The sequence below is a fragment of the Gossypium arboreum genome, chromosome 10, assembly GCF_025698485.1.
Source record: "Gossypium arboreum isolate Shixiya-1 chromosome 10, ASM2569848v2, whole genome shotgun sequence".
Lineage (NCBI taxonomy): Eukaryota > Viridiplantae > Streptophyta > Magnoliopsida > Malvales > Malvaceae > Gossypium > Gossypium arboreum.
The window spans coordinates 22,346,363-22,490,541 of NC_069079.1; the positions used below are offsets into that span (position 1 = coordinate 22,346,363).

General features: G+C 32.9%; 5 protein-coding genes, 1 long non-coding RNA gene and 1 other non-coding gene across 19 annotated transcripts; 4 read left to right on the top strand and 3 right to left on the bottom strand.

Annotated features, from left to right (window-relative positions):
* The first annotated feature begins 38,067 nt into the window (after positions 1-38,067).
* Positions 38,068-46,800, top strand: LOC108489672 (serine/threonine-protein kinase BLUS1). Of its 7 annotated transcripts, none has more exons than XM_017794359.2 (23): positions 38,069-38,650; positions 39,069-39,147; positions 39,246-39,650; positions 39,782-40,036; positions 40,472-40,596; positions 40,724-40,768; positions 40,883-40,964; positions 41,077-41,145; positions 41,222-41,392; positions 41,488-41,553; positions 41,965-42,033; positions 42,151-42,294; positions 42,414-42,484; positions 42,760-43,017; positions 43,302-43,384; positions 43,482-43,552; positions 44,834-44,947; positions 45,043-45,085; positions 45,170-45,216; positions 45,427-45,488; positions 45,565-45,616; positions 45,793-45,836; positions 46,311-46,800. In XM_017794359.2, exons 3-22 carry the CDS (start codon positions 39,483-39,485, stop codon positions 45,832-45,834), a joined length of 2,037 nt encoding a protein of 678 aa, XP_017649848.1. In that variant the 5' UTR covers positions 38,069-38,650; positions 39,069-39,147; positions 39,246-39,482; the 3' UTR covers positions 45,835-45,836; positions 46,311-46,800. The 7 variants fall into 7 exon arrangements, with proteins under 7 accessions (XP_017649846.1, XP_017649848.1, XP_052875954.1 ...); XM_053019994.1 differs by having other exon boundaries at positions 38,070-38,653; XM_017794357.2 differs by lacking the exon at positions 46,311-46,800 and having other exon boundaries at positions 38,068-38,653; positions 45,793-46,190.
* Positions 46,801-49,419: 2,619 nt separating this feature from the next.
* Positions 49,420-49,491, bottom strand: TRNAP-UGG (transfer RNA proline (anticodon UGG)). The gene has a single exon. It is a non-coding gene; the product is annotated as a tRNA-Pro (tRNA).
* Positions 49,492-49,719: 228 nt separating this feature from the next.
* LOC108489653 (monodehydroascorbate reductase 4, peroxisomal-like) lies at positions 49,720-54,213 on the bottom strand. Its single transcript, XM_017794334.2, has 7 exons — positions 53,950-54,213; positions 52,556-52,607; positions 51,978-52,058; positions 51,472-51,590; positions 50,950-51,169; positions 50,722-50,840; positions 49,720-50,601 (listed from the first exon to the last, which is right to left on the bottom strand). The coding sequence occupies exons 1-7, from the start codon at positions 54,067-54,069 to the stop codon at positions 49,870-49,872; spliced, it is 1,443 nt and encodes a 480-aa protein (XP_017649823.1). The 5' UTR covers positions 54,070-54,213; the 3' UTR covers positions 49,720-49,869.
* A 17,597-nt stretch (positions 54,214-71,810) lies between these two features.
* LOC108488477 (uncharacterized) lies at positions 71,811-73,305 on the top strand. The gene is made up of 3 exons (XR_001871770.2): positions 71,811-72,255; positions 72,363-72,666; positions 72,818-73,305. It is a non-coding gene; the product is annotated as an uncharacterized LOC108488477 (long non-coding RNA).
* A 7,938-nt stretch (positions 73,306-81,243) lies between these two features.
* LOC108487377 (peptide deformylase 1B, chloroplastic/mitochondrial) lies at positions 81,244-85,449 on the top strand. 5 transcript variants are annotated; one of them, XM_017791703.2, is made up of 7 exons: positions 81,245-81,544; positions 81,639-81,777; positions 82,295-82,487; positions 83,021-83,131; positions 83,840-83,902; positions 84,481-84,601; positions 84,744-85,185. In XM_017791703.2, the coding sequence occupies exons 1-6, from the start codon at positions 81,328-81,330 to the stop codon at positions 84,577-84,579; spliced, it is 822 nt and encodes a 273-aa protein (XP_017647192.1). In that variant the 5' UTR covers positions 81,245-81,327; the 3' UTR covers positions 84,580-84,601; positions 84,744-85,185. The 5 variants fall into 5 exon arrangements, with proteins under 5 accessions (XP_052875747.1, XP_017647192.1, XP_017647194.1 ...); XM_017791704.2 differs by lacking the exon at positions 84,744-85,185 and adding an exon at positions 85,213-85,449 and having other exon boundaries at positions 81,246-81,544; XM_017791702.2 differs by lacking the exon at positions 84,744-85,185 and adding an exon at positions 85,195-85,449 and having other exon boundaries at positions 81,247-81,544.
* A 5,427-nt stretch (positions 85,450-90,876) lies between these two features.
* Positions 90,877-96,009, bottom strand: LOC108487334 (isocitrate dehydrogenase [NADP]). Of its 3 annotated transcripts, XM_017791647.2 has the most exons (16): positions 95,627-96,009; positions 95,472-95,515; positions 95,282-95,391; positions 94,211-94,248; positions 93,991-94,068; positions 93,636-93,689; positions 93,457-93,558; positions 93,266-93,354; positions 93,036-93,139; positions 92,837-92,905; positions 92,640-92,755; positions 92,334-92,368; positions 92,095-92,237; positions 91,734-91,856; positions 91,196-91,314; positions 90,877-91,106 (listed from the first exon to the last, which is right to left on the bottom strand). In XM_017791647.2, the coding sequence occupies exons 1-15, from the start codon at positions 95,892-95,894 to the stop codon at positions 91,218-91,220; spliced, it is 1,470 nt and encodes a 489-aa protein (XP_017647136.1). In that variant the 5' UTR covers positions 95,895-96,009; the 3' UTR covers positions 90,877-91,106; positions 91,196-91,217. The 3 variants fall into 3 exon arrangements, 2 of the variants coding, with proteins under 2 accessions (XP_017647136.1, XP_017647135.1); XR_008272157.1 differs by having other exon boundaries at positions 90,877-91,314; positions 91,409-91,856; XM_017791646.2 differs by having other exon boundaries at positions 90,877-91,314.
* A 22,600-nt stretch (positions 96,010-118,609) lies between these two features.
* Positions 118,610-121,726, top strand: LOC108487786 (cysteine-rich receptor-like protein kinase 46). Its single transcript, XM_053020243.1, has 8 exons — positions 118,610-119,123; positions 119,293-119,604; positions 119,683-119,827; positions 119,911-120,047; positions 120,146-120,356; positions 120,512-120,755; positions 120,837-120,987; positions 121,230-121,726. The coding sequence occupies exons 1-8, from the start codon at positions 118,662-118,664 to the stop codon at positions 121,578-121,580; spliced, it is 2,013 nt and encodes a 670-aa protein (XP_052876203.1). The 5' UTR covers positions 118,610-118,661; the 3' UTR covers positions 121,581-121,726.
* The last annotated feature ends 22,453 nt before the right edge of the window (positions 121,727-144,179 follow it).

Here is a 144,179-nt window from a genome sequence, read left to right on the forward strand (position 1 = left end):
AATTTTGGCTTTTAATTTGATTATTAATTCTTTTATTACCTAAATAACTAAAATGCCCTTTTCTTAAAACATTAAAATTTTTTTACCTCATGTCTATTTTTGTCCAACTTAAAGTAAAATGGTCTAATTACCATCTAAGGACCATCAATTTAAAATTTCATAACAATTAGACACCTCTAGCATATAGAACTCAAGTTTTTCACCTTTTTGCAACTTAGTCCTTTTGACCAAATTGAGTGTCCAAACGTCAAAATTTTTGAACGAAATTTTCACGGAATCATTCCATAAAATTGTAGACCGTGAAAATATATTAAAAACAAATTTCACCTCGTTGGATTCATGATCCCGAAACCACTGTTCCAGCTAGGTCCAAAATCGGGCTATTACAATATCTAAGATAAACGAAAGTGTAGTTCAGTTCAGTTGGTTCAAGTCATGAGTTTTTGTGGGTTAGTGTGAAAAGGAGAGGGAAAGTGGTTGGGGTTGGTTGATGGTGGCTGGAAAATGAGTAGGAAAACGAAAAAGGTTTAGATATGTGATTTTGGTAATGATTGGATGGTGAGAAAGTGAGAAAATTTTGGCTTTTTTTTTTATAAAACTAACCCTAAAAAAATAATTAATTACTTAAATAACCTATTTTTGATAAAATACAAAAATAACCCAAAATCTACTGTAAAAGTTGGTGGAGCCAAAGTGTTTGGCGCCACCAACATGTCACGTCAGCAATCTGCATAAAAAAAAATCAATTTTTTGGTGGAGCTATATAGGATGACACCAGTTGTATAAATACTAGGGAAATACTACAATTTTTAAAAAATGGGGGCTTTAAATAATTTTACCTTTTTTAGTGAAGCCAAATAATTTGGGGTCACCATATTCCAAGACCCTAATCTATTATGTTGCCTATTTAAACAATCTGAATTTAAAAAAAAAAGTTCATTTGTTGCTTTTTCTGATTTCTTTCATTTCTTTGTCATTTTTCGTTTTCTTTTTTTGTTTTTCTTTATTTACTTTTTCAATTTTTATTTGCCCTTTACTTGTTTTATTTGTTTTATTTATTATTAGTTTTATAATATTTTTAATGCATATTCTAAACGTTTTATAATATAATTTTTAAAATTTTAAATATATATATTTTAAATATTATTTTTAAAATTTAAATATTGTTTTTAATATTATAAAACATTTAAAATATATATTTTTAAAGATATGACCTTTCAAATTTATTATTTGGTTTATAATATTTTAAATATATATTTTAAAATTTTAAATATATTTTTAAATATATTATTTTTAAATTATTTTGAAGATATTCGAACGTTTTTTAAATTATATTTAAAATGTTAAAAATAATATTTTATTTATTTTTCTTTTATTTTTTATTGGTTTATTCTTTTTATTTTTTAAATTTATTTTATAATATTTTATGTATATTTGTATATTTATTGTAGATTTTAGGTTATTTAAGTATTTTATCAAAAATAGGTAATTTATGTAATTAATTAATTTTTAGGTTACTTTTATAATTAAAAAGCATGTAAATAATTTATGTAATGTAAAATCAAGAAAATTAAAGGGACATTTTAATAGAAATAAAAATAAAGGACCAAAAATAAAAAAATTGAAAAAAAGAGAAAAAAGCGAAAATTGAATTGATTGGAAAAAAGTAAAAAGGATTTATTTGTTAAAAACAGATTTATTTCTTAAAAACCAATGATTTTTTAAAAATATATATATTATGATTCGTCACATCGTGTCAGTGACATTAGCTATATGACTAGTCATTAACCTAATAATTATTAGTTAAACAAAAAAAAAAGGGGGGGAGAAGAAGAACATCCTATTTAAGAAGGTGGGGTTTTGGTCCCCCCTTCAAATATTTTGTAGAAGGAAGAAAGGAGGTAAAAAATAATAAGTTACTTATAGTTTGTATTTTGTATTTTATATTTTATAATTATTGTAATATAATAATTAATTATATATAATTTATATAATTTTTTAAAATTATGCACATATCAAAATTTCTTCTAAAGTAAATACGGATCACACTTCATCAAGGATCAAACAGTAAAATTAATTATAAATTAAATAAAAAATTCATTTTAGTTTCTCGTTTTTTCTTGCTAAGCTCTATTTTACTCAACGTGTTTTGATTGTATGAAACTGATCTCTATTTGGTTGTTATTATCCCTTTTTAACTCATTTTTGCATGAAATTGATCTCTACGTGTTAGTTATAATTTTTTTTTTAAATTTATGACACATTCATAAATTTATATATTAATTTTTTTAATATGACGACCTTTCTACTTAATTTTGCATTGTTACTGTGCTTGATTCCATTTGTGGGGTACAAAAAAGTTACATTTGTCTTTAACAAGTAAATATATATTTTTTATAAAAGTTCTTGTATGTAAGATAATTTTTCGAGTTTGAATATGTCTAGTTTATATTATATGTAAAACTCTATGTATTTAAATGTCAATTCAATAAAAATAAATCTTTTTTATTTTTATATTTACTCATACCATCTATGTTTTTTGGGACATTATTGTTTTTATGTACTTTTGTAGTTATATGGTTGCCTTTTGTTTTAATGCTTGACTATGATTAGGACATAATTATCACATTTGATCTCTACGTGTTATTATTAATATTTTATGATAAAACTTCATTCTATTATAAATATTTTATTACTCATTTAATTTAACTTAAATAAAAATACTTAGAATGACTACGTTGGTATGGTACAAGTGTGATGTTTTTGTTTTCTCAACCTTTTAAGTCTTACTCTTAAATATATAATTTTATATTTAAATTATTATGATAATTGATTTATCATATTTTTATAAAAATTTTACCAGACAAGATGGGTCACGTTTTCATTTTCCCAAGTATGATTTGGATGAGCGGATCATGCCATACTTACAATTGGCGGGATTTGGGGACGTCGCATTGATCCAAATGTTTGACATGAGGGCGAACTTAATATCCACCTTGATTGAGCGGTGGTGTATGGAGACCCACACCTTCATTATGCAGTGCAGGTAGTGCACTATCACATTGGAAGACGTCGCTATGCAACTTGAGTTATGAGTTGACAGTGTTATGGTCACGCGCTGAAGCAAAGTGTTGGAACCTTCAGTACTATGCTACAGATTGCTTGGATGGTCCCCTAGTAATGAGGAACAAACTTTCACATGCTTGACATTGGCATCGTTGAGAGCAAATTTTAAGGAGTTATCGAGCACAGCCACTGAACACGAGGTGATGTATGCAGCTCGAGCCTATATTATGTAACTAATCGGGGTTACTTATGCCGAACAACACGTTTAATAGGGTCCAGTTAAAGTACTTGCCTCTATTGGGGGATTTCTCTCGTGTCGATACTTACAGCTAGGGATTAGCAGTGTTGGTCATATTGTACCGTGAGCTTTGCCGAGCAACAAAACATAGGATTAGTAACATGGCTGATTGTTTGGGTCTGCTGCAGTCTTAGGCTCTATACAAGATACCGTTTCTAGTGGCTGCTAGGTACCAACTATATTTGTAGCCACTTGTAAATAGGTAAAAACAAAATTCTCATAATTAGCAACAAAACATAGGATTAGTAACATGGCTGGTTGTTTGGGTCTATTGTAGTCCTAGGCTCTATACAGGATACCGTTTCTAGCGGCTGCTAGGTACCAACCATATTCGTAGCCACTTGTAAATAGGTAAAGACAAAATTATACTTAACATTTAACGACTCATAATTATGGATAATATTTTCCCAAGTTTAACTGCTAACATGTTTGTCTCGATTTTAGATAGGCCACGTCTTCGAAAATTGGTGCGAGCCAAAAATTAATCATTTAACGCTAAATGATAGAGGCGTCCGTCGGAGAGAAAGTTTCCTGTTTGTTTCAACCCTATTTTTGGCATTAAGGTTGATAACCTGTAAAATATGGCTAAAAAAATCTTTGAAATTGGCAAGTGAAGCGTACGCCTCAAGATGAATTTAACGGCCTCAATGAGGTTGGTCGTCATATGACCGTATCAGTACCCTTCGTCAAAACATTGAGCCCATTGTCACGGCTCTATGCTACCTAACCACTGTCTGAGAAGAGGTTTGGACCCCTCTATACCAGTCTCTAACCTTTCCAACTTATGTCTAAATCAATGTGCTTCTAGTTCGTATCCTACGTATGTATTCCGATAAAACACGTTACCATCCCAATTAAGAAATGGACTGCAAATATTTACAAATATGAATTTAAATACGATATTTTACCCATGTTCATGATTTATTTATACCATTCTTTGTTCTTTTACTCATTGTGGAAGTTGACAACGATGTGACGAATACAGTAGACGGACCTCGAATTGCTGAATTGCAACAACAAGGCCCTTCGATCTGTCGGAGATAATGCAAATGTTGTATTGCCTCACAACACGCCTCCACAAGTTCTGAATGAGATATGCCCACGATTCGGAGTTCTTCAACTCCATGATGGCGAAAGCGATCGGTAGTACATTTCTGTTACCGTCTTGTGCAACTGCAATCAGAAGTATCTGCGTGTATTTTCCATAAAACCACATTCTATTAACTTGCACTAGTGGTTTGCAGTGGGAAAAAGCCTTAACATATGGATCGAAAGTTCAGAACAGTCGACGAAAAACTCTTCTTCTTAGTTTCAATTGTTCATTCGGGCCTTTATAAGGCAACGTTTGCAAGTCCACGATAGTTCCTAGGACGTACTCCACCATCGCTGAAATCCAACCCCGAAGTTCATTAAATGACTCGTCCAGTCGTCGTGCAATTGTTGCATGGCCATTTGTTTCGCCCACTACTTTTTCTTGTATGATACTCTATATTGGAATCAGGCTTGCATGTCCACAATCAATGTCAACACAAGAATGGTTGGGCTATCTTTCACTAGTAGCATGATACAATTGCAAATACTTTTGACATCCAATTTCCGGTGGTCTTGAGACATACGTGCTACAGTGCATGTATGACGCCCTTCTAATGTTCATATTTGTCACTATTGAGTCATCTATATAAATACAGCTCGAACCCGCCAACCACACCCATTGCCGGCTCTCCAACATTCCCCAATATATAATGTCGGTGTAAACTTGGCAACCTTGTAATCAATTGACAACTTCATGCTGTACTGTTTGATGGCAGACACACAATCGACCTTGTTCTCGAACTATTGCCCAACGAACAACTCCACCAACTGCGAATTTGACGCTAATATATGAGCAGGTACTATATCGATGTACTCAGGGAACTCAGATGCATGCGCTGTATTTGGATCTACTTTCAACATATCGCCCCCAGGTTCAATTCATAAAATAATGCCACGACTCAGGTTATTGAATGAAGGGTTGTAAACATCTTCAACCTCTTCTGGGCCTTCATCATCGATATCATATGGAACCTCGTCAATATCGGGGTCACTAAAATCTTTAACGTCCTGATTAGAATCTTTACCATTATTGGTCATTTCTCCGACGTTTGCCTCTATGCTTATTATCACCTCCAAATGTATTTGTAGACGGGGATTGGGGATAAAGTTGTTATATGAACTCCTATCATAATTTGGATTTTTGGGTATTTGCGATTTCCCTTCACATTCTAACTGGTATGTCCATCCGAAATTAAGATCAAAGTCAATTTTGCGATGTTAACTTATTAGACTAACATTCTCAACAGGTTCTAAGTCCGCTAACTCAGCAAATAACTCAACTGGTTGGGAGTTCTCACTCCCAGTCAATCACCATATTTGTAACAGCCTATTTTCAGTGAAATCGGAACAGTGGTTTCGTGACCACAAATCTGAACTAAAAGAAAATTTTATTTTAAAATTATGGCATGGTCTATATTATGATAGAAAGGTTGCATGAAAATTTTGATAAGAAAATTTTATTGATTTTGTAGTTAATTAAAAAAATTGCATTTTCGGGACTCGCTTTGAGAATGGATTCGTAAATATTTTTAATAAATATTTACGAAGTTAGTTGTGTGGTTAATTAGGTTTTGGTTAGGTGAATTTTTTAAATTAGGAGCAACTGAGTGAAGGACTAGATTGAACATTGGGTAAAAGTTGAATTATAGAATAGAGAAAATTCAAGGGACTAAATAAGAAATTACACCATGAATTGACATGTGTGTGGTAAAAATAATTTCCATGTGTATAAATAACATATATATTAGTAATTATTATATATTTACTTATAATTTAAGTAAATATTATTATATTATTATATTATTATATTATATTAATTAAATAAAGTAAATAAATTAAATTAAATTATGACAATTATGTGGTAATAATAATGTAAATGTGTAATAAATACATATGTACATTTGTAATACATATGTATTTATTTATTATAGATATTATAATATAATAATATAACTAAAATATAATCAACAAAAGAAGCATAAGAAAGAAAAAAAAAGAAGAACAGAATAGAAACAAAAAAATAAAAACAGGGAGAAAGAAAGAAAGAAAAAAAGGGAAAGAAAGAAAAGGGAGAAATTGGGGTTTAAGGTTTCAAGTTCAATTGGTAAGCCAATTTAGTTCCTTTTCTTATAATTTTGATGTTTTGGAATCCTAGAATATAATACTACTTAGTATATGTTGAAATTTTGAAAGTTAGTATATTTTTGGACATGGTTTATGTTGAATTAATTGATGAATTAGGGGTTAAATTGATAGAATTTCAAGTTAGAATTAGGTAAAGGATTAAATTGAAGAATAAATTAAAAGTTTTGTGTAAAAAAGGACTAATTTGTAAACTTGTGAAATTTAAAGAAAAATTCTGAATTTTATGAAATATAAGTGCTGTAAATGTAAGATGTAAAAATCAAATAGGCTTGGAACAAGGATTATTTTGCATAGATATAAATTTCCGAGCCTAGGGACAAAAATGGAATTTATGAAAAGTTTAGGGGCAAAATAGTAATTTTGTCTAGAACATGAGTTGAATTCAAATGAGTATGAAATATGTTGAATTGATGTTAAATTTATTTATATAGACTCGGAAAGATCGAAAAAGGAAAGTGATCGTGGAAAAGAAAAGATATCGGATTAAAAGAGTTTTGATTACAAGTTGCTATCGAGGTAAGTTCATATAACTTGAATGAGTATGTAAATATGTTAATTTAAATGTTGTATTGTATATGATGTATGAAATTGAATATATGAATTATATAGATGTGAAATGAAAGAAATGATACATGTTTGGAAATTAATAAATGGGTGAAATTCCGTTTGAATATTGGTGATCGATGGATAATGGAAATTTCCCAAAATATATGAGGTTCTGCATGTGTTGCAGAAATGGATTGAGCTAGCATAGAAAAATCTGACAAAATCTTTCTCGAGAATTAAAAGTGAATAGGATTTATTCCTGATTCACTAAAGAAATTAAAGTAAATATGATTTATTCCTGATTCACTAGAAATATATAAAGTGGATAGGATGTGTTCCTGATTCACTATGGTAACTCAAGGTGAATAGGGTTTTCCCTAAAATGGTAATCTTGATTCGCTACGGTTACTTGATATGTAACTCGAGAGAGTGCTTGATGATTTAACATCCTAAGGGCTAAATCCTGGATATGAATTGACGAAATATGAGAACGTATACTTTGTGTGTACTCTTAGAAAATCCATCGATAATTCCAATGATTCAACGGATGAGATAGTAAAACAAAACATGAGAAATATGAGATGGAATGAAACAATAGCATGATGGGCTCATCTATGCCTATTGATACGTTTGTTACTAACGTGTTTGATTGAAATGTTTATGAATAGGTAAATAACCAAAATGAATGGAAATTATGCTTTTATATAATTTAAATATTAAATATGATTGGTAAGTTTGATTCATGTTATATGAACTTACTAAGTATAAATATGCTTATTAGATTTTATTTTCCTTGTCTTATAGTGCTTGAAAGCTCGGAAGAAGTGGAAGACGGGTCGGAGACTTCATCACACTATCATCCTGTCAATTTTGGTATAATAGTTTACTTATTTTTTAAACTGCATGTATAGCTAAATTAGTGAAAAAATAAATGTTACACAATGTTTGGAAGTTAGCCATTGGTATGGCTAGCAATGATGTATATATATATATAAACATATGAGTTCATAAGGTTATAAATGGTTTTCATACACACATGGATGAAATAGTATAAATATGGTAAGGAAAAGATGCATATTGATGTGCCATATGGTATATTAATTAAGGATATATGATATTATGTAATAGGTATTTATGATGTTAAAGTAGAGTTTTCTTACATGAGGAACTATGTTCATAATATGATAGTGAAGGAAAATAAAAGGGAGTGATAGGAAATATTGTAGTGAAAAAAAAAGGTGTTATAAACTTAGTCATTAATATTTTGCACTAAAATAGTCTTACATAATAGCTGGAGTTTGACTTTGAAAATCCATAAAAATTGTGGAAATTGAATTAGAGGTTGAATTAAATATTAAATTAAAGCCTATTGAGTATAGTTTCATATAAAGAAAACTTTGTAAGCAAAATAATTTCATATTAAGAGATATTTGAATTTGTGTAAGACAGAGTCAGGATGATTTTGAAATCCCTTATTTTGATTTTAGAAAATCATTAAAATTTTAAAAAATAATTATGAGTTATAATTTATATGCTTAGAATCCTTGATGAGTATATTTTCAAAATAAATAAACGAGAACATCATTCAAATTTTTTACTAAGAGATAATAAAATTTTTGTGAAGATGGGTCAGGACTGTTGGACAGTGAAACAAGGGTGAATTTAAAGAATAAATTGTACCTATTGGCTAGACCAAAAATTCTGAAAATTTTATGGTAAAAATATATGTGAGTTTAGTTTTATGGAAAATTTGAAGTTCACAATTTGGAGTTCTGTAGCTCAAGATATAAATAATTTAATGAATATGACTCAGGTAGATAGTTTTGTTATGAACATAGGAAAATTTTTGAAATTATGTGTAATTATTATATAAACTTCGGTAACATCTTGTAATCCTGTTCCAGCAACGGATACGGGTTAGGGGTGTTACAATATTTTCAATCATAGTGCCCAAGCCATCATTATCTAACAGTTGCATCTCACTAAATTTCAACGGATCAGAGAGATTGGAAACTTGTAAAATAATCTCGACATCGCCTTCCACAATGGATAGCTATTTTCGAACCGATCTTCCTTTTCATTTCGCCACTTCACATTTTTTTAAATCGTAACTCTACTCTTTGCTGACCTTGTAATACACAACTAACATCATCTTCTACAATTTCACCTTAAAAAAGAATGTACACAAAAAAACCTCGTTATTTATTTTCAACAAAATTTTTGAACTCTCCTACTAAACACAACAATTTCATCATTCTATATATGCTAGAGAACCAAGAGGTGAAGCCATAAAGAATGGCTCCACTAAAATAAATTTTAAATTTTAAATTTTATATTAATAAAACATATTTTAAAAAATTACCCTTATAATAAAGTGGTGGAACCATTCTAAATGACCCCACCAAATAAAATATTATTTTTAAAATTTTAAATATAATTTTTAAAAACGTTTGGATATCTTAAAATAATTTTAAAAATAACATTTAAAAATTTTAAAATATATATTTAAAATATTATAAACCAAATAATAAATTTGAAAGGTCATATATTTAAAATAATATATTTTAAATGTTTTATAATATTAAAATATATTTAAATTTTAAAAAATATTTAAAAATATTTAAAATTTAAAAATAATATTATAAAAATTTAAAATATACATTTAAACTATTATGAAACCAATAATAAGACAAATAAAGGACAAATAAAAAACTGAAAAATAAATAAAGAAAAACAAAATAAAAAAATGAAAAAGGACAAAGAAATGAAAGAAAGAATCAAAAAAAGCAATTCCAATAGGTGGTAGAATAGGCGAGGGTCTTGGAATTTAGTGGTGCCAAATTATTTGTTTCTATTAGGAAAAGGTAAAATTGTTTATAGCTCCTCCATTTTTTTTAAAAATCACAGTATTTTTTTAGTATTTATACAAGTTGCGCCATTTTACATAGCTCCACCAAAAACTTGATTTTTTATGCAGATTGCTGACATATCATGCTGGTGATTTGAAACACTTTGGCTCCACCAACTTTTATTATAGATTTTGAGTTATTTTTGTATTTTATCCAAAAAAAAATATGTTATTTCAGTTATTAATTAATTTTCTGGGGTTAGTTTTATAAAAAAAAACCCCAAAAATTTTGAGGCAAGAGTTTTTGACAGAAGAAAGGAAGGAATGTGAAATCATGAGTTTTTGATAGAGGAAAGAAAGAAGAAATGTGAAGAAAACGAAAGAAAAGAAAAGAAAAAGAGGTATAAGAGGAAGCCACGTGGTGGTGCGTGATTGGCTAGTGCTGCTACATCAACAAAAAATTAACGGCGTTAGACTCAAGTACCAATTTAGTTGATGAAAAAAAAGTTCGGGTACCAATCTAGGACAAGAAAAACCATAAGTACCAATCTGAGAGAAATGAATAAGTTCAGGTACTAATTTTATATTTAACCCAACTTAAAAGAAAATAAATTTTAGTTCTTTTATTTTTTTATTTTTACATTATTTCTCTATTTATTTATTTTTTCTTCTTCCTTTATAATGTCTAACAATGCTAGTAATGCTTGAAATTGGTCCTCGACCAAAAATTCTGAAAATTTTATGGTAAAAATATATGTGAGTTTAGTTTTATGGAAAATTTGAAGTTCACAATTTGGAGTTCTGTAGCTCAAGATATAAATAATTTAATGAATATGACTCGGGTAGATAGTTTTGTTATGAACATAGGAAAATTTTGAAATTATGTGTAATTATTATATAAACTTGGTAACATCTTGTAATCCTGTTCCAGCAACGGATACGGGTTAGGGGTGTTACAATATTTTCGTCATAGTGCCCAAGCCATCATTATCTAACAGTTGCATCTCACTAAATTTCAACGGATCTGTAGAGATTGGAAACTTGTAAAATAATCTCGACATCGCCCTTCCACAATGGATAGCTATTTTCGAACTGATCTTCCTTTTCATTTCTGCCAGCTTCACATTTTTTTTAAATCGTAACTCTACTCTTTGCTGACCTTGTAATACACAACTAACATCATCTTCTACAATTTCACCTTAAAAAAGAATGTACACAAAAAAACCTCGTTATTTATTTTCAACAAAATTTTGAACTCTCCTACTAAACACAACAATTTCATCATTCTATATATGCTAGAGAACCAAGAGGTGAAGCCATAAAGAATGGCTCCACTAAAATAAATTTTAAATTTTAAATTTTATATTAATAAAACATATTTTAAAAAATTACCCTTATAATAAAGTGGTGGAACCATTCTAAATGACCCCACCAAATAAAATATTATTTTTAAAATTTTAAATATAATTTTTAAAAAACGTTTGGATATCTTAAAAATAATTTTAAAAATAACATTTAAAAATTTTAAAATATATATTTAAAATATTATAAACCAAATAATAAATTTGAAAGGTCATATATTTAAAAATAATATATTTTAAATGTTTTATAATATTAAAAATATATTTAAATTTTAAAAAATATTTAAAAATATTTAAAATTTAAAAATAATATTATAAAAATTTAAAATATACATTTAAACTATTATGAAACCAATAATAAGACAAATAAAGGACAAATAAAAAACTGAAAAATAAATAAAGAAAAACAAAATAAAAAATGAAAAGGACAAAGAAATGAAAGAAAGAATCAAAAAAGCAATTCCAATAGGTGGTAGAATAGGCGAGGGTCTTGGAATTTAGTGGTGCCAAATTATTTGTTTCTATTAGGAAAAGGTAAAATTGTTTATAGCTCCTCCATTTTTTTAAAAATCACAGTATTTTTTAGTATTTATACAAGTTGCGCCATTTTACATAGCTCCACCAAAACTTGATTTTTATGCAGATTGCTGACATATCATGCTGGTGATTTGAAACACTTTGGCTCCACCAACTTTTATTATAGATTTTGAGTTATTTTTGTATTTTATCCAAAAAAATATGTTATTTCGGTTATTAATTAATTTTAAGGGTTAGTTTTATAAAAAAACCCCAAAAATTTTGAGGCAAGAGTTTTGACAGAAGAAAGGAAGGAATGTGAAATCATGAGTTTTGATAGAGGAAAGAAAGAAGAAATGTGAAGAAAACGAAAGAAAAGAAAAGAAAAGAGGTATAAGAGGAAGCCACGTGGTGGTGCGTGATTGGCTAGTCTTTGCTACATCAACAAAAATTAACGGCGTTAGACTCAAGTACCAATTTAGTTGATGAAAAAAGTTCGGTACCAATCTAGGACAAGAAAAACCATAAGTACCAATCGAGAGAAATGAATAAGTTCGGTACTAATTTTATATTTAACCCAACTTAAAAGAAAATAAATTTTAGTTCTTTTATTTTTTTATTTTACATTATTTCTCTATTTATTTATTTTTTCTTCTTCCTTTATAATGTCTAACAATGCTAGTAATGCTTGAAATTGGTCCTCTCGGGATCGAGATACTGGCAATCAACTTTGTTTTCGAACTTCACCGCCTACTTGCTCGACCTCACAAAATTGAAAAAGTCCTTTCGTAGATCAAAATCAGTATTTTCAGAACTGGACCCGACCAGTCAATTGGATTGGGAACCAATCTAGATTTAAAGGATGAAATAGTTGACTCGCAAATCAATATAAATCAATTGGACTTAGCTAAAAATTGATCGAACCGATTTTCTCTATTTTTAAATATTTTTATTTTTAATAAATTTTTATAATTTTAAATATATATAACAATGCTGTCTTTTCTTGCTATTTGACAAATTTTAATTAGTTATCTTCTTTTTAAACAAATTTAATGATTTGACTAACCATTGAACTACCAATTTGGGAAAAGAATAATTTAAGTAGTACTTATGGCCAAAAAAATATTTAGATAAAATAAAGTTGAAGTACTAGGATGAGAAAAAGGGTATAGTTTAAGTCCCGGGTTAAGCCCAAATTTCTCAATGCATTAACAAAAAAACCAATAGAAAGATAATATTTAACACATTGTTAGTGTGACAAAACACTTTGTTAGTGAGAAAAATAAAAAAAAAATTGAAATATTTATGTATAAATATTGAAAATTTTATTTAAACATAATTAATTTTTTATACTTTATTATAAATAATTCACTTTTTTATTGTTTGTTTACCTTGACGTGGAGTCCAGCCTTAGATTCGTAGGACTTGCATAATTTTTGGATGGGCCTTTGAAATTCGCCCATGATCGCACTAATATCTCATTCAAAATCCACACCCAAGTATTATTTGTGTTGGGCTTAGAAAATGGTAATTTTAAGGATAATAACACTTGACACTTATTGTTTAAAGAAAATTAAATTAACTCTTTTGAAAGTATAAAATTAAAAATCCAATTAAACCCTTGATATTATTTATTTATGCATTTTTATTATTTTAATTACAAAACAAATAAAATTTAATTACATATTCTAATACTATAAAATTAATATATTTGACTTCATAAAAATTTAGTTAACTTCAATTGAAAAATAAATGTTTTAAATTTATATATTAAACTTATATAAATTCATTAAATTAATTTTATAAAGTTAATTAATTACCATTATTTTGAAGGTTTTAATAGAAAATATGATTAAAAATAAAAGAAAAAATGAATTCATATAAAAGTTAATACATAATTAAATTAAAATTAAGTTTTAAATATTTAACATGTATTTACACAATAAATTATCATTGATAATAGTTTTACAAAAATAATATTAAAGTTGTGAAGCATTGGCTTAATGACAAGGTTAAAGGTTTTGAAACCTTAGAATCTTAAGTTTAAGTCTTACTCTGTATAAATCATGTGTGAGTTTTGAAATTTATATTATTCTAGTTTATGCCCCACCATTTATGAACCCAGTATAGATTTATTTTGATCAATGTCTAGATATATTATGGTTTTGTTCGATTGTATTTTATAATGATTAATTCTAATTATAATTATTCGAATGTATTATTTATGATTGCAATTGTGACCGTCCTCGTAACTTTCAATAATAATAAACTTATAATATAAGGCTATTTATAATTTAATTTAATAATAATCAAAATATTTTATAATTAACTAGATTTTTATTTAAAAAATTAATATAAAGATTGAATATTTTTGGAACTCTGACTTAGAATACCCACTCAGTCTCAACCCTAAAACTATTAATAGGTTCTCCAATACCTTATGTGTACTTAAAGTTAGACTCGGAAGGTTCTAAGTCAATAATCCCTAGCTTCATTATCAACCCTACTTTCATCTATCCTTATATTCACCATCTACCTATTTCACTACCTCCTGTTTGTTCCTTTTCATCATCTACCCTCTATTTTCAATATATACATGCATGTAATAATTCCTAGGCAATCTTTTGATGATATCATTATCACTTTTCAATTTCCTAGCTATTAAGGCCCTTGACTTTTTTCAACTAAATGTCCCTTATACATCACATCTAATGTATTCTTAACATTCACATAGCATCTATATGAAACAGGTCAAAGAAGTTCACCTTTTTTACCATTATATTTCAAACTAGGTTTATTTACAAAATGGCCATCATGATGCACAATAATTGTGAAATACTTGAAATGGATTTTATAAAATGACAAGACAGCTGAAAGACCATAGAAACAAACAAAACATTAAATCCTGAATAATATCAAGCATCAACCAAAAACATAACATTTTTACTTTACATATAACATACATCAGAAGATATAAAATTGGAACCTAAGGTCCACACATGCAAAGAACATTAATATATTAACACACAAGGTCTCAGGCAACACCTTTTTTATTATCACAACAGGCAACACATGGACTTTATTTTATAGACTACTAACAATCCCCCACTAGTTTAAAATGTTGGTAATTTATTTTATAGACTTTCACACAAACAAAATTATTTTCAACTCTATTAACATGTCAAACGTATCCTAATCGTTTACTACATTCAAACGGGCATTTATACAAGATTCTGAACATTAATAAAATAGGAGCACTTCCATGTTTTCAAAATACATATCATAACTAGGTCACAATCATTATGTATCTCACATGAATCATATTCCTCAAGAATGCATGGTTTACAATTAGATCCTTAATCCTTTCTCAACTTTAGTACTAAATTATAAACGTTTCAAAATTTCAAACCCTGTAGTTATATGCACATTTCATATTTCAAAAATAATTCAAAAACATTCCAAACCATGTCATATCATCATATGCATTTCTTACATTTATATAACAACATCATGTTTAATCGACGCCACACATCTATTCATATTTATCATATATTTCATATTTTTATGATTAAATCCATTCGATGTCAATACTTTATGTATATAACATTTCTAACTAACAGTAAAATAAAATAACACAACATATCAAGAATCAATAAAGTATGTCCATACGAACGTACCTAACCAAACCAACAACGAATATGACATTGATGACTATTTCACAATTTTTCCTTTTTCTGCGATTAGGCTCCAATTGGTTCAATCCTTGATTTATATGATAATTAAGTTCAATTTAACAATTCAAATACTTTAAAACACTCAAATACATACATATGACCTATTAATTTTATTTTACGAATTTTTCCTAAAATTTTATATTTTATTCAATTTCGTCCCTAAATCCGAAATAACTATATCTTTCAAATTCAAGCTTTATTTTACAATCCAATTTCACATCCATCCTTGTACAACCCTCTAAATTCAAAAATTTCAAGTAAAAAATAATGTTGTTACAATTTAGACCCTAAACTCAAAACTAGCAAAATTCCATTTACAAATTAGTCTTTAAACACATCAAAACATACAAATAAGCCATTACACATCAAAAACTTCAAATTTCATCAATGATAATATTTTAAAGCTTTAATAGTTTGGAAAATAGAGGTAAGGGTAGTTATTTGTTCGAATCCCTACGAAAGCAAGGGTAGTTTCTTTTGCTCGGTTTCATGAAAGAGAGTTCTAATGGAATCCGAAGTCTGAGAAGGTTGAGATAGTGGGAGCAAAACAAGGGATTAATGGCATATTTTAGATTTAGTTTTATTTTTATTCCTTTTTTTTCAAATTTCTCTTTCTTTCAAAAATTCCTAAAGAATTCTGACGTTATTTTTCTACCCTTTTCCTTGTCATTTTCTTTCTTTTCCCTTTTCGACGTTTTTGTTTTTTATTCTTTTTGTTAGCTGTCGTGATCTCGTATCTGGGTATTCAAGTGTTTTGGTGCGTTTGGTAAGTAAGGTAAGTGTTGTGTTTGTTTCGTTTGGTGAATCATTGATTGATGCAATTTTTTTTTGTGGTTTAGGAGAAGTTTAAGGGGCTGAAGTTCTTTAATCGACGATTTAGGCGTGTGAAATTTCTGTTACTCATTCGAAGGTAAGAACTTTGTTAGATTAAAAAGGGTGTTATTCCGAGGTAGTTCGGGTTTGTGTCGATTTAAGCGACTAATTCGGTGGTTTATTGGTCTATTTTAGGTGTTGTATGACTCGGGATTATTTTTGCATTTAATCCGATACAGGTGTGTACCCAAATCGCAAAAAAATGAGGTTCGAAAAAAGCTGAAAAATGAATCTGTCGATGCCATACAGTCATGTGGTCACCCGTATGGTAGGCTGTGTGCAACAACACGGCTGTGTGATCAACGAAAGGCCAGGCCATGCCCAGGACAAGGCCGTGTTGTAACACCCCTAACCCGTATCCGTTACCGAAACAGGGTTACAAGGTATTACTGGACTTATACACTAGCATTCGTATAAAAACCAAGTCAAAAATTCGCATTCTAAATTAAAAACTTTTGAAATTTTATGATAAAGTATCTAATATGGGCCTACAGGGCCTAATACATGCTTTGGAAGTGGTTCGGGACTAAATCAGCAACTTTGGAAATTTTACCTTGAAGATAGGGGCACACGCCCGTAAGGCCAGGGACATGACCGTATGACCAGCCCGTGAGGATCCCATGGCCGTGTGGCCAGCCCGTGTGGAAATATGACTTGCAATTTCTTAAGTATCAGAGGGGCACACGCTCATGTGGCTAGGCCGTGTGGTAAACTGATTTTTAACCATTTTAAAGCCATTTTCACCTAATTTTGACACACGACCATGCTTGAAACCCGTGACACGACCAAGAAACACGGCCGTGTCATTTGCCCGTATACTATCCTGACTTCACATTTAAGAATGCAGGGGACACACGGTCATATCACACGCTCGTGGGCTTACCGTGTGTCACACACGGCCTAGAAACACGCCCGTGTGTCTAACCATGTAGACAAAAATAGGCCATTTTAGACCACCTTTCTCACCATTTCATCCATTTCCTGCACTTAAACACAATTATACACTTAGAGTCCAACCAATCAATTATTTCAAGCAAAACATGTATATTTCATTTTCAAACACAAAACATCACATTCAACTTACTTTGCATACTTAATCATTCTTACAAGTACATTATCAAATCAACCCCTATACATGCCATATAAATCAAAAAGTTGTTTAACAAAATCTACCGGAATAAATCTGGATAGTGTGATCCTTGATGTAGATCCGATCCTCCATATGTATATAAGTCAATCTACAAAATAAATAATATACACAAGTAAGCTTATAGAAGCTTAGTAAGCTCATAGGCATAGAATATAAATCTTACTGAACATTGTACACAATTATATATCTTTTAGCTTAACTAATTCATCCTGCAAATCACAATTTCATTAATAAGCTCATTTGAATAATTTTCATGTTACTATTCAAAATATTTAATTCCTTTGGGCCCATTTCTCATTTACTTCCATTGTCAAATTAGGGAACAATAATGGAATTGAGTACTTCATTATCACATTGTCATGGTAAACCATGGAATTTCACATAGTCACATAACACACACTGAAGCCATAGCCCCGCCATGGTCTTACACGGATCACATATCATACCGATGCCATATCCCAGATATGGTCTTATACAAAATCACATTATCACATCACACCGATGCCATAGCCCAGCTATGGTCTTATACGGGAACACGTATCACATTGCACCGATGCCATACCCAGCTATGGTCTTATACGGAAGCACATATCACATCTTTTCCGTCAATTCATCATGGTCATAAAATGAAAGCACTCAAAACCATTGTTCCAACTAATTTGTACTTTTAGTTAAACATTATTTAGTAATTAATACAATTTGATAGTATACATCTACAATAAGGTACCTTAGTAATCATAATATTTTCATAATAAAATATTGTACTTTGCCATATGAACTTACCTGGGCTAATTTGCAAATGTCGTAGAAATTCAGGGACTATTCTTGCAATTTCTCCTTTCCACGATTCACTTCGTTTTCTTGATCTATAATTATAAAATTATTCCTTCATTAGCATCTATTTCAATTCTATTCTATTTCACAATTTAAGCCCTTAAAATTTTGAAATTACACTATTACCCCAAACTTTTTAGTTTTTACAATTTAATCCTTGCTCAATTTATTCATCAGTTGATCTAATTCCTCTCAAATAACACTTTATCAAGACATTATAAACTAATTTAAAGCCTTTAACACTCAAAATTTCATCAAAAAACCCTAATTCCAACAACTTTCACAATTAGATCCTAAAAATTAATTTATATAAAAATCTCTTCATAAAATCATCATATAATCAATTCCATGATAAATCATCATAAAATTTCAGCATTTATTCATGGAAACTTTAAAAATTACCCATGAAATCAAAAACTAATGAATTAAACAATGGACCTAGTTGTAAAAGTCTCAAAAAACGCAAAAATTACAAGAAATAATCAAGAATTGAGCTTACATGTAGTAAAAATATGAGAGGCCAGCTTAAAAAAACCCTTCAATGGTGTTTTCGCTGGAGAGGATGAAGAAAAAATGAAGAAAACTCTAGATTTACCAAATATATCATATTTTACAATTAAATTTTTACGCTATTTCCAATTTTGCCCCTTGTTCACACTTGATTTTTATTTTTCCTGCACACTCATGCTGTCAACCCATCTAATTTGGATTTTTTTACCTTTTATCTCCTTCTTTGATAATCTGTTAAGCTATTTAATCATATTTTATAATTTTATACTTTATTCAATTCAGTCCTTTTTCTTCAATTAATAACTGAAATGTTAAAATTTCTTAACGAAACTTTAATGCTAACTTATTAACACTCCATAAATATTTTTAGAAATATTTATGGCTCGATTTATAAATTCGAGGTCTCAATACCTCATTTTTGTCTCATTTAATCTACAAATTTTCTTTTATTCATAATTTCACTAAAAAATATATTTCTAAAACCACACTTAACTTTTACTTACTAACATCTAAACTCACATGTCGAATTTAGTGATCATAAATCACTATTCCGATATCACTGAAATTTAGGCCGTTACAACTCTCCCCCCTTAGGAAATTCCGTCCTCGAAATTTCGTACCTTAAAACAAATGTGGATACTGTGATCCCATAGATTCCTCCATTTCCCAGGTTGCTTCCTCCAATCCATGTCGTTGCCATAATACTTTTACTAATGGTTCTCGTTTATTCGGTAGCTCTTTAACTTCTCGAGCTAATATTTTCACTGGTTCCTCCGAATAAGTCATATCTAATTGTAGCTCTATCTCAGTATGAGGAATCACATGTGAAGAGTCTGATCTATACCGTCTCAACATAGATATATGAAATACATTATGGATTTTCTCAAGTTCCAGAAGCAAGGCCAATCTATAAGCTACTGGACCCATCCTCTCAATGACTTCATATGGCCCGATAAATCGTGGACTAAGGTTTCCTTGTCTACCAAACCGTAGAACTTTCTTCCACAGGGAAACTTTCAAGAACACACGATTAGCCACATTGAACTCTATATCTCTTCTTTTCAAATCTACATACGACTTTTGACGATCAGAAGTAGCTTTCAAACTTTCTCGATAATTCGAACTTTCTCTTCAGTTTCCCGAATCAAATCCACTTCTACTAATTTCGATTCACTTAATTCTGATCAATACAACATGGTTTTGCATTTTCTTCCATATAGAGCTTCAAACGGTGCCATTTTGATACTAGCTTGATAACTATTATTATAAGCAAATTCAGCTAAAGGTAAATACCTTTTCCAGCTACCACCGAACTTAAGTATACAACACCTCAACATATCTTCCAAAATCTGAATCACTCGCTCTGATTGTCCGTCGGTCTGAGGATGAAAAGTTGTACTAAATTTTAACTTAGTACCTAAAGCTTCCTGTAGTTTACTCTAAAATCTCGAAGTAAACCTCGGATCACGATTAGAAATAATAGATGTCGGCACTCCATGTAATCTCACAATTTCTGACACATATAATTCCACTAATTTTTCAAGCAAAAAATTTGTTCTAATCGGAATAAAATGCGCTGACTTAGTCAATCTGTCCACTATCACCCAAATCAAATCTTTCTTCTTCGAAGTCACAAGCAATCCAGATACAAAACCCATCGTCACATGTTCCCACTTCCATTCTGGAATCATTACAGGTTGTAACAAACCCGTAGGCACTTGATGTTCAGCTTTTACCTGTTGACAGATCAAACATTTTGCCATAAATTCACAAATTTCTTGTTTCATACTAGGCCACCGATACATTTTCTTCAAATCACAATACATCTTCGTACTACCCGGATGAATCGAGTACATACTACTATGAGCCTCTGATAAGATATCATTTTTCAATTCTAGATTATTCGGGACACAAATTCTATTGGGATAGTATAACATTCCACTATCATTAATAGATTACTCTAAGTTAAATTTATCTTGAACCATTTGTCGTTTCAACACCAACTTCGATTCTTCATCTTGCAACTCCCAAATTCATGGAAAGAATACTGGTTTTGACTTTAATTCTGCTACCACAGAACCATCTTCATTAACAGAGAAATAAGAATTTAATGCCCGAAGAGCAAATAATAACAATTTTTGACTAAGTGCATTTACCACTACATTTGTCTTTCCCGGATGGTAGTCAATGACAAGATTGTAATTTTCAATAGCTCTAGCCGTTGCCTCTGTCTCAAGTTCAGCTCTTTCTGCGACATTAAATACTTCAGACTTTTATGGTCTGTATACACATAACATTTCTCTCCATATAGATAGTGTCTCCAGATTTTTAAGCAAATACAATAGCAGCTAACTCAAGATCGTGTGTGAGGTAGTTCCTTTCATGTAAAAGTCTCAAAAACACAAAAATTACAAGAAATAATCAAGAATTGAGCTTACATGTTGGAAAAATATGAGGGACCAGCTTAAGAACCCTTCAATGGTGATTTTGCTGGAGAGGATGAAGAAAAAATAAAGAAAACTCTAGATTTACCAAATATATCATATTTTACAGTTAAAATTTTACCCTATTTCCAATTTTGCCCCTTGTTCACACTTGATTTTTATTTTTCCTACACACTCATGCTGTCAACCCATCTAATTTGGGTCTATTTACTTTTTAACTCCTTCTTTGATAATCTCTTAAGCTATTTAATCATATTTTATAATTTTAAACTTTATTCAATTCAGTTCTTTTTCTTCAATTAATAACCGAAATGTTAAAATTTCTTAACAAAACTTTAATACTAACTTATTAACACTCCATAAATATTTTTAGAAATATTTATGGCTCGTTTATAAATTCGAGGTTTTAATACCTCATTTTATCTCATTTAATCTACATATTTTCTTTAATTCATAATTTCACTAAAAAAATATTTCTAAAACCACACTTAACTTTTGCTTACTAACATTTAAACTTACATGTTGGATTTAGTAATCTCAAATTACTATTTTGATATCACTAAAATTTCGGTCGTTACACGTGTAATGGCCGAAGTGTGGCCGTGTGAGCCACATGAGTAAGACCAGACTAAGCTTGTGAGCCCACACGGGTGAGTCACATAGGCGTGTGGGCCAACACGAGTGAGTCACACGGACGTGTGAACTTTGGGCTAGGTTGTGTGATCCATAAGGGCAAGGCTCATCTGGGCGTATGGGCCCACACAGGCAACCCATACCGGCGTGTGGGGACCATTGTACTAAAATTTCTTTAGGGTCGCACGGGTCATCCTAATCAACTGTGGACCTACCGAAGGGTCGGTAAACACTATCCAACCCCAAAATTAAGTGATATGTTAGGCTGAGATATGATTACGAGTATGCCTAAGATTGTATATCTGTATCTATTTATATAAGCATGTTAAGCATTATTTGTCTGTTAATTCTGAATGTATGATCTGATACTGTGATTGGGGTGGGATGATATATATATTGGAAGAACTGTTCTGAAAGGCAAATTATGCCTAATATCTGGCAGCTCAGTTGCAATATTTGATATGTGCCGCATTCGGTACAGCATGATGTGTAGGGCTGAGTGGGTGTTTTAAACCCCACATGGAGTGTAGGGATGGTCAAAGATAGCGTGTAAAGACTGGGGGTAGGATCTTGAATTTTGATTCTAACTGCATATTTGTATTTGTATCTAAGATGGACTAAGGCCCAAATCTGCATCTGAATCTGTAATGGGCTTAGGCCTAAGACTATATCTGACTGAAATCTATTATTTTGTATGTGTGCATGTTTGATTCTGTGGGTTACACACTGAGTTTACGTAAACTCACCCTTTCTTCTGTCTGCTTTATACAGGTAATCTACAAAGTTAGGTGGATTAGCGCAGCGGTGGACTCGATAGTGACCACTCTTTAAAAACTGTTTCACTTTTATTTTATGGTTTTATTTTAAATTGTTTGGACATTTCTTTTGTAATTGGGACTTTATGGACTGTTTAACTTTAAATTGGGTTAGACCGTGATTCTATGATTTAATAACTGTAAAACCCGTTTTAACTTGGATTTTATCAAAAGCATAGATTTTCTTAAACCTTGATCGGTTTTCTAAACACAATTTTTAAAGCTTTCGCTACAAAATATGTTTTATCACTAGATGTTTAAATGAAATAAAGTTTTGAAATTAATAATGGTCATAAAGGATACATGAACTGGAAAAGGTTTTCATTTAACGACAATGGTTTTCCAATTAATTTCATGTGACACTCCCAAATTTAACCATAATGTCTAGACCGGGTCTGGGGTGTTACATTTAGTGGTATCAGAGCCAGGCTGCAAAACTCGACTGTGAATTTTGGGTTTCAAAATTTATTTTAAAGAATTAGTTTTCAATTTGTTTAAAAATTTGATTAAGTATGTGGTACACCGAGTTTCCGGTGCCAATCCTGTAAGTATTTCTGATTTTAATAGAAAAATTCTAAAAACTTTACTGATAGTTACTTGGAAACACTATAGTTAGTACACTCTGAAACTGTAGTGAAACTGATTGAGATTAAAAAAAACTCTAAATTTTTAAGACTTTATGCATAAAACATCTATTGATAAAAACTGCAATTGATGCATAAAATTCTTAATGTAGATAAACTCTGAAATCATAATGAGTGCACAAGGTATCCATGGACGTGGTACTCGAGGCCAAGGTAGAGGCCATAGGGGAGCTCAAGCTGAGTCCTCATCTATGGGCAGTATGCTAAATCTGGACATAAATGAGACACCTATGTCACCTGTTACTGAGACTAGGTCTCAAAGTCGATCGGCTGGGGATGGCACACTGTTCTAAACTATGCTGAGGACTGTACCGTTGAGCAGAAATTGAAGGGTGCAGTTTCCTTGTTTCGCGATGAGGTTTACCAATGGTGGTTGACTGTTAAGAAAGGTACTCAGCCTGACCGTCTGACTTGGGAGTTCTTTAAGTCTGCATTTCAGAACAAATATGTGGGAGTGAGCTATGTGGATGCTCGCAGGCATGAGTTTTTGAACCTCATACAAGGTGATCGATCTGTGGCCGAGTATGAGGCCGAATTCCTGAGGTTGAGCCACTATGCTCGAGGCATGGTGGCGGATGAGTATGAGAGGTTGTCCGATTTGAGAATGGCTTAAAGATAATCTAATGGTGCTGATAGCTCCACAGAGGGAGCACAAGTTTTTTGTCCTAGTAGAGAAGGTGAAGATCGTCGAGGAGGTTAAGCACGTTGAGCGCCAGAATAGAGATAAGGAGAGAGGTAAGAACAAGAGGGATTTGGAGCCCTCGAGTTCTGTGTAGAGGCCTAAGGAAAAAGCCAGATCTGATGGGCCAGTGAGAGTAGGGGCCCTCATTGCTTCTACTAGGATACAGCCTTGTGGAAACTATGGTAGGCGCCATCCAGACTAGTGTTGGAAGAAGATTGGGGCTTGCTTGAGATGTGGGTCCCTTAAGCACCACATTCAGGAATGTTTGTTGAGGGCTGATTAGGTGCAAGCTCCGGCATTGGGTCCTGCATAGCAGCAGAGAGTAGTTCAGCAGCCACATATGGGCCATGGTCAGGCTAGGGGAGGTAATGGTTTGGGACATAGGCAGAGAGCACCGAGCAGAGGTGCTCGTCAGACTAAGGTAAGACAGTCTACTTTGGTTTATGTTGTACGTCACCATGAGGACAGAGATGCTCCTAACGTCATCACTAGTACATTCCTTATTTTTTATGTACCATATCTTGCTTTGATAGACGTAGGATCTACTCATTCCTACATAGCTTGTTCTGTTTCTAAAAATCTGGGGATATCAGTTGAGAGCACTACGAGTGAGGTCACTAAACTAAGTCCGTTAGGGCAACCTATTAGGGTTAGCAAACTCTATAGGATGTACCCTTAGTGGTGCAAGGAACTATTTTTCTGGCATATTTGATGGAGCTTTCGTTTGGGGATTTGGTTATAATTTTGAGAATAGATTAGTTGGTTAAGTACCGGGTTAGTCTGAATTGTGCAACTAAGAGGGTCGTCCTGAGAACTGAGGAGAAAGAAGAGGTGATTATAATCAGAGAACTTTAGGATTATCTGTCGAATGTGATCTCAGCACTGGTAGCGGAGAAATTGGTCCAAAAACGGTGTGAGGCGTATTTGGCTTACGTCAGTACTACTACTTCTGGGAACTCTTCAATTGGGGATATCAGAACTGTGAAGGATTTTTCAGATGTTTTTCCTGAGGAGCTACTAAGATTGCCTCCGAATCGAGAGGTTAAATTTGGGATTGAGCTTCTTTCGGGTACAACTTTAGTGTCCATCGCCCCCTATCGAATAGCACCGAAAGAATTTACGAAACTTAACGCTCAACTGCAGGAGTTGTTAAACTATGGCTTTATCTGTCCAAGTGTATCTCAGTGGGGAGCACCAGTACTGTTTGTTAAGAAAAAAGATGAGACCATGAAGATGTGCATAGACTATCAGCAGTTGAACAAACTTACTATTAAGAATAAGTATCCATTTCTGAAGATCGTCGATTTATTTGATTAGTTCCGAGGGGCTTCTGTGTTTTCTAAGATAGATCTTTGTTCTGGGTACCATCAGCTCAGAGTTATGGATGTGGATATTCATAAAACTACTTTTAGGACTCATTATGGGCATTACGAGTTTCTAGTTATGCCTTTCGGGTTAACGAATGCACCAGCCGCATTTGTGGATCTGATGAACCGAGTGTTTCAGCCCTATCTAGATCAGTTCATCGTAGTTTTTATCGATGACATTTTGGTTTACTCTAAGACTAAAGATGAGCATGATGAGCATATTAGAGTAGTGCTTCAAATTCTGCGTAAGAAGCAACTCTACACTAAATTCAATAAGTGCGAGTTCAGGCTTCGTGAAGTCACTTTTCTGGGGCATCTAGTGTCTGCTAAGAGGATCCGAGTCGATCCTAGGAAGATTGAGGCTGTATTAGATTAGAAACAGCCAAAGAATGTGTCTAAGATCTGTAGTTTTTTGGGTTTGACAGGTTATTATCGGCTGTTTGTAGAAGGTTTCTTATTGATTACAGCATCTTAACTAAGCTGTTACGTAAGGGTGTACCATTTATCTGGACTGATGCACAGTAAAAGAGCTTTGAGAAGCTCAAGACTGTTCTGATTGAGGCTCCTGTTCTGATACAGCCTGAACCTGGAAAGAAGTTTGTGGTTTACAGTGACGCATCACATGTGGGTTTGGGTTTTGTTATGATGTAGGATGGTAAGGTTGTCGCATATGTGTCTCGTCAACTCAAGACGCATGAGGCAAACTATCTGACATACGATTTGGAATTTGCCGCCATAGTCTTTGCCTTAAAAATTTGAAGGCACTATCTGTACGATGATAAGTGCATTATCTACATTGATCACAAAAGCCTTAAGTACTTACTGACTCGGAAGAAGTTAAATTTTAAGCAGCGTAAATGGATTAAGCTGCTTAAGGACTATGACAGTACTTTTGAGTACCATCCTAGCAAGGCCAATGTGGTGGCCGATGTTCTAAGTCGTAAGGTGATGACTAATTTGAGGGCTATGTTTGCACGCCTTAGTCTGTTTAATGATGGGAGTTTGTTGGCCAAGTTACAAGTTAAGCCGACTTAGATTAGGCAAATTCGAGATAAGCAGTTAGGGGATGAGTCTTTGAGCTTGAGGTTTTGATAGATAGAGAGTGGTACTACTATCGAATTTAGGTTAAACAGTGATGGTGTGTTGTGTTTCAGAGGACGGATTTGTGTGCCGAATGATTATGATTTGAGGCAGTTTATTCTGAGAGAGGCATATAGTAGCCCTTATGCTATGCATCCCGGTAGTAATAAGATGTATCGCGACCTTCGTGAGTTATGCTGGTGGTTGGGTTTGAAACGTGAGGTTACTGACTTTGTGGCTCGATGTCTAATGTGCCAGCAAGTGAAGGCTGAGCACCAGTTGCCTTCGGGTTTGCTACAGCCAGTCAAGATTCCCTTATGAAAATGGGAATGAGTGACTATGGACTTTGTTAGTGGGTTGCCTTTAACACCCACTGAGAAAGATTCTGTTTGGGTCATCGTGGATTGATTGACCAAGTCTGCTCACTTCATTTTAGTCCAAATTGATTATTCTCTGCAGAAGCTAACGAAGTTATACATCTCTGAGATAGTTCGACTGCATGGGGTTCTAGTGTCGGTCATTTCTGACAGAGATCCTCACTTTACGTCTCGACTTTGGAAAAAATTACACGAGGCTCTGGGTTCAAGGTTGGACTTCAGTACTGCATTCCATCCTCAAACCGATGGTCAATCTGAGAGGGTGATTTAGATATTAGAGAATATGCTTCAGATCTGTGTGATAGATTTCTAAGGTAGTTGAGAGGATTATCTGCCTTTAGCTGAATTCACCTACAATAACACTATTCAAGCTAGTATTCAGATGGCACCTTACAAGGCTTTGTATGGTCGTAAGTGTTGTACTCCCTTGTGTTGGACAAAGTTGGACAAACATCGAGTGTTGGGTCCCGAGTTGGTTTCCAAGACTGATGATAAGGTTTGACTGATTAGGGATCGTCTGAAAGCAGCTTCTGACAGACAGAAGTCTTATGCAAATCTGAAGAGACATGAGATTGAGTATTATGTGGAGGACTTTGTATTTCTTAAGGTTTCGCCATTGAAAAAGGTTTTGAGGTTTGGTCGTAAAGACAAATTGAGCCGTAGGTTTATTGGGCCTTACCGAATTCTAAAGCGAGTGAGACCGGTCGCTTATCAATTGGAGTTACCTCCAGTGCTAGATCGTATTCATGACGTATTCCACGTCTCGATGTTGAGGCGTTACCTTTTTGATCCTACTCACATTATCCCTGTTGAGGAGATTGAAGTTAGGCCAGATTTGACCTTCGAAGAGGAGCCAGTTCAGATTCTAGATCGCAATTTAAAGGTTCTTTGGAAGAAGTCTATTCTGTTAGTAAAGGTGCTGTGACGGAATCATAGCACTGAGGAAGCCACATGGGAGCCTGAGGATGCAATGCATCAGCAGTATCCTCATTTGTTCTGATCAAGTAAATTTTGGGGCTGAAATTTTCTTTTAGGGAGGTAGAGTTATAACGCCCCAAAATTCTTATTTTTGTTTCTGTTAAAATATTACACAACTGTGTATCTATATCAGTGGTTAAATGTTCTGGGAGTGTCTGAAAAGTCTCAAGTTCAAGCCTTATCTTGGGTGAATTTTTATCTTTTTCTGAATAAAGTCTTAACCTTGCTAAAAAAGTTTTAAGTTTTATTAATTGTAGAATCATATCAGAATAGGCCTGCTAGTCTGGTGGTTAAGCTGAGTGCTAGTTTGTTGAATTCATGTGTTCGAATCCTTGCGAAAGTAAGGGTAGTTATTTTTGCTCGGTTTTGTGAAAGAAAGTTCTGATAGAATTTGAAGTCTGAGAAGGTTGCGATAGTGGGAGTAAATTAAGGGATTACTGGCATATTTTAGATTTAGTTTTATTTTTATTCTTTTTTTCAAATTTCTCTTTCTTCCCAAAATTCCAAAGAATTCTGACGTTATTTTTCTGCCTTTTTCCTTGTCATTTTCTTTCTTTTCCCTTTTTCAACGTTTTTTCTTTTTATTTATTTATCAGTTGTCGCGATTTCGTATCTGGGTATTCAAGTGTTTTGGTGCGTTTGGTAAGTAGGGTAAGTGTTGCGTTTATTTCATTTGGTGAATCATTGATTGATGTAAATTCATTTTGTGGTTTAGGAGAAGTTCAAGGGGCTAAAGTTCTTCAATCGACGTTTTAGGTATGCGAAATTTCTGTTACTCATTCGAAGGTAAGAACTTTGTTAGATTAAAAAAGGTGTTATTCCGAGGTAGTTCGGGTTTGTGTCGATCTAAACGACTAATTTAGTGGTTTATTGGTCTATTTTAGGTGATGTGTGACTCGAGATTGTTTTTGCATCGAATCCGTTACAGGTGTGTACCCAAATCGTAGAAAAACGAGGTTCGGTAAAAGCCAAAAAACGAATCTGTCGATGCCACACCGGTGTATGGTCACCCATGTGGTAGGCCGTGTACAACAACACGACTGTATGATCGACAAAAGCCAGGCCGTGTACAGGACACGGCCGTGTGATGGCTGGAGTGTGGCCCAACAGGCTAGACCAGACTGGGTGTATAGGCCATACGGGAGCGTAGGCCCACACGAGTAAGTCACACGGGCTTGTGAACTTTGAGCCAGGCCATGTAATCCACACAGGCAAGGCCCATCTGGGAGTGTGGGCCATCCCACATGGACGTGTGGGGGCCCATTGTACTAAAATTTTTGTAGGGTTGCACGGGTCATCCTAATTGATTGTCGGCCTACCGTAGGGTCGATAAACACTATCCAACCCTAAAACTAAGTGATATGTTAGGCTAAGATATGACTATGAGCATGCCTAAAATTGTATATCTATATCTGTTTATATAAGCATGTTAAGCATGATTTGTCTATTAATTCTGTATGTATGATTTGATACTGTGATTGTGGTGGGATGATATATATATATATATTAGAGGAAGTGTTTTGAAAGGCAGATTATGCATAATATCTGGCAGCTCAACTGCAATATCTATGTGCCGCATTCGGTACAGCATGGTGTATAGGGCTAGGTGGGTATTTTAAACCCCACATGGTGTGTAGGATGGTCAGAGATGGTGTGTAGAGGCTAGGGGTAGGATCTTGAATTCTGATTCTGACTGCATATCTGTATCCGAGATGGGCTAAGGCCCAAATCTGCATTTGAATCTATAATGGGCTTAGGCCCAATACTGTATCTGACTGAAATTTGTTATTTTGTATGAGTGCATGCTTGATTTTGTGGGGTTACACACAGAGTTTACGTGAACTCACCATTTCTTCTATCTATTTTGTACAGGTAATCCATAGAATTAGGCGGATCGGTGCAGCAGTGGACTCAATGGTGACCACTCTTTAAAAAGTGTTTCACTTTTGTTTTATGGTTTTATTTTTAATTATTTGGGCATTTCTTTTCTAATTGGGACTTTATGGACTGTTTTACTTTAAATGGGTTAGACCACGATTCTATGATTTAATAACTGCAAAATCCATTTTAACTCAGATTTTAACAAAAGCATGGATTTTCTTAAACCTTGTACTGTTTTCTAAACACAAATATTAAAGCTTCTGCTACAAATTATGTTTTATCGCTAGATGTTTAAATGAAAGAAAGTTTTGAAATTAATAATGATGATAAAGTAAATACGAACTGGAAAAGGTTTTCATTTAACAACAACGATTTTCCAACTAATTTCATGTGACACTTTCAGATTCGACTATAACGTCTAGGCCGGAGCTGAGGTGTTACACCTACTTATATTTTTGAGAGGATCATAGTATATCTAAAAAGGACTAAATTACAAAAAATTTAAACCTTGGGGGCCATGCCCCTTAAGCCTATACTCGGCTTCGCCATTACTCACCATGCAAGATGAGAAGCTTAATCGAACGTCCAAGCTTAAAAAATGACTATTGGTTCTTTTAGTTTTTAAGTTTTGGTGGAAGAAGGTAAAAAAAAAAAGAAGGAAAAAGGGTTTCTTTCTCTTTTACGTTTTATGATAAAACATTTTTTTATTACTTTAATTAATATAATAGTCTTTTATATAATTAACACATTAAAGCCTCACCAATAGTCCACCATATTTGAAAAATGATCAATTTGTCACTTAGACCCTTGCACAATCATTAATTCAGCCATTCAACTAATAAAAATAAATACTGATTAATTTTTACAATTTTTACGATTTAGTCTTTTTTCCTTAATTAACAATCCAAACACTAAAATTTTCATGCCAAACTTCTATTCACCTATATAATAGTTTCATAAATATTTAATAATAATATTTATGAGCTCGGTTTATGAACACGAGGTTTCAATACATAATTTTCTAAAATCACTAACTTCTGAACTGACACACTTATACATTGACTAACCAAATTTGTTGGACCAAAATTCAATATAATATCGTAGTGACCTCGTAAATATTAATAAATATTATTTACTGTCTAGACCATCGAAAAATGGAGTTCTAAAGCTACTGTTTCTGGTACCACTAAAAATCGAGCTGTTATAACTATCTCTCTAAAGAAATTTCGTTGAAATTTTTACCTGCCACTAGATTAGGGTATTGAGATTTCCTAGTTTTTTCGAGTTCCCACATGGTTTATTTAATATCATGACTATGCCATAATATTGTTACTAATAGTACCCGTTCACTTTGCAATTCTTTAACTTCTCGAGTTAAAATTTCTAATGGATTCTTCATTGCATGTCGAGTCAGGTTGTAACTTCACGTAATCAAGAGATATCACATAAGGAGGACCAGATCATGTCGTAATATATTCTTGAATATCCAAATCATCAGTTCTGTTAGTTCACTAGTCAGATGTTGAACGTCCAATTACCTTTTTAGGTGAACACTCGGATCAGACAAAAGGAAATCATCACAAGGTATAACTAACTTGCTGGAATATGATACTCGACTTTAGCTTACTAACATATTAAACATTATGTCACATACTGTGAAATCTTTCTGTCATACTCGACCATCAATACATTTGTTTACGATTTATTATACATTTTATTACTGTCTGAATGAATAAAATAGTTGCACTTATGAACTTTATGTAAGTTATCTCTTTCAAGTCTGAAGCTCTTGGCACACGAAACCAGTTTCAAAGCATAGATTCCTGTCATCGTTAATAATAAACTCGAAAATCTATTCGCTTTCAATAGTTTGAAACTCTACTGACAATATTTGACAAACAAACGTAACATCTTTCTGCAACAAATTCATTATCAATACAATTTTCATTATAAAGTCTTCTTTAAATCGTTTATAATGTCAACTGATTCAGGAAAACAACACACTTCAATGTTGTTCATCAAAGGCTTCTGATTTTTTTTAGTTGTTGAAATTTTATTCCAATCAACGTGGATACCTCTAATTGAAAGTTTCTTGTCTAGCAAATTTCTACTTTTCAGAGTCAGAACTTCGCATTTGAAAAAATAAATAGGAAATTTGAAACAAGAAAAGTAGAAAATAATGTTAGTAAAGCATGTAACACCCTTAACTCGAGTCTGTGGCCGGAACAGGATTACAGAGTTACAGAACAAATAGACAACAATTTCAGACATTTCACATCACATAATATATATGTCAAAAACCAATCAAAATTAAACATATTGTCCCTCATACAGCCCTTAAGACCCAAAATACACATTAGAAACAAATCGGGACTAAATCGAAAACTTAAAAAAAAATTCAGAAACATTTAATATTTTCAACACTGCAAGGGTCACATAGCCGTGTGACTCACATAGTCAAAAGACACACCCGTGTCTAAGGCCGTGTAACTCATTGACTTGCATTTTATTTTAAAAGATACAGGGGACACACAGCCATGACACCTGCCCGTGTGTCACACACGGCTGAGACACATGCTGGTGTGGATGAATATAGGCTATTTTATAAGTCATTTTTCTCACCCAACAAGGCGTGTACCTTCTGTTAACATTGTGCATATCAACAAGCCAAAATTAGGGACTAAAACAAACCAAAATCAAGCTTTTCACATATAATATATTCACATACAACCAATATGCCTTTAGGCACCTCAGATGACAGCTTATAACATGTGTACTCATGTATTTAATATATTCATATGTATAACTAACTTATATGCATATTTCTACCTAAGGTTTACCAAACTAATTTGCATTATTTCAAACTAAGTCACTTACCTACCAAAACATACCATTTGATGCCAAAATGTATTTCAAATACTAGCATATTTAGTTATATATACCTTACATATCAAGGTACCGATTTATGGTCAACTCATCGCATACTAAAACACATTTATATAAATGCACATTTAGCTAACACTTTACCTTTCACAATACAACCATAAACTAAACCACACATCAACCACATAAGGCAAATATGCACAAACCAAAATGATCCAAAACATAAGCCAAATAAGTGGCTAATCTCCACAAAATACATATAGGCCAACATTTAGCCAAAATAACATATACATGCCATTATAACCGAAATCAAAACATCTAAAAGTACCGATAAAACCGATGGATAGTGTGATATAATTTCAACAAGCTTCAAACCCAATCGACCTTCCGATAATCTGAAAAGTAAAGAAAAACAGATACGTAAGCAATGAATGCTTAGTTAGCTCGTATAAAATTTAATCATATCAATTCATTTCAAATATAAAATTTATACATATCAAGAATAATCCAATATTGATACTGCAAGATTCGTGAAGCTATATTCAACAACTCACAAGGTGAATAAATCCGTATCATCACTTATACATATCATTCCTAGCATAGTAGGATCTTAAAAAACTTTAAACCTTACCGCTCTTTCATGAGCTCAAGCATATTTTCATTTGAACACTTACCATTTCAGTACAACTTATAATTAAACATATTACCATTCAGCCAACAGTTTGGCATTTGCCTAAGCATCAAACAACAACACTTGTTAGCATACTTGAACATATTTCATATAAATTCAACATCGATAACCTTATTATCTCAACATGTCACACTTGAGTTTATTACTTGTCTCAACTTACATAATTTCTATGTATCAACATATAAAAGATATTCGTATATGTTCATGTCATGATACATATCATTCTCTTACCATTCTTTGTATACATATATCATCCATTTCAATATATCAATATATCATGTGTCATCATTTCCATGTAATTCATGTATATACCTGTATTAGTTCGTATCAAACTCATATCATCTCATTACAGAACATTGCCTATTGAACCATTTAGAATATCATTGGATAACTTTCAAATTCATTAAATAAATCACTTTACCAAGACTTTTTCAAATTGAAGAACGACTTACGGATAAGAGTACATCATTAACAGAAGCTCATAAGAGCTGAGGCTTCCAGATACTCCAACAGAAGCTCAAAAGCTGAATAGAAGCTCGTAAGAGCTTAACAGAAACTCATAAGAGTTGAACAAAAGCTCGTAAGAGCTGAACAGAAACTCATAAGAGTTTAACAGAAGTTCGAAAGAGCTGAACAGCAAGTAAAATATGAGAATTCGTAAAAAATTTTGAACCCCTATTTACTTGGGTAAATTTTCGATATCTTCCTTCAATAGCGTCATACGCCAAATAACTAATGTACTCAAATCCCGCGTTCTATTTAACCCAAATATTCAATTCAATATTATAATTCCAACAATAATTTATTTTCAACAATAAAATAACTGCATAATACCATTCATCAAATTAATACAAATATTAATTTTTAACTATACGAACTTACCTGGATAAATTGCAGAAATACCAAGATTTAGGGGTATTTTGGTAATTTTTATTTTCTTCGATTTTTCACCCTATCTTGATATAAATTAATAATTTCATTCAATATATTAATTTAGACAATAAAACAATTCGTTTCATGTAATTTGGTCATTTTTGAAATTTTTAAAAAATTACCCCTAAAGTTTTAATTTTATTCAAATTAGTCCCTGAACCCAAAACATGCAAATTAATCATTTTTAATATAAATACAAGCTAGCCAAATATTCATGGCATTCAATACAGCCCATTTTTGCAATAAGTTTACAACAAACCCTTGTATTTATACTATTTCAATAATTTAGTCTTTAATTAGAAAATTCATCAAAAATCACTTAATAAAATACTCTTAAATAACAATTTATATCTTAAAATTATCATTTAATATCAGAAATCACAAAGTTCGTCAATGGAAACTTTCAAAATCTTTAACAGTTTTAAAATCGAAGGTACATGCTTGTTGGATCTAGTTGCAACGATCTCAAAAACATAAAAATTATTAAAAACAGGACGAAAATCACTTACCGATTGAATTTTAAAGCTTGGCCAAACCCTAGCTCTATTTTTATGGAAGCTTTCGATTGTAATTGGGAAAGAAGATGATAATCACACCTTTTTTTCTTATGTTTTTACTTTAATTTAATTTAATCCATCAAATTGCCATATTACTCTTAGTTAATAATTAATTTAAAACACCAAATCTATGCTCATATTTGTCCATCACATAATTACATGGCACAATTACCATCAAAATAAGGTTTAATTTCACAATTGGTCCTTCAATTTAATTAAATTCTAACTAAATAAACTTATTTACAATTTAATCCCAAACTTATTAGGACTAAAAGAAAAATTAATCCAAAAGATAGTGGAATCAATCATAACACCACCGCTTGGAAACTTTGACCGTAGTTTAATTACCATTTAAGTCTCTTTTCCTTTATCAATAGCCCATTTAATCAAATAGTGATTAAATTTTACATCTTTTACAATTTAGTCCTTTTTAATTTAATTAACTATCGAAACGTTCAAATTTTTTAACAAAACTTTAATAACACCTTAATGCCACTCAGTAAATATTTATAAAAATATTTACAGCTCAGTTTATAGAAATGAGGTCCCGATACCTTGCTTTTTAAAACCACTTGATCTAGGATTTTACCACTCGAATCTAATAATTTATTATAAAACATAAATTACCCATTCAAAAATCGTTTTAAAACCATATTTGACTCGTAAATATTAAATAATAAAATTTACGAGCTTACTTGCCGGATTTAGTGGTCTCAAACCACTGTTTCTGACACCACTAAAAATCGAGCTATTACAAAACATGATGACTTTGAGGCATGTAGAACATTATCTTCAAGGCTTTAATATGCCTCTAAGATATAATAAAACCGTCAACAGTCCAACCTGAATAGTGAAAAGGACTAATAGAAAATCATTTATATATACACCAAATAAATGTATCTTTCTGAAAGATACCTTTTCATAAGAATGTATTTTTAATGAGATATCCTTTTATATAAAGGATTATGTTGATTTATAAGTTACTTTTTATAAAGTTATGTCTTTATATGATAACTTTACATGCATACGTCTATACAACACAATTATTCATCAATAATTATAATATATTTGAATTTTCTATACAATAAAATATTACTATCTATCAACATTATAAACTACTAACACTAGTAACAATAAACACCCTTTTTATTATCACGACAAGTAATATTGTCTAATTTTTATATACAATACATATTGTAACACCCCAAACCTTACCCAAAAAATAAATACATGAAAATGTTATTAATAGGTGAAAATTATAATAAATGAAACAATATTTAACTATAGTACAATACATCCCATCAACTTTTTGTCCATGATCAATGATGGAATGATTAGAGGTTTTAATTGAGCTAACGAGTATCAAAATTAACAAAAGAAATTTCAATGACCAAAGTAGGAGTACCTTCAAACTTGAGTTTCCATCTTAATAGTTTACCATAAAAATCAAGGGTGAATACAATTGTTTTTTAGGGGTCGAAATTAAATTTTAATTTTTACAATAATAAAAATTTAATTTCACCATTTGAATAGTCTATCTCTTTATAATTTTTAAAGATTTAAATAAAATATTTATCTTTTTAAGAGATTAAAATATAATTTTACCTTTACTAATTTAAAATTTTAAAAATTTAAAAGGCCTAAATATATGCTTATAAAACATTATAATATAAACATTATAATTTATTTTAATTTAATTATTCTAAAATTAAAATCCTAATACCAATATTTTTTAATATCTTAGCTAAACGTTTTTAAAGTTACACTAATAAAATATTAACAAATCTTCCTAAAAACAACTTATTTCGTAATGTATATATAGATTAGTATTTTGTATATTCACAATGTATTTTATATATATATACTCAAATGAGAAAGATATCATTGATAAAAATATAACCAATTACAACATAAAAGTTTTAAAGCTCAAAAAACACAAGCAAAGTTGAAAGGGTAAGCCTAGCGAAACCCAATCCCCCAAAAACCCTAGAAACAATATCTGTTGTTGCCAAGCATGGAGGGAGAAGGAGAAAGCATTGGGCCAGCATTCTTTTTCAGAAAAACTTTCAAAATAAAAAAGTATTTTTTAGTCAAAAATAAAAATAATTTTTTAAAATTTTTACTTTAAAATGCTTTTTAGTCCAAAAGTATTTCCGACAACCAATACTAAACGGAGACTAACCCAATAACATGCACGCTTTCAATGGAGCCATGCTAGTGGGAAATCCCAAAGAAGACACTGAAGCCACCAAAACATAGACTAGAACACCAACAGAGGAAAAGCCAAAACTGAAAAAAAACTTAGAAACTTGAGAATAACAACCACCAAAAGCAGAACGGGTGTGATGATACCAAAGTCCGTCAAAGTTTTGGTCTAGTGAAACCCTGGAGAGGTGGTAACGTCATAACACCAAAAGGGCAGAGGGCTTCACCAAATAGAAGAAAGAAACAAAATTTGTTAAAAACAGAGGCCTTAATAGAAGTTTGAATGATACGAAATAACATAGGAGAATCCATGGAGCACCAAGACATTAACAACCTGATATCGACAAAGAAGTGAAAAGGTAGGATCTTGAGTTATTATGCCCAAAAACAAACAACATGGCAAAACAGAAACGTGAGCGGCAACAACCTGAAGAGTTATTATGTCGAAAATCAATAGAAAGGGAAAACAATATGGCAAAACAGAGATGTAAGCGGTAGCCAAGAAACAAAACTTGGAAGAGATTGAAAATATAACTTTCTAAACAAAATTTACATCCTTCCAGTTTAATTCTACACAATTTTATATTTTTAATTAAAAACCAAATTTTAAGGTAGGATCAATCATTTTTATTAAAAATTGAAATTAGGTTAACTACTTACATAAAACTCCTTCTTAATTTTTTTTTAATTTTGTAATTATTTATACTTATTATATAATTTTTTCATACTTTATATAATTTTAATTAAAACCACTAAAGATCATATATCCAAGGATTAAGCACATATTTTAAAATTTATAAATATATATTTTACTATTCTACCTATAATTATTATTAAATAAATTTAAAAAGTAGGGTGTATTTTAATTAATTCACTTTTAATATGTACTTGACTCTGTCCTATTTCTTCTGATATATAGTTGACAACTTTTTGAAAGTAGATCTTAAGTTTTCAAGACGAGATTTTGAAAAATCTCGGAATGTGAAGTCAAATCAAATGTCGAATGAAAATAATTGAATGGCAAGTGGAGAGATGAGTCAAACACCTTACGCTTTCCTCTCTTATGTCTTATCCTTCTCGATAAGTTACAATCCGCCGCCGCAACAACGATATTTTCACCTACTAAGAGAAAAATACTAAAATCTCATCAATATCTCTTGTCCGGGTCCCACTCTAATTTCCATCGAACTTGAGCTTCCTCTTCTCTTCTTCTTCTTCTTTTTTTTTCTTTTTTACTCTGTTCTAAGCTTAAAGAAAAAAAAAAGTACTTTCTTTGCAAACGGTGAAAGTTATTAGATTCGATCCGAGAAACTGAAACTTAGAGGTTTTTTTTTTTTGTTACAAAAATATTTAAATGATGGTATTTGTGGGACAATAATTGTCATCGCCGAATCGAATCGTGGTGTGTGTAAAGTGATTTCTTGTTTCATATCGTAATGAGCTTTTGAAGACGAAGAAATCAAAATTTGAGGCTGAAAACTGGAAAGAGAACTCTCGTATGAAAGAGGTGGTAGGTGGAACTTCCATTTTTTAATGCAATTTTTTATTATGTTTTCAGATTTAGTTGTGATTTGAATCTACTGAAACCCTAGGGTTGAATAACTTTAGCTCATGTTTTTGGGAAGTTGTTTTTGAATTTGTCTTTAGTTTTAGTTAAGTAGTGGAAATGTAGAAATCTTGGAGTGATTTTATTAATACTTTAATATCTGACAGTTAATTCATTTGAGTTTGTAGTGGTAGTTACCATTTTGGTGCTTTTTAAGTTTATTTTTTAATTTAAGCTAGAATTACAATTAAATTGTCTTTTATTCATATCTGTACTTTGTTTCCCAAAAAAAAAAATGTGTTTTTGATTGGATTGTTTGGAAAAAGTGTTTGTGCTAGTAAGAATTAACAACACTCTCTTTCTTCGGCCTTTTTTACAGGTTAAGACTACCTCCTCTTGTTATTTCCCATACATTTTGGTTATTTGCTAGTTTACACCCAAATTTCAGCTGGCTTTGGGTATGACTTATTTATAGCACTTTTCTGGGTGTCCTATCTGATAGTTTGATTACAGAGTAGTTGGTGTAATATGTAAGACCTTTTTTGTTATTTACTAGGTTTTAGGGGTTTAAACTATTTCTGAATCCGAGGAAAAGGACTGTGTAAGGCAATTATCTTGATGAAGTTAGTAGCATTGGATACTGCTGTGCACTAAAGAAGAGAAGAATATGCTCCCAAATTGGAAGAAACCCCACATTGGATTGATGCTTCAATATGTAGTTGAAATATTGTTTTTGACAATTGGGATATCTAGGAGTAAAGAGGGTGGTAATGGTATGCTATAAAATGAAACAATGGAGCATCCTTTGGAGAAGCGATATCCAGTCAGCGCACAAGATTACAAGTTATACGAAGAAGTTGGAGACGGTGTCAGTGCCACTGTGTTTAGAGCTTTATGCATTCCACTTAATGAGATTGTTGCTATCAAGGTTCTTGACTTGGAGAAGTGCAATAATGATCTGGTATTTACATATATATATATGTATTGCATACAAATGTATCTTATAAGTTCCATCAACCCCCCTGCATAAAATGTTGACTTCAAACATATTATTTCTGTCATATGAATGGGATTTGTTCATGAGTGATGCAGGATGGCATCCGCAGAGAAGTGCAGACCATGAGCTTGATTGATCACCCTAATCTCTTACCAGCACACTGCTCATTCACTGCTGGTCACTGCCTTTGGGTTGTGATGCCATACATGGCTGGGGGATCCTGCCTGCATATAATGAAATCTGCTTATCCTGAAGGTTTTGAAGAGCCTGTCATTGCTACTTTATTGCGTGAAGTTCTTAAAGCTCTTGTTTATCTTCATGCACATGGGCACATTCACAGAGATGTGAAGGTTTCTAATGCCCCTTCTTGTTTTATTTTTATACTATTTCTTTTATTGTCTACTTCCTCGGCTAATTTATTTTCTGAGACCAGGCTGATTAGTTATTGACCGTATTTGATTAATATACACATTGAGGTATATTATATGACAAGTAATATGAAAAGCTATGGTTGTTCTTATAATGTAATTGACAATGTGTTAGAGATGCAGGAAAATTTGCTTCTGTTCTAAATATCCAAAACCTTCTGATAATAGTAGAATGCAATTGAATGTATTAGTCTATTATTTGATTTTACTTATTATTGTTGTTTCTCTGACAAGGATAATATTTGTATTAAGTATGTGAACTGTATACAACCTGTTATCTGCCTTTGTCTGTTTTATTCCTCCTCCAGGGTTTTTTTCTCTGTTATTCTTATCTACATTCATAACTTCTATTTGCAGGCTGGGAATATTTTAATTGACTCTAATGGTGCTGTCAAGTTGGCAGACTTTGGGGTATCAGCATGCATGTTTGATAGTGGAGACAGACAGCGTTCAAGAAATACTTTTGTTGGAACTCCTTGTTGGTATTTGTTTTTCCTTGGCCATCAACTGTCTGGGATTTTAGTTATATTGATACTTTTGTTACGAAATTTAGATTTTGAGAGTTGACAATGACTTCAATGTGTCTCCTTATCATTGCTTTTATATCAGGATGGCTCCAGAAGTTATGCAGCAACTGCATGGTTATGACTTTAAGTGAGTCAGTCACTTTTCTTATCTTTTCTTCTTTTCTTTTCATTTCCTTCCATTATTTTGCTTTGTTATACCTTTTTAATCATTCTGTTTCATTTTCTTCTTTCCTGTAAACAGAGCAGACATCTGGTCTTTGGGAATAACAGCTCTCGAACTTGCTCATGGCCATGCCCCATTTTCCAAGTATCCACCGATGAAAGTAAACATCTCAGTTTTCTGATTGTTAAATGAGTTTCTTATTGCATGTATTTTGTGGTTTCATTCTTTTTTTACTTCTTAGTTTGATTGTTTACTCCCATTTTTGCTGGCAGGTTTTGTTGATGACCTTGCAAAATGCTCCTCCTGGTCTTGACTACGAAAGGGACAAGAGGTTCTCAAAGGTTTGTGCTATTTGGTTGTGTCCTACGGACCCATGTCAATTTTAGTATCATTGTGATAATGTTATACTTTTGGTAGTCTTTCAAGGAGATGGTAGCTACTTGCTTGGTGAAGGACCCAAAGAAACGTCCAACATCCGAGAAGCTTTTGAAGCACCATTTTTTTAAACATGCACGCTCCTATGATTATCTTGTTCATACCATTCTGGATGGCCTTGCTCCATTAGGTGAACGTTTTAGGCTGCTAAAGGTCTCTTGCTTACCCCTTTTTTTTATTTATTTCATCTGTTATTTGTTTAAGATGGGGAATTAACGTAGAACCTGATCTGGTCTCTTATATCTCAGACAAAAGAAGCTGATCTTCTTGTACAGAATAAAGCTCTCTACGAGGACAAGGAGCAATTATCACAGGTAAATACTGGAGTTCTTACATTTGTCAAAAGTAACTGATAAGACTAGGTTATTTCCTGTCGTACTAGTATTATAGGTTTTTGTATTCTAGTGCTTTGTTACTCCAACTCTTAATTTTTTCTTTAAGTATCAGTGTCCAAAACACATCTTGATACGAGTATGGGGATATGACCTCTAAATACATGAAAACAACTTGGAAAATTTGAACATACCTGTATTTTTGGAACTCACACTTGAGTCATAGAAACATAATTCGAGGCTATCAGCTCCACATTCATCTCAGGTTATAAGACTAAGCGAAACTATTGCAGCTACTTTTAGTTTAATGGTTAATGCCCATGTATATCTGTATGTCAAAAATATATGATAATATTACATCACTTTGGATATGAATTCCTTTTACCTTTGCAGCAAGAGTACATAAAAGGAATCAGTGCCTGGAATTTCAACCTAGAGGACTTGAAAAGTCAGGCTGCACTTGTAAGTAGTTTCAATTTCCCATGTTGATATTTTTTACTTCTATTATTTATTTAGTCGTAGTCCCAGAATGCTTTATAATCTTAATCTCTTTAGAAATGCTGACTGTTTTTCCTGCAGATACAAGATTATGATGATGTGTCAAATGCAGAAGATCAAGATGGAAGCAGGAAGCAAATGGACAGGTCTGATGTAGATGGATTATCAGAAGAGAGGATGTCCCCAGAAACAGTTACTACTTCCATTGCTGCAGCTAGCCCGGAGGTATCAATTATAACCCAAAAATGATTTCTGTATAATTAAAATTGTTCCCTTCAATCCTTTATTGATGCGTTGGTTAGGCTTGTACTTAAAGATTTATATCCTCCTTTCACTTGTTTCAGGACAGGCTAGGTCTCCATGATTTGGAGGGTTCTTTCGCTTCATTTCCTATTAAACCTCTCCAAGCTCTCAAGTATGACATTTTTGTGCTTGCATGACCTTACTATTGCAAACAATTCATTGTTATAACATAATAGGGAATATCATTTTTCATATTCAAAGAGATTGGGAATCTTGATAGAAGTTTAATCTTCCAATTTTATTTTTATTTTTTGTTAATATTCTTCTGCATATATTTTAAGAAATTATATGGCATCTCATGCACTAATTACTGTCCTGTTTAGTGGAAAGAGGTACGCTACTGTTTGAATTTTTTTTAGTAATTGTTTATGCATTTAATCGGTGCAGAGGCTGTTTTGACATTGGTGAAGATGATAAGGGTGCAAACGGTTCAAATGGGAAAGGTTTTACCGGATCAGAAAGTGAACAATTAATTTTAAAGTCATCAAGAGCCATGGATCAAAATGCTGGAAAGAATGAGGGTGAGGATTCTAGGCAAAGTAGCTCTCTACCACGTCAGGCCATTCCAGAGTATAAAACGTTTAGTGGTTCACTAATGCCTGATAACACCTTTTCTTCTAGAAAGGTTACAGGAGATGAGGACAGGTAACTCCGAGCTGCAAACTGTTATCATTAAACATGATAGTGCTTGAGTTATCACATAGGAATCTCTTTTTCCCCATTACCAAGCTCTAGATACGAGGAGGTTTTGAATTCTATAGATTGCAAGACAAGCCGAATCCTAGATGCATGATCTATTATGCCGGGTCTTTGTTCTTTACTTGGTCATTAATTCTGTTGTTTCTATGGTTGCGTTGTTGTTGCCTTTACTTGAGAAGTTTTTATGTCATAATCTATGCTAAATTGGGCTTATTGGAAATGTTTTGAAGGAACTTTCCGCAGCTTAAATTTCAATCTGACTGCATCTACAGTGGTCCATTGTATCGCCAGAGGAGAGAAACAAATAATACTGGTATTCCTGGTTTATTTTCTTCCTTTCTACATTTTAGTTCTTATTTGTACTCTAACGAACTTGGGTTTTCCTTTTTTTGCTTTTCATTATGTATCAGACAATGCATCGGAGAGTGCAGTTGTTCAGCGGGGACGCTTTAAGGTGACTTCAGCCGATCTCAGTTCTAAGGTACATTTGCAATGTTATGAGATGCTTATCTTGTGTGTTTAAAGAGACTTTGGAACCTGTTGGGTGCAATTTTATGTTTGTGCAGTAACATGAACTTTGTTCTGATCAATTGTTTTTACTTGAAATCAGCAGCATGGTTAGGAATATAGTGCATATATCATCCATCTTATATCTTGCTAGCTGTAATAATACACTACCATGAAATTTGTCAGCATTGATAAACATCTACGTAGTTTGGTCACCGTTTATTGGGCATCATGTAAAATACTGCATAAACAAAAATGACATACATCTAATGCCATCAACTGTTATATTATATTGAATATAAACAAAAATGACATACATCTAATGCCATCAACTGTTATATTATATTGAATAAATTATACTTTTGCAAAACTGTTATGTTAATGATTCCACAGCTGACTTCGGTTTCTTTAAATATGGTTTGACTTGTGATACACATGCATTTTAGTCTATTTTACTCTGACTCTTCATTTTCCTTAGTGTATCTGTGCCTGACGCATTTTAGACATGAGTACAAATGAATGATCCAAGTATATGGAAAAACTTGGAAATTTTCTAGTATACCTATGTCATACACATGCTGACACTCACCCTCAAGTTTGAGTATCATTGATTTCATGTTTGTCCTGATGGATGCATGTTATCTAATTTCAAACTGTAATTTTTTGTGGAAGGTTTATTTGCTTTGGACCTATGTTACTCAAAGTCAGGTGTGTGTCAGATATGAGTATGTAACTAACATGAGCACGGATATCCTAAGCTTTTTCGTGTATTTTAAAGACCTTTGAAGATCATATCTCCATATCCATGAATCAGACACAAGTGTTGGTATGGGTAATTAAAGAAAAATGAAGTCCTAGAAACATATCTTTCGATTAAGTATATCCACTAATATCTGGATTTATACCTATTGGAAATTGTGATTTATTCTTTCTGATTGCAATCCATAACTATGTTCTCTGACTCTTCATTTTGCTTGAGGTATCTGTGTCCAGCATATATTTGGGTATATGCATGGAGATATGACCCTCGAAATACTTGGAAAAAATTGAACATACCTGTGTGGAACATATACCCATATATGAAACTTACACCAAGTCCGAGTAACATAGACCCAGACAGTTGCTCCTACAAACTGTCTTCTATGGTGTCTATTTGAATGTATGTTTTCAAGGTGAAAGAATAATAAGAACAGAACTTGGCAATTTATCTTTTAGGTATTGACTTTCTAACCATTGCCATTATTTTCTCATTCAGGAGGCTACAAACTGCATTTTTAGCCCATCTACTGGAGGTCCATCTCCAAATGTTACAGCTAGTGCAATTCTCCCATCTCTACAATACATTTTGCAACAGAACACTGTGCAAAGGGTATGTTTCATTTTATTTGTCCTCGTGTCATAGAGATTACCTGTTGTAAAAACAGGAAGTATGAGGTTAATTTGATAATTGCTAATTGCTAACAGGAAGAACTTATTAGACTGATCAAATACTTGGAGCAAACTTCTGGTAATGCCTATTCTGATTGTCCGCACTTTCTGCTGCTTAATTGTGGAATTACGAGGTTAAATTTAACTTCTCTTGCTTATACAGGTAAGCTTGGAGACTTGACAGAGGTTGGCACCAATGAACTTTTGCAGGTAATTATTCAACCATAACTTCTTATTAACCATGTTACTTTTCTTAACTAATGTTCCATAGTGTACACCATGTTACTTTTCTTAACCATGAACAGTCGGAGCAACATAGCATGGGGCTACTGGTTTGTGCACTCCCATGCTGAGACGTTTTCTTGGAAAGTTTGACCTTATTAAAGATTTTATTTTTCTATGTCTTAATTGTATGTTCAGATACCACCTTCTTCTGCAAGGGAGAGAGAACTGCAATCTCAGCTCTTTCAGCTGCAACGGAGGTATTTGGTGAAGCTTAAACATTACTGATTGTCTTTGTTAATGCTTATTTTACCGAACCTTTATTTCCATTGTCAGAATCGGGGACCTTGCCGGGGAATTGCAAAATCAAAAAGTAAAAAACTTGCAGGTTTGCGTGTTAAGCTTGAATATTTATTTAGTCTTGTGTCGTGAAACTAATAAGTTCTGAAGATTAATCATGCGTACTAATTACTTGGTCATTTGTTTTGATTACCGTTAAATTATTTGTTTCTTCTATTGATGGGAAACCAGAGTTCATTTTTACTTTTTATCATCACCTTGCAGTTAGAGAAACAATTACATGCTTTGGGCAACAACAAAGTTTGAAGGTGAGATGGTGCTGTTTGTTGTATTTCTAGTGTATGGCCTGGATTTTGTGATACCATTCCTCAATCCCAGGTAACTTATTGTAATTTATTGACAGGATATTGTGCTATAGTCTACAAACTAAGTTGTAATAGTAGTATATTTTTAAACCAGAGATGGTTATCAATTGGCAATAAGGAAGGCTTTTAAGTAACAAAATGGATGCGAGAAGTTAGATGCCTCCTTAGCATGAAATACGCCGTCGATTCATGTATTTGTGTCATGGTGTCTAGTATTTTTTTTCCTGTGTAGTCATGTAAATATAAACAAGATAAAAATTATAAGACACATTGAAAGTATATATTGTATGTTCGTAATCCCATCCTTCAGGCAATGAAATACAGATATCCTCAGATTTTGGTTACTTAATTTTCGTATATATATTGCATCCATTGAACAGTTAACTAAGGGCTACCTCTCATACTGTATGATAGCAGCAATAGGAGTTTGCATGGATGTATTACTTGGCATGATATCTATCTGCGCGCCCCTTGGCATCGAAATGACTGACTTGAATCTACTACAATAGTACTTTGATGTCGTATAGTGCTGGGGCTGGGCTACTATCCAATTCACCTAAGATGTAGTTGTTCCACTTCTATCTGCTATTCAAAAGGCTAGACATGTTGACACCCTGTTATCTGCATTTAAAGAAAGATTGGAAAGCTTGGATAAGAGAGGGAGCGTGAAGTCTTCTACAAACCAAAATCATATTATTGACCTTGTCCTTGACAATATCAGCTCCTCCGAAGAAGCCCTTGTCCCTTCCATCATCCCCATCCCCTGGAGGGAGAGATTATACAACTCTGTTAATAGCTTGCTGTCTTGGACCTTGTTGACTCAGGGTTCCTTATAGACCCCTGTTATCAAAGGTGTTAGAGATGAAAGAGCATAAATTACTGACAAGATACAAGGTCTTATGAGAAATCCTTTTTCTCCTTTCGACTTTTCTCTCTTTTTATGTATTTTTGTGATAGGCTTAATGGGTATAAATTATATTGAATTTTTTTATTATATTAATTATATTAAAAAAATGAATTTGGTTTTATTATTATTGAACTTGAACCAAAATTGAGCAACTCGAGTTGAATTCAAATATTTCACTGTTTTGGTTGAACAACTTACAAATAAAATTCGATTATCGTAATATTTTTTTTTGGTAATTAATAACAAAGTCCAGCAAAGCTGAAGGAGCTTGTAGAGCTTAGAATGAAGGGCACTAATCTAGTTAATAGGGCAACAATTTATCCGAGTAGGTCTGCCACCTAATCTTTCACCCATTTCTTTTTTTTTTGCCAGAAAATTAAGTAATTCAATTGAGTTCCTCGAAAGATGTAATCCTCAATAGTTACATATTTTCAGTACTTACAAGAGTTGCAATTAGGACTTTTTTAAATAGTTTTCAATAATAACATTGTTCCAATTAGTACAGTGAATCAAAGATGAACTAGACTTAATTGTAGAGGTTCAAACACTAAGACGGACCAAGTCCTTATTAGTTTGTTGGATCCAGCCGAAATTTGACCATCACAATATTTCACAATGGTGACTATCCCCTCTTTATCAAGCACAGTTGATTTTCCCTATATATGACGATCTTGACAAGTCATCAACATTAGAGCGGTTAGCGGACGGAAGCAAGACTTTGCATTCATCAAAGCCAACACGAATGAGTCAAAGATAGTGTTGGTGACAAGAGAGATTCCGAGCTAAGCATCCTAAAGTTGGTGATAAGTTTGCCAGCCTTCATCAACCAAACCATTAAGGCTTTTGAGTGTTACAAGAATGAGTCAAAGACAGGAAGATCACCCTACTTTTAGAATTTCAAATAAGACTTGTAAATATAATCTGTTTCCTCTTATAAAGTGTACCTCTTTATTGCATCAATAGTGAATTACAAAATCAAGGTTTTCTCTTTAACTTGTTCTTTCACAAGGTATCAGTTTAAAAACCCAGGCTCTTGTTGTTGCTTTTTATTTTATGGCCGCCTCAATTGTGTCATCCATCTTGCCAAGCGTACACAATCAATTGCCTGTTAAACCAGGCCCCCTTTTATCTTCACTTTTGAAGGGCATTGGTTGTAGTGTGCAAGCATCCTGAGACCTTTTGCATCAATATTCTACGACTTCCAGAGCTTATTTATTTATTTATTTATTGTGATGCCTCCCTTTTTTTTTTTTTAAGGAATGAGGTGTTCGCTTTATGAATATTTTCAGGTATCCCCTCCTTACAGTTGCTTTAATGGCATCCATCAAGTTAAGGTAGTCGTTCGTATTCTGACATATATTATTGTGATACAACTGTAGACTTCTTTCTTTAATGACAAGAACACATGAGTTTGAGTATACTGAAATATATTTATACTTCAATTTGAGAGTTGAGTAAAAATTATAAATGGTTCTACATTATATTAAAAAAAAAATGTCATGAATAATGGCATAGATGATACCCTTTTAAATGTTTTGAGCATCGATAGTTTTGATACTTTATTGTGGCCGTATTTTTCCTCCATTCAGCAGCGCGAAGGTTTGGTTGCCCCTCTAAGTTAGGACTATGTTGACGTCTTTAAGAGGTCCCAAGAAGATTCTTCTTCTTCTTCTTTCCTGGGTTGCTTTTAGTCCTTCCTGGAATTGAGTCCAAAGAAATTCATTTTAGACTATACAGTTGAAATCTTCTCTCACTCCTAGATCTCAACAATACCCTTGACAAGATATTAAGGTAGTGGAAGAAAATTGTAGAGTATAATTGTTATTAAAGGATAGATGATAAGTTTCTAGAATATTATTTTGATTTTGATGTTTGGGTTCATCATGATGTTGATAATGGATAGCATATTAATTTTCTTGTTCTTGACAATAGCTGAGATATAAATTTTTGTTTAGTTCCCATCTATGCTGTTAATTATTATAAAAATTAAGTTACATAAAATATTAGGGTAGGCTACTTTTGTGGTTCACATTATTTATGACGTGGAGAGCCACTAAAGTTAAAAGGTATAAGAAGTTGTGACAATGTTTGTATTAGAAGCAACCCAAGTTCTTCTATATATTGATGGAATATATTTATAAAGTGAGATTGGCTTGGTATAGGTCTCAATCTTCAAACACTCTACTCAATAAGTGCAGATAGAAAAGTGATAGATTATTAGCTATGATCACTATTGAAACCAACTTAGACGTGATTAAGTAAAATAATGTCAAAGCTAAAAAGTAATGGATTGATGAGATGCTTTTTCTTCTAAATATATTTTTAAAATTGTATAAATTTTCTTTATATGACATGATAATTAGTGAGATTAGGACTACCAAATCTTCATGTTGTTGAGTGATAGGGCGAAAATCAAACTTAGGTATAAAAGTTCAACGCTCAAAACTTAGTTTTCAGAAAGCAAAGGAGCTGAACTTGAAGCTCGAATCTAGCTTTAGCTTTAAAATGAAACTCAATCGAAATCCTTAATATTAATGCTTTGCCTGTTTCCAGTCTGAAATCTCCGGTTCGACCGACCCCTTGTGTCTGTTGGCAATTGAAAAATACATATATCCAACAGGGGCGTTCCGAGAATCGAACTCGGAACCTCTCGCACCCAAAGCGAGAATCATACCACTAGACCAAACGCCCAGGTTGATTTATTTTCTTACTATATTTTTAGTATGATAATCCGAGATGACATATACAGCCGGAAAAGTCAGTGACTTACATACAAATACGTACGCGGAGTCAAATTTTAGAAACACCATATAAATTAGTGCATAATATGTATATCTTTGATAAATAAATGTATGATGTTTGGACTGATGCCGCCACTTAGTTGTTTACTTTTCATGAAAAAATTAATATATTCAAGAATTTTGATGGAAAATATGATGTTGTATTGAGTAATAATAATTTTCAGCTATCGAGTGAGTTCGACTATAAATCATCACATATCCAGTATTTCAACAACACTTTTATTGTATCACTGCTACAACAATGGTGTTTTACATGGATGATGATTTCTCACCACCTTCGACGTCTCCTCCCGTACCAATATGCAAATCCAGCTATCGATGCTGTCAGAACAAGTCCCGCTGCTGCATGCCAAGCATACACCGGTTTTTCCAAAACAAGGCCAGAAGTAGAACGGCTGACTTCAATGGGTAGTGCCGGCGGTGGTTTCTTGCTAATTGTCAATGCGAAGTTTAGGCCCTGCTGTCCCAACTCAGCCAGATCTTCAACCGGTGGTTTGAGACTTGTGGCTTTCGCTATGGCTTCGTACTCCTCTTTGGTTCCCCCTTCAAGGAAAGACCCAACAAGATGACCCTTGCTTATCCAGTAAGCCCCAAAGGTACCACTCGAGTAATCCCCGAAATGTACTGCCTCTCCTACATTGTCCCCGTAAAACTGCCAAGACAATCCAAAGACTCTGGAATAGAAGAATGGAAGGTAGTCAAACTCGCCTGATTTCTTGGGTTCCATTATTGCAGCAACAGCATGTTTAGCAGATTTTCGGGCTGAATCAACATGCTCCAGTCTGCGAGTTTCACCAAATAGTTTGACTGGAAATGCTGCAACATCTCCAACCGCATAAACTGAGTCGTTGCTTGTTTGCATCTTCCCATTCACCTTGATCCCACCTTTTTCAAGTGTTAGTTGGCCTTCAAAAAGGCTCGTGTTTGGGCGTATTCCGATTCCAACCACGACCAAGTCTGCAGGTAGCTGACTTCCATCTCTAAGATTAACAGCCATAACCTGAAAAGCAATAAACATCAGGTTCCACTCCAAATTTGATGCAACTTTTAGTAATAATCCAGCTACTATAATATTCTACGGCAAAAGAAATTCAACTTTAAGCGTATTAAGATAATTTACCTTTCCACTAGAATCAAATTCAAACGACGTCAAGACAGTTCCTTTGACGAACTTAACTCCTTTAGATTGATAATATTCCTCGTAGTAGCTTGCAATCTTCGGTGTAAACAAACGAGCCACTGCCACATCGAAAAAGGAATATGATTTACTTAAACATACTCTTTATGGTCCAGAAGCTTGAAAACAAGAACGAGATCAAGAAAAGAACAAATCACTATGGACACTCACTACAATGTACTTCGGGAAAAACCAAGGTTACATTTATTTTATTGATTGCCAAAGATGCCGCGCATTCCATTCCAATGTACCCACCACCAATTACTACAGCGTTTCCACTGGAACAAGATTGCATCACATTAACAAGACCGTTTGCATCTGCTAAATCTCGTAAGTAACATACATTTTCAGCTTCTGATCCATCCACTCCAAATTCTTCAAGCTTCAAAGCCTACATTTAACACAAAAATGGAAGAACAAAATTAAGCCAGAAAAGTGGACACATTATCCACGAGAAAAATATTGGCACTCTACAATTCAAAGAATCATAAATTGTGCCAATAACGAGATAAACTCCAAAATTGACGATTGTGTTAACTCCTGTTGAATCTGATACAAATACCGTCCTTTATGGAAAAATATTTTTCTTGTTTTAAGCTAAGTTATTCTCATTTTTCTGAGAGGAGTAACAAACATATTGAACAAACAATGTGAGAGAAGGTCATAGGTGATTTAAAAGGTCAGTTTCAATACCCGAGCTCCTGTGGCAATGAGAAGGATCTTGTAACTTATCGTCTCTCCAGTTGCTGTCAATAGCTTCTTACGTCTGACATCAACAGACTTAACTCGAGTTCCAAGGACTAATTCAATCCCTAAAAAATGTGAAAACAATTTCTTTAGAAGAGAGAAAGTTCTAGTAGAATTTTGAAAGGTTTACTTTTCTTTCTTTGACTGTATTATGAACAGAAGGAAATATTACTACTAATAGGTTCATCTGTACTTTCAATTGATTAGGACTCAGGGATCAGTGTCAAACTTGGGTATCTTCAGTTTTCTTTTACATAAATTTGGAGAATCGTGCCCCGAACCTATCTCCAAATATGTGTTGGACAGGTACGTCAAGAAAAATAGACTAACATAGCTTTCAATGATGATTTGAGATAAATTTATATGTCAAACCAGAAAGTGACCGACAATCTTGCAATGAAGCATTGAGCAATCATTGAAGTAAAAGGAGTATGCTGTGAGAAAATATTTACCATGTTCCTTGTACCATTTAGGAGTTAACCTTTCCTCATTAGCACCAACGCATGTGTGAAATGATGGAAGGCGTGCAGGAGCTGCAGATTAATGCAAAATTTATCAACAAAAACCATAGAATATCAGGATCAGTGAAGACCAAAAACATGTCTTTCTACTAAGATTCAAATTATCAGATTAATTCCACAAAAACAGGTTAGAAAATAGGTAAGAAACCAATGTCCACCCTGAACTCTACCACTACCAAAAAGCTACAAGTTGTTGGTTATCGGCCACTTTACTAGGTATTCTATCCATATTATTAGTAACAACATTTTATAATTACAACTACAACTCAATGAACAAGACAAAGAGATACAGAACAGCTCTAGAGTATAAACAAGATTTACTGTACTATTATCAGTAATTGCCACCAAACAAATTCATCCGAAATGTCATATTAAATTCATTCTCTACACTACTTCTCTTGTTTCTTCAATCTTCTTCTCAGTGAAAGAATGGCGTGGAAAATTGAATGAACCCAAGAAGAAAGTAAGAAACAACATATATTGAGTGAACAATTGAAAATGTTTCTTACATTCGGGAAGTAAAAAGCCTTTGCTTAAAGCAGGCCTCTCGTATGGGGCAACCTGCAAAAAAAAAACCGTAATCCTTTACTAATATTGACATATCAAGGAATAAAAATATGAAGTACTCAAAAATTATAACATAACTACAAATCTGAATGATAAATAGGCATTAGTAATGAAACATGAACTAAGAAGAGAAGATAGCCTCTTGCGATGTATAAAGCCACACCCTTAAGATTTCCTTAATTACAGATGACTTAAGTTCATAAAATGCGTTAGTGTCCAGTATGTATCAGAAAACTTCCTATGTCAAACCTACAGTAGAAAAAAGGTAGATCAGGTATGTGAACTTTCAATCCATCCATCAAGTAATCTAACCCTTAACACCGACAATGAGAAATGCTTGGTCATCCACTAATAAAATTTGACAAGAGGCTCCCATGTATCATACATACTTTCTTTTTTGAAAAATAAAACCAAAAACAGGTTTCTTTTATTTAAAAAATTTTCCTTCTCTTCTTTTTGTTGTCTTCTCTCATTTCCTGTTGCCCCACCCTCTGCACCTTTTATGGCCGGATCAGAATTTAATAGGATAAAGAACAAATCAACACTTTCTTTAACGGTGTTAAGGCTAGAGCTAACATAATAAAAGGACACAAAGTTCAGATGATTGATTAAGCACCCCCATTGTATAGGCTATTCTGCTCCAACTCTTCATTTTACCTAAAGTACCTGTGTTTGGAACAATCATATTCGATATATATATTCGAACATGGATGGTATGATTTTCCAAATGTACGAAAAAACCTAACAAATAGAGTTGAGTACCCGTGTCGGACAGAAATCCCTATTATATCTAATACTCAAACACCAAGTCCAAGTAACACAGAGTATAAGTGTATAACATTATGCATGGCATGCACTACAAAAAATTGGGGAGCATGAACCTCTCTTAACTACATATTTGACTGCCAAAATTCCATACATGTTCCAACTTCCAATACATGAGCCTAATTTTAGAAAATTCAAACTTCTTTCGGTAAAAGCAACAATATCCTAATTCACTTCTACACTCTAATTCTCCAAAATCAATTCAATTCAGCTTTGAAACATATCAAATATGCAAACAAGACACCGTTTTTCAGTTTTCACCAAATCATAAAAAAATCAAACGATACAGCAAGAATAAGTGTTGTAGTACCAAAAAAAAAAAAAGGAAGAGTCAGAATTCAAAACAAAACCAGAAAGACTTAAAGCAAACAAAGAACATAGATAACAGAGACACCGAATTCAACAAACAGTAAATACCCAACATAGATAAAAAGAAAATGAAATGAAATATAAAGTTGAAAAGGAAAAAAAAATTAGAAAACTCGATTGAATTCTTAATTAAAAAACTCACAGGTTCTTCAGAAATAATGCAAAGTTCACCAGGAGAAACCCCTTTTCTCGTAAATTCAAGAGCTGCATATCCAGCTGCTACACCCCCTCCAAGAATTACATACACAAACGCTCTTCCCATTAATTATCCGAAAAAATACGCCTTTTCTTTTCTATGTTTAAAGAAATTTTCAATTTTTCTCGAAGGTGTTTGGCTTTTTCAGGCAAAACTCCAACGAGAAATGAAGAAAATAAAATTTTTGTTTAAAATTTAATATTCGAAAAGAAGGGTTTATTTACGACTTTGTCCTTATTTAAATCTTGTGGGACTTGTCGTTTACAATGTGATCTCACCGAACGAGATCAGCACCGTTGCCTGACATGAGCATGTGGGACCGTCTTGGATTAGTGACACGTGGAGCCTTCGGTTTCAGTGCCTTGAAGGGGTTGTGTTGTGCAACCCAGTTATGTGGTGGATGTTGCTAATGAAATGTTGCCACGTGGTAGCACAAGTGGTAGGTTATGATTCGTTCTTTGCATTGGGAGTTGTGAAAACGAGGAGAAAAAAATCAAATTGGAAAAATAAAATAAATTTAATTGATAATGTTAGGAGACCAAGTTGAGGAATGTGGATGAGTTACTTCATATCATCTCAACCGCAAAGCCATTTCTTTTATCTTCTTTTATGTTTCCATAATAAAATTTAATATTTGGATTTTTATGCTTATTTTTAGATTAAATCTGCCAATTTTAATTCTGTTAAATTTTTATTTTAATTTTATTAATTTATTAAATTTTGTAATCTCAATAGTGACTTAATCGCTAATGAAATATATGTTTGATTAAAGTGTTATTTGATAAATTGAGAAATTAAATAATTATTTTCAAACAAAGATAAATTTTAAACATAATATTTTTAGATGATAATACAATTTAAAAATATAATAAAAATATTAAATTTCTTTTACTATCACTTTTTTATCTACTTATAATTTTTCACAATTTTTTTAAAAATTCTATCATTTATGTTTTTGTTATGGATTATTAAATATGTTAAAAGAAATTAAAATAATGAAATATTTATTTACTTTCTTAAGCTATCAAACTAAAACAGAAATACAAGTTCGAAAGAAAAAAAAACGAGGTTGGTATAAAATGGATCGAGATTTGCACCAAATCTAACTCTTTTTAATTAATAATATATATATATATATGCAAAAATAAATATGAGAAAAAAATTAATGATATTTTCAAACTTGTTAATATTGTATTAGTTGATGAATAGTTTTCTTTCTAATATTGATGCGTATAATATTTATCGATATTTTAAAAATATATATATACGTATAGAAATATATCTCAATTATAATATAAACATATTTATATGCAAATATAAAAGTTAAATTATTAATTATGTTGCTTAATTTATTGATTTTATTTTTAACATAATTATAAAAGAACAAAATAGTCAAGATAAAATTTATTAAAATTAATTTAAAATATTAAAATCTTGTATCACCGATGTAGACCAATATTAGCTGAAACGGACTGGACTGTTAGCATAAATCACAATTTACAATATAGAACAGCGAAAAATATCGAACATAAATATCTCGAGTAATTGCTTGAACCAAATTCCTAAATCTGAATGTTATAACACCACTGTCGAACATGTCAAACTGCTGACAAGAACATCGATTTTATTTGTACTAAAAATTGAAAACCACCAAAGTCTTCTAAGCACTCGAAAACCTCACTAAATGGTATATATAATTCCCTATCTTTGAAATGAATTTGTTTTTCTTTGGTGCCTAAGGACCTTATGCTAGATGGTATTTATAGTGGTAGTTGCCCATCAAAAACCATCAATTACACATCCCACTATCACACATACAAAAGTGTGGAAGTAGAGAGCAACAAAATGTGAGAATAACTCCACGAACCAAAGCAGTTCTAACATTCTCCCACTTGGTTCGTATTGCCCAAGAATACTTAAAGTCGAAACATAATGCACAAATCATGGTGATATTTTCTCTTAAAATTTGATTAATATCTTCCTTGTATAACAATATATCACGCCTCAATACTTTAGCCCAAATTTCTTAATGAATAAACCTAATGTTTATTCCAGGTTCAAACTTTAGTGACATTTCTCGAAATCAAACTAATGTGCACACAAAATATCAAAAACATCAAACTTGACATAGTTTCTTTATAATCGTTCTTATAACGATAATTTATAAGGTGGAAACAAGTCTCATAGTGACAACATGATCCTTAAATTTGTGTGGTGGCATACCTTTAGTCAAAGGATCAACTAACATCTACTCAGTGTTAATGTGCTCAATGACCACTTTCTTTTCTTTAACACGTTCCATTATGGCTAGATACTTAATATCGATATGTTTACTTTGACTTCCACTTTTTTTGTTCTTAGCCATAAAGACAACAGCTGAATTGTCACAATATACCACAAACAACCTAGAAATCGAATCCATAAGTCTAAACCCAAAAATGAAACTCTTCAACCATACTCTTTGTGTGGTAGCCTCAAATTATGAAACGACTTAGTCGCCATAGTGGAAGTAGCAATTAAGGTCTGCTTGATGTTCCTCCAAGATATAGCTCTATTAGCAAACATAAATATGTAACCCGATGTTGACTTTTGTGAATAAACACAACCGACAACGTCTGAATCGGAGTAGCCAATCACCTCTAAATTGTCTAGTCGTTTGTTCGTAAGCATGTAGTCATTTGTCCCTTTAAGATATCTCAAAACTTTCTTTGCAACTCTCCAGTGGTCAATACCTAGATTACTCTAATATCTTCCTAACATTCCAATTGCAAATGCAATGTTTGGTCTTATGCAAACTTGAACATACATCAGGCTTCCAACAACTGAAGCATATGTAATGTTTTTCATTTGGTCCCTCTCAATTTCATTCTTCAAGCACTAGTTTAGATTGAACTTATCACTCTTCACTATAGGAGCAACACTCGGTGAATAATCTTTCATCTGAAATCTTTCTAAAACTTTGTTGATATAGGTTTCTTGAGATAGACCTAAGATACCGCGATGTCTATCAAAATCAATCTTAATGCCATTGACATAAGACGTATCACCCATATCTTTTATATCAAAATTTTTAAAAAGAAATTGTTCCACCCCATGTAGTGTACCCCTGACATTTTTTGCAAGTAAAATGTTATCCACATATAGAATAAGGAAACAAATTTTACTCCCACTAACCTTCTGGTATATGCTGATCCATGATATTCTCAACAAAACCAAGCGAAGAGATAACTTCATGGAATTTTAAACATCACTATTGGGAGGCTTGTTTCAATTTATATATGAACCTTTTTAACTTGTATACCAAGTGTTCACCATCACTACAGGATAATCCTTTAGGTTGTTTCATGTATACCTCTTCCTCTAGGTCTACATTGAGAAATGCAGTTTTCACATCCATTTGTTGCAACTTAAGGTTAAAATGAACTATTGATGCTAACACAATTCGCAAGGAATCTTTCTTAGATATAAGACTAAAAGTTTAGTATAATCAATTCTTTCTCACTGAGTGAATACTTTTGCAATGAGTTTAACTTTATATCTTTCTATGTTGCCGATTGAGTCTCTTTTTGTTTTGAAGACCCATTTACATCCAATGTTTTTTACACCTTCAAACAACGGCACAAGATCCCAAACATCGTTACTTTTCATGGAATTCATCTCTTCATTCATAGAATTATACCAAAATTCTGACTTTTTGCAACTCATAGCTTGTGAAAATGACTCAGGATCATTCTCAACTCCAATATTATAGTCAGACTCTTGTAGATACACAAATAGTCACCAAAAATTGTTAGTTTCCTTTCTCTAGTATATCTCCTCAATGTTGAACCAACATTTTCTTATGGATCATGTTATTCAACTGATTGTTCAATAATTTTTGAATTTTCTTGATCAATTTGATCTACTGGAGTGTTTTCAGCAGCTTGTGAATTTTCATTGATTGATTGCTCAACACCCTGTTGAGCTTGAGGGGTGTTATGTATGATAATCAATCTCTCACCTAAAGTGGAAAGTTTGACATACGGGAATCGTGTCCTGAGATAGATCACTCTCACTGATTGAGTTATTCTCAAGAAATTTTGCATTTCTTGATTCCACAATTCTAGTGCTATAAGATGGACAATAAAATTTGTAACATTTGGACCTTTCGGCATATCCAATGAAATACCTACTAAAGATCCTTGGGTCTAGTTTCTTTCTTGTGGGTTATAAACTTTTACTTTAGATGGGCATCCCCATACGTATATATATCGCAAACTTAGCTTCCAACCTTTGAACAACTTAAAAGGTGTCTTTGGGACAACCTTGGTTGGAATTCGATTTAACATATACACAGTCGTTTTGAGAGTTTCAACCCATAAGGACTTAGGAAACTTATAGATATTAAGCATACTTCACACCATGTCCATTAAATTTTGATTTCTTTCCACAACACCATTCTGATTAGGTGAGCTTAGCATGGTGTAATAGCCCAATTTTGGACTTAATCGGAACAATGGTTTCAGGACCACTAGCCTGAGGTCAGAGAAATTATTTTTGATATTATTTTATGTGTTGTGGCATAATTATATGAGAGTATAAAAATTTTGGTGAATTAATTTTATCGATTTCATGCTTAATTGTGAAAAAGGACTAAATCGCATAAAGTGCAAAAGTCCTATTTTGATAGCTAAAGGTGTTAAATTGCCAAGGGACCTTAATTTGGATTCTTTAAAGGGAAAATAGACTCTTTTCAGGAGAGTGGCCGGCCATAAGAGGACAAGAGAGGTCAAAAGTCAAATATTAGGTGTGTTTTGGAAGCTTTAAATTTTCAGCCACTCTCCATCTTTGAAAGTAAGTGATTTAGATAGCCTTACTTGATAATTTTTGTGTTTTTGGAACCCTTAAAGCTTAATCTAGCTATTGAGGGGACTATTATGCAAAATGGTTGATATTCTAGGGATTTACCATGAAAGGAGTTGTAATATTTGCTGAGTTTTTATGGAAGAAAATGAATCCTAGTTGTTAGATAAACTACTTTTGTGAATTGGTGTTCATGAAAAACACCTAATATGGACTATTTTGTAAAGTAGAAAAATAAAGGATAAATGGGTGAAATGTTTGAATTTGTGAGTTTCCATTAGTATGAATAGGTTCGGCTAGGCTTGGTTAACGTGAAAATTTGATAAAAATCGATTTATAAGCCCAAGGGCAAAATCGTAATTTTGTGAAAGTCTAAGGGCAAAATGGTCAATTTTGTCAAATTATGTATTATTGATGTTTTATTAATATGGTGGCTGAATGAGTGAAATTTTATCATATTAGACCAAGAAAGACAGAATCCGGACCTAGACCAGGGGAAAACCAAACTAGTAGAGTAATTTAACTAGCCGCCTACTTTTGTATACCGAGGTAAGTTGTTTGTCAATAATGCAACTATATTGTTATAATGTATGATTGAATCAATATTGTATGAATTGTTATAATTGTGAATAATGAGAATGCATGTTGAGAAATTAATGTAGTAAGGAATTCTGATTGAACATTTGAAATAGACTTGGATATCCATACCATGACATTGGGTGGTATGTGGGCCAGTGTAAGACATGTCTGGGACATGTATCGGTATTGAGACGAGAGTTAGTGTAAGACATGTCTGGGACTTGTATCGGCCTCGAGATATACAAGCTAGTGCAAGACACATGCAGGACATAGCGTCGACTTGTTTGGTGTCGATGTAAGACACATGCAGGACATGGCATTGACACCAATAAATGAGAGCCAGTGTAAGACCTGTCTGGGACTTGTATCGGCCTCGAGATATAAAAGCTAGTGCAAGACCTGTCTAGGACATAGCGTCAGCTTGTTTGGTGTCAGTGTAAGACCTGTCTGGGACATGGCATTGACACCAATAAATGAGAGCCAGTGTAAGACCTGTCTGGGACATGGCATCGGGCTCGATATATGAAAGTCAGTGTAAAACCTGTCTGGGACACGACATCGACTTTAATGTGCTAGCCAGTGTAAGACCATGTCTGGGACCTGGCATCGGCATTTGATCCCATGTCCGGGGCTATTGAGTATCCAGTAATATTCTAAATGGTTCATCGAAAGATTTATAATTTATATCGAAATGAGAAAAGTTATGACAATGTGGTGAATGGTACAGGTACCTATTTGAAATGTATGAAAGTGGGTTCAATATATGCCATATAAATTGTATTGGACAGTGATGAGTAACTTGTGCTTATATCCATTTATGGTATTCATGAACAAACTAGAAAAGGTTATGAGCATATTGTTCTATGATAATTAGTTGATGTTTATTTTCATGCAACTTACTAAGCTTTATGCTTACACCATTTCCTTTCCATTTTCTTATAGTGACGCCTAAATAGCTTGAGAACCAACGGACGTCGGAGCCAACGATCACACTATCAGCCGAAGCACTTGGTATAGTTAGATTTCTTGTTTTGAGAATGGCATGTATAGGGCTTAGGTTTTAATGTTTTGTGTTACTGAGAATTGGCCAAATGTGTTGGCTTGGACTAAAACCCTTTATTTGGTATAAAGCCTTGAATGAGGGCTAATATTCCTTTTGTTATATATACATAAAAGATGTTATTTTCATGGATGAGTGTATTGCATATGAAAAATGTTGTCTATTGTGGCTGTTTTAGTTATCGAGATCGGAGGAAAAATAAAGTTTACGAGGAATAGGCTTGACTATTCTTGTGACACCCCTAATTTGACCCTAGTCGAAAAGTGGTTTCGGGACCACAAAATCGAGTCACAAAAATAATTAATTGTTATATTCTATGCTTATTATTTGTGAATAAGTATGTGTAAAAATTTCATGTTTTAATTGTCATTTGGATGTGAAATTAGCTAAAAAGGACATATTTGAGAAACTTTAAAAATATGATAGGCAAATGTCCAAGTGATTAAAATGTTAAATTACTAAAGTTGTGGACTTGCATGTCAAATGGCCCACTTTTAACATTAGTGGATGGTAATGATGTTATGATTTTGGCATTATGTGTATATTATATTTAGTAAATAATATTTAATAGTTTATAATTTGAAAATATGAATTAAATAAAAAAAGAGAAGAGTGAAAGATGATTTTTGGGGGGGGGAACTGTTCGGTCAATTGGTGGAAAAAGGGAAAGTTTCCTTTGGGAAATAGCATGCAAAATTAGAAACAGGAGGGACAGGAAGAAGACGAAACTGTAATGGGAGTTTAAGCTTTCAAGCTTATTTGGGGTCGATTTCCTCAATAAACTTGTTAAGGGAGAAGGACAAGGCAGAAACAAGAAAGGAAATGAGCTCACGTAAGGTTAGGCTTGATGTGGAATTTGGCTGGTAAGTTTATTTCATCTTCATTCTTGTTAGTTTGTAGTTCTTTTGGCTAGTAAGTGAAATGAAAATGAAAAATAAAATAAAAGGAGGAGACTTCTTATTTCTCCGAGGTGTTCGATAGGGAAAAATGGGGAAGTAGAATACCTTTGAGAGCTGCCATTATTGCATGCTAAGCATATCTATTTTGATAACAAACGTTAAGGATGGGAAGGATAGCACTATAGAAAAGGGAAGGAATAAATTTATTAGTTAGCTACCCAATTGAATGAATTTTTGGTGAGTTCTTGAATCCAAATCTTTAAAATTTTTGTGCATTCCATTACTTAAAAATTGTTGATTTTGGCTTGAAGTTTATTGGAACTATACCTTGGTTATTCAATTGATAAAGAGAATTTAATGATATTATTTAAGTGGAGCTATTGTTCGGTTTGTGTGTATATTGCATTGTGGTGAAATAAGCACAATAAAAAGATGGTTGAATTTAACATGCATGCTGTTCGATTTGAGCTTGTTGAGGAGTTTAAATATGGAGATTTAAGACTGTTCATCATGATCATAATGCTGTAAAAAAAATCAGTTTTTTTTTTATGTTTCAACATTAATGTTGAAGCTAAAAAGAAAAAGAGGCTATATATGTCGAAGGGAAGTAAGGAATTAAATTGTATGAAATTTAAATTGCTGCTAGCTAGAGAAATTCAAAAAAAGAAAAGAAAAGAAAAGAAAATGATGTTTGTGGCTATTAGATTTATGATTAAATATTGCAGTATTGAGTTAATTTATCAGTAATTAACTTGGTGCAAATGAATGAACTTTATGATGTGTGAAAACAGTCAGTTGAAATTATTAAAGTTTGCATATGCTATTGAATAAACGCTGAAATTTGATATGTTTGGAATCTAGAAATTTGGAGTGCTATATTCTATAAATTATGATGTCTGAATGGTAAATAAATGATGTTCAAATGCTGAAATTTATTAAGTTTGAAAGTGGAAAGCTTGATGACTTGATCAACACTCGTTTGAAGCATGGTATTCTCCTAAATTCTTATACCTTTCCTTTCGTTTGAAATTAATGTATGTGCTATTCAGGATAAAAGAAAAACTGAAGAGATTAAATGTTGAGTTAATTGTTGATGACCGTTCTTAAGAATGCTAAATTTTAAGAACTTAAATCTGTTGAGGAGATGGACTGCTACTGATTGAAATAATAGGGAATTATGAGAGGTTAAATGCCAACTTTGGCCTCTATACAAATGCTGGACTTTCAGCATTTAATTTCCCTGTTTAAAGATGTTTTAAACTTGCCAAATATGCAACAATTGCATATGTTATTAAATAAATGATAGTGAGTTCTTTACCTTTTCTTTCTTGGTTGTTTTGTTGCATCTTTATGCTGGTATGAGTGATGAAATTAAGTGAAATTTTAGTGAAATTTTTAGCTGTCGAGGGAGCTGCTGAAGCATGCAGTTTGCATGCATGCTGTTTAATTTCTTACCAATTTAGGTAGTCTGATCGATGGTTGTTTATTGTTGTCCAAATAATAATTAAAGATCATCCAAGTGATCGGAAATTAAAATGATCTGAACAATGTGAAACTAAATTGTTAAATGTTAACTAATGATGTCCAAATGGATATGAATTTATGATGTTAGTAAGCTAAAAATTTAGGTGTTAAATCTTGCAATTTATGGTGTCGGAAAGTTGTGATTTATGATATTGAATGATGTATTTTAAGTTGTTGAACGTGTTAAAGAGTTGATTTAATATAATTCATAATGGTTTTATTGTTGTTCAAAGCATGATGAAATAAACATGTTAGGTGTAATTTAATATATTCCTTCTTGACACATGACGGTTGTCCAAAACAAGACAAAAATTTAGTTGTCTTTAATATGTTCGAATGTGGCTGTTCGAATGGTTCTTCAAATTTTCCAAATGTGTCTTTAAGGTGCTCGAAAATGTCAGTCCTTAAGTTTATATATATATATATATATATATATTCATGTATGTGCATGAAACGAGTACGTTTGAGCAAGTGATTATGATTATTGAAAGAGTATATGTTATGCTAAATGAGTAGTGACTCTATGAATCTATTCATGATAGATTATGATATTACTATGTGCTTCTAAATATGGAAACTAAACGTGGTAAAAGTATTATGTTTTAGTTTGATTGATTGAATTAGAAGTAGATATGAGGTTTCTAGATGCGAAAGACTATGTGAATCAAATTTGGAAGAAATAGATAAACTATATATGCGTGCATGAGGTTTGAACTATTTGACAGAATGGTGAGATCTCTTGATATTGTTAAACGGGGGTTTCTGCAAGGTTTAAGACGATGAGGCTTAGTAATGAAACGACAGTTAAAGATGTTCAGTACATTAAGTTGGCCAAGTATGTATCAGGTACTTGTATGTGATTTTCAATTCGGATTAGATCAAAAGTATACAAAGCGATGCATATGTGAATAAGTGTATGAATGCAAATGTGACCACAGTCCATGTGACTATGATACATTTGGCCAATGTGTTATGCCATAAGAATGTATTCGATTAAACTATAATAGAGGCATTTAGATTGGAGTGTAATTATGAGCTAAGTGTGCCTTGTGAGCATATGAATATTTGACCATTTTGGTCATTACCATGAAATAATTTGTGGTAACTAAATGATGTGGTTATTGAAATTATAGTTCGTTATGGAGCTCTAGATTGACTTCATTGATTAAAAAAAAATTGAGTGATAAATGATAATTGAATTTGATTCTGCAAAATTATCATTTTACTTAAGACTTACTAAGCTTATGTAAGCTTACTCCGTTTGTCTTTTGTCTTTGTTTTATAGATTGTGGACTCTGATTACCAGCTCGGGGATCGTCAGCACTTCATCACACTATCTACTATTATGGAAACCTTGTGATTTGGATTTAGCTTATGGCATGTATAGGATATATTATACTAGAATGATATCGTAACTATTGTTTATAAGCCATGCAAATATGGCATCTTTTGGAAGTCTACTTTTATAAGTTATAAGTTTGATCTTTGTTTGTGTTTAGAAATTTAATTAAATGAACAATCTTTATTCAAAAAAAAATGTTCAAAATTTTACTGTTTTGATCTGCTTCTAAATTTTCTGGTAACGCTTCGTCCTATTCCGGCGACGGTTACGGGATAGGGGTGTTACAATTCTCATTTTGTATCGAGGTAAGTTGATATGTAAATATTGTAATATAACCGTTATTTTAAATCATTTAATGCTATTTATACGATATTATGATTGTTATCATGCAATTCTATGCTTTGTGGTCATTGTTGGACAACATGCAAAAATTTTATGAATTATGTGAAAAATGTGAAAGACTACCGAAGTATCGTCATTAGTATTCCAAGGAGAATGGTAAAGGAGTACGAACGAGGAACGTCCCATTGAACCTTAGGAATAGATTAGGATATTTGGGCATCCGAGCTCGTTGAGTTGAGTCCGAGTTCACTTATGGATGCGAATGTCCGAGCTCGTTGAGTTGAGTCCGAGTTCACTTATGGATGCAAACGTCCAAGCTCGTTGAGTTGAGTCCGAGTTCGCTTATGGGCGGGTTACATGGTAGCTTGGCTACATATGTGGCACTTATGTGCAAACTTTCCATGTATCCGAGTTATATTTCGATGTGTTCAACGGGTAAAATTCTAATGAAATGGAAGAATACTCAAGATGCAAGAGACGTATTGGCAAGTGTTGTGGAATGGGCACTTTGGACAGGTATGTACTTAACCTTTGGGTTGAGACTTGATACGACAACAATAATATGGTAAAATGATGAATGATGAATAGAAATGTGATATATGTTTTGGTGATATTATGCTAATGTTGGTTGGTATAATTGCTTTGTGAAGTTATTTGTTATTTGCATGTGGACTTACTAAGCATCTATGCTTACTCCCTCTTTTTCATTCTTTGTAGTTTTGACAAGTTAATTTGGAGATCGGGACGGTCGGAGGCACACTCACACTATCACTGGACAATCGCGGTAAAATGACTTATAATTTTTAGAAATATGGCATGTATAGCATTCCAATCATTTTGTATGTATAATCTTACGATATGGCCCATGGATGGAATGTAAATTTTTGAGAATGATTAGCTATTGGAATGGCTAATCAAGTTTATATATGATAACATGAGTGCTTTATGTCTTAACTAAACCATGAAAATCCTTGGAAAGGTAAAATTTGCCACAAAATAGAATCAGAAAACAGCAGTGACGTGAATTTGAAAAATCACTAAAAATAGTAAAAATGGAATTAAATGATGAATAAGTTATGGAATCGAAGCTTGATGAGTCTATTTTCATATGGAAGAAATGAAACAGGTAAATGAGTTATATTTTATGAGATATTTAAGTTTTGGTGGAATAGGGTCAAAGCGATCTTTAAATCCCCTGTTCTGACTTTAAAAATTCACCATAAATTGTACAAAAACAATTAGGAGTTTTACCTTACATGTATGAAATCCTTATTGAGTCTAGTTTTATGATAAATAAACGGTATAGTCATTGAAACTCTGTACAAGGAGATATCTAATTCGTAATACATAGGGGTTAGAGTAGCCAAGCCCTAAAACAGGGGAGACTTTAACTAATAAATTGTACTAATTGGCCCGAATCATTCTTGTATTAGTTTTGATTGGTTTGTGTAAGTTATATGAGTAAGAGTGGCAAAGAAGCTTGGAAGATAGCCTCATTTTTGCCCACACGGCTAGACAGACGGACGTGTGTCTAGACTGTGTGTGACACACGGTATGCCCCACGGGCGTGTGATCCGGCCGTGTGTCCCCTGCATGTAAAATTTGCAAGTTAGTATGCATGATAGTAAACACACGGGCAGAGACACGGCCATATGTCTCAGCCATGTGAAGGACATGGCCTAGCACACGGGCATGTGCCTTGGCCGTGTGACCCTTAAGAATTGTTGACGTCAGAAACAAAATGTCCAAGTTTTTAGACACGGGCGTGTTATTGCCGTGTAAGGGACACGGGCCATGGACACGGGCTTGTATCAAGCCGTATGAAAACCCTTGTAGGTTCGAATTTAGAATTTAATTCACACGGGCGTGGGACACGGGCGTGTCCTTAGAGGCTTAGGCCGTGTGTGTCATACGGGCCACAGCACGGCCGTGTTATAATTAACACACAGGCGTGCTACGCTTCTACACGGGCATGTGCCCTGTTTTAAGGTTCATTTTTATTATTTCAGTTTAAGGACCCGAGTTCATCCCGAATGGTTTCCAATGAGAGTTTGAGGCCTCGTAGGCCAACATTAAAGAGTTTTAAATAAGGTCAGAAAAGTTTTAAATTTGATTACGTCTTGGTGACTCGAAAATGATTATATGCATGTGGTTAAGTATGCTAATGCCTCAAGCCCAGTCCCGACCTTGAACTCGGGTAAGGGATGTTACAAATAATATACTGGCCAACTATACCGTTATCTTGAAGAAACTTCGCAAATGGACCAGGTGTTTGTCCATCCTTATTGTATCTACCATAATATTCACCACCTCTATCGATTCTCATAATCTTGATTCGCTTACCACGTTGTTTCTCTACTTCAACCTTGAAAACTTTAAAGGCTTTTAATGTTTCGCTCTTATGGTGAAGCATGTAAAGATACATGTATAATGAGTAATCGTCTATGAAAGTGATGAAGTATTTCTAAACTTACACATCCATATTTGAGAAACATATATCAGAATGGATGGTTTCCAATATGGTCGAACTCCTCTTGGCACCTTTTTTTGATTTGTTAGTTTCTTGCCTTAATGCAATCTTTACAAGTATTGAAATCAATAAAATCTAAAGTATTGAGTACCCCATCATTATTAATATCTTAATCTTTTCAATGGAGATGTGTCCTAAACTCTGTTGCCATAAGATAGAAGAATCTTCATTTATAACACAAGGTTTAATACTAGTTTGAATGTGCATAACATTGTGAGTGGCATTATTTTACAAATTAAGAGAATAAAGACCATCAGATAAAACACCATTTCCAACAAGCTCAAATTTATAAAATAAACTGAAACCAATGTTTTAAAAACTAAAACAATACCCAAAGTGTGTAAGTCTTGAAATAGAAATTAAATTTCTATAAAAAATTGGGAGTATAAAAAGTCTTTTCTAAAATTAAAACAAAATCACTCTTAAGCACTAATTTGCATATTCTAATTGCTTCTACATGCGACTCCATCTTATTTCCTAAATAAATGTGTCACCCAGCTTCTACTAGTTCCTTCAAGTTTCTTAATCCTTGTAAGGAATTGAAGATATGGATTGTAGAACCAAAATCAATTCATCATGTGTTATAACTAACATCAACCATATTTGACTCAAAGAAAACAAGTGAGATTGATGTAATTTTCTTTTCAAGCTAGCTCTTAAACTTGACATAGTCCTTCTTTAAGTGTACCTTCTTTTTATAGAAAAAAACACTTGGACTATTTCTTTATGTCAACTTGGGGTTACATTTTGGCCTTCCCCTTTTACTTGGCTTGGGTCGTCTTCTTTCTTTGAGTAACCATTAGTATCTCTAGTATGAGTCTAGCATCTTCTTGATCACACATGGTCAAAAGCTCATCAAAAGACCACTGATCCTTATGTGTGTTATAAGATATCTTAAATGACGTATACTGAGGTGGAAGAGTATTCAATAAAAAGTGCACCAAGAAAGATTCAAACATTTCAACCTCAAGTGCTCTCAGTTGAGCTGTTAAATCTCTCATATTGTTGATGTGATCACGTGCACCTTTCACAGTAGTAAGCTTCATTGATGTGAACTTCATAATTAGGGTGTTGGTTAATGACTTTTAAGAAGTTTTGAACTATTTTTCAATAGTTGCTAATAATTTTTGGACATTTTCATAATGCTCAATTGAGTCACGAACATTAGCAGGAACCTTACTCTTTATGAACATGATACTTAAGCAATTAGATCGCTCCTATTTTTCATACAGAACAATATCAACCTGAGTATTGGTTTAAGTAATATGTGGCTTGGATTTCCTTATGGCATAGTCAATATCCAAGCACCCCAATTGGAGAAGAATACTCTCCTTTCAAAACTTAAAGTTCTCACTAGTTAATTTAGGGATATCTACTTTATTATCATACATATTCACAGGTTGTAGAACTGCAAAATAAATGAACATACATGCTTAACAAAAATTTGAGACAAACATAAATCATAATTTACCAATGCAAATTATTTAAATAATGAATCTAGTGTCATAATAATGCTCGTGGGCTGAATTTTTAATTCAATTGGATCTAGTTTATAATAGAATTATTTACTATCCTTTTGATAAAAAATTTATTAGATTCATTTTATAACTCCTGTGGGAAACTATAAAAGTCATCTAATAATATTATCTATTATGCAATGAAATATAATACATATACTCTTTGCATCGATTTTTAACTTTAATAATTTTATTTAACCAAAGATGCTATGACTAGTATTTAACTAAATAAAATTAAGAAAATCACTTAACTAGATATTAAACCTTAAACTTTATTCAAGATTGTTGCTAAGTCATTATGTAACATCTATTGTCTATAAACCTTATAAGATCTTTATGACAATAAATAATTTCATTTAATTAAAGTTGTTGAGGCTAATTTTTAATCAAATAAAATTATTTGGATCTCTAGATATATATTCTAAAGTTTTATTGCTAAATAAGTCTAATATTTTTATGCACCTAAAAAATGTATGTAACTAATAATGACAAATTTCTAAAATTTTTCACTAAATTATTTATAACATAATTAATTTTAGAAATTTTAGAAATTCCACTTTAATAAAATCCAACGATTTTGCACAAAAGTTTAGAATAAAAATTTTCAAAAATGTTTAAAAATAATTTAAAAAAAAACATAGCATCGTTATTTTGAGAATTTTACAAAATTTTAAAACTGGACAAGGCAGAGATAAAACTTAGCTCGGATATCAAATGTTAGTATAAATAACAGTTTATAATATAGAGCAGCAAAAAATATCAAACATAAATACCTCCAGTTATTGCCTAAACCAAATGCCTAAATTTAAATGCTATAACACCATTATCGAGCACGTTAAACCATCGACAAGAACATTGAACTTATTCGTACTAAAAACTAAAAACTGCCAAAGTCTTTTAAACACTCGAAAATCTCATTAGATGGTATATATAATTTCTTATCTTTGAAATAGAATTGTTTTTTTTGTTTTTGTGTCTAAAAATCTTATGCTAGTTGGTATTTATAGTGGTGAATCTCCATAAAAAACCACTCCATTACAAATCTCATAATCATACATACAAAAGTGTGAAAGTGGAGGGCAACAAAACGTGGGAATAACCCCACAAACCAAAGCAATTCCAACATGGAACACATTGAAATTTGAGTCGAAACAAAACTAGAGGTGTTCATAGGCCGGGCTGGGCTGAGTTCGGGTCAGGCTCAACTAAAAAATATGCCCATTTATTGGGCTCGGGCAGGGTCGGGCCCAAAAAATGGGCCTAAAATTTTGTCCAAACCCGACTCAGATAAAAATATTAAAAATCGGGCTTGGCTTTGCCCGTCAGATTAATTTTATATTATTTTTTATTTTAAATATATATAATACATCAAAAATACTAAAAATATCAAAATAAATATTTCCCAACAAATTAAAAATAAATTTTGAAAAATATGTAGACTTAAATAACACTAAGATAAATGCAACTTAACAAGCAAATGCTTCTAAAATAATAAAAAAATTAACAAATGCCTTTAAAATAATAAGAAAATTAACAATAAAATAAATTTTATACAATATCCAAACAATAACAACAAAATAATAGCAACATAATAGTAAAATAGTAGTAAAATATGGAGAAAACAACAAGAAAATAACATTCAAAAATAAAAAAATATGCAGATTTTTTTTGTCCTTTAGTGAATTCGGGCCGGGCCCAGGCTAAAAATATCTTACCCTAGGCCCGGCCCTTTTTTTAAACGAGCCTTATTTTTTGTCCAAGCCCATTTTTCGAGCCTATATTTTTGCCCAAACCCTCCCACATTTTCGGTGGGCCTTCGAGCCGGGCCGGGTAACCTGGCCCATGCACACCTCTAAACAAGACATAAGCTCTATGAATTTGATTTAGAATTGGAATGGAACATACTGATCAATACCAAAATAAAATTAGCAACACTATCTATTACACTTCTAATTTTCTAACTCATATTTATATTTTAATATAATATTAATTTTTTATATATAAATTCCATAATATAAATATTATTTAATTAAAAAAAGATTTGAAGCAAATCTTAATTCATTTTTATACCAACCTTGTTCTTTTAAATTTATTTTTCGAATATAGGAAGACGTGGGTTCGAGTGTGTTGAAGTGCATTATCCTTCTATTTATGGGTTGGGAAGGGGATATGAGTAATTTTAAGCATTGTGTTAAAAAGAACAAATATAATCCAAACCTATAATGAGATTATTCAAAAAAAATATTTTTCGAATTTAATATTTTTATTCAAGTTTGGAAAGAAATTTTAATCAATAAAAAAAGTTATTTGTTTGATTTAATGTCATAGTGTTATAAAATAAAAAGACAAAAAGTAAAGAACAAAGAGAATGGGAGAGCAAAGAGATAGCGTATTTTATTGATCAATCGAAATATTTACAATACTTCTCTCAAGTCTATATTTATAAGTATAAGAAATATAAATGAAGGCAGAGATCAAATTCTAATAGTATATGAAAACTTATTTAGATCTGAACATTCACTTAATAAAATATTTGTATATAACGTGTATATTGAGGGAGGGAAATGGCGCAGGTGATTTCTACTCTTCATAAGTAACGTGTATATTCCGATGTTGTAGGCATCTTTCCGTTTTCTTAGACATGGATTTTACTGATTAACATAATTTTTTGGACTTGAATACTTTCTAAAAGTATTAAATTTTATACCCATCATTTGAATTTATTTTATTTTATTTGTAAATACTACACTTAAATTCAAATATTTGAATATATTATTCACTTTTCTTTTTATTTTAAAATTTTATTTGACTTGTTAAATTAAAACATTTAGCGGGTTGAAATAATTATAGACTAGATCAAATTAATTACTTTTTATTAAATAAGTCCAAATTATAATAGAGTTAATATATATTATTTAAAAATTATTATTTATTATTTAATAAATTTAATGGTTTTATAAATGATTTTTTTATTTAGAATCAGTTTACAATTAAAAGAATATTAATTTTCATTACATTTTAATACAGTAAATGTTAACTTAGTTATAATTTAGATTTATTTGATTTTTTTTTTAGTAAACTGACTGATATTTATTATCAGATGGCTCAAGGCTAATAAAAGCTGAGAAAACTTAGCAAAACAACAACATGAAAAGACAAAACAAACAAATAAACAGCAAAGTAGCAACATGAAATGACGGAGCAAGCAAATAAAATAAATACAATTGACAAAGCAGGGAAAACCACAAAACGCACCTAAAAACTACCAAGACCATAAAAAAGAAGAAAAACCGCCCTAAGCCAACAAAACAGCAGCTCTCTACAAGCCAAATATCAGCCAAACAACTTTATTCGCCTTCTGAGAAAAAAATCGAGACTGGTAAAAGAACAAAAACGAATGCTTTGAATCCAAAACTGGAGATTCAGTGAACCTTCTCCTCTTTCAAAGCAAATCAAAGGGAACCATGATGACTCTGGTTCCAAGCCAGACAATCCTTCATCGCCATCATCTTCACAGAATTAGGCATTCCATCAACCCAAACCCCAAAAAACTATCTTCTCTGTCCTTCCAATGCTAAAGTGTGAGCCGCTCCATTAACCATTCAGGGTACAAATAGGTATGTGACTTCATCAAAATATATTTTCAGAGTGCTAAAATGTTGTGTAATCGACCTGAGGACCGATTTATCTTCCTCTTTTTCTTGATACTCTTGATAATTGTCAGGGAATCACTTTTCACAATCAGACGCCGGCACCTGCCAAAAGTAATGCCCTTTTGGCATACCCTTGCTTCTGCCACAAAGGCATCAACAACATCCTCAAAAAGATAAGTTTCTGCCCCTACAATTTCCCCTTCTGAGTCTCTGGCTAAAACTTCCCCTTCTGAGTCTCTAGCTAAAACTACTATTATAGCTAGTCTAGCTTCACTTTGAAAAGCCGCATCAAAGTTTAACTTAATAACACCAGCATCTGAGGGTCTTCAAAGTTCTTTTGCCATGGAACTACAAGACGGACTAAGGTTCACTTGAGTAAGTCTAAGATCTTGATCATATCTTCGAATAAACCCCAACAATTCCTGTAAAGAGAATTTTACACCTTCATGTAACAGTTTATTCCTTCGATACCATAAACCCCATATGGAAAGTGTAATGAAATGTTTTTGCTGTTCTTCTGCTGCAGAAAAAGTGTTAGCGAAACGATTCTTGCAACACGTCAAAGCTTCAATTGACAGAATCGTAATGTTTAAAGATGCCCATATACGCTGTATAATACCACAAGACCACATCAGATGATCAGCATCCTCCGGATCTTTCTTGCACAAGGGAGAGACAATTTCAACACTCAAATTTCTACGTGTCAGATTGCAGAAATGAGGCAAAAAATTATCAAACAGCCTCCATATGTGTATTTTGATTTTTTCTAGAATGTGCATAGCCCATAATGATTTGTAAAATTCATTGTAGTAATCAATATTAGGGAAAGTGACTGTAGTATTCTATAGGTGCTCCGTAGAAAGAACTCGATACCCACTTTTCACTGTATATTCCCCCGAGCCTTCATATTTCCAAACCATCATGTCTTCTGAACCACCCCTAGATATAGGAATGGAGAAAATACGCACTGCTGTAGCTGCATTAACTATATTAAGAACCAGCTCTTTATTCCAAGTATTGGGCTCATACTCAACTAATTGATTCACAGTCGTCCAATTAGGCATAATCCTCTGAACTGATATTCTATTGTTCTCTCTTCCAAGCAACCAAGAATCATTCCATATGTTGATACGAATGCCGTTATCAACACACCACAAAATCCCATCCGCGATTAACTCTCGAGCGCTGCAAATACTTCTTCAGGTAAATGAAGGGTAAGATCCAATTTTTGTTGAAAGTATATCTGAAAAAGGATAATAATAGGCTTTTAACATTTTAGCTAAAAAACAATTAGGCTGGGATAAACCGACTTAATAAATACATCATTTTTGCCTATTGATAAATAGTGCAAACTCTACGTTTCAACACGTTTTCTGAACTGATCAGCAAAATTAGCAAAAACCCATATTTTTTTCGATCAACCATCATGGGCAAGCCTAAATATTTCTCAGGATTTGAAGCCACCCAAACTCCTAACAAATTGACTATGTCCTCTTTGAAACTAGAGGCCAGTTAGCCTTAAAATAAATAAGGGATTTGTCAAAATTCACTCGCTACCTCGAAACCATCTCATACTCTCGAATAACATCACGAACCACTCTAGCTCCCTCACACGAGGCATCACCGAAAAGAATACAATCATCGGTAAAAAACAAATGATTAATTGAGAACCTTTCCCTACCAATAGGAGCACCATTCATCAAACCTATGCACAAATTAAAAAAAGATAGGGATTGAGAGGGTCTCTCTGTCTTAAACCCCTTGAAGGTGATAACCAATCACTATTGGACCCATTAAGGCTCACAGAGTAGAACACAAAACAAGCACATCTCATGATGAAAACAATCCAATCATCATGAAACCCCAAATGCTTTATTATCCCCGCCAAAAAATCTCAACACGATCATACGCTTTACTCATATTGAGTTTTAGTGCAAAATTTCCTTTTTTGCCATTCTTCTTCATTTTGAGAGAATGAAAGACCTCATAAGCAATTAGCACATTATCCAAAATAAGCCTTCCTGGGATAAAAGCTCCGAGCTTCATTAATACAGTTTCCCAAAATTGTACTCATACGAATCACCAAGACTTTCGCAATAATTTTGTAAATTACGTTACACAGACTTATGAGTCTAAAATGTGACACATTTTTTTTGTTTTTCAACCTTAGGAATCAAAACGATGTGTGTTTTATTAATATCTCCTACTTCAGATTCACCATTCAGAATAGATAAACAATAAAGGGAAATTTCAGGCCCAATGATATGCCAGTACCTTTGGAAAAATATTGCGGGAAAACCGTCAGCGCTGGGGGTTTTCAGAGGCGCCATAATCTTAACAGTATAGGTAATATCATCTTCAGTAAACTGTTTAAGCAAAGCATCATTCATGCTATCAGTGACTCTTTTCTCCACTAACCCAAATAAATGCTCATTCGAGCCCATATTAGAAGCCGAAAAAAGATTACTAAAATAATCCGAAGCAAGCCTTAACATCTCCTTAGTCGAAGAAAGCTTTCTACCATTCTCATATTCGAACTCAGAAATCCGACCACGAAACTGACGTTGAATAGCTATTTTATGAAAATAGCTGGTATTCCAATCTCCATTCTTCAGCCAGTTAACACAAGTTATTTGCTCCCAAAAAACTTCTTCTTTATCAGCCTCCAAATTAAGATCCAATTGAACGTCCATTATTTCAGCTAAAATCTCATCAGAAAGTTCCTAATTATAAAGACAACTCAGTCTGTCTTCAAGAGCCACACAATTTCTCTTTTCCGCTCTAATTTTAGATTTACTCCATAGCTGCATCTGGTGGCTTAATCTCTCAAGTTTTCCCAGAACACTTCTTGAAAAATCAGCCCAACATCTTTTAATCATCTTCTCGAAAGAATTTTCTAAACACCACTTGGCTTTAAACTGAAACAGTTTATCAGGACTACATTGATCGTTCCATTTCAATCGCATGGTGTCCAAAAGAATAGGACAATGATCAAAAAAGGAATGACTCAAATGTTCTAACTGATAGCTTGGAAAAAGATTCACCCAGTTCAAGTAGCAACCTCACGGTCCAGTCTCTCCCGTATATTTGCAGCTAAAAACCTTTCTCTTTCCCACGTGAACCACCGCCCAACAAAACCTAAATCATTGAAACTGCAATCCTCCAATGTCATTCGAAAATCATTCATCTGACTTTCTGGTTTAAGGCAGCCACATTTTTTTTTAAAAGAATTTATAATCTCATTGAAATCCCTCAACACAACCCAAGGGATCGTTTGGTCGTGACTCAGCTGTCTAAGCAAATCCCAAGAAGCACTTCTACTCCTATCATCTGGATTCCCATATAACCCTGTTAACCGTCAAATTTCACCGCATTCATTATCATGAACCTCAACATCAATATAAAACGAGGAGAAACTCTTGAGGCTCACCAAAGAATTCCCTTTCAATCCCAAAGATAACCCTCATTTCGATCCTACTGCCCCAATCTCATTTCCATTCTCAAACTCACACTTCAACCTCACCATTTCCATCCTTTTAGGACTTAATTTTGTTTCTGTAAGAAACAAAATTCAGGGATTAACGACTCTCAATTTGTTCTTGAGCCTTTTAACAGTTCGTGATCACCCCAAACCACGAACGTTCTAGCTTAAAATTTTCATTGTGCTCGGCTGCTCTGCTCGCTAGAGCTAGTCGTTAAGTCAAAAGAGCCTCCTTCAGCGTAACACCCAATAGAGCTATGAGGCCCTCCACTAATCTCTGCCGCTTCTTTCATTCCAACGCAAATATTAGATTATTTTCCTCCTCTAAAACCAAATCCATAGACCCATTTACCAACCCATCAATATTTGAATCACCTTTGCTCCAATTACGCCAATTGTTTTGCTCATTAATGATATACTGTTGGTTTGACCCCAAAGGAATTAAATTAGGATTTGATATTTGATTACTAAAATCTCCCCCTAAATTCCGCCCAGTATCTTTCAACTTATTTGATATACTGCTTTGATTGAGACTTTCTATATTTCCAACACTGTACTGTGACCCATCAGCTTTATGCAACCACATACTCACCATCGTATTTCGTCGTCTCGACATCACCCCAGTGATAAATTCCAGCAAAAAATAAATTTTGATGGCTCAATTTTAAGACGAAAGAAACAATAACTTTCACCATGCCCCAACTTACCGTAAATAAAGCAAAACAGACTTAATTTTTCATATTTAAATCGAGCATAAATAGTCATGGTTTTCCCAATCTGAATCTTCTTCTTACGTTTCAACGGAGCAGATACGTCCAAACAAACACGAATGCTCATGTATTTTATAAGGCTTAAGATTGGAATAGAAGTATCATAATCGAGGAAATTACCCAGAAAATTCCCAAATTGTTTAGCCATTGTTTCAGTCATCAGACTTTGAGGTAATTCGTGCACTTGTACCCAAAATTCAGTAAAATTTAATGCCAAAATTGATGGATTTTCTCCATTTTGAATTCTTTGTAGTATAAGCAAGTGATTATTGAAGAACCACGGTGTACCAGAAATTACCCTTTTGACGTCAACATCATGAAATAATTGGAACAGATACCGTTTGTCCCCTAAATTCGTAATGCAAATCCCTCCAATTAGGTGCCAAAGATCTGCTATAGTATTACATAGAGAAGGGAAATGGAAAACACTATCTGTTAGACATCGCCCCACCAAACAGAACTGATAGCTCTGATCCACCACCGTTGCTTCCTCTTGGAATGCCTCCTCTTCATCATCTAATAAACTTAGTTTGGCTAACTCCTCTTCCATAACAACATAAAACAAACCCCAATCCAATACAAAATATTGAAGGATAAAAGATAAACAATACCATAATCTGATAAATAAAAGAAAAAACAGAAAAACAAATAAAATCCGTGCCAAGAGGTAGACAGAGAGAACGTGCCAAAAAGGCAGACTTTTTAATGACATAAATTAAATTGTAATTTTATTTCATTTCATTTCTATCGAGAAAAGGTCATTGGTATATTTTTCACCAACTAAGGGCTATAGAGACTAAATTGATCCATTTAATAATAGATGGGCTAATTTAATTCATTTGCTATAATACATAGACCTCCCAGGTATTTTAAACAAAAAATAATTATAGAATATATATAACCAATTATTTTTGGTAATAGTAAAAAGATATTTTTATTTAATAATTAGTGTAAACTACCCAGTTGATCATTCAATTTTTAGAGCGCTTTCATTTTGGTCAGCCAAAAAGAAATAATTGCAATTTCATAACTCAACTTTTAGGGAGCTTTCATTTTAGTTACCCAAACGTTTAATCTCTAATGATGGTTGACTACATCAAGTTCAGACTATTATTTTTATCACCCAAAAAAATCATTTTTTAAGGTAAACTATAAAAATAGTCATCGAACTATGCCTTTGGTTTTATTTTGGTCATTCAATTATTATTATTTTTGATTTAATCACTAAACTTTTCGAAAATAGATATTGTAATCACTCTCTTGTTAGTTGCCATTAGATGAGTGATGGAAAAATTACATGAGCTTTTTATTGGTCTAGAACAAATTTAACCCTTCAATGTTTACGCATTTTATCAATTTGATTCTATAATATATATATTTTAAAATTCTAAAACTTCAACAAATTTAACCCTCAATATTTACAAAAAAATCATTTTAGTTCAAATTTTAAAAATTTCAAAATATAAATCTAATTTTTTAAAAAAATTGTCATATTATACTTGTTTACCACTTGCCCAAAGTTTTAAAATTTTCTTAAATATTGAAATTTTAAATTTCAAAACATCAAAACAAACTAAATAAATTATTAATTTTTTTATCCCTTGATAGTGATTTTTTACTAAAATATTGGAATTAATTAATTTGATCTCCTTCTAAAATTTAAAATTTTATTTTATGTTTCCAATTTAAAATAAAATTAAATAACTCCTATTTAATAATTTTCTATGAAACTCAATTTTTTTATTATATAATCTTAAATCTTCCATGCTAAGTTAAAAGTAAGAAAAGAAAAAATTATTGCGATTAATTTAATTAATTAATATGCCAAAAAAATCCATAATTATTTTCATGATTTTTTTGCACAAACAAAGAATGAGTAATTAATTTAATTAATTGTAATGATTTTTCTTTGCTTTTAGGTTAATCTGGAAGATTTGAGATTATATAATCAAAAGAAATTTAAATATTGTAAATAATTATCAAATATGTGTTATTTGAGATGATTACATTTAGGATAATTTGAAAAAGTAAAATAAAATTTTAACATTTAGAAGAAAATTAAATTAATTAATTTCAATATTATAGTAACAAATTGATTGACATTATTAAGGATAAAAATCCAACAATTTATTTAACTGATTTTGATGCATTGAATTTTAAAATTTTAGATTGAAAAATAAATTAGAATTTTCGACAATGGGATTTGACAAAATTTTAATGTATTATTTTTGTTTCTACCACTTTTCACTTTAATCATTTCTTTTACTCAGTTCAAGACTTTAAAAAATTGATGACCAAAATAAAAGTATAAACATGATATGAACATAGTTTGATGTGTACAATTAGTGGTTAATAATTTAATGTTAGGGTGACTAAAATGAAAATACCTTAAAAATTGAATGATAAAATTACAAAAATCTTTTTAAGTGATCAAAATAAAAGTGGTCTAGATTTTGAATCATCACTTAAGTAATTTAGCTTAATAATTTCTTTTCGTTGATGTTTTGTAATAGTTTTTGAAATTTATTTTGTTGTTTTCTTCTCAAAGTGCTATGGTGTAGTAGTTTAATCAACTATAACAGTAATGTAAAATGGATGATAACACTCGTAATTATATTGAAAAATAATTAATTTTGAGTTAACTAATAACACTAACATTTCAGAATTGGTTTTGAGCCAATAAAGGGTAAGTCTTAAGAATAGGAGGTTTTTACTAGCACAAAGTTTGGATCATTTTGTCATGCGGTGATTCAATTTTATTTTATTTTTTAATTTTTTGTAATTTATGGTTTATTAAAATTTTGAAAATTTGATTTTGTTTAAAATTTCATTGCATATATTGTTTCAAGTCATTGTTTTTACTGCCACAAGAGTAAGAAACTATATAGAGACTCGCCGTACTAAATTTCTATCTTCCTTTATTGTTGAGAGCAATTATGATAACAAGCCGTGGTCTCTTCGTTACTCCCAATCCAAGTGGGAAAGCTTGATTCAAGCAATCAAAGCTCTAAGTTTACTAATCTTTCAGTGCTTTGTCTAGTATGAGATTGGAGTTCTCGATTGCATTCTCCATTTAGTGTATTTGAATATATGGCTTTTTTAAGTTTTATTTGTGCGAGACTTTTATTCTCATTTTGCATATAGATTTTTTATAGAATAAAATGAAATTTTAATAAATACAATAAAATAATATCAAATTAAAGTAAAAAAAAAATTTGGAATTTTTTTAATGATAAAAGAGATTGACACTAAATTAAACCATTTAATTTAGAGAGAGAAATCACCTGCGTTACATAGATAATCTGTTGAGCTGAAGCTAAAAATTTCGTTTTGACGCAAAAAAGCATTTAGGAAGTTAATCCCAAAACTATAGTGTTAAAGAAATAATTAAAAGGTGGTCCCTCGCCTTTTTTAATTTTTATATTGAGTAAATTAGTTTCTTTAGAAAATAAAGCAGATTAATCTCTGTTTTTGTTAAACAGTGACTAATTAAAGATAATTAATCACAATGTTGATATTTTTATCAATTAATATTATGCATATTTTTTTATTGGGTAAACTACACCATTAGTCACTAAATTACCGGAAGTTTTCGTTTTAGTTACTTAACTAAAAAAAGCTACATTTTGGTCACTAGACTATTCAAAAATTTTCATTTTAGTCACTAAGTTGTTAAGTGTTTTTTTTTAGAATAAGTTCCGCTAGCGAGCTCCAAGTGATAATTCGATAATCAGTACAGTGGATCAATACCTATTGACAAGTAGAAGAGCATACCATAGATTCAAGTCGATCTAACGGTTAGTGTCGAAAAAAAAGTTGTTTGAATTTTGGTTTACGAATTTGTGATCTCTTAAGCTGATTCATGAAAAAAAATGAACTATAAAAGAGAAGAAGGGAGAGAGCTTTCAGTTGGTGTAGATCATGTGAATAGAGAAAACCATATAATATTGATTTTAACAACCAAGTGACTCAAATGAAAACTTTTGAATAGTTTGATGATCAAGTTGTAACTTTTTTAGTTAAGTGATCAAAATAAAAACTTACCCCTAGCTTAGTGACCAATGGTGCAGTTTACTCCTTTTTTTTTTAATAGTACAATAACCTATGTCTAAGTAGAGCTGATCATGGGCTGGGCTGCTGCCCCACCAAGGCTCGCTTGAAAAATGGGAGGGTTTGGGTAAAAATATAGGCCAAAAAATGGGCTTGGGCAAAAAAAGAGGCCGTTTAGAAAGCGGGCAGGCCTCGTAAGAGTTTTTTTGGCCCGCCCGCCCAATTATATATTAATATATATTTATTTTATTTTATTTTTAATTATTTTAAATTTTAATATAACCATTTTTATTATATTATTAATTTGTGTATTGTTTTAAGAATTGTTTTAGTATTATTTTTATTTGTTTTAATATTTATTTTTATGTTTTTAAATATATTTGATTTATTATATTTTTAAATTTTTTATTTAATGAAATAAAAAAATTAATATGGGCAGTAGGCCAGAACTCGAAGCTTAGTAATTTTATTTCGGGCCGGGCTTGGGCAAAATTTTAGGCCTATATTTCGGGCCGGGCCAGGCCCGGGCCTAGTAGACAGTCCTAAAAATTTGTATGGGCCCAACCCAAACCCGGCCCGACCCGGCCCATGATCACCTCTATGTCTAAGCACAAAAATCAGGAAAAAGAAAATTCAGAAGGAGTAAAACGCAAAAAATCCAAAATGTTTCGGAACATACACAAAAGGTTTTTATTTCTACGACAGTGATCTTTTTCCGAAAATCTTCACAGTTCAATGGCTTGCGCGAGTTGGCTCCACCTCCACTCTTCGTCTCTAACACGCGTTATCCTTCCCATTCTGCACCACCCCACCGCCTTACTTCACCGGTTCAACATTTTCACTTCACCTGCTCGGTTCACTTCCTCGGTAAACCAAACCAATCCTCTTCTAACTCCGGTCCACGCACAAGCCAAGCGAGGTTTCTCTTCCAAAGACCACAAAATTTCTTCTGGTAAGTAAAGCGTCGATAAGAACCGGGTTTTCTTTGTAATTTACGCTTGTAAAGTTACATATTTTGTTTTGTTTTGTTTTGTTTTATTTCGAAGCGGAGGATCTCCAGTTTGAGCCGCCGCTGAAAATAGTGGAGTATCCGGACCCCATATTGCGGAAGAGAAATAAACGAATAGACACGTTTGATGAGAATTTGAAGAAACTTGTCGATGAGATGTTCGACGTTATGTACAAGTAAGATTTTTATTTATTTATTTATTTTCTTTTGGCTATTACTTGTAATTATTGGCAAAAATAATGACTAATCCAAATCTAAAATCCCAAACCCTTAAATAGGAGCTTAATACATGTTTAAGGGTACTTAAATCTACATCCTTCAACCGTTGCTGTTCCAACAAAAGTACAATGCGCTCGGGCATTTTTTTTTAATTTTGTAAATTTTAAAATAAAGTCGTCTCATTTAAATTCTATTTAATTGTTTTCTTCTTATTTTTAGTTTTTTGATTAGATATACACATTCACTGATAAGAAAGGCATCACTCTTTAGAGTTATTTATCATAATTATATATCTCAACCTACATATATTTATTTATTTCACTCAAGCAAACATTTTTGGTGGCTTGCAGTGGAGGCAGTATAAGGGTTTTAGCGCGTTGATCTTTATAGTAGGAAAAAATGTAAAACTTAAGTGTTTAAAGAATTCATGCAATTTTAGTGTGAAAATTGGTTGGCTTTCATTTGTTGTAACAGAACTGATGGCATTGGTCTCTCAGCTCCACAAGTAGGAATTAATGTCCAACTGATGGTGTTTGATCCCGTTGGCGAGCGAGGTGAAGGGCAAGAAATTGTTCTTGTAAATCCGAGAGTTGCGAAATATTCAAAGAAGATGGTGCTGTTTAATGAAGGCTGCTTATCTTTTCCAAGAATCTATGCTGATGTTCAGGTACTTGCAGCACCTGCTTCTGTTTACTCTCTTGTTTCATTGCATATGCATTATTGTCAAGGCCTTAGCGTCAAACAGCAGAAGTGCCTCAGACCCTTTCAGAGGTATGTTTGATTAGGTGCATGCCTGGTGCGCCTAGGTCTGGTTTTTGGTTAGGCAATGGGCAAAATCTTTAATACTCTTTGCCTTTCAATATTTGAATATTAAACACTTGATGTGAGACCATAAGGAAGAGAATTTATTGGTCAAAAGAAAAAAAATTGCATGGACCACTCTTTAATGTTTGTTATCATGATTATACCTTATTATTTATATTAGATACACACATTGAAAAAATACGGACATAGGTATTGCTCCATATTTCATTCAGTCTAGTGCTGTTTTTGCACCCTGCACTTTGGGCAATATAAAAGTTGTCGGGTCTAGAGTGTGCCGTGCACCATTGACAACACCGTTCATATATACTTCTATATAATATTGTCTTTTTGCTCACTTGCCTTTACTCGTATTTCTTTTCTTTTTTCTGCTTTCAGAGGCCAGAATCTGTAAAGATTGATGCACAAGATATTAGTGGTGCGAGGTTTACAATTGATTTATCAGAGCTTCCGGCACGGGTTTTTCAACATGAATTTGACCATCTTCAGGTTCTTCCTTTTGTGTGATTGGTGATTATATTGTTCTTAATTTGTCAAGTGCTAGTCTAAGGAGATAGATCTTGTTTAGTTTTATATTGTTCTTAAGGTAAGAATGTGCATAAACTAAGACAAGGCTGTTAATTAACTTTCTTGCTATCTCGTGTTTGTTCCTGACTTCTGAGTACATCGGCCTTTACCCCCAAAATTCTGTAGTAGCCAAGCCTTGTCTCAAAATCCTAGAGTTAAAGCCTATCAAAACCTAGTTCTAGCAGCAGTTGTATTGGTAATGTTGTAATGGTATGTTCTTGTATTTTACCCTCTCGTATTGTGTTTTCTATATACTAGATGTGGGGAAAAAACTAATGTGTAAAAGTATATTTAAAGAAAATTTATTTAAAAATCAAATAAGGCTTTGGTTGAATGAAGCTCTGGAGATTATAGTTTACTAGGTTCAGATCCCACTATAAAAATATTTTATATTAAAATAAAAAAGCCTAAAGCATCCTCATATTGATATTTGTTACTTTGTAAAAGTAATTGGCTTTTAATCATTTCCAAACTGAGTTGGTGTCCGTTTGATAATCATGTTTAAGTATTTCAGTATGCTCTAAATTTTTACCTGTTAATAATTCGTATTAAAAAGATTTTGGAATATTCATGTTGTATTTGAATTATTTTTTAAACTATCACTAAATTCCTTGACTCTTGCATTTGCAGGGGATTTTGTTTTTTGACAGAATGACTGACGAAGTTCTTGACGGCATTCGCAAACAGTTAGAGGTTAGTACAAACTTCTATATTAATAAAAAAAATTATTACTCGGATTTAGACGTGAGTCTTTGATAGGGTTTGTGTTTGGAAAAGACATTCATTTCTTCCTTTTGTTCTTTAATGTTATTAGAGGAGTTTTAAAGGGTTTTATCCCATACCTTTTGTTTTATGTGTCGACACGGAGACTTAAAAGTAAAATGAAGAGTAGAACAAATAGCATGACCCTGAAGACTGTCCTTTCTCACTTGTATTGGTTGTTCTGTTACCCTAAAGATATGTTATGAAGAATAAACTATTAGATTTCACACCTTTTTTTGTCTTAGTATGACCTTTTATATATTCGTGTGAGAGTGTTTGATACAGGTTCACTTGATTATATTTCTTTCTTTCTAAGTTTTTCCATGTATTTAGAGGGTTGTCAAGGAGTTATATCCATATACTTATGCCTTGATATATGTTGGATACGGTGTTGGTACTGCAAGGAAAATGAAGATTCGGAATAAAATTATATCATAATATTATCTAACCATGACCTTCAAGATTAAACTTCTTTGAGACCTGTTGGATGATACTGATCTAATCTGCAGGAATTAGAAAAGAAATATGAAAATAAGACTGGACTCCCCAGCCCTGAAAAGGTAGAAACTCGAAAAAGGAAGAAAGCCGGTGTTGGTTTTGGAAAATAATGAATCTGCTCTCACCAGTCATGTAAGTTTCATATTAAACAGAAAATAATAAAACCTTTGATCAGATTTTGTTGTTAGGTTACTTGGACTCAGATCTGAGTGGTCAAGTATGAGTATATATCCAACACAAGTATGTTAATTTTTTCCCCACGATTTACATGTAGTTGGAGAATCATATCCTCACACTCATATTTGGACACACCATGGACACGGGTATCGATCACAAGCACTTCAAGAAAAATGAAAAGTCGAAACTATCATAGTTTTGTTGTCATCTTATCTTACCTTTAATCTTTAGTATATGTTGTGTGTTAAGGTGCTTATTAGTCTACGTAACGCAGCAAAATGATGGTGTTGAAGCTGAAGTGCAAATGGAGTTTGTTAGCTTAAATATGAAAACCATTGAATTTTTAGGTTCAGTTAATGATTTAGCAAATACCAAGAAATTACTCTTCTTGGCTTGTTAATTGAGAATTGGGGAAAAAAAAAAGGTCTCCATACATCCTCGTTTCTTTTTATTTTTTTTAGGCATTGCATTATATTCTTTTTTCCTATCATAACCATATTTATATAAATTTTGATGTATTATTAGTTGTTTCCTCGTCATATTTGCAGTGTGTAATCTTCTTTCAGATTTTGTCTTTTTGGGGAGAGATATGATTAGCAGCACCTGAAACATGGCACTAAAGGGTCAACTAAGAGCTCCAACTGCTTACTCTATAGGATAGTTGGCGATTTTGGGCTCAAGCATTGTACAATTTTGGACAAGATATAAAAATATTATGTGAATCAAATATTTAGAACAACGATATGAAAAAAAGAAAAACCCATAAATACATCATATTTATAATAATACTAAATGATTTATAATTGTTTATCATGTTATCATTAATTGTGCATATTAAAATATAAATATATTGAACAAATTGAAATGAAGTTTTAGTTTAATGATAAATATAGGTTTTACAAATTTAATTAATGTAAGTTTAAATTTCATTATATGTATATATTTATTTTATTGATTTTTGTTAAAATAAAAGGTAAAAGTATCATTGAATAATATGATTTGTTTTAATTATTACAAGATATTTTCATAATTTTTTAATTGAATTAGTGTTCGGTTGATTTGTGATATCAACTTAATCAAACGCTTAAAATAATAGTATAGATTAAAATAATTTAATAAACATGAAATGGGTTGAAATTTTTGTATTGAAATGATTTAAATTGAATTTTTCAACATTTTAGAGGATTAAAATGCAATTCTTAAAAAAAAAGTTAAACCAATCATTAATAATATTTGAGAAGGATTGAAGTTGCAGTTATACGCGCATTTTATTGAAGTTTATAACTTTTATATTATATTTAAAATATACGAATATAGAGGTATCAGATAAAACATGCATTCCCGAGGCTTTGGTCCTCCACCGGTCTTCCCGCCTCTCGCAGTCGTTAGTAAAGAGTTTTAAAATCCTAAATCTTAAATTAAAATTATCTTCCATTGCTTTTAAAAACGAAAAAAAAAACAAAAGTATATTGGAAAAAACTCTAGGAAATGATATCTCAAATTTCAAGCCCTTCAATTACACCAAAACTTGATCCAAGTAAAGTAACATGGTTTATGCGCTCGAAAAATGGCTAAGCAGCACCCAACACTTAAAAACATTTAATTCAATTCTTGATGCATGAATAAGCCTATTCAAGAATAGAACTAATGAGAAGGCAAGAAAACTTGTTTAACCTTTAAGTTAAACTAAGGATGGGAAACAACCTGAAACCGACAGATTTCGATCCAATCCGACTCAATCAAATTAAAATTTAAAATTTTTTTAAAAATCCGATTTGGGAGAGATGAAGCTAATTTTGTTTTTAAAAATTGTCGGGTCAAGTATTTAGGTTTAGAGTAAATCCACCTGCCCCAAGAAATTTCCAAAATTACACTTATTTATTTATTTATGATTTATCCCCTAAATTATTTTAAAGACTAGAACTTTGTGTACCTAACTGATTTCTGGTGGTGGTTGTTAGCGATGCTAGTTGAAATTTGAAATTGCAAAATTGGACCCTTGAAAGGGGCATAAACTCGTAGAAATGAACCAAATGATTCGTATGTGGCCATTTATAGATATCAATATTGTATTTGCCTAGCGCTATTTACATGGAGCCATTGTATAAACTCGTCTACTGTACCTGTCGAAACCATCCCTTTTTGAAAATTTTATAACTTTATGGTTTTAAATTTAATGAAAATACGGGGGAATCGACTTTTGAAAAACAGAAGTATGGAGTCGCCACCGATCTTTTTGTTTTGGTGTGGTCGGATCACCTAAAAATGAGGTTATTTTAATAAAACTTTTTTGGTTTGTTAAAACAACGGTTTTGGTCTACGAACTTTTGAGAAAACGAGTTCGGGAGTGTTATGCATGAGGAAGGATTAGCACCCTCACTACGCCCAAAATTGGTACCGAGTCGATTAAATACTGTCCTTATGTCTAAAATTAGAAAAAGTTTTTGAAATGTGGTTCTGTTTTATAACATTTGAGTAACCCGAGTTGGTTGCCAAGATCTTCTTGTTTCGATGTCCGAAAGTTTATAATTCGAGTATTATAAAAGGATGCCCAACTATTTGGTCCAATGAAAAACCGAGACCTAGCACAGTAGGGTACGATTCCTCGAATTTCCAAACATTGACCATCACCTTACCTTAGAAAATACGTGTGAAATTCCGAAGAGATATTCGATTATTTTGAACAAATGAAAAAGCGCAACCCAGCACGATAGGGCTCGATTCTCAAATCGCCAACATTGAACATCATCTTCGTTTTAAAGTATTTTTAATACACATGAGTGAGAATATAAAGGAATATTCGATTGTTTTGAGCAAGCGAGAGATCACAACCCAGCACAATAGGGCATGATTCTCGAATTGTCAAACGTCGAATATTGCCTTCGTTTTAAAGAATTTTTAAAAGGCATGAGTGAAATCCTGAAGGGATATTCAATTATTTTGAGAAAACGCGAAATTCCAACCCAACACGTTAGGGCACTATTCCGCGAATAGCCAAATATCGGATCTCGTCTTCATTTTAAAGAATTTTTAAATGAATACTTATAAAACCAGCTTAAAAGTATTAATTTGACTTGAGATAAAAACGGAGTCGATCTTAAGAATTTGTATTTTATAAAACCACATTTCAAAAATCACGTGGAAAACGACGATATGGGGTGTTATATATAGTTGAAAATAGCTAACCTAAAAGTATAATCCGATTGCAATAATGCATGGAGAATAATTACTGTGAAACAATGAATAAATAAATAATGCAACAATAACATGCATGAGAAATAACATGATTAATATTAGATACACAAACAAGATGCGAATCAAAGACGTAATATGGTATAAAACTATTTTAAAATGAAGGCGAATAAATGGACCCATAAAATATAGGTTGACAAATTTATACATATGTATAACGAAAAACTAGAGATAGATATATAATTTTTGAAATAGATATTATAAAATGGAAATTTGAGTCAAACTGCATGTAAAGTGTTTTAAATAAATTCATTTAGAAGTTAATAAAATATATGATGGTACAAAAAATATATGATACAAAAATACATGACAAAACATAAGGCCCAAAATAGATTTTGAAAATGTACATATAAATTTATAAAAGAATGAGATTAATAATAACATATATATAATTTTAAATTGGTTTAAAAACCATACATATCCTTATATCAAAATATTTAAATAATAGGATATATAGAACACATAAGTAATATGATATAAAAATATTCAAAAATAATAATTTTAAAATCACAAAAGGAAGTTTTAAAAATAATTTCATATATAAAGAGAATAAAAGAAACATAAAGCAAAGAGTATTTTAAATAAAATCTATTAAGGTAACAAGTGTGTCAATATATATATATATATATATATATATATATATATATAAATTTTAAAGTAAGTTTTAAAGTAAGTGTATGTAAAATAACGTAGAGATGATAACATGTATAAGACTAAATGACGTATGTAAATCCAACATATTTACTGATATAAGCAAGTATGAAAATAATTTAAGTAGAACACATATGCAAAACACATTAGAATGGCAAAAATATGCTAAAATATATGGTTAGAATAATACCAAAAAATTATATGTATGAAAATAACTTAACTTTATTATAATATATATGTATATAGGAAATAAAATAAAATATTAACATAATAAAAGAAACTGTGAAACAATCGTATAAATAAGCAGTCAAGAATAACAGTTATAAACTAAAAGGGGTTCAATTAAAATCAATCCAAAATGAGAGGGATAATTTGAAAACAGAATATAACAACAAAAGGACCAATGATCGATGCACGAAAACAGCTAGGGACAAAGACTGGCAATATACTAGATCCCAAATGTTGCGTTTAAGCGCGGATCTATTTGCAAACGTGTGAAAACTACATGTCTAAATTAATAAAAAAAGAAATACAAAGGAGAGTCAAATGAAACACGGTGCAACAGGGAGGGACCGATGCTGCAAATAGACCCTCGTCGCGAAAACGCGCGGGTCATCGGGGCAGCTAAACGGATCAGGTCGGGGCTCCTCCAGACGACATCGTTTTTGAGCCGTTGAAATAGGCTTGAAACGGCGTCGCATTTAACCCTTTAAAAGGCCAGAAAACTGAGTCATTCGCCGAACCCTAGCCCTTTCCCTCGTTTGCTGCTCAATCAGCCCCCAAGTGCTCCTCTCAGCACTAATGCGCCACCAAGGAAGGCAATTAGTACCGGGACTCAACAAAGGGGCTTTCGGCCTTAAGACCCCGTTTGGACTTCGATTTTGACGAAGCGAAAGGGAAACGATGGCCGGCTCGTCAGGTAGACTCTCTTTTGTTTTCTTTTTTGTTACTGATTTCAAAATGAAAAAGGAAAACGGAGGTGTAAAAAAAGGGAACCACCTTTGAAGAATGTTCAACTTTTCTGTAATCGATTGCTATTCTGCGTATATTGCCCCCTTTTTTGTGTTTTTTTTGGTAACCGGTTACAAGGATTAAAGTTTCGGCTTTATAGCCGAAGAAAAAAGGAAAATCCAAATAAAAAATACAATATTTCTCTTTTTGTTTGCATTCGCTGCTGTTCTGCCTCGTTTGTTTGCAGGTACGGAGGTACAGAGCCAGCTGTGGGGATATGTGGCACTCGACGTGGGGCGTACGGAGGTGTTGAAGGCGGTCGTACGGCGCGAGGGCTGGGGCTCGTCTGCGATTGCGGCGCAAATGTGAGGAAGAAACCCTAGGGTTTCTTTGTTTAGGCATTTGGGCTTATTGGGCCTATTTTTGGGTCAAGTATAGGTTTAGTCATTGGGCTTGTAACTTGGGCCTTGGGTTTTAATTTTAAGTCTAGATTATGTAATTGAGTTTGGGCTATGTAATGATTTGGTTTGTAAAAAGACATTAATTAATGGACTGTTATAATTTTATTTATTTTATGTTTATGGCTTTTGGTTTATTTTTTGGTTTGTTTTGTGTTTGCATGGGCCGGACAAATTTGGCCCACTACAGTACCCAAGTAAATAGCTTTAAACGTATTATACAAATTCATCTACCGCACTATTACTTTCTCAAATAATGGCTCCAAAGTTTTGATATAAATCTCAATAGATTCAGATTTAGCAAAGCAACTAATATATTATCATGTAAGCACATAAAAATTTGTCAGGTCAGAATTAAATTTTTAATAAAATTTTGGAGTCGAATCAGGATATCAGAATATAACGAAAGATTTGGTTAATTTGAAGCAATAAAATGAAATAAATTTCAGGTCAGGTTGAAATCGTTTTTTTTTTAATGTCAGAGTCGGAGGACAGGAGTAGAACTTCGGGTCGAGATGGGGGCAGACAAAAATCCGCCACACCCCAACCGTAACCATTACTAAGTAAAACTTATTCATGACCCAAACTATCCATCCAAGCGAAGTTTTAAACAAAAATACTCGAGAAAAACGGATAAAAGCAAAAAAAACTTAAGCCCAACTAAAAAAGAGCCAAGCCTTCCAACAAATATATAATGAACATAAGTGGCTTGATTTAGCTACATACAAATAAGAGCTGTGAAGCTCATATTTTAAACCAAGTCCGACTTAAATAACCATTAATAATATCAATATTATACATAAGCCTGACCCAATCTATAATACCTTATCTCTCGCGCATATAACATCCACAATAATAAACAGACCAAAAGTAGGACAGCTTACACGACATAAAGATACAAAATTTTCACCATCCATGTAAAAAGGAGACCCATGTTATCCGGGTTCTTTATTATTATTTTTTTAGATATACTTATTTGACATAAGTGAGGACATCAAATATAAAATCCCTTTTTAAAGGAAAAATGAAGATGCATTGATGCATGTTTATATCCTACAGCCACCCCCGACTCTAGCTAACATATAGCTGGAGACTACAAAATGTACCAGTTTCATAAAAATGTACATCCAATTGATTCCAAAGTCCTTCTGGCATTTGAAAAATAGGTTCAACATTCAGTTTGTGGTTTATGCCTTGTCATGCGCCATAAAAAATGTCTTCAAATGTTGGAAATTACCTGAGCAACTTAATGTAAGTGTCTACTTGCACAAAGCTGGTTCCCGAAGCTTCAAGTCAAGATTTACTGCAACAGCATCAATGAATTCTTCCGTGTTCAAGTAAAACTCTCTAGTTACCCTGAATTCATAAGTACCGAGTTAACTATAAGGTCATACGTTATTTTTGGGTCACTAAATGTTAACAGACATATAACCTTTTAAAGAAGACATACATAAAGTGGCTGGTGCAGGTAAGGAAGAACCATCTGACGAAAGATCAGATTATGGGGGTGAAATTCACCTATATTATTCTAAATCTTCATTTTTCTTGGAGTACTCATGTTTGACACCCATGTCAGATGCATATTTGGACAAGGGTATGGGAGATGACCCCCCAAATATCATTCCAATACATGGAAAACTTATAACAAAATTGAAAAAGCCAGTGTTCGACACATATCCGTATTCAACACTCAGTTACACCTGAGACTAAGTAACATAGAAGTTCAAAATAAGAAACATCAGCAATGGAAAAATCATACAACGAGAGTAACATACTTGGGTCCATGGGTTAAAATGGCAAGATCCTTCGTCATTTTTCCTGCCTCAACTGTCTCGATGCAAGCAGCTTCTAACTTCTGAACAAAGTCCAGCAACCTTTCATTTTTATCTAGTTTAGCTCTGCATGGGAATTACATGGAAGTTAAAAAAAAATAAAAAAACTAATTCCAATAATGATAATAATACTTAGACAAAAACTAGGATAAATCAATTGAAGGCACTCATATGTTTCTTTCCCAAAACCTTTATGTAAAATAAAGGAAAAGAAACAAGGAGTTCAGTTGGAACAAATACAGATAAAAGAATTCCAAGAGGAAGCTGAATCAGTTTCCTTGAAAGCATAAGAAATATAAAATACCTGTGCTCCAACCCTCTTGTCCATGCAAATATGGAAGCAATGCTGTTTGTACTGGTTTCTTGTCCCTTTTGATGTAGCCTGAAATGTCGTGTTACAGTCCCATGAGCTGCCTCAGCTTCTAGTGTCTTCCCATCAGACGACAGCTGTGGAATTAGTGATTACAAAGATTTGCAACATTCAATGGCCAAAATGAAGAAGCTAATACAGAAAGATGAGAAACGAAGTCAATTGATACAAACCAACACAGAAGTCATCAGGCCCAAAGAACCAAATCCTGCATATAGCAAAAATGCGTTTAGACTCCAGAAAAAAAAAAGATTGTTTCAAACTCGAGCGCTGATTTGTAAATGATTAACCTCATTAACACAAAGACTATATCCATTTTTATCGGAAGGCATTTCAAAAACAGAAAAAGAAAATATGATTTATTATATTAATGGACAATCCATAGAAGTAAATTATTACTATCCCTTTTAATTTTTTTGTGTGTGCGTGTGTGCGCATGCTTGTCATATATGATAAAAAGCTTTCAACATAAATAGCACCTTGAGCAAGTAGATCACTTTGGACATCTCCATCATAATTTTTACATGCCCAAACATATCCCCCTTCACTTTTTACGGCATACGCCACCATGTCATCAATCAGTCGATGTTCATACCTAGACAAAAAATCCATCAAATATTTCACATATCTAACCAGAAAACTTAAGCATACATTCCCTAGAATGCAAGAACCAAACCATATAGAATTTTCTTCAAACTTGTCCTTCCAGTTTCGTTCATACACCTCTTGGAATATGTCCTTAAACCTGTAATAAACTTCCTAAGATAAGAATTCAGCAGTTCTTCCGCAAATAAAAAATCAGAGTAACCTTGAATAAAGAGTCCAATATTGTAGGATATTCAGGGGAAACGGAAAATGAATAATGAAAACATCACCTGCCATCATACTTCTTTAGAATAGTGTTTTTTGTGCTCAGGTAAAGAGGCCACTTCTTTGAAAAAGCCAATGACATAGAGGACTGAGCAAAAGCACGAATTGACTGAACAATCACAAAATGACAATTAAATTAATTAATCAATCAAAAGGATGCAAACTTATACATGTAAATATATATCTACACATGCACTACTTTCATATTGGAAAAATGAACACAAATTTTACAAACCTCGTCCACATTATACATAGCAAGTGCTACACCAGGTCCTTTAAAGTTATAGACATCAAGCTCCACTGGCTTGTCTCCACCTTCTGGGACTAAAGATGGAAAGAAGGCAATACAGTTACAATCTTAAGAAATAAAATTTTTCTAGACTAAGTCAATGGCACCATGCCAAGCATGTAGGTTAATCAGCTCACCAAAAACCATCTTGAGCTTTCCTGGTCCAGTAATCACTGTATCAGTGGCACGATACTGATCACCAAAGGCATGTCTGCCAATGCATATGGGTTTCTTCCAACCTATATAACAGGGAGAAAAAGTTCACATAAGCTTTCCAAAATAATTCAGATTATTGTCAATCTGAAGAAATCCTTACCAGGAACAATTCTTGGTATATTCCTGCATAGGATAGGTTCACGAAAGACAGTACCTACAAAAAGAAGCAACACCTCAATTAAAAGGACTGAATATACAAGGAAAAGACACCAGTAAAATGAGGAAGAATTACAGCTAAGCATCATAATTCATCTGTTCTAAATACAGTGGATAGATGATTTAAAATCTTATTTCAGCACACATCCACCAATGACTGGTTATGGAAGACAAACCTTTCAAACTTCAGGATACTATTTAAACAACTAAAGGAAATCAAATCAATTCATGCATGATGCCAACTATTCAACATTTATCCCGGAAATGAGAATACAATGAGATTATTTTGAAAGACAAACCGTTTAAGATGTTTCTAATTGTTCCATTAGGACTTCTCCACATAGATTTCAGCCCAAATTCTTTTACTCTTGTCTCATCTGCATGATAAACATAACCTAACTTTAGTGTGATAAAAAGCTGAAGAATTAAAAAAAATAATCACCTTAGATGCTTTATATACAAGGAAACACATCAATCTGCAAGACTCTTAAATCATAAAAAAGCAAAAGAATGACTAACCAGGAGTGATTGTGGCACATTTGATGGCAACATTATACCTGAAAGAAAACAAGACATTCTTTACAGCAGCAGGTTTCAAGCCGTGAATAAAGAAAATATAACATTCTTGAAAACTTCAATCTTCATTTTCCTAAAACCATTGCAAAAACATTTTGCGTCCATTTGATAGGAAGGAAAGAAAGGGTTAAGGAAAGTAAAGGTTTTTGATCTAATGATTGAGAGACATAACATGTACTATTTTGCAACTCAACCATGATACTAGAAAATTTCCTTCCATTGCTCCCTCTTTCCAAAGATAGATAATCTTATTCTTCCCGACCTAAAAGTTAAATAAATATTCCATCAAATACTAAAATAAGAACCCACTGAACCTATGTTGTTTCAACTCTTCATTTTTCTTTAATATATGTATTTGACACCTGTATTTGACGCTCTGAATCCTCTAAATACACGGGAAAACTTGAAAAAAATGAAAATACCTAAGTCTAACACATATCCAATTTGAGACCGACATCCAAGCCCTAATAACATAGCTATGAAGAACTCTCTCTTAGATCACCTCACCCCAGGCGAAGCTCCTTCCATCATCCAGACTCAATCCGATAAGTATAACTCAGCAAAATGCAAAACCACAATCATTAGTATTACCATATTTTACAGTAAATTCTCTTTCACTTGACATGATAATGCTATCTTAATGCAGACCCAGTCTCAACAAAAACATATTATACCATTTATCAGTCATGTTAAAAATGCAATTCTAGCATTCTACATACCCAATATATTGTCATACATTACCTCAAAATATCTAAATACCAATCTTGTCTTCTTTTTTCTTGAAATATCCGTGATTGACAACAGTATTTGACTATTTGTCCCATATTGTAATATAGTATGAGGATATGAACCTACAAGGTCTCTCATAATACAATAATTTTTTTTAAAGAAAAAATTGAACATACCCGACATTCACACTAAATTACTACTATAACAACATAAAAAACCATCGGTTATTATTCTAACAACATGGCAAAGCTCATGTCTAAAAAGCCTGGAAAAAAAGACACTCACTTTAGAGCTGCTTCAGCACTTTCAACTGTAACTTTGTCATCAGTCGCATCACGATTCAATATCCCTAAATCAAAGTATTTCACGTCCAAATTCAAATAAGGGAATATAAGCTGCAATTAAACAAACAAGCGTTGATTAACCACTAGCTATTAATAATTCTGGAAATGTGAAAAGAAATTCATATTCATACTTTGTCTTTTATCAAACTCCAAATAATCCTCGTCATTTCATCACCTAATTATTAAAAAGAAAAAAAATCAAGCAAAAATAATAGTAAAAAGGATCAAGAAGAAAATGTAATCCATAAAGTCCTCATTAGGCGGCTTTTTAATAAGATTGTTGTACCGTCCATTTCGACGATCGGATTTAGAACTTGAACTTTATCGAATTCACTGGAAGAAGCGAAACACCGAAGGGAAATGGAGCGTGGGAAGTGAGGCGAGAAAACGAGTTGGTTGTTGAGAACTCCATTGCTGAAGAATCTAGAAGGAAGAAGAGAGGCAGGGTTGTTGCTTCTGAGGGCGAGAATCGAAGAAGAAGAAGACAACATGGTAGAGGAGGCAGGTGAAGAGGAGATAGCACCGAGTCGGACTCGGAGAGCCTGCTTTAGCATTTCTTCTTTTACTGTGCTTTTAAACGCCGCTCTCTTTTTACAGAGAGCGTTTTGCCCTGTTCTACTGGCTTTCACAAAAGAAGCAGCTACTATTTTGTGTAAATTACACCATTACTTAATTAATAAAGATTAATTTTAATCAAATAAATAATTTGACCATCAATTGAACCTGTTGACATGATTTTGTTTTTGTTTAAACATTAAATTCAATTTTAAAAACCTCATAAATCATAAATCTAAAATAATAAAAAAAATAGCTATACTTGTACGTGCTTATTGAAAAACAATTACGTATATAGCAGTAATTAATGACTAGGATGATTACTATATCAATTCATATCATCAAAGATAGAGATGGATATAACAAATCACTAGGTGTGATAGTTTTTGTTAAAAGAAATGACAATGCAATTGGAATATTGGGTCAATGAATGGTTATGGAAAAAGTAGATCATATGGATGTAGAATGTAATGAAATTTGCTAAGTTAAATCATGCAAAAAAAAGGATCAGAAGAGGATACAACAATACGAGTCATGGTTAAGAATGTCTTTAATCAAATTAGTTGGTGAAAAAGTGATTGACAAATCGATTTTAAGGTGTTAATTTGGACAAGGGATTCATGTTGAATGTGACAACCATACCAAGAGACCTGCAAGTAAAGAACGATGACATAGTTGTAAAGAAGCTTCGGAATCTATGAATAGGATTACATAACAAGTTCCCAACATTGTGTTCCTTTGCGAGACAGAGCTTAAAAACGCCATCGCTGATTCGCTTGGAAAGAAATGGGGGATGCAAAGTTGTTTTATAGTGGAGTGTAATGGCCAAAAGAGTGGACTAATGATTGTGTAGATAGTTGATGTGGCTTTACAACTATGCTTGTATTCATCTAATCACATAAACATGGATATATTAGAAGGTGGTAATAAAATATTTCACATAATGGGCTTTTATGGAGAATGTGATGCAGCAATGATAGATTCCTCATGGCAAGTACTCAATAGTCTTGTACGGTAAATTACTAGTTTGTGGCTATGATTCAAGGACTTCAATGAAATTATAAGGGACTAAGAAAAAATTGAAGGGAGTATGTTGTGTTTGTGGAAAATGTCAATTTTCATGTTACACTCTAGACTTGATTCGGGTGGTGGATTTGGATATAAAAATCATATTGATTATCGAAGTAACCTAAACAAAACAAATTTAAAACGAAATATTTATTATGCATGATTAAAAATTTATATTTAACATGAATAAAACATAAATTCAAAGATGTCATGCATCATTGATGATGATCAAGCAATAACTCGACGAAAACGATCTTAAGAACAAAAAAAAGGATAGTAAATCTCTAGACTTGGGGTACAAGTCTCAATATTGATAACCCCTGAAACATAAAATTTAAAATTGTTTGTCCACTCTTGAAACTTGGTGCACAAGTCTTGATACTTTGGGTCAAGTCTTGAAAGTTGGTAATCAAGTATCAATACTTGTTCATCCAATATGTAAAAAAGACTTAACTTTCTTGGTCTCAAGATTTGAGCCCAAAAGCAGAAAATACCATTTCAAGTCATTCTAACTTGCTTCAAAATGAACCTAAACATGTTTGAACATGCCTCAAGAGTACATGTTAGTTCCAAAACCGATAATTGCAAGCAGAAACTGAGCTATATCAGAAGCAGTGCTATGAGCAATGACAATTGCTACAGACACTAGTGAAGAACAGAGTAGAAAAATAATAAACACTCGATATGTTTACATAGTTTAGTTTCCTTATGTCTGCAAGGCTTTGCCTAGAAAGATAATAACTATTTTTACACCTCATACTACAAGTTATTACAAGCACTAACACCAGATTAACGACCTCACTTTTGCACCTAAGATCATGATCACTCTCCTCTAAATTTTCTTCCTGAAAACTTAGGATAAAAACCTACTGATTTACTTGGTTACTTACAAAATACACTCTAAAAAACAAGTTCTAAATAACAAAATGAATGTTAAAATTCTCCACACCTTTTTACCTCTACAAGCCTTTCAATATATAATAAAAATTAATTACACTCAATCTTCTCATCAAAATAGCAAGATAACCAGCGTGAATAATATCTTCAATATGATTTGCGAAGTTACCTGATCCAAGTCAATCTGCTTAAACTAAGAAGTCAATTTACTTGATCCAATTCAAACCAGTCTTCGAAATATATTTTCATGACAGGTTTGGATATCATAGAAGAGTTTGCACACGTCCAAAATATTAGCAAATATCTTAACCCAACAATTTTGTTGCAAAAAATTATCAATTCCATATATGACAAGTTATAAGGCTGAACACTGCGAGAACCAGTGGACATTGCTCTAGGCACTTCCAAAACTACCTCAACAATATATGCACACAATAAATATATCAATCTATGTCTAAACCACAAAAAATTCCATCCAAAAAATGCTTAATCAAAATCTCACTACTAAAATAAAATATTATGCATAAAATTATATTACCCAATATCAAACTTGATTTTTATGTTCAAATAAACGCAAACCATAATACCAAATATGTATTTATACACTAAAACTAGCATAGGCATTCACTTATTAACCAACACATATTATCAATCTTTTAAAAGTCCCAGTACATGCTCGTACATTAAGAAAACCAAACTGACATTTAAAATTTCAAAAATCGAGATGAGACTTGAGTCTAGGATGTCAAGGATTGGAATGATTCAAAATTCACGGGCATCAGAAAAATACATTATCGGGCCTCTGTCTTAGTGAAACGGGTTCGTAAATAATTATTAGGAATAATTATAAGTCTAGTAGTGTGTTTAATTAGATCTTAATTAGGTGAATTTGGTTTAATTTAGAGTAATTAAAAAAGAGGATTAAATTGAATAAAGGGTAAAAGTTGAATTATAAATTGATAGAAAATAAAAGGACCAAAAGGAAAATTAAGCCACATTTGGAATTTGAGGCGGCATAAAGGAAATAAAATCTAAGATTTTTGTTTTAATTATATATATATTATATTATGTTAATTTATAGTATTATTAATTTATAACTTAAATAAGTAAAAAACTAAAACATGCCAATTGTATGGTTATAATTAAATACATGTGTAAAATAACAAAAAATACACTTGTAAAAATTTGTATATTTTTAAATAAAAAGTAAAAGATATTTATTGATTATTATTATTTAATTGATATTATATTAGTGAATAAATTAATAAGTTGACAAATGTAAGATAATGAGATGATACATGTATAATAATATGTATAATATAATTGTGATACAAGTATTATTTATTAAGTAGATATTTATTATTTATTATTAATAAGTAAAAGATATTTATTAGATAAATAATTAAAATTATAATATTTTTGGTATGAAAAACAAATTAGATAATGACATTTGTAATAATATGAATATATACATTTGTATTATAATTATGTATTTACTTAAATTTTAAGTTAAAGATATTTATTAATTAAATATTGATATTATAAGATTTTTATTTGTTAAATAAATAAAAGAAAGACAAATGGATGGTAATGATAGTGTACAAATGTACAAAGATACATGTATACAAATATATTAATTATATTGTTATTAAATAGAATTTTATAATTATTAAATTAACTTAAATATAAAATAAAGTACACAAAATAAAAAGGGATGAAAGCATAAAATAAATAAAGAAACAAAACAAAAGAAACAAAGAGTAATTCGAATAGGGAGAAAGAAAGAAGGAAAGAAAAATAAAAGGAAAATTTAAGGTTTCGGAGCTTTAAGCTTTAATAGGTAAGTTAATCAAGCCGTTTTCTTTTAATTTTGATATTTTAGAAGTCTTAAAACAAGATTTTGATAGAATTAAGTTAATAGTTTGGAAGTTCATAAGTTTTTAAGTATAGTTTATGTTGAACAAAAAGATAAATTAGGATTTAATTGAATGAATTCTAAGTTAGAATTAGTAAAAGGATTAAATTGTAAAGTAAGCTATAAGTTTTGTGTTAGAAGGACTAAATTGAAAGAAATTTTAAATTAGGGTTTTGTTATGAATATTAGATAACTAAGTTGAATATGGAAGGAATTTGAATAGAAACAAAGTATGAATTGAGTTAAGAAAATAAGTAAGTTTAGTTAGAATTAAATTGAAAATAGGATATTAATTGAATAGAATTTAATTATTTAATTTAAACTACTGTTGTAATTAATAGTGTAAATTATTTTAATTTTTGGTAGCTAATAAAGAATCCGAGACGTCAACGCAAAAGGGAAAAGAAAAGATAGTCGAGGAGTAGCTTGAGAAAATTTACGATTTGTATTACTATAACTCAAACTATTATTTATCAAATGTTATATTTAAATTTATATGTAAGGTAAGTACATTATAAGGTAAGTATCAATATATCAAATGAAGTATGAATAAGTATGAGTATTGAATTATATGTGGATTGAGATTGGAAGTATATTGAATTGATTGTATATTGAAATGGAATTGAAATTGATATGGAAATGAAATTGAAAAAAAAAGAAGTGAAAGAATACCCTATTAACTAGTCGGACTATGTCAAATATAATTGGCATGCCATATAATTTTGAGAAGGGATTTGGAGATGTGATTTGGAGATGCTGATGTTTATATCCTTCGGATTTATCCGAAGAGGCACTCTATGCTATTCTGGTGTGTTTTGGATGGATTATATTATTCTGGTGTGTTTGGGAGGATTATATGATACTGGTGTGTTTTGGAGGATTATACTGGTGTGTTTTGGTTGGACATTTCTGGTGTGTTTGGATGAAATCTGTGTATCTGTCAAAGTCTGATTTATTTGAAATGAGTAAATTGAATGAATTTGATTATTTGAATGATTGAAAATATGAGAAGGAGGTATAAGTTGATTTATGAATCATTGTGATATATGTGATATGATAATACGTAATTAAAACTTATGAATTGATGGAAGAACAGATTGTAAAAAAATATAATATTGTTGATGAAATGATATAATTGTTGTCGAAACCATTTTTTTTGAAAGAGAAAAGAAAATAATTCAATTCCAATAGAAATAGGAAAAGAGAGAATAATTCAATTCCGAATTGAAGTAGGAATCCCAAAGTAATTCATCTAAATCCTCCTCCTTCAAAGAACAAAATACCCCTATTTATATACATGGGGTTTACTAAAAATAGCCTAACTAATTTTAAAATAAAATAAAATAAAATAAAAATAAAAAAATAAAAATCAAATCTTCTTATTTTTAGCCTTTTACTAAGTCAACAAATTTTGATAACTCCTTGGCTTTCTCCATCTTTTTTATTTGGCCACAATTTAATGATTGTCTTTCAATTTGGTCCTTTTTGGCTTGTTTTCGACCAATTGTATCCTTTGGCTTCGGTTATTATTTTTTTGGGGCCCAGGCCAAAATTAACCTATTATAGCTGCCCCTCTTTGCTCATTGTCGTGTAACGAGAATGGAACAAAGACTATAAAATGGCCAATTTTGCTTGGGCCTGCTAAGTCTCGGCGCTTCTTTTCTTTAAGTAGCCTCGCTTTAACCCATTGCATCTGCAGGGGTATAGGGGCTTTCGTTTCAATTTGCTCCGCTACTGTTTAGGGAGATATGATTTGTAATCTTCAGCCTGCTCCGCTGCTGCTCAAGGACATAAGGCTTACTGTTCTCGATCTGCTCCGCTACTGCTTAGGGAGATAAGATCTGTAATTTTCAGCCTGTTACCCTACTGCTTAGGGGGTTAAGGCTCACCGTCTTCGATCTGTTCCACTACTGTTTAGGGAGATAAGATCTGTAATTTTCAGCCTGTTACCCTACTGCTTAAAGGGTTAAGGCTCACCGTCTTCGATCTGCTCCACTACTGCTCAAGGAGATAAGATCTGTGAATTCAGCCTGTTACCCTACTGCTTAGGGGGTTAAGGCTCACTGTCTTTGATCTGCTTCACTACTGCTTAGGGAGATAAGATCTATAATCTTCAGTTTGTTACCCTATTGCTTAGGGGGTTAAGGCTCACCGTCTTCGATCTGCTCCACTACTGCTCAGGGAGATAAGATCTGTGAATTCAGCCTGTTACCCTACTGCTTAAGGGGTTAAGGCTCACCGTATTTGATCTGCTTCACTACTGCTTAGGGAGATAAGATCTATAATCTTCAGCTTGTTACTCTACTGCTTAGGGGGTTAAGGCTCACCGTCTTCGATCTGCTCTACTACTGTTTAGGGAGCTAAGATCTGTAATCTTCAGCCTGTTACCCTACTGCTTAGGGGGTTAAGGCTCACCGTCTTCGATCTGCTCCACTTCTGCTTAGGGAACTAAGATCTGTAATCTTCGGCTTAGGGGGTTAAGGCTCACCGTCTTCGATCTGCTCCACTACTGCTTAGGGAGCTAAGATCTGTAATCTTCAGCCTGTTACCCTACTGCTTAGGGGGCTAAGGCTTACCGTCTTCGATCTGCTCCACTACTGCTTAGGGAGCTAAGATCTGTAATCTTCAGCCTGTTACCCTACTGCTTAGGGGGTTAAGGCTCACCATCTTCGATCTACTCCACTACTATTTAGGGAGATAAGATCTGAAATTTTCAGTCTGCTTCCTTACTACCTCAGGAAGATAAGACTTGTATCTTTGACCTGCCCTCTTGCTACCTCAAAGAGATAAGGCCGGTGGCTAAAATCTGCTCCATAGCCGATACATGGAGATAAGACTCGCCATTTTCGATCTGCTCTATAGTCGATACATGAAGATAAGATCTGTAATTTTCAGTCTGCTTCATTGCTACCTCAGAAAGATAAGACTTGTATCTTCAACCTGCACTCTTGCTACCTCAGAGAGATAAGGCCGGTGGCTAAAATCTGCTCCATAGCCGATACATAGAGATAAGATCTGTAATTTTCAGTCTGCTTACTTGCTACTTCAGGAAGATAATACTTGTATCTTCAACCTGCTCTCTTGCTACCTCAGAGAGACAAAGCTAGTGGTTAAAACTTGTTTCATAGCCGATACATGGAGATAAAACTCGCCATTTCAGATCTGCCCCATAGCCGATAAATGGAGATAAGATCTGTAATTTTCAGTCTGCTTCCTTACTACCTCAAGAAGATAAGACTTGTATCTTCAACCTGCTCTCTTGCTACGTTAGAGAGATAAGGCTGGTGGTTAAAACCTACTCTATAGCCGATACATGGAGATAAGACTCACTATTTCCGATCTGCTCCATAGCCGATACATGAAGATAAGATTTGTAATTTTTAGTCTGCTTCCTTGTTACCTCAAGAAGATAAGACTTGTAAATTCACCGATGTCGCTACATTATCCTCTGGAGAACACGCCCTATAGACTCGGTTTCATATGCTTATGTTTATGCCAAATGATTAAGATGCTATGATCAAAATAAATCAGATGACCCTAATCAAATGCGCTATAAATGTATGAATGTAAAAATGCCATGAGAATGATTCCTTTTTTAAAAGCTTAAAATATCATCACTCATTATTCATCAAAGTTTTATCACTGTTGCATTATGCTACCTACTTGCCCTGCTAGCATTTTCCAACAGAAAACCTGTAGAAACAACCCATTTGCTCAATTGGTTTACCCCATTGTAACCTTGGGGTCCATTTCACTGTACTTCTAGGACCCAAGGTTTGTACCATTTTCAAACTCTCCCTTACAACCCAGAAGTATAGGATCTGAATCTTTCCATTAATTTGGTCTATTACACTATCCCTCAGGTGTCATGATCAGATGTGTACACCTGATATTAGCATGAATAAGAAATATCATTTCTTTTCTCGAGAATGATCCCCTTTTATGCTTGGGTTAATCATTATTTGTCAAGGTTGTATCACAGACGCAATGTCTTGTCTCTTCGTTCAACTAGTATCTTTGATCAAAAAACTGAAGAGATAGTCATAATTTAGACTCCTCTTTCTCAAACATTCCCAACCCTTAGGCTTGGTAAGTTCTAAACAATAATCCCGTTTCAGGTTCTTGTACCATTTAGAAACTTCTAGAGTAATACGCAAAACCTCTTTTGTGAAGGTATTATTAGTCCATTAATTATTATTCCAATGCAAAATGCTTGAAAAAGATCATAACAATGGATAAGAGAGAAAATAACTGGGAGCATAGCTCAAAAGATTGCAAACGTAATAAGAAGGAAATTTATTGAGGCGTATCAAAGATAACAAATTTAAAATGGGCAAAATGGAAAACTAGATGCCCCAGATATCGCAGCTTGAGCTTTTTTGTACCAACTTCTTGAGGATCATTTTGAGCTCAATTTGTGTTTAGGGAATCTGGAGTACTTTGTCGATGCCCCAAGACGTAGCATACTTCTTCATTGTTAATTTAGACATAGTAAGACTATTGTATGCCCCACTTTGATCCAAATTTGAGCCACCATTTTCAGGTTTTCAACTCAAATCCCCTTTGGCTTTAATGCGCCATTTGCGGGTTTTCTCTTTGGCCTCTCTTATTTCTTTTTCTTTTCTTTTGTGTTTTTTTTTTAAACTGTTAACTGTGACTGAATCTGAGTTCACCGAATTGGGCAGGTTCTTGTCATCCATCTCTGACAATATCAATGCTCCTCCAGAACAGGCCTTCTTTACTACATAAGGTCCTTTCTAGTTTGGCATCCACTTTCCTCTAAAGTCTTTTTGTATAGAAAGGATCTTCTTCAACGCCAGGTCCCCAATTCTCTAGGATGAACCCCCTTTTTGTCGCAAGCCTGCATCATCTGACCGTGACAGATATCCTTCAAATTCGACTGATCATATCGGGATTGGATCCATTCTATCTCATCCAACCTTTAGTTCTGGCAAGACTTGGAGGAAAAAAACAATGGACAAAACATTTCCAAAACTAATGAGAAAGGCATTGCCCCAATGAAGGTCTTATCCGACGTTTGATAAGAATAGAGGGTAAACGGTAACTTCTTTATGTTTATGTCAATCTTTACAAGTCTCAGTCACTTTCCACAATCTTTTTTGTTGTTTTTGTTTTTATTTTTTCTTTCTTTTTTGTTTCTTTCTTTTTGGCTGCCTTTGTTGCATTGTGATATGGTGTCTGATCTTTGAAGACTGTAATCTTTTGACATTGTGTAGTTGTATTAGACATGATATTTTTTGATATTACCTGTCGGTACCCCTTTTTTATGACTATCGACCTTGTAACATTGGTATATAAAACAACCTTCACCTTCTTCGTGAAGACATCAACGACTACTAAGATGAGTCGGTGTATATTAGACGAGAATGTCCTGATAACATCCATGCCCCACATATGGAAAATCTGTGAAGAAATAGAGATGACACATAAGTCTTGTCTTCCTCCATTTGGCATTTACGGCATAACTGATACAATCCCCTTCCATGGTGGATCAATAGTACCTGAACCTTATGATTAACCTGGCTAACGTAAAACCCTTAGCATTTGTCTTTCGAGCACTCTATAGCATCCTTACATTTTAGTAGCCTAGGCATATCTTGATGTGATTATGTGAAAACCTCTTTGAATTGGGAATAACCTAATGATGTATCGCTTTATCTTTGTGGTGAGCTAGGCTTCGACCTTCATCTCTTTCCTAGGCTCGCAATGTCCACTGACTCTTTGTAGTATAGAATCTGTTTTTCATCATGTTCTACCATTCTTAACAAATCAGGATATAGGCTACAATCTCTGCCATCTTTAAAGTCTTGAGATCCGCTTAAACACATATCTCACCCCAAAAGGGAGTCAATTATAACGTTGCTCATGTCGTTGATATCTAGAGACCTATTGTAGGTACAAAGGCATATTTCCAAAGAATAAATGATTTTAAGGATGATTATTTATATGATATGATCATAAATGAAGAATAAAAGAATATTTAAAAGACAGTCCAAAGAACAAAAGAATATATATTATGAAATGGAAACAATGAAAGAATATTTGCTCGACAAGATGCATTTTATTGAAATAAAAATTCTGGACACAAGCCTATGTCACAAAAAGGATTCTTATTGCCTCTAGGCTTAAAGCAACAAGCGTGTTTTGAATATTACCCTAGATTAGCTCTAAAAATACAGGGATCTCTTCCACAGTCCCCTTGTTCAAAACACTCCCAAGTATGCAAGGATTTGGAAACTTTTATTCCCTGATTCTCTCTTTGGATATGTCATTCAAATTCCCTGATATTCCTTTCTTATATTCTCGACTATTGTGTTTACCCCATTATCAGTATGATTAGGTAACAAATTTCCTACGCCAGGTACATAATCGAATTTCAAAATACCCCTTTTGATGAGCCTTTCGACTACCCTTTTGAAAGAAGTGCAGTTCTCTATCGAGTGTCCTGTGACTCCCGCCTGATATTCACATTGGGCACTTGCATCGTACCACTTGGGGTATGGGGGTTGCAACGGTTTTAAGTAGAACGGGGATACAACATGTGCATCGAATAGACTTTTGTACAGCTCCCGATACATTATTGGAATGTGAGTAAATTGGAGCTTCTCTGTGTTTTGCTTTGTATTGGACTCTTGTCTTGATGAAGCTTGCTGGCCCGTGACCATCATTCTCAGTTGATTTACCGTGGTTGGTTTCGCATAACCCACGCTCACATTGCTAACCTCGTTTTCTTTCTTTTTTGGAGCTGACCTTCTGATGCTTTCCCCAGGCTCTATCTTTCCACACCTTATCGTATTCTCTATCATTTCACCAGACATCACTATGTCCGCGAAACTCTTAGTTGTGCTGCCCAGCATGTGATTAATGAAGGGTGCTGTCAAAGTATTAATGAAGAGCATGGTTATTTCTTTTTCTAGTAATGGTGGTTGGACTTGTGTAGCAACTTCCCTCTACCTCTAGCATATTGCCTGAAACTTTCACTCGACCTTTTCTCCATATTCTGTAACGTGATCCTATCAAGCGCTATGTCCGTCACATGGCCGTACTGCTTTATGAAGGCCTGTGCTAAGTCTTTTCATGATTTAACTTAAGTGTGATTCAACTGATTGTACCATTTGGCCGTAGCCCCAAAATAAACTGTCTTGGAAACAGTGAATCAATAACTGATCATTATTAAAATGACCAGTCATCCTCCGACAAAACATCGTGATGTGGGCCTCGGGGCAGCTGGTTCTATTGTATTTCTCAAACTCCGGTATTTTGAACTTCGGAGGGAGCACTAGATCCAGAACCAAACTTAACTCCTTAGCATCTATTCTGCAATGATAATCAACGCTTTCCAACGCCTTGGATTTCTCCACCAACCATTTATATCGGTCCTCCAGTTACTTGGGAAATTCTACTCTTACTTTTTCTACCTCCGCTACCTCATCGAAGTCAGGGACTGTAGGATTTGCCCGATTATCTTCGGGGTTAGAACACGAGCCCGTCGAGAAATTTATCGGTGCCGAAGTATCAGTCTAATGTTGGGGTTTGATATTGACAGACACCCCTTGTGGTGGTACTAGGGTATTTGTTGGAGTGAAACCTGGAGGGCAAGCAATGATCTCACTGTCATCCTCAGTATTAACCATGGGACTCTTCTATTTTTCTGGCTTTCCCATTAGTAGCTGAGACAATTGGTTCATCATATTCTTTTGAGATTTTAGCATATGATCCTTCATATCCTGCTGAATCTTGGCCAACTGTTCTTGCATATGTAATTGCAGCCGATCCTGCATTTCTTTCTACATTTTTTCCAATTTTTCCAGCTTTTGATACATAACTCTAGTTTTTCTCCGTGTGTAGTAGTGATGTTCCAGGGTAACTATAAGACAATTTCTAATTAATTAGGGTTCTTTTGTGAAGTTTAATGCACATGATGCAATGCAATGCAATGCAATACAAATGTATGGAATAAATGCAAAAGAAAGTAAGGCGTTGATTCTGAATTCAATTCTATTAGAACAACTTTTCTAGAAAACAAATTCCTTTACATAAAACAGATTACATATGCGGCTTTGCCCTCATATTCCAAGAGATCCATTTTTCTGTAAAATTCAAACCACGCAAACTTCTAATAGATGCCTCCACTAGCTCCTTTTTGCTTAATCTGGGTCGCGACTTATTACCCACTTATCCTCGCGATGCTTGTTAGCTCCTTTAAGAAAGTCGGGACATGATGGCTCTCGAATAATCTTTATTGACTTGAATCATCAGGTAAATTCTTATTTTCCTCCGCGAACTATCAGCCTTCTTCGGTTGTGTTTACTTGGACCATATTTAGACAACCGTATTATAATCCACTTTATCAAGAAATTCGTTTTCTTATGACAAGCTATTCTATTTAGCAATCAAATATGAATCAACACCTCCTTTCTATGATGATGTAAATTAATGCAGTCATAAACAAAACAAAACACGTTAGCACAGGAGGAAAAAAATAATATAGGACACCTACTTGGGTAACCGCTAGGGTTTGGAGTGGCTCTACCTAGGGTTGGGCTCTTAAGGCTCGCTATATGCGGTTTGGTTCTAAAGTAGAGGTACCCGAACCAGCAGATTCCTCGATCCTCACCCATTATAGGCTCATGTGAACCGAGTTCAGTTCAGGGGAATACATTTCCCTATGGTCATGCGGAGATGAAAATCTCACGAAGACATAGGTATGAATGTATCCCAGAAGTAATCCACTAGCCCTTGCGGAGGTGAAAACCTCACAAAGGCGTAGTTTCTCACTTCCACTTAAAATGTGTGGCCACAACGATCATGCAATGCAATGCAATAGTCTACAAGACTCAAACCATAACAGTCATACAAACAAATGCAACAAAGAATCATGATTTTCAAATCAAATTTTTAATCTTTAACAAAAGGACAGAAAATAATCAATTTCACGGCTTGACTCTCTTATTGGTTCCTAGTGGAGTCGCCAAGCTGTCGAAACTATTTTTTTATTTTTATTTTTATTTTTGAAAGAGAAACGAAAATAATTCAATTCCAATGGAAATAGGAAAATAGAAAATAATCCAATTTCGAATTGAAGTAGGAATCCAAAGTAATTCATCCAAATCCTCCCCCTTCAAAGAAAAAAATACCCCTATTTATATACATGGGGTTTACTAAAAATAGCCTAACTAATTTAAAAATAAAATAAAATAAAATAAAATAAATAAAAATCAAATCTTCCTATTTTTAGCCTTTTACCAAGTCAACAAATTTTGATAACTCCTTGGCTTTCTCTATCTTTTTTATTTGGCCACAATTTAATGATTGTCTTTCAATTTAGTCATTTTTGGCTTGCTTTCGACCAATTGCATCCTTTGGCTTCGGTTATTATTTTTTTGGGGCCCAGGCCAAAATTAGCCTATTACAATTGTTATATAATATTAAATGGAAATTAATCTTTATGATTTATAATGTTTATGATAAATACAATTTAAATTATTTGAATTATATAGTTTGAGTTATGGTAATACCACTAAGTATAAAATACTCAGCGTATAGTTGTTTCCGTGCGCAAGACAATAGAAGTCTAGAGTTTCAATTCAGCATCCAAACGGACCCGACTTCAACGTAAAATTTTTGGTGATGTTTTCTTCCTTAAATGAAATTGACATGTAAATAGGTATTATAATGGTTATTTTGTTATGTTATATAATTATGTTGTAAATAAAAACATTTGGTGTTTTGATGTTTTAAACTAGTGAAATGGTAGAAAATTATTTATGGTATTAGTATGAATTAAAATGGTTTGAATGATTTTATGAATTAATTAGAAATGGTAATTAAGTTATAATTTAGGTATATTTGAGTATATAAGTGCATTGGTTGTACTACTGGAATTGGTATTGGTGGTTGTTTGAAAATTTGCAGAGAAGGTTAGAGATTCATAAAGGAAATATATTAAATTTTTTTTTTTAAAAAAAATTACAGAAAAATTTCAAAGTACTTGAAGAAGTCCCGTTTCATTTTTACTATACGATTTGGGCCTCGAGGGTCCATTAAAAGGGCTTTATGATTTAATTTTAATATGTTTGTTATTTATTTATGAATTGTACATAAATTGATTGATATGTTCAGTAATGCCTTGTAACCTTGTTCCGACGATTGAGGTTAAGGGATGTTACAAGAATAGTCCAATCATAACTTAAAAGTACTTTCAAAGCCTATGCATGGAACAAATAATCTGTACGCTGAGCATTGAAAAGTTCAATGATGTCAATAAATCCAAATTAAGCAATAAATCATACTAAAGATCAACGTAAACAACAAGCGACTAAATCTTAAAAAGTCAAATGTCATCATATAACAACAATTTCCATAGTGTCCATATTACATAGCAATGGATCAATTCAACATCATGATTAGTAGGCAACACCTCAATGCTTAATAGCATGTATTCAAGTATTAAAGTCGTCATTGTTTCAATGAAATTCTAGCAATACAACATTGTTTCATATTAAGAGTTTAGCCCTTATTAACTAATTATGGAACCAAATACGGATACATAAATTAATCATTAACACTCCACAGTAGTGCGCACACGTTTCAAATATTCAATAAGCATAAACTTGACATAGTAAAAATCATTTACCAATAAACATTTAACCAAACATACCATTGTCAACCAATCCTAAGCTAGATTACTTAATCTAATCTATACTATAAAATTGAATTAAGCTAACACAAATAAAAAACCATCAAGCCTTGGGGAACTTCTCATTCCTTTTGGCCTTTAAGGACTTACCACCTTTTTCGCTACAATCATCAACCAAAACAATGAACATGATTAGAAAAAAAATAATTAAACAAAAAATCCACCTAAAACTAATCATGTAATGCAATTTGATAAAGCAAGAACTTTACTGCATCTATTTAAAACTCAATAGAACTCTAATCTAACCTATCCACACCTGAAATCTAACCTTAGAATCAAAATTGGGAAATCTTAAACACTAAATATCCACCAGCATTCTTATCTCTAGAACACCTTAAGTACTCAACAATAGCATCTTAAGATAGATCAAAGTTGAATTTTTTGTTTAATTATTTTTTTTCTAATCATGTTCATTGTTTTGGTTGATGATTGTAGTGAAGGTTGGAGCTGCTACGAAGGTTGGGAAGAAACAATATGTTGCATTGGCTAGTTGGAGGTGATTTTAACGATATACTTTTTGCTAATGAAAAGCAAGGTGGAATTTTGAGAGAAGAGGTTAGAATGGAGGCGTTTCGTCAAAATTTGGAGTCTTGCCAGTTGATGGATATCGGGTACTTGGGACCTTGGTTTACTTGGGAAAGGGGACGGCTTTTGGATAATAACATACGTGAACGAATTGACAGGGGTGTTGCTAACGATGCATTGATTCAACTTTTTCCTTCTTTTTCGTTGAGACACCTTCCGCACTCGTTCTTTGATCACTGTCCTTTGCTTATAGAGACAGAGGTCAGAGGAAGGGAGAGCAGAATTGATTGTTTTTGCTTTGAGGCATGGTGGGCCTTAGAAGATTCATGAGAGGTAGAGGTTAAAAAGCTGTGGGAAAGTAGTTTGGATTCATATTCCCAACTCATATGTTAGCTTTTACAAAGGGATTGCAAAAATGGGCAAGACTGATTAAGTCTAAAAGAGGCCGTCATGTCAAATAATTAACTAGGAGGTTGGAGGTCTTGAATGACGTTGAGCGTTCAGAGGAGTCCTTGGCTGAATTGGTTGATGTTAAAATATAGATAAATTTGGAAATGGTCAAGGAAGGGTGATATTGGGAGCAACGAGCAAGAGTAAACTGGTTAAAGATGGGTGATAGGAACACTTCGTTTTTTCACAAAATTGCTTCTCAAAGGAGACGTACAAATCAAATCCATGGCTTACAAAGGGAGGATGACTTTGTGGCTACTGATAGCGTCGAATTTAAGAACATTGCTCGGGACTATTTTGTTAATCTTTTTGACTCTCATGGGACAGGTAATTTGGATCACATCCTTTCAGGGGTACCTTGCAGCATTTCAGAAAGTATGAATCAGTGTTTACTCGTTCCATATACCGAGGAGAAAATTGTTGAGGTGTTAAATAGAATGGGCCCTACAAAAGCTTCAAGACCAGATGGTTTTCCGGCAATCTTTTATCAGAAATATTGGAGCATTGTTGGAAAAGATACTAGTAAGTTTTGCTTGGAAATCTTGAACGATGGAAAGTCAATGGAGGAAATAAACAGGACTCAGATAGTGTTAATCCCAAAAATTGCAAATCCAACCGATTTGAAGAATTTTAGACCAATCAGTCTTTGTACCGTTCTCTACAAAATTATCGCCAAACCTATGGCCAATCGCCTTCAAAAAGTCTTGGATGGTGTCTTGGATGGTTGTATTGAAGACTCTCAAAGGACTTTTGTACCGGGTAGACTCATAACTGAATGTGTAACTGGTATACGAGGTCCTTCATTATTTTAAGAATAAGAGATCAGGAAGAAAGGGTTTTATATCTTTAAAGCTGGACATAAGTAAGGCTTACAATCGTGTGGAGTGGCCTTTTATCAAAGGTATGATGTCAAAGCTAGGTTTTGCAAATTCTTTTATTGATTTCATAATCAAATGTATTAGTTCGGTTCAGTACTCAATTTTGCTTAATGGTGAAGAAGGGCAAAAATTTAACCCATCACGAGGGCTTCGTCAAGGAGATCCGTTAAGCCCATACTTATTTTTGTTTTGTGGAGAGGGTTTGTCTGCGCTGATAAGACTAGCTAGGCAGGATAGGAAAATTTTTGGGGCTAAGGTTTGTAGATCGACTCCACCAATCACATATCTCATGTTTGCCGACGATTGCATCCTTTTTGGCGAGGTTACTGATAAGGGGATTCAGGTGATTAAGGACATTTTAAGAGAATATGAATCGTGTTCGGGCCAATGTGTTAATTTCAAAAAGTCTACGGTCTTCTTTAGTTCGAATATGGCTGATTATGATAAGAATCTGGCTTTGCAGTCCCTAAATGTCCGGTGTTCGACAGAGGCTGAAAGATACTTAAGACTTCCAAATATGGTGGGTCGAAAGAAGAGAATGGCTTTTCAATCTTTGAAAGATAGACTGAAATGGAAGATTGATAGTTGGAGCACTCGGCATCTATCTCAGGGGGAAGAGAAGTATTTATAAAATCAGTGTTACAGGCCATTCCTACTTATACAATGTCTTGTTTCTTTTTACCAAAATCCTTGTGCGTGGATTTGAAGAACATATTAGGGGTTTTTTGGTGGTAGAAAAGTTATGGGAAGCGAGGAATTCACTGGTGCAATTGGAAGTCTTTATGTGTCCCAAAGGAAGAAAGGGGGATGGGGTTTCACAATTTGAATTCTTTTAATATTGCGTTACTGGCCAAACAGGGTTGGCGTTTGTTACGTAATCCTAATTAATTACTAGCGCGTACACTGAAAGGCAAATACTTTAAAGAGTCAGATTTTTTAAACTCCAGGTTAGAATATTTACCTTCTCTTACCTGGCAAAGCATATGGGCGGCAAAAGGTCTCCTTTTGAATGGGATGGGATGGAAGATCGGTGATGGAATGAACGTCTCTATTTGGATGATGCTTGGGTTCCTGGAAGCAGTGAGTATAGAGTTCAGAATTTGAATGTCAATTCTTATTTGTTACTAGTGGCAGATTTGATCGATGCTAGTACAAAGAAGTGGAAAACTGAACTGATCTTTATACCTTTTCGGTCAGTGATGCGAAACAGATTTTACGTATTCCTCTGTCCATGAATAAGCAGGCAGATCACATAATCTAGTGTAGAGAGCCGACCGGGGAGTACACGGTTTGCAGCAGACACAGATTGATTTTACAAGAGGGATAGAACAATACACACTCTAATTACAGGCATTTTTACAAAAGAATTTGGAGTTTAGATCTACCTCCTAAGATTAAAATTACAAATTTGAGGCTTTTTCGCAACTTCTTGCATATTTTTTGTAATCTTCACTACAGGAGACTGATGGGATCTGCTATTTTCCGGAGGTGTCATAATGGACCGGAATCCAGTGAGCATGTATTCAAGGAGTGCCCTATAGCAAAGGAAACATGGTCTATGTTAGGATTTAACTGGCCTTCTCAAGAGGATAACTCAGATTTTAGTGATTGGCTTAATAACATTTTTGAGTTATTTTCTTTTAATTAGTGCAGGACGATTGCCTGTGCTTTATGAGTGCTTTGGAATACAAGGAACAGATTTATACATGAAGGTGAACTTAAGTCTGGATATCAAACGACAGCTTTTATTAAGAACTACATCAGAGAACTGGATAGGTTGAGTTTGAGCTTACCAACGATGCGGGTTCTTATTAGTCGATGGGATGGCCCAACGGATCCTTGGGTAAAGATCAACTTTGATGCTGCTTTCAAAAAGGAATTAAAGGAGTCTTGTTCGGGTTTAGTAGCAAGGAACGCAAGGTCAGAAGTCATTTTTGCTAAAACAATATTTCATAAGAATATACCGTCTGCTTTTGCTGCTGAAGCGATGGCGTGCCTCCAGGCGATCCGTGTTGGGCTACTTCAAGGGCTGCGAAAGGTAAAAGTTAAAGGTGACTCCCGAACGGTTATTCGAAAACTGCAAGAGAAAGTCGATGACAGATCAGAAATCGAAGTTTTTATACAAGATTCAAAATATCTGAGTTTCGATTTTGAGTCCTGTGTTTTTCGATTTGTATCAAGAGAGGCAAACAAAGTGGCTCATCTTTTTGCTAAGGAGGGTTTATAGAAGAATGAGACAACTTATCTGCAGAATACACTCACTTCTAGTGTGGAAGAAGCTCTGAATGAAGATCGACGAAGGGTGAAGTCCTTGCGAGATTGATTTTAGTGGATTGCATCAGGAAAGTCTTTTGGAAGGTGAATAATGGGAGGTGAGAAAGAGAGAAACTCTTTTTTGAATTATCTAGGGAAATGATGGGCACTATTCAGCAATTAATGGAGGTCATCATTAAAGTAACGTTTTCCCAGATGCATTTTGATAGTTTTGAGAGATGGGTTGAATGGGAAACAGCTGGCTTGTAGAAGCCTCTAGAGCTTCCCATCTTTGCCAAGCTGGATCTTTTTTCATTTATCTTGTTTTCTGTTTTGGATTGGACTCTTAGGCCCGTGTTTAGTTGTTTCTGTTTTGTTTGGGTTTGGGTTTTTAGCCCGTTTGAATTGTTTTTCTGTTTCTTTTTGTACTAGGCTTGTTAGGCTTGGTCTTGTTATTTTGTTTTAATAAAGATCCAGACATTTTGCTTCAAAAAAAAAAGTTGAATTTTTATCTTTCCATTCTACTCTAAAACTAAAACTAACAAAAATCTAACTCAAGAACATCATAGAAACACTATATTAAAACTTTTTCTCACTACTCTTAAAAATGTCAAAATAAAAAATAATGAAGATAAAATAAAAAATTACTTTTCAATGGTTAAAAATCATAGATTAAAGTTAGAAAACAACTCACCTTATTGGAAATATAAAAATTAAATCAAGAAATCAAAAGTTCAACAACTCCTCCACTCCACCAAAGCTAGCCTAAAATGTAAAGAAAAGAGAAAGAAATTTATTGAGTTTCTATCTTGAGAAATCTTATTTAAAAGGAAGAACTTTTTGAAAAATAATCTTACCTTATAATTTGATTCAATAGAAATCAAAGTGTTGATTTGAAAATGTCAAAATAAATATAGAGTACTTAGAGAGAATTTTGGGAAAATTAATATTTTGCAAAATAATGTGGGAAAACCATTCCCTCCATTAACTAACTCAAACATGGAATTTTGCTAATAAGGACTTGGATAAATACCAGTTAAGGACCTCTCCTTATCTAAGTGTTATTTTCTAGTTTTCTCACATTAATCACACTAACTTTTTCAACCTTACAATCTAGTCCATAGGCTTTAAATACTAATCAAATACTGATTCTAATTAATAACAATTAACCAATTAATAATCCTATAACTCACTATAGTGTCCATTCCCAAAAACGTCTCAATTTGATTTCATAGAATGACTCGATTTAAGAAAATATTCTTAAAATTGAATTTTTCGACACCAACAAAAATTGGATTGTTACATTTCAAGGATACCTAAGAATAATGTAGTTTAATAGATTTGGGTTTTAATAGCAATTGTTACACTTGGACCAATAAGCGAAGGGTAGGGAGTTAATATGAAAATAAATTGATAGATTTGGAGATTAGTTAACTAGTGTGTAAAACTTCCAAAGGCCATAGTTAAACTCTTAACCTGCATTGCATCTAATCATGCACCTATATAGGTGGACTTATATAGGGGCATTGCATCTAATCTTGCACCTATATAGGTGTACTTATATAGAGGTTAGGTTAACACTGGTGACAGAGGTAAGGGGAAATGAAAATAGTTTGAAGCTCTATAGACATGTGAAACGGGAAGCGAGAAATTATTCAAAAATCATGAACCAAGCTAGAGATCAATGATATTCAAAGAAAACTGGAAACTATTCGGCATGACCATTTAAGAATTTGGTATAATGTCAATATCAAGGATATATAACTATGAAATAGTAAGATGTATGAAGTGTTATACTCCTCGTCTTGCTTCACCTTACCTTATTGGAGACCTTGCCAAGTGTTCATCCTACCTAGGCCCAAAGCTCCGTCATGTCTCATTCGCCACTTGTAAGGCCTATCAACTTGTTACCATGTAATTTTAAAGGCTTACCGAAGTGACACATAACTCAAAAGATCTACCTAAGCAGACATGTTAATAAGACCACATGACTTACCGTATAAACATAAATAAGAAGAAACTTGTTTAGCATCAGGTATATATAATCTCCTACTCACTAGAAGAAGGGAGGGCTCTCTTACTAAGCAAGGCTTTCAAACCCCAGAGTGAAAACTTCCTATCATTCATCTAGTCATATCCCCTTCATTCTTTGCATTTCTCCCTTCCCACTTAAGTTACATCAACACAGAAATTAACAAATTTCAAACGATGCCATTATTTAATCTATATTTATAAATGCTTTAACAAAACTTGCAATTAACCCTACAAAACACCTTGCTTACGCAAAAATTACAAGTAGATCATAAACCCCCAAAACTAGACATTATCAAATGATGAAAAAGCAATTCTTCCCAGCTTGGTCATTACTAAGAATGCCTTATATTTAACCTTCAAACCTTACCACAAACAACCTTCAAACCCAGGTAGAAGGCATCAAACAAAAATTACAATCATTACAACATGTTAAAATAAATGATGTAAAGTGGGCACTCTCTTCAAATAATTCTCTAGCCCTAAACATTGCAATTGAATGCTTGTCACTCACCTTCAGACCTCTTAAAGAGAAATACAATTGAATAGGAGCTCTTTAAAAACATCTCTTACGATACAATAATTATATGGATATGATGGATACCAATGTAGAGATTTCTTGATGATTCTCACAGATCGTACGAGAACTTAGTACTAATCTTTACCGAGCATATCTATACATACCTTCAAACAACTAGCTTGCCAAACTTCTTGACTAATCATTCAATTTTTAAAAATCTTGCTAATATTCTTATTAGTAAGCAAAACAAAGGCAATCAATTACCGACCCAATAGCCTATTTAGTATCTAGAACATCCAAAATAATATCATTCGAAGGATCCTAACAGTAAAGATCAACAAGCTTATTTTGCAACTAGTGTTTATCTACCCTCCTAATGGGTGTATGAGAGCTACTTCATGCTAGTAAACATTCACTTAGCTCAGAGAGACATAAATGGACCGAAGATGTAGTAGACAACCTTAATCTTCAGATCTCTACCTCATAAGACTTCTCAAACACCTATGTATCATCAAACCGAAAAGATTGTTGAGTACCAGTAATAGAGCGTTGGCTGTCAACCATCCTTGTATCAAGAACAAAGGGCAATGATCGGATTTTATGAAAGGGAGATGATGTACGAAACTCAAGAAACATGGACTAACATTCTTCGATTGCTACACTTTGTGAAGTCATTCTTGAATAGAAGCATACAAAATGCATCCATACCTTCAACTAAACCAAGAAACCATGAATCCAATATCACTTAGTCCATTATTGTTTGAAGCTTGACTAACATCCTCAATAGGGGTTGAATTATGCAAACTACTGCCCTTTTTCTCATGGGACCACATTAATTCATTAAAATCACCAAGGTCCCCAGGGCAAAAAAGAACGATGACTTAATTAAGATAATAATTCCCACTATTCCTTTTTGTGCCTCTCCTCAGGTTTGCTGTAAAAGCTAGTAAAGCGCCACTTACCATAGCTACAAGAATAAACAATCTCAACATCAATATACAGGTCATAACTCAAAAAGTATAGAAACGCACTCATTTTTTTTTAATATCGTACATATTTCATATGTTATTATTAATTTAAATTTTAAATACGTGACTTTTACAAATACGAACAATAGAATTTTTAGTATATATTTTACCAAACATATACTTTTATTAAATATTTACTTTGAGAAAATAAACTTTATTAAATATTAAAATATTTTAAATACAATAAATTTATCCCATCAATTTAACCTTTTTTTAATTAAGCAAATCCTAAGACGACACATATCCTAAATTGAGGAATCCTACCAAAAAAAACCAAGAACTGGAAAATGAAACCAAAAACTAATATTTATTTGGGTGTATGTATATCCCACATCAAACCGTTTCAGTAACACCATCTTTCTTTTTTTTCTAAATATAAACCTAACAATATATAAAGTCTAAATATAAGAAAATAATTAAAACGAATGAAAAACTAAACTAACAAAACCAAGAGTCTAAAAAATTTCTCAATTAATTAAAAATGAAAATACAAAAGAATCCCATCTTCATTGATCCTCTACTTCCTCCTTCCATGGCAGGCGCAGCTCTCTTGATCATCTTCTCTTTAATCGTCATCTCCGTACGTTCTTATGCAGACACTCGACTCGACCTTGTTGCCCGTTCATGCGAGACGACCACGGTGCAGAACAAGGATGATTACTTGAAGAATTACGAGTCCATCCTTCAAAAGATGGAACCGGAGATGTATCGTAACAAGTTTGCGTTTAATGAAGCCGGAAAGCCGCCTGATAAAATTTACGTGTTATCGCAGTGCATGAATGATCTCTCGAGCGTTGAATGCGCCCAATGCTTTGCGAGGATCAGTAATATTTTACCGGCTTGTTTCCCGACCACCGGTGGTCGTGTTTATCTTGATGGTTGCTTTATAAGGGCTAACAATTATAGTTTCTATAGGGAAGTCACTGCAGATGGTGATATCAATGTGAGTTTCTTTACATATATATTTTTCTCTCTTTTTTTGCCATAACCTTGAAAAATAATGCTTAATAACTTGCTATAATGTGTTCTCAGTTCATATATTTGTTAATTGTGGTTCGTTTGATTTATAACATGTTATTAAATTTCCTGTTTGGGGATTGAATGGAAGGTAGAGATGCAGCGATGATGTCGACACCAACGAAGATTTCAAGATGGTATTGAGAGACATGTTGCCCAGGATGGTTCACAAGGCTCCCGACAAAAAAGGGTTTGCCTTGTTCCAAGAGTCGAGGAATGGGACCACGGTTCATGGGATGGCTCAGTGCTGGAAAATCTTGGATAAGGAAATGTGCTCCTCTTGTCTCGCCGATGCCGTCGACCTCGTCTTCCGGTGCGTGCCCTCTAAAGAAGGTCGTGCGCTCAATGCTGGCTGCTTTTTGCGTTATTCCACTTATGATTTCGGTCATGACACCAATGCTGGTGCAGTCCGATGTTAGTTTCATTTGCCTTTTGCCTTTTGATCTTCTTTTTCTCTTTTAAATACGCACAGTCCTTTTAATTAGGTTCATTTGTGTTTTGTAGATGCCATAATATCGTTCATAATTTACATCTTTTTAACGGCTGTGGTCTGCACATTGGCCGTTGCCATTGGACTGCGTTTGGGGAAAATGGCTTACAAACAGATGAATCCTCGACGTGAATGGAAAGGTAAGGTTACCTACAAATATTGCCATCCCTCATTTGAGAAGGGATTGTTTTAATTTCTCCTTAAATTTGGCTTTTACACGCAGGGAAAGAGGTGGACCTGGCCGCACTAGATCAGGCCATGAAATTCTTGCAGTTCAAATTTTCAACACTAGAGAAAGCAACTGATTGCTTCAATGAAGCTAACAAGCTTGGCTCTGGAGGATATGGTGAAGTATTTAAGGTATACGCTATGATTTCTGTTTCAGTTTTACAAAAAGAAAATTGATTCCTAAGTTGATCAATGTATTGAGGTGTGAAATCTGAAAATTTGTACTGTAGGGAACATTACCAGATGGAAGAGAAATTGCAGTAAAACGATTATATGTAAATGGAAGGAATCGAAGTAGAGAAATATACAATGAGATGGATGTTATCAGTAAAGCCCAACATAAAAACTTGGTTCGTTGCCTTGGCGGTTGCTTTACCATTATTGAGAATTTCCTCGTCTATGAATACCTTGCTAACAAAAGCCTCGACGGCATCTTATTTGGTAAGCTACAAATGTGAGTGTTGTCTAATATGGATTGAAAAGAATATCCAAATTCAACACTCACGTGCCTGAATCCCAATTACTACAATTAATTCATTCAATAAGCTCAATACTAAAACAAAATGGTGACTGTTTTGATGGCCCCTGGAAGAAAGATCCTGAGAAGAAGAAAGAGTTGGATTGGGGAAAAAGGCAGAAAATAATTATGGGAACAGCCGAAGGTTTGGAATATCTACACAAAGGCTGCGAAGTTCGGATCATTCATCGAGACATCAAGGCCAGTAACATCTTGTTGGACATCAAATTTCGACCCAAAATCGCGGATTTTGGCCTCGCCAGGCTCTGTTCCCGCGATTCCGATAGGATATCCCTCGTCAACAACACTGTGGCCGGTACTTTGTAAGTCGTCTTTCTCATCACATTCGAAGCTTATTCGCAATAAGGTGTAACTAATGCAACTTTTTGATTGAATTTTTGTAGCGGATACATGGCTCCCGAATACATAGCCAAAGGAAGATTAACTGAAAAAGTGGATGTTTATAGTTTTGGAGTTCTAATGCTTGAAATCATCAGTGGAGTTAAAAACACCAAAATCGAATCCGACAATTATTTCGAAACCTTGGTGACTGATGTAATCATAATATCGCATCTTTCTTACATTCTTTCTCCTTTCTTTTCATCTAAATATTTTTTGGTTGTTAAAAATATGAAATTCTTCGACCCAAATCTTTTTTAGGGAACTTTCCCATCCGTTGTAAAATTTCTATCAGAAATATTAGAAAAATTGCCGATGACAACCAATCCTATAAAAATTGCCGATGACAACCAATCCTATCTCTTGTAGTGAATATAATATTTAATATTGATTTCCAGGCATGGAGGCATTTTCAATCAAACACAACAACAAAAATCATCGATGAAAGCTTGAATTCGGAGGATCAAATTGAAGAAATAAAGAGACAAATCCAACTGGGTTTGCTGTGCACACAAGCGGAGCCAACTTTAAGACCAAATATGTCCAAGGTTCTTCAGATTTTAAGACATAAAGACATGGATTTGCCTTCCCCGACTAAACCTCCATTTTTGGATGAATCTCTTATTTTATCTGCTTCTAGCTTCAATACTCTTCCATCAAAATCCCAGACCAATATTAATTTTCCAGAAAAATCCCAAACCAATGATAATTTACATAGACATGATCAACAAGATTATTCTAATTTGTAATTACGGCCATTTCCTTGTTAATTAGTTTTTTTTTTCTTTTTTTTTTGGTTTTGGTTTATAGCTTTGAAGTTTTGAGTGGATGTATATAGTTTGTTTGTTTAGGATTTTGAAGTTTTCGTTTAAATGAAATGAAAAATATTTAATGAATAGATAATTTTATATATTAAATAATTATTCCACCTCGTTATTTTGTAATTTTTTGTTTGAACAATCGTATTCTTTTTCATAGGAAGCATATTTTACATTCATAATTACACACAAAATAATAAAAATTTGATGAATTTAAAAAAGTAAAAGAACAAATAAATTAGGAGAGAAAAGAACTATGATAATATAGGAATGTTTACAATGTTTTTCCTAAATTTATATTTATAGAAATAAGAAGTATAGATGAAATAAAATTTTACTTCTAATGAATATTAAACTCCAAAAATACATTAAATATATAGTTATCTTAATAGACATCCACTCAATAATAAATCATTCATAACACTTTCCATTGGATATTTATTGGTAGATAATATGCCTCTTAAAATTGTAACGACCGATTTCTAGGTTCCAAAATGTTTCGTGTTCATAAATATTAAATAGTATAGAAATATATTAAAATTTAGTCTAGTAATTTTTGTTTAATTGATAGTTAATTAAGGTACAAGTGTAATAATTTTAAAATCAATGGTATCGAAAAATGTGGTTTCGAACCCTATTTCTAATGTTTGAGACCATAAATATTAAATAATAATATTTATGAGGTTAGTATAAAGTTTAACTAAAGTTTGGTCCCTTAATTTTGTCAATCGGATAATTAATTAAGATACAAGGATTAAATTATAAAAGTTGTAAAAGTTAATTGCTATAGATTTTAATTGCTAAAGGATTAAGATGTTAATTAAACTAAAGTCTAACATGGTAAATACACCATTTTAGACTAAAGTGGACGGGTAGGTGTGGTTTATGTTTATAAATTATGTTAAATTTTTCTTAAAATACTAAAAAGTATAAAATATATATTAAACAAATAAGAAAGTGGAGAAAAGAAACATCTTCTACTTCACCTTCACCAAGCAATAAGCGAAAGAAAATAGATTTTTAAGATTGAAACATTCGGCCTTGCATGATGAGTGATTCTAAGTCTATTTTTCATAAATATTATGTTTTTGAGATTGTTATAATTTGATTTAGCTAACTTGAATGTTATTTTTAAAATTGTTAAAATTTTTAAAAGTTGTCATTAATAAATGTTTGAAGTTTTTGTGTTAAATTATTAAAATTTAAGCTTAGAAGTGGAAAATGACTAGTTTTTAAGTTTAATTGCTAGTTTTTGAACATAGGGACTAAAGTATGTAAAATTCAAAATTTATGTTAAATTTCTATAATTATAGATAACAGAGGGCTGTAGAAGAATGTAATTAAAATCGGATTGTAAATCAAAACTCAAATTTGAAAGATATAACTATTTCGGCTTTAGAGACTAAATTGAATAAAATGCAAAATTGTAGGAAGATTTCAAAAAATAAAACATAATTAATATATGATTACAATAGGCTATTATAAGATGCTTCGAATTGATAAATTGAAATGAATTATTATAGATTGGGATTTGAATCAACCGAAAGATAATTAAAAAAAAGCAAAAATTGTGCAATAGTCCTTGACATTTTGTTGGTTGTTGTTTTCCCAGGTAAGTTCATATGGAACTTATTATATAAGTTTTCTGATATGTTTGATTATATTTAATGTTTGTTAGTTTAGATTAATTAGAATTTTGATGAACTTACTTAAAAGGGACTAAATTGTAAGCTATAAATTGTATGGTAAATACGAATATGTACTTGGAAGTTGGTATAATTTGATTATATGATTTATTGTTGATAGATTATATGCAAGAATTATATAAGTTGAAATGGCAATGTGGCATAAATGTTTAGTGGTTTGTTGGTATAGGTATGTTTTGACCATGTTTAAAATACTTATGTAGATGAATTGGTAAATTTGAAAAGTGAAATGGTATGGTAAATGCTAAATTATGCCTTATTGAGTTGGTTGTTTTGTAATGATTATACAAATGAGAATCTTAAAAGTTAAAAATGGTATGTATATAGGACTAATATACTTGTAATTTTGGATGGATAACATTTATATGAAAGTATGAACTTGATGGTGAATTGTTAGATGATACAAGTATTATTGGTATGGCAAATTAGTGATCTTAAGATATGACTTAAATGTTGTGTCATCTTGTTATAACTTTTATCTACATGATTTATAAACTATGATGATGGTGTACGTATTTGGTTAAGTATAAGTAAATTATAAATAGGCTTGAATATGGTATGAAGTGTTATAATGGTAATTGAATTTAGTAGTCTTGTAATGCTCCAAGTTTTAAATTTATGTTCTGATAAAATATTACAACTGTGTATTTGCTTCAATGGTTAAGTGTTCTGGGTGTGTGTGTGTGGTCCCAAGTTCAAGTCACAACTCGGGTGAATTTTGGTATTTTTATGAATAAAGCCTCACTCTTGTTCAGTAGGCCTATGACTATATGTGGGTAAAATTACATTAGAATAGGCCTGCTGGTTTGGTGGTTAAAAGGTGTGTTGTTATGTTAGACGTTTGAAGTTCGCATCCCTGCGAGAGCAAAGGAAATATATTTTGCTGCTTGTGCCGGGTAAGAGTTTGAGTTTCAATAAAGTACACTACTGAGTAGTGGAGAGGTTGAGGGAGAAAATTAAGGAATAGGATGTAGTAGGAGGTTATCAGAATCTTTTTGATTATTTTCCTCCAAAATTTTGGTTCCCTCTTCCCGTTTCTGACGCCATTTCTTTTTCTGTTCCTTTCAGGTTTTTGTCGTTTCTTTTTTTTTTTTGGCCTCCTGGTTGTTCCTGCTGCGAAACTCTGTTGTATTGTACTTCGTTTTGATTTTTCAGTATTTTTCTTTATTTTGCTAGTTGGTAAGTTCCTCTCTTCCTTTCGATCATGGTTTCCATCAATCGTAATGTGTTCTTCTGTTCTTGCTGGCGTTTTAGGAGAAAGTGGTGAGGCTGGAAACCACGATTTGTTGATTTAATCCAGAGTAGTGTTCATTCTGTAGCGGTAAGCCGACTTTTTTTAATTGCAATTAATCGATTTAGACTCGTTTTTGGGTTTCTAAAAGGATGAAATATACTGATTTTGGGTCTCGAAAGGCTCGGAAGTGTTTTGCAACAAATCGAAACCAGGTGTGTACCCGAAAACACAGAAAACGAGAAACGACGAAAGCCAAAAAATGTTACTGTCGACGCCACAAGGACGTGTGGTCGCCTGTGTGGTAGGCCGTGTGACAGCACACGGGCGTGTGATCAACGATCCTAGCCGTGCACGCAAGGCACCGGCCCATGACACGGTCGTGTGATGGCCGGTGAGGTCGTGTGTGACACAGGGCTCGACCTATTGGGCCGTGTGAGATTCTTGGTCAGGCCGTGTAATCCACACAGCCAAGGCCAATTTGGGCCATGTGGGCCACATGGGCATGTGGGCCCATATGGGCAGGTCACATGGGCATGTGGGCCCATATGGGCAGGTCACATGGGCTTGTGAGCCTATTTTTCTGAATTGATATGTAAGGTTGCACGGATCGTCCAAGTCAACTATGGACCTACCTTAGGGTCGGTAAGTGCTACTTAGACCCCTCATTGAGTATTCTGACTGTCAGATTTCTATATCAAGCATGAACTGAGATATCTGAGCTGAATGTATGATCTGATATATTACATGTTAGCATGTCATTTTCGTATGTTGCATTGCATCGGGGTTGGGATGATGTTATTTGGAAGAAGTGTCTAAAAGGTTATTAAGCCTATTATCTGGCAGCTCTGCTGCAATTATCTGATTATGTGACACATTTCGATACAGCATGGTGTGTAGGGATAGGTGGGTCGATTTTATCCCTACATGGTGTGTAGGGTTGGACGAAGATGGTGTGTAGAGGTTGGTGGGTAGGATTCTGATATTCTATCTGCATACTGTATCTGACATAGGCTAAGGCCCTAAGTTGTATCTGATTCTGTATCTGATGGGCTAAGGCCCTAACTGATTCTATAAAGGGCTTCGACCCCAGACTATTTATTTATGACACTTGATTCGTATTTTGTATGTGTGATTTCTATGGGGATTACACACTGAGTTGCGAAAACTTACCCTTTTCTGTTTAATTTGTGTAGGTAATCCTCGGACTTGACGGATCGGTGCAGTAGAGGACTCAACGGTGGCCACACGTATTTAAACTATTTCTCTCTCGTTTATGGATTTATTGACTGTGGGAAATGTTTATGTAATTGGACTTTATGGACCGGTTGCTTAAGCTTTGGAAAAATTTAAATGTTTTTACGGATTTTTAACTTCAAACTTAAGAAATACGAAATTTTCCTAACAATCAAGGTTTTCAATAAAGTGAACTATTTTTGGTCAAAATAAATAATTGCTAAAGCTTCCGCAATGAAATTATGTTTTAAAGTAATCGATTAATTAGGTAAATGATTTGGAGATAACAAAAGTCAACAAATGAAAATGGTTTTATCGCAACAATTCAATTTTCAAAACGCTATCATGTGACATCGCCCGGTTCAGCCATAACGTCTAGGCCGAGTCTGGGGTGTTACAAGGTTTTTTATTGTTTTGGACTCGGTTACATGACATATATTTTGGGGATGTAGTGCATATATAATTATTTTGAAAGTTTACAAGTTGAACTACATGTGATGCCTAGTTTTTGAAACTTGCATATAATGCTTATAAGTATGTATAAGTGGCAAATGTTGAATGTGGCTTGTTTGAGCTAATGTGGTGTGAATGGCAATAAGGAATTGGCATGAAAACATGATGGCAATGCGGTAGGTTAAGCTTGAATGATTTAAGTAGTTGAGTAGATTGTATTGATACATTGATTTGTATTGGTACCAATGTGGCATATTGGTTAAATGTTTAGGAGAATGATATATGGCATGTTTCAGCTTTGTTTTGAGATGATTTGTGTAAATGTATGTTTTGAGGTTTTGGAATAGTTGGCTTGAACAGGGATCAAAGTGGTACATTTTTGTACCACACGGGTTGGTACATTGCGGTGTGACACACACGGGCCGGTGACATGGCCATGTGATCACTGGAATGTAAGATATTTCAAAACCATAAAGCTCTCGTTTGTTTGACAATTTGGCCACATGGGTTGGTGACACGACTTTGTGACTATTGGAAGAATTGATCAATTTTGGTCTACACAGCCACAGTGAGTTGCACGGCCTAGGCACACTATCGTGTGACCCTTGTTTTGCAAAATTTCCATTATTTTTGAAAAGGTTTCCAGTTTAATCATTATTTGTTCTTGGGTCAACTTAAGAGCTTTCGTAAACTCGTTTGAGACTCGATTTTGATTGTATTTCACATTATTCATGGAATTATGACATGATGTTCAAATGAAATTAATTACTATAAATGGTAAATGTTTTATTCTGATATATGTGGTACTATTCCGTAGCTTGGGACCAATGATTAAACTTGACGATTGAGTTGAATTACGAGGTGTCAGAGATTAGTTTTAAATTATTATTATGAGTATAATGATTTGTATTTGTGAATTGTATTGAAGCAAAAAGAAGAATTGTTGGTTTTGTTCACATAACAAGTTTATGATCGAGAATGATAAGCTTGGTAACTTCAAGTTATAAGTATATGATAGATATATGCATATAGATATACACGTTTATTTAGGTAGAATTGCTAATATTAATATTATCTACTTAAATTATAAAAAAAAACACTGAATGTTTTACTCAGCATACATATTGCTTTCTCCATTCACAAGTTAGATCTAATTCAGGATTTTCGTGCATCGACCACAACATCCGATCCATAATCCCAGCCTCAGCCATATTTGTTAGTTTTCAACATTACTTATATTTTGCATGTACCTAATAGGTTAGGTTTTGTGGTAATTGAATGATGTTATAATCAAATGTTATATCTTATACTCAAGTAGTAATATATATATGGTGGATTTGTTACATGTGATTAGGTGCATATATAAATGAAATGTAGATCTACTTTAGCATGAATAAGGAATGTATCTTTGTTGATAATTATCATATGAATTATATAAATTTAATTTTGAATTGATTATAGTTGCTTTGGCAACAAATGTGACACACTGTAGCTCAGACTTAGGGATCGTGTCAAGTATAAGGTGTTACAAAAACTTTATTAAGATAAAAACCCTGTGAGAAAAAAATTCTAGTAAAGGAAAAAGAGTGCACTTATTTCTAATACATGTAACATATTGTCTTATTAAAAACATTATCAAGGAAACCTAATGAGACAAAACCTCAATTAAGGAAAAAAGAGTACAACATTTTTTTACTCTCCCTCATAACAACATCACATGATATCTCAAATTCTACGTATTCATTTTTTAATACTAGCTTTTCAAATGATCACTTGAAGAAGTTTGATAAGCATTTATATCATCATTCTTTTGAAAGTCATGAGTGAGGGGAAAAAATGGGGAAATATATTTTGATATCTTTAGGAGTTTCAATAATAATCATAGCAAACTTTGATCATAATTCTTCTATAAGAAGGCATATGTTTAAATCAAATAAATAAATATTTATGCAAACATATTGAACAATTTCCTCGGAATTTCTATATGTTTCTAGCATTCTAAATTCTTCTATGATTTTAATATAAACTTTAACTATATAGTTATTCATACCAAAGTCTATAACAACAATGATTGGACACATGTCAAATCTTTTGTAAATTGTCAGGCTAATAAGATATCTAAAGGTTACTGTATCCTCCACAAAGAATATCTTTTCAATATTAGGACTTACTGAAAAACTTCATTTATTTTGTTTTTTCAAAATTATTCATTTGTACCTCACTAGCTTTATAACATTAGACATCTTGACTACTGATCCAAAAACTTCACGAATTTAATTCTACTTGAATTGTCTTTCGATTTTGGTCAATCTATTCCATGTCTATATTTCTCAACAAATTCAAGATCCTCGTCATTTCATTATTTCAATAATACTATTGCATGCAAAATCATTGTCGACAACCTTTATTTCCCGGTTCTACATTTTCTCGTATTAACATAACTTATTGAGATATCTTCAGGTACTTAAATCTCTTCTAGAGTTTAAATAATTAGTTATGTCTTGGATCTCTTCAGGAGCAGCCGCCTCCACTATATGACCATTCATAGTTATTTTTCTTTTACGAGAATTTTCATCTTTGAAAGTAGTCAAACTAGCAAGCTTCAGGCATGTATTAATTTCATTTATTCTAACATATTTTCCTACTAGGACTTCGATTCAAATCAAAACATTAGTTGTCATAAAACGCTTGGTTATTCTCATCAGGTCAATAAATGCATTTGGCAGTTAACTTGCAATAAGATAAATTATCATTTTTGAACTTCTAGTTCGACTTACTTTTTATATATAGATAATGATAGTTCATCCTAAGTAATTTATTTCATCCATCTATTATTTCTCTCCCTCTAATGTTGGGAGAACTATCAAATTAAAATAGTAATCGCAAAATCATGTCATAATTGAATCTCCAATTTGCTCAAGATATTTATTAATAAAAAGAGACTCATAATTACTATATATTTCTAAATTTCTCTCAATATCAATTTTGTACATTGTGGTGGAATAGTTTGAACATATTTTGCAAATTCAAAAATTCAAAAATGGGTTGTATTTGGCTCCTAACCAAAAACCAATTGTAATAAAGGGTATTTTTCATAATTTATGACATGATACGTACAAATGTCAATTCATATAAAATATCATATCCTTATACAAAAGTTTTGTTCTCAAAAGATATAGTTTGGCTACTAATTGGAGGCATTAAATCACTAATTATGCTAAATCATTTTATACGTATAAGCAACAGGCTTTGTGATAGTTATTTGCACCAATAATCTAACATACAATAATCATTAAAAACCTGAGAAATAAGTTCACAAACATTAGCAAAAATTGTCTCAATTGCATAATCTAAAAATTTTATTCTTAATCAAATCATTGAACAAGAAATCTCGCAAATAACAGGTTTCAAGTTGATAACTCACATGTGGTTAACTTGTAGATTGTAACACCATTAACCCACATCCGTCGCCGGAATAGGGTTACAGAGTATTACCGATCAAACAGACATAATTTCAAGCATTTCATATCATATAATATTAAAGACAAAACTAATCAAACTCATACATATTGTCCCTTATTCGAGCCCTCGAGACCCAAATTACGTATTAGAAACAAGTAAGGACTAATTTGAAACTCAGAGAATTTTTCGAAAAATAATAAAAATTTTCAAAGCTACAGGGTTCACACAGCCGTGTCGACTCAAAATGTACCTTAAACAACAAGTTTACCATTTGCTGCAAGCTTGGACAATAAGCAACTCAAAAATAATTCATTTAACCAATTCAAAACACAACCAAACACCTCCAAATCATATCAAACAAACTTCCTAGGTGCCTAACCAATGTACCCTCATTGGTACCACAATTATATCATTAATACATATCATCAAAGTACCATTCAAATCCAATTTTGTAAACATACCTTGTTAGAATTAAGTGACCCAAATTCTTATTTAAATAAAATACGATGGAAAATAAAATAAAAGTAAAATCCATATAGAACTAGACTTCTTTTATTTTATTTTAGAATAAGGTTTTTAAACCTTATTAAACTCCATCTATTTTATATTGATTAGGATAAGGTGTTTCAATCCTACTAGAATATGGCTTTACAAGCCTATAAATAGACATAGTCTATTCCTCTTATATTGATTCAAATTTTCGACATAGTGAATTTTCTTCTCCTCTGTCCATGGTTTTTTCCCGAAAGGGTTTCCATGTAAAATTTGTGTGTTCTTTATTTTATTTATTTTATTTTATTTTATTTTTCACAAATTGGTATCCGAGCTTCCGGGTTATTCATCTCGATTACGGTAATGGCGTCTTTTAAGTATGAAATTACATTGTTGGATCGCAACACCGATTTGCGTTATGGCAAATTAAGATGCAAGCGCTTCTTGCACGATAGATCTGGAGGATGCCCTGCTAGGATAGATAAGATGCCTTCGACATTAACAGATGAAGAGAAGAAGCGTAAGGATCGAAAGGCATTAACACAATTACATCGCATTTGTCCAACGAAATTTTGCAGGATATGATGAAAGAGAAAACTGCCACGCATTATGGAAGAGGCTAGAACAAATATGTATGTCGAAAACTCTAACAAGCAAGTTGCATATGAAGCGTCTTTATGCTCATCGTTTGGAGGAAGGTGCATCATACACGAACACTTAACGTTGTTTAAAGAAATTCTCTCAAACTTGGAGGCCATGGAGGTTCAAGATGATAAGGAAGATCTAGGGTTGATTCTACTTTGTTCGTTGCCCCGCCTTATTCAACCTTTAGACACGATTTTATATAGCCATGAGTCTCTCACAGTTGATGAGGTTTATGATTCTTTAACCTCGTATGATAAGATGAAGCATCTTGTGGTTAAACCCGACTCTCGGAGAGAGGTCTCATTGTTCGTGGGAGACAAGATCGAAATGTTGATGATGATCGTGGTAGGACACAGGAACGGAATCCTCGTGGTAAATCTAAGGGTAGACCGAAGTCTTCAAACAGAGGTAAAACTTGCAACTTCGCAAGAAGAAAGGGCACATTAAATCTGAGTGCTATAAGCTACAAAATAAGATTAAAAGGAGGCTGCGAATCAAAAGGAAAACAACCGAAAATTTCGGTGAAGGCGATGTTGTAGAAGACTACAGCGATGGTAAACTTCTAGTCACTTCATCAATGATTCTAAAGTGCGAGAGTGGATACTTGATTCAGCTGCACCTTCCACATGAGTCCCAATCGGGATTGGTTTACAACTTATGAAACAAGATTCAAGGTGTTGTTTTGATGGGAAATAATACTTCATGTAAAATTGCGGTGTTGGAACAATTAAAGTTAAGATGTTTGATGGAGTTGTCGAACACTTAGTGACGTGCGGCATGTTCCGAATTGAAAAGAAATTTAATTTCGTTGAGTACTTTTGATTCAAAAGGGCAGATGCACAAATTGAAAGTGGGGTTTAAAGATTTCAAAGGGTCCTTGTTGTGATGAAAGGCGTAGAAAGATTGCCAAGTTATATGTTTCTGAGGTTCTACTATTATCGGTGATGCAATTGCCGCTTCCTCTTCCTTGTCGATGATGATATTACTAAACTTTGGCATATCGCCTAGGGCATATGAGTGAGAATGGCATGGCGAATTAAGCAAAAGAGGACTTCTTAATGGGCAAGGAATTTGCAAACCGAATTTCGTGAGCACTGTGTTTTGGGAAGCAAAGAGAGTTCGATTCACTAGAGGAATCCATAACATGAAGGAAACGTTAGAGTATATTCATTCGATCTATGGGGCCATCCAGTGCCTTGAGAGGTGGAGTTAATTATATGCTAACCTTTATTGATGATTTTCCGAAAAAGTTTGGGCGTTCTTCCGAAGCGAAAAGCGATGTGTTTTCCACATTTAAGTCTTGGAAAATTATGATTGAAAAACAGACGGAAAACAGATAAAATACCTCCATACGCACAATGGCTTAGAGTTCGCTCGATGAGTTTAATAGATTGTGCAAGTCAGAAGGGATCATGAGACACTTGACAATTCGTCATACTCCACAAAAAAACAAAGATTGCGAACGAATGAACAGAACGATCATGGAGAAGGTTCGATGTATGTTGTCAAATGCCAACTTACCAAGTCATTTTGGGCGTAAGCGACCTCATCGCATGTTTTTGATCAACTGATCTCCATCCGCTGCCATTAAGAAAAGACTCCACAAGAGGTATGGTCCGTAATCCCGCTAATTATTCGATTTAAAGATTTTTGGGTGTCCTGCGTATGCTCATGTTGATAATGGAAAATTGGAACCGAGATCCATTAAATGCGTTTTCTTGGTTATAAAGTGGTGTAAAAGGCTATAAGTTATGGTGTCCTGAAAATAGACAAGTTGTGATTAGCGAGATATTGTTTTGATGAAACGCTATGCTACCTAACTTATCTCTTAAAGACTCTTGCAATAAAGAAAACCAAAAGCGGTGGAGCATCGATTAATACGAAATCAACTCCTCAAGCCAAGATAAAAATTGAGAATAGAGTTGCTTCTTCACCGCAATACTCTATCGCCAAAAATGTAACAAGAAGAGAAATTAAACCTCCAAAGAAGTATGCCGAGGCTGATCTAGTTGCTTATGCTTTAAATGTGGTGAAGATATAGATGCGAATCAAGAGCCATTTAATTATTCAAGCGATTAGTCGTGAAGACTCGTAAAAGTGGATGTTTGCTATGCAAGAGGAGATGGAATCACTCCACAAAAAAGAACATGGGATCTTATAAAACTTCATAAAGGTAAAAAGGTTGTTCGTTGTAAATGGGTGTTTAAAAAGAAAGAAGGACTCAGGAGTTGAAGAACCCGGATATAAAGCAAGGCTTGTTGCAAAGGGTTACATCAAATTCGAGTGGACTTCACAAATGTGTTCTCCCGGTTGTTAAGCATAGTTCGATTCGAGCTTTGCTTGGTATTGTGGCCATGCATGATTTGGAGCTTGAGCGGTTAGATGTAAAACTACATTTCGCATGGAGAACTTGAGAGGATATTTACATGCAACAACCGAGGGTTTTACAGTCTCGGAAAAAGAGGACTATGTTTGCTTGTTGAAAAAGTCCCTTTACGGTTTGAAACAATCACCAAGACAAAGGGTACAAGAGGTTTGATTCCTTTATGACTTCTCATGATTTCAAAAGAAGTAGTTTTGACAGTTGTGTCTAATTTAAGAAAAACAGTGATGGTTCTTTTGTGTATCTACTTCTTTATGTTGATGACATGTTGATAGCAACAAAAGATAAAGTAGAGATAAGAAAGGTCAAAGCCCAACTAAGTGAAGAATTTGAGAGGAAAGATTTAGGACCAGCAAAGAAGATACTTGGTATGGAGATTCTTAGAGATAGAAAAGCAAGTAAATTGTACCTAAGTCAGAAGGGGTACATTGAGAAAGTTCTTTGCAGGTTCAATATGCAGAGTGCTAAGCCTGTTAGTACTCCTTTAGCAGCTCATTTCAGACTTTCATCAGCTTTGTCTCCACAATCAGATGATGAGATGGAGTACATGTCACATGTTCCATACTCTAGTGCAGTAGGATCTCTCATGTATGCTATGGTTTGTCCACGTCCAGATTTATCATATGCAGTCAGTGCAGTTAGTAGATACATGGCGAATCCTAGTAAAGAACACTAGAAAGCAGTTCAGTGGATTTTAAGATACTTACGAGGTACTACTGATGTTTGCTTACAGTTTGGAAGAACTAGAGATGGAGTCATTGGTTATGTTGATACTGATTTTGCTGGAGACCTTGATAGAAGAAGATCTCTCACAGTTATGTCTTTACAATCGGAGGTTGTGCAATCAGTTGGAAAGCCACTTTGCAAACTACAGTCGCTTTGTCTACCATTGAAGCTGAGTACATGGCGATTACAGAGGCTTGTAAAGAAGCTATTTGGTTGAAGGGACTCTTTAGTGAACTTAATGAAGACCTTCAAATCAGCACAGTATTTTGTGACAGTCAGAGTGCCATCTTTCTTACAAAAGATCAAATGTTTCATGAGAGAACAAAACACATTGATGTTCGGTATCATTTTGTTCGTGATATTATTGCTCGTGGTGATATTGTTGTGAGCAAAATTAGTACTCATGAAAATCCTGCAGATATGATGACTAAGTCACTTCCTATAACCAAGTTTGAGCATTGCTTAGACTTGGTTGGTGTTCATTGTTGAAGTTAAACCCTTAAGGGGTTTTATGGAAGAGGCGGAGAACTTGTTTATTGAAAGTTCGCGATGAAGAACTTGTTCATTGAGAATTTGTGTCAAGGTGGAGATTGTTAGAATTAAGTGGCCCAAATTCTTATTTAAATAAAATACGATAGAAAATAAAATAAAAGTAAAATCCATATAGAACTAGACTTCTTTTATTTTATTTTAGAATAAGGTTTTTAAACCTTATTAAACTCCATTTATTTTATATTGATTAGGATAAGGTGTTTCAATCCTACTAGAATATGGCTTTACAAGCCTATAAATAGACATAGTCTATTCCTCTTGTATTGATTCAAATTTTCGACATAGTGAATTTTCTTCTCCTCTGCCCATGGTTTTTTCCCGAAAGGGTTTCCACGTAAAATTTGTATGTTCTTTATTTTATTTATTTTATTTTTCACATACCTAATTCCATCTATTTTGCCTAATTTATGAACACTTAAACACCAATTAAACATGTCATATAATAGCTTTAACACAAGCACATATTTAAATGTTTATAACCAACCAATATTAAACTTATAATCTCATTACAATTAATTCACAAAATATCTAATAGTTAGACACCATAGGTACATGCTGACACAAAAGAATAAACATCACCACGTTTGAGATCGGGACCGTTGTTTGATGCTGAGTCGACGATCAAAATTAAGTACCTAACCTGCGCACGGAAAAAAAAACCGTATGTTGAGTAAAAACTAAGTGATATTTCTATAATCCGAACATTTAAGAATAAGAAATTTACAAATATACAATTAAAATATAAACACATATTAAATTTTAAATATTACAATAACCATATCATATTTCATTTGTTTCACAAATATCTCAATTTTCATAATTGTTATATAAATAGCTGATGTTGTCGTTGAGAGCACCAAATATATCCTATTTCCTACAAAATAATGAAAAAGAACAGTAAAGGGGAAGTAGGGTCGAATCCTCAGGGACCGGATTGCACGAATGCTTGTTTCTTGAAATCCTAGGTAGAATCGTGCCCAAGAAAACCTGTGTTTCTGGAAAAATAAAAAAAAATAGAATTAAATGTTTTGATGTGGAAAAATAAAATAAAAACAGAATTGGAAGTCGAATTGAAATTGCGAAATTAAATAAATTAAGAAAATTAAAATGGAGAATATAAAAATAAACAAAGTTTGGGAAAAGAGAGAGTTTCTTATGTGGCGAGATTCTAGCCTCCGGTTGTCTCGATTCGCCTTGGGTCCAATCCTTGGCTTTTAAGTAATCCTTCTCAAGAAGAATAAGCCAGTTATAGTGGAAGAGGACGCCTACGACCACCAGCTCCAAGAATTTAGACTTAAGATTTGGCGGAACCTGACTCTAGCCAATAATCGCTTTTGTGAGACTATCTTCTGCTAGATCATTACTTTCCAACGGCGAATACCACATCATTTTGTCTCTTGGACTCGTCAACCTCTGACACAGAAAGCCAACGAACTGACTGTGCAACCTTCCCAAAACGTACAAAGCGGCCGTTCCTTGCACAAGTTGAAATGATCACCTATTAAGGGACATGGACGGAAGCGTCCGCCCCGTAATGCAGAGAAGCAATGAATACCCCGTTGAGAAGGCTAAGCACCGATTCTAAGCCTCATGAACCTTTTTTGGGGAATTTCGACAACCTTCGGCTAGATTAGATTTAATAGCTCATGTTTTTTTGGGGAAAAACAAATAAAAATAATGGAAAAGAAATTTTTTTATTGAAATATGAAAAGAACAAAAAGACTAAATTTATGGGGGAGAGAGTGTTACAGCAAAAAGATGGACAAAATTTGTGTCACTTCATCCTCTATTTATAGTACTAAGAAATCTAGCCTATTCCTAATTAAATTCTAAAAGATAAATACAAATAAATAAAGATAATTAAAGATAAATAAAATTAAATCCTAAAATTAAATCTAAATAATTATCCTTAATAATTACCCTAATATAATTAAACATTAAATATAGTCTTGTGCTATAAAATCTCTTCTTTTGCACTTTTGCCCTTATATCTTCCATACTTGCATTTTTGGCACCACTTCTCTCTTACTTCGCATGTTGGCCCTCTTTATTTCCAATTTTCACGCTTTTTGCCCCTAAATTTCCTTTTTCCTTCAATTTAGTCCCTAAAAGATAAAAGACCATAAATAGCCCAAATTAGCAGGATCATATTCAAAATAAACATGCCATTATCACCTAAAAATATGACGTTCTAGAGTATTATCAATAGCTCTTCACATTTCTTTATACAATTTCATTATCAATTCCATAATCATTTCATAAGTATATCACTCATATATTCCGTATATTTACAATATATTTCACATTTTGTCTTCAATTCACTATTTCACTTCCATTTCTCATATCATTTCATTTCAATATCAATTGTAAGACTTTATTATTCATTTACCCCTATTAACACAACTCGGACTCAGACGGATACACGGATCCAACCAAAACACACCAGTTTGGCACCTAGTGCCTCATCGGATAATTCGAAGTAATAAATTGACACCCCGTGTCTCATCGGGTAAACCGAACTAAATTAGCACCTAGTGCCTCATCGAATTAATCTGAAGTAGTAAATTGACACCTAATGTCTCATCGGCTCGAAGTCAAAGATATCCCTGAACTCTTCCAATTCTTTGGCATGCCATCTATATCCAACTCAGCCCGATACAGTTAATAGGGTTCCAATTCACTTTTCAAATATAATCAATATTCATTTCAATTCAAATAATCAATATATTTAATATATATATATATATATATATATATAACCAATTCAATCAATTTCCATCAACTTTAATTCAATTCAATACCAAAATGTCAAATACTCACCTCAACCACTTACCATAAGCATTAAATCAAAATACAACAATTAATAACTAGATTCGGATTATAGAAATACAAATCAGAAATTCCGAGTTATTCCTAGTCGACTTTATCTTTTCCCTTTTTAGTCAAGGGTTCCGATACGATGTTACCTACAGAATTAAAACAATTAAAAATATCAATACAACATAATTCAATTTCATATTTCATATTTTAATTTTTTAATCAATATTTGCCTAAATTCCAATTTAGTCCCTAAACCGAGACTAACTTTTATTCTTTACATTTAATCTTATATTCTCACACAAAATTCACTTTAAACGAAATTTAACTCCCTAATTTCACTTAAATCCCTAAATTTTAAAAATTTCATAATTTAGTCCCTATTACTCAAAATTTACAATTTATTCTATAATTCAATCCTTTTTCATTTGTAACTTAAAAATCTATCAATTTAATCCCTAATACTAAAATTATTCAACAAAGACAACACTTAAAAACTCAATAATTTCTAAAATTTTGACATGGGTCGAGTAGTATTTAATACCGAGATTCCAAAAACATAAAAATTACAAAAAAAATGGACTAAATTGACTAACCAGTTGAACTTGAAACAATTGAAAACCCTAAGTCTTGCTTTCTCCTTTCTTTTTTTCTCTTTTTGTTTTTGGTTTTTCTTCTCTGTTTCTTTCTTTCTTTTCTATTTTCTTTTTCTTTTATTTTATCATTATAATATAATAATATATATACCCTTAACTTTTAAGTTTTAATATTATAATATTATAATATATATTTTAACTTTAAATATTTATAATATATATACACTTATGTGGCCTCAATTATGACCATTGACATAATTGCTCCTTTGGTCCCTTTAATTTTTCTTTAATCTATAACTCAACTTTCACCTTTTATACAATTTAGTCCTTTTTCCTAATTACTCTTAATTCAAGCAAATTCACCTAATTAAAGCCTAATTAACTACACAACTAACTTCATAAATATTTTTAATATATATTTACGAATTTGATTTACGGGAATGGAGTCTCGAAAATGCACTTTCTAACACCCGTGACTATCAAGTTGTTACATAGATTCATCTACCAAAATATCAAAACATTCACTTTCTAGATAAATGAGCTCATTTTTCTTTTAAAAATTCAAGATATTCAATCTTGACTTTTGTTAGTAAGGTTCTAAGAAATCACCTTTTTTAAGAATAATTAGCACATGATAATTCCTTCAAATGAAGAATCATCAAGTTCTTTAATAAATATCCATGTAAATTCTAAATTTATTGCATCATTATTGTTTGGGATGATCTAACTAATCATATCAACTAATTAGTATACTGGGACTAGTAAATTTCAAGTTTATTGTGCATGAGATTCAACAATACTAATATAAACTTCTGGGTTACCATCTCATGCGATTTAACCATACTAATATATGCATTGTACAAACTAGAGAAAAGACGATAATTTTTCAATACAAAATTCCTACCCAATATAATAGATGTAATATATAGAAATTAATCGTCTCATCATCCACAATCTCAATATGATATTTGTTACAAATATATCCTTTTAGAATACAATTTCTTTGAGATTGTCTAGAACATAATGTATTAATTATAATTTTGTTTCTTCGAATAACAATGTATTAACTCTTCTGGAGCCTTAAATTAATTTTGTACTATTAACATGTTTCATTATCATATTGAACATAAGTAGACAATATTTTAACTCTTCTGGAGCCTTAAACTAATTTTGTCATCGAATATTGGTTTATTTCATTATCAAACAAGAAAAATGCTATCCCTAAGGATGGTATGCACGATTATATTATCTACTGGATATATGTTTCCTTCCTTTTAAGAAATAATAATTAAATAAATAAGATATTCATGTGTACGACAAGTACATAACAACAAATTTTCATAAGTTGTCTCTATTCATTGTTCTATTATTTTTCTTTATATCTCCACCTTTAGTGGTGAGAAGAATTATTATTAGTAAGAAATCTAATAATTAATTAGTGTCATAATCCACAAAAGGATGAAATTCATACTTAATATTTAGGCATACAACAAGTATGCAATCAATAATATAAGTTATCTTCACTCTTTAAGAGGGTTCTCTTGAGAATTCTTGTTTTTCTCTTATTTATTTTCAATTTTCCACTTCTAGTGGTAAGAAGAATTAATATGATAATCTCTTTTACGATTATTATATAGCCACTTATTACATTCACATCAAAATTTATGTCTTTATATATTGCTACATTCTTTTTAGGGAGTATCGCATATCTAATAGGACGAGTTGTATGGTTTTTTTATTTAATAGCTTGTTATTTAATAACAATCAAATATTTTGCTTTAAACCCTTCATGGGGATGATGAGAAAGAAAGATCACAGAGACAATCACAATTAATTTAATAGCTAATCAAATCTTTAAGCATAATTATCTTGCATTCAAAAACCAAATATTACTTTATCCTTTTTAAAAATCAAAACAGGTCAATATTCATAGCAAGAGTGATTCATACCATATATTATTTTTCATTCACAATCTTAATATGAGATCCATTACAGTGAATGTCTCCATAAGATTATGCATTAACCATCACTAATTTTGTTCCTTCAGATACTAATATATTAGTTCTTCTGGAGCTTTCATCTAATTTTGTAGTATCAAATATTGATATATTAGCTAGCTCTTTTGGAGCTTTTATCTCATTTCTATTGATATATTAGCTCTTTTGTAGCTTTCAACTATTTTACATATCACATTGATAACATAAGTTATCTCTACCTTTTGTAGGGTTATCTTAAGAATCACATTGTTTACTTATTTATCTCAATGTTTTCACTTTTAACGGTTATTATTGTTACTTATCACGTCCATGATTATATCCTTAAATTTGTATGTCGCATTCAGTTTGGATAATGGAAGAAATCTAGAAGGATGGATTTCTAAACGTCTCAATAGATTCTTTATTTAAAAAGAACCAATATCACAAAAGCTTATCTTTGAGTCGGCAATTAATATATATTTAAAGAATCAAAGAATTTTTAGATACAATTTATCAATATATATTTAAAACAATCAATATTTTTTAGATAATCCAAAAAAATTATCATATGTACAACATGATATTAATATATTTCTACTAAAACCCGTGCTTTTAAATTATTATTAAAAGAATTTTATTATACAACATTATTCTCTCTTTTTAAAAATATTATAAGACATTAGAAAATCATTTGAAAATAATATATTATAAAGGTTCATTAATAAACCTTATGAACCTATCAGTATTTAATAATCTAACTTAATAATTTGATTAGATTTAGAACAAACAAAATAATAATAATCACAGTCTAAAAAGAATATGTTGAAACTCCTTACCAATTTAAATTTTGTTCAATAATTCGAACCAAATACAATGCTGAGATAAAATCTTTAACCACCCTCGAGAAGATAGAAATAAATTAATCAAATCAGTTACTGATACAAAAAGAATCTCAATATGAATCATTAAATAAAAGAAATTTCCTATAAATCTCTATACAACTTCAAGTCTTTTTTTGACAATTTTGGCTTTCTTTTCTTCTATGTGGCAAGAAACAGATAAATATATATATATATATATATATATATATATATTGGCATTAAAGCTTCAAAATTGTTTATGTTCCTATGTAACGGTCCAAAATTATTGAGTCAACGCTCGAGTGTTGACCTAAGTTGGCGATGGATAAATTTATTTTGGGATTGGGTTTTGTTAGAATTAATTTGGGTGAATTTTGGACCTTTTTATAAGAAATTAAAGATGTTGGGAAGCTTGTGTGAAGTAGGGGGAAGATGGATGGCTAATATGGTGATTTTACCATTTTTAAATAAAAGTCTTCTCCCAATTAAAAAGTAATTAAAATATTGATTGCCCATCTATTTTTCCTTAGGGAGAGAGAATTTTTTGATCACCCTATTGTTTTTTTTTTCTTTTTACATTTCTTTATTTTTTTCTTCTTTTCTCCATCTATTTTTCCTTATGGAGAGAGAATTTTTTCCATACTCCAAATCTCAAAGAAGGTAAGGGTCTTGATTTAATTTTTTTTTTTAAAGTTCCATGGAAGGAAAAAATATCTATGTTCATCAAGCATGAAGGTGGAATTTTTTGGGTGTTTGGAAGGGTTTGAGTTTGAGGAAGTCTTTACCCATCTTCTCATATTTTATTTATTTATTTATTTAAAATATGTATTTTTACATCCTATCAACTCTTATTTTTTGTGGGAAATCTTGTGTGTTACATGGTTATTAGTTAAAAAGGGTGGTGAATCTTCTAAAGCTAAAGGTAAAGGCAAAGTGGTGGAGAGCTAGGCAAAAAACTTTGTTTGTAACACCCCTTACCCGTATCCAACGTCAGAATAGGGTTTGAGGCATTACTGGACTTACATCAAAACATTCATACAAATCCAGGCCATTAAATTTCATCCAAATTAAAACTTTTCATACACATGCATAACATCCCTTATACGGGCCTACGAGGCCCAAAACATACATCAGGGGTGGACTAAACCGAGAACTTTGGAAACTTTTGGAAAACTTAGAAAATTTCATCATGAAACAGGGTCACACGCCAGTGTGGCTCGGGAAACATCCGTGTTCTCAGCCCGTGTAACTCTCTGTTTATGACGTCATCACAAAAATAAGGGCACACGGCCAAGGCACATGCCCGCGCCTCTAGGCCGTGTCCCTCACACAGCTGAGACACATGGCTGTGTCACAGCCCGTTGACCAATTTAAAACTAAAGTACATGATGTAGGGGACACACAACCCGTGTGGAAAATTTTTAGGCTATTTTCCAAGCCAATTGCCACCCTCAATAACAAACTCACATGCTTACTTTTATTGACCATTAACATGGCACATTTGAACATTCAATCATCCACAAACAATACAAGATCATGGTAACCTCATATCATATTTTACATACTTAAAACATCATGCTTAGTCAAGCTCAAATTTACTAATTCTCATGCATCAAAGTTTATACGATTACTCCCATATCATACATTTAAGCCTTAGTTATCAGCACATCATCTCATATCAATTAAACCATCAAGCATTCACCACCAACAATATAACTCATTAGATACACACAATCACAAGCCTCATCTCCATGACATAGGTACATGCATAATCATATAATCAACATAAGCCACAATTCATGGCTTTACACAAATTGAACTATAACCATTATAGGCCAACACATTTGGCCACATTAGTAATGACATAATTACAAAAGATAAAGCCCTTATACATGCCATAGACTTAAGTATTTGAATACTTATACCCAAAATGGTAGCTTGATAGTATGATTGAATCTCCGGCGATCTCCAACCCGAGCTAGCTAAATAAACCTATAAGAGATGAAAAGGAAGGGGAGTAAGCTATAAAGCTTAGTAAGTTCATATGAAAATAATAAGCAATTTATTAACTTGCTTCTCAAGATAATACAACCATATTTGCATTTTTACTTATGTTCAGGTCAAGCTGTTTTCTCAAGTCACAGTCAGTAATTTATTTATATCTGAAGCTACGGAACTCCAAATTAAGTTCTACTAATTTTCCTTGAAACTAGACTCACATATATTCTTACTATAAAATTTTCAGAATTTTTAGTTTACCCAATAAGTACAGTTTATTCTTTAAAATCACCCCTATTTCGCTACCCAACAGCTTCAACCTTTCTTCACTAAAAATTATTTATCTCATAGTACGGGACTTGGATTATTTTCCCGTCTATTTTTATTGAAAATAGACTTAAGAATTATAGGCATATAAATTATAACCTATAAATATTTTTGTACAATTTTTAATGATTTTCTCAAATCAGAGCAGGGGATTTCGAAATCGTTCTGACTGTGTCTCACACAACTTCAAATATCTCATAATATGAAATTCTTTTGCTTATATCGTTTCTTTTAAAAGAAACTAGACTCAATAAGCTTCAATTTCATATTTTATTCAATCTCTAACTCACTTTCTAATTTTTTTGTGTATTTTCAAATTCGGACTGCTACTGCTGTCCAAAACTGTTTTAGAAAGAAAATGATAATAACTAAATTTACCATACCTTCCTTTCTTTCAATTAGAAATCCATACATTTATAAACATATATCGTTATTCACCAAATTAACACAACATCATTTCAAAATGCTCATGGACTTACTATTCATGGATTTCATATTAAGTTGAGTTTCTGTACATACCTATACCGATCCTTACCATTTCACACATATACATAATGTCGTTGCATCTTCGGTGTCTCGCACACTATGTACCATACTCGATGCCTCGCACGTTAAGTGCTATTCTGGATGTTTCGTACACTAAGTGCCATCCTTGATACTTTGCACACTAAGTGCCATTTATATATATAGCCAAAGTTATCTCAAATTGCACACCAAGTGCCACTTTTAGCCGAAGCTATTTCGAACCACACACTAAGTGCCATTTTAGCCGATAAGTCGTTAATCATAACAATAATCACGTATAGACAATTTATAAAATATCAAGCATTAAAAGCATAAATTTAACAATGCTTAATATATACGAACTTACCTCGATCGTCAAAACGTTGAAATGGATCGACTAGTCCGAAACTCTATTTTTCCCTCGATATAGACTTGTACGAGTCTTAACTTGATCTAATCAATCAAATTCAACTATTTCAATTCATATTCTATTCATTTTAACTCAATTTCATATTTTAGTAAAATTACTATTTTACTCCTACACTTTTGACCTTTTTACAAATTAG

What these genes read in the sequence shown, in the direction of transcription:
- LOC108489672 (XM_017794357.2), top strand. Translation starts at nt 39,483, where the DNA reads ATGGAGCATCCTTTGGAGAAGCGATATCCAGTCAGCGCACAAGATTAC. An exon ending in CCAAGTATCCACCGATGAAA is followed by an intron (nt 40,965 to 41,076) that starts GTAAACATCTCA and finishes TTTTGCTGGCAG; the next exon opens with GTTTTGTTGATGACCTTGCA. An exon ending in AAAAAGTAAAAAACTTGCAG is followed by an intron (nt 45,617 to 45,792) that starts GTTTGCGTGTTA and finishes ATCACCTTGCAG; the next exon opens with TTAGAGAAACAATTACATGC.
- LOC108489653 (XM_017794334.2), bottom strand. Translation starts at nt 54,069, where the DNA reads ATGGGAAGAGCGTTTGTGTATGTAATTCTTGGAGGGGGTGTAGCAGCT. An exon ending in GCATTATTTCTGAAGAACCT is followed by an intron (nt 52,608 to 53,949) that starts GTGAGTTTTTTA and finishes TTTTTTTTGCAG; the next exon opens with GTTGCCCCATACGAGAGGCC. An exon ending in AATTTGATTCTAGTGGAAAG is followed by an intron (nt 50,602 to 50,721) that starts GTAAATTATCTT and finishes ATTGCTTTTCAG; the next exon opens with GTTATGGCTGTTAATCTTAG.
- LOC108487377 (XM_017791703.2), top strand. Translation starts at nt 81,328, where the DNA reads ATGGCTTGCGCGAGTTGGCTCCACCTCCACTCTTCGTCTCTAACACGC. An exon ending in GAATCTATGCTGATGTTCAG is followed by an intron (nt 82,488 to 83,020) that starts GTACTTGCAGCA and finishes TTCTGCTTTCAG; the next exon opens with AGGCCAGAATCTGTAAAGAT. An exon ending in GCATTCGCAAACAGTTAGAG is followed by an intron (nt 83,903 to 84,480) that starts GTTAGTACAAAC and finishes TCTAATCTGCAG; the next exon opens with GAATTAGAAAAGAAATATGA.
- LOC108487334 (XM_017791647.2), bottom strand. Translation starts at nt 95,894, where the DNA reads ATGCTAAAGCAGGCTCTCCGAGTCCGACTCGGTGCTATCTCCTCTTCA. An exon ending in AATTAGAAACATCTTAAACG is followed by an intron (nt 93,690 to 93,990) that starts GTTTGTCTTTCA and finishes TTCTTTTTGTAG; the next exon opens with GTACTGTCTTTCGTGAACCT. An exon ending in CTATGTATAATGTGGACGAG is followed by an intron (nt 93,140 to 93,265) that starts GTTTGTAAAATT and finishes GTGATTGTTCAG; the next exon opens with TCAATTCGTGCTTTTGCTCA.
- LOC108487786 (XM_053020243.1), top strand. Translation starts at nt 118,662, where the DNA reads ATGAAAATACAAAAGAATCCCATCTTCATTGATCCTCTACTTCCTCCT. An exon ending in CTGCAGATGGTGATATCAAT is followed by an intron (nt 119,124 to 119,292) that starts GTGAGTTTCTTT and finishes AATGGAAGGTAG; the next exon opens with AGATGCAGCGATGATGTCGA. An exon ending in AACACTGTGGCCGGTACTTT is followed by an intron (nt 120,756 to 120,836) that starts GTAAGTCGTCTT and finishes GAATTTTTGTAG; the next exon opens with CGGATACATGGCTCCCGAAT.